The sequence below is a fragment of the Amphiura filiformis genome, chromosome 11, assembly GCF_039555335.1.
Source record: "Amphiura filiformis chromosome 11, Afil_fr2py, whole genome shotgun sequence".
Taxonomy (NCBI): domain Eukaryota; kingdom Metazoa; phylum Echinodermata; class Ophiuroidea; order Amphilepidida; family Amphiuridae; genus Amphiura; species Amphiura filiformis.
In genome coordinates this window covers 59,094,660-59,221,594 of record NC_092638.1, presented here as the reverse complement: position 1 = coordinate 59,221,594, position 126,935 = coordinate 59,094,660, and the positions used below count along the sequence as shown (strand labels likewise).

Sequence of the window (126,935 nt, the reverse complement as noted above, 5' to 3'; positions counted from 1 at the left end):
GAAGATCTTGGGCATCTTGTGATAACGTAGCTGTTAAAGCGATGTCGTCTGCGTAGTCAAGATCGGTTAAATACTTGTTCTTCTCTCTGCTCGTCTTATTGGGCATGATGTCAATCCCTTTGGACTTGTCAGTGTCTATCGACTGTCTGAGGAGATAGTCTACCACTATCACAAAAAGGTAAGGGGCCACGGTGTCGCCCTGCAGGATTCCAGCAGTAGAGAGAAACTCTTCAGTTGGTCCATCACCTGTTTGTACAAAACTTGAAGGATTATCATACATTATTGCAATAGCATTCACAATCTCCTGAGGGATCCCATAATTACGAAGAATATGCAGCATGGCCTTCCGGACAGATACTGGCCTGTGGTGTAAAAGGCAACAGTAATTGCCTAAACGTACACAAGATAATAAGAAGCTTGTTGGCTGATTTTTACATGCTGTTTACATATATCCTTTTTATCCTTGCAGCGTGGTAATTACAGCAGATCCTTTTAGTGATTACACTAGGTGACAGATACTGGCCTGTGGTGTAAAAGACAACAGTAATTGCCTAAACGTACACAAGATAATATGAAGCTTGATGAATAATTTTTTTTTTCACACGCTGTTTACATATATCCCTTTTATCCTTGCAGCGTGGTAATTACAGAAGATCCTTATAGTGATTACACTATGTGACCGATACTGGCCTGTGGTGTAAAAGGCAACAGTAATTGCCATAACGTACAAAAAGGAATAAGAAGTTGGTGGTTGAGTTTGTTTTTGTCCATGTAGTAATTTTGGTGACATTTTTTGTATTTAACATTTAAAATACTCACCCTTTGAGCATCTCCAACTATCCACAAGATAACTGACCATGTCTCTAATCAGTGAGTGAAAATATCAATATCATAATGAGGTAAATTCGCATGGTAGTGCTAAATATATGAATAATTACAAAATTTGCATTTCCAGCAAATTGGTTGGTTTGACTTGGCACATCGAGGTTATTGGCATCAAGCAACAACATGCCTTTGATTGAATTGGATCCTTGCAAATCATTAATCTAAGTTGCAATTAAATTCGTTAAATAGATATCAGCCTGTAATTTGCAGCGCACAGCAATATTAATATTCATAATTAAATTCTGGAAGACCGCACACAAGTGCCTGCAGATTACAATTGTATTGACCATGTCATATACCATTAGCCACAAATGTTATGTGTTTTTCATTTATCGTCGTGCATGAATCTGAGGAATCCATATGATCGTTGTTCTCACAAGGTATCAAGCTTTAGTTTTCCAGTAAAATTTTGTTTGTACCATACAGTGGCGTTACTTGGTTCCGTTGTCCTAAAGAGAAGGCAATAGTGGCTTTTGCCCGTTACAAGCATTGCTCGCCTATTCGCAGCGATCAACAGGCTGTGCAGTGCCATTTGCCAATTTTCGATGGTCCACCTGCGACAAGTTTCAATTTAAAGCAATGCTCAATCGTGCAGTTATTTTTGCACCTTCCCACATCTTGAACTTTATAAATCTTCTCATTCAGAATAGGTGCTGCCACAACAGCTCGAATGTGCAGTCTGTCAGACAGTGACATCCAGAGGTTGGGTTGTTGGCGTTCATACTAAATACATTTGAATTCCCAGTTTATTATGCGTTAAATTTAATTAATTATTTTAGCACAGTTTTTAACCTTGATAATTGTTTGTTTCCTCTCAGTTTATGACCGTCCTCCATGTTTTCAGAGTCTATGCCTCCAACTTATGTGTGGATCTTAGCCCACCACAGCCTGCAGCGAGAGGGGCTCAACTCAGGCTTTGAACCAGCGAACTTGAGGATAACATGGAAGTGTTGCCGTGGGGCATCACTGGGGTCTGTGACTAATTTGATCCAGTATTTTCTGGACAGGTCAGAGACGGGCCCTCCACCCATTCTTATGTTTTATTGTATAGTTACAAACGACGTAGTATGTAGCCCCATTCCTTGGTTCCATCATACAGTAACACAGCCCATTGCATTTTGGCAGGCTTTTCTCCCCAATATATTCATATGGACTGCCATTAGGCCTAGACTGTACTATTTATGGGGCACATTCCCAAACGGGCATGACATGCAAGTTACGCAGATTCATCGCAACTTGATGTATGCCCTGTTTTTTGGGCCAAAACAATTGCGGATGTTTTTAAGGCAAATTTTAAGCCCAAAGAGCCAGTTTTCAAATATGGGCTCAGGTTTCATGAAGGTGGCTATCACTCATGAAAAAAGTAAATATTTTGACTAATGTTTTATACTACAATTCAAGTTTGATTGGGTTTCTGAAGTTCAAATCAAAATTTTCTTAATTCCTATAGGATCCTGGGTCAGGTCAATAATATGATCATATCTCCCACGGGCAATCCGCTGGGCGTGTTTATAATTAATAATAAGCATTTGTAAGGCGCCATCAATCTAGTAGAACTATTCCGAGGCGCAGGCATGAAAAACAAGTAAGCACCGAAAATCACTATGCTTGTGGTTGGGTTTGTGTGGGCCATACTAGGCATGTTGGGGCGTAGTCCCTAAATATTCAAGGTGTAAGTCATTTTGCGTGGGCCATGCTTTGCATGGTTGGGCGTAGTCCCAAAATAATCCAATTTGATGTGGGCCATGCTTTGCATGGTTGGGCGTATAGTTCCTAAAAAATCAAATTGTTCTCATAAAATGTATTCAGAAATTATAGCCCCCCCTCAGATCGTATAGGGTAGGCAGATCAAAGACTGGAGTTTAAGCACAGTCTCAAAATGTAAACAATTTATTGACATGTATATACCATGTCCGTGCACCATTTCAGATTGTAGAAATTGGTATATTCTCCTTGAGCAATGTGCAGGAGTCGTAATCTCATAAGGCCCATAAGATCGTAGATGTAGGCCTTGTTTTTCCTTGTGGGTTGTAGTACAGGAAAGTATATTCGAAAGTATATTCGAAAGTATATTTGAAAAAGCAATATGATGCTTTAAAACATTATTGGTGTAAAGTAACCAATTCAGGAGTTTGGCACGGACCTGGATTGGAGTAAGCACTGGATGAATTCAGGTTGCTAGTTCCTGTGAGCAGCCTCCAGTGCCGTGTGGTCGGCCAACTATTGGCTTAATTATGACCCATTGATGGGGGTGGCCCCACTATTCTTATATATGGAGTAAAGTACATGGTAATGTTGGTCAATAAAATAGCATTCATAAGTACCGCAGTCATTGAGTGGAAGCTGTCTTTTTCATCTCGTAGTGTGTCTCTGTCTAAGACCAATTAGAGTTTTAATTAAAACTTTAATTGGGTTTAGAAGGAGCATGCTTAGTCCCCCTGGCCTCCACCTGTGAGGGCAGCAGACAGCTTCCCTTTGGTTTCTCTCCCTCTCCTCATGTGGCCAATGGAGGGCTCCTTCTCAGTGCACTTGCCTGCATGCTGCAGCCCGTGGTTCTTTCCTTTTGCTTATGATCTCCAAGCTGTCAATTTGGTATTTTTGTGACCAGCATTTTATCTTTTCAATCCTTAAATTTAAAATCCCAACCCTCCCGCCCAACTTAATCTAAATTCCATTGCATGGAAGCTTCGAGAAGCAGGGCGTGCGTATAGTTCCTAAAAAATCAAATTGTTCTCATAAAATGTATTCAGAAATTATAGCCCCCCTCAGATCGTATAGGGTAGGCAGATCAAAGACTGGAGTTTAAGCACAGTCTCAAAATGTAAACAATTTATTGACATGTATATACCATGTCCGTGCACCATTTCAGATTATAGAAATTGGTATATTCTCCTTGAGCAATGTGCAGGAGTCGTAATCTCATAAGGCCCATAAGATCGTAGATGTAGGCCTTGTTTTTCCTTGTGGGTTGTAGTACAGGAAAGTATATTCGAAAGTATATTCGAAAGTATATTTGAAAAAGCAATATGATGCTTTAAAACATTATTGGTGTAAAGTAACCAATTCAGGAGTTTGGCACGGACCTGGATTGGAGTAAGCACTGGATGAATTCAGGTTGCTAGTTCCTGTGAGCAGCCCCCAGTGCCGTGTGGTCGGCCAACTATTGGCTTAATTATGACCCATTGATGGGGTTGGCCTCACTATTCTTCTATATGGAGTAAAGTACATGGTAATGTTGGTCAATAAAATAGCATTCATAAGTACCGCAGTCATTGAGTGGAAGCTGTCTTTTTCATCTCGTAGTGTGTCTCTGTCTAAGACCAATTAGAGTTTTAATTAAAACTTTAATTGGGTTTAGAAGGAGCATGCTTGGTCCCCCCTGGCCTCCACCTGTGAGGGCAGCAGACAGCTTCCCTTTGGTTTCTCTCCCTCTCCTCATGTGGCCAATGGAGGGCTCCCTTCTCAGTGCACTTGCCTGCATGCTGCAGCCCGTGGTTCTTTCCTTTTGCTTATGATCTCCAAGCTGTCAATTTGGTATTTTTGTGACCAGCATTTTTATCTTTTCAATCCTTAAATTTAAAATCCCAACCCTCCCGCCCAACTTAATCTAAATTCCATTGCATGGAAGCTTCGAGAAGCAGGGCGTGCGTATAGTTCCTAAAAAATCAAATTGTTCTCATAAAATGTATTCAGAAATTATAGCCCCCTCAGATCGTATAGGGTAGGCAGATCAAAGACTGGAGTTTAAGCACAGTCTCAAAATGTAAACAATTTATTGACATGTATATACCATGTCCGTGCACCATTTCAGATTGTAGAAATTGGTATATTCTCCTTGAGCAATGTGCAGGAGTCGTAATCTCATAAGGCCCATAAGATCGTAGATGTAGGCCTTGTTTTTCCTTGTGGGTTGTAGTACAGGAAAGTATATTCGAAAGTATATTCGAAAGTATATTTGAAAAAGCAATATGATGCTTTAAAACATTATTGGTGTAAAGTAACCAATTCAGGAGTTTGGCACGGACCTGGATTGGAGTAAGCACTGGATGAATTCAGGTTGCTAGTTCCTGTGAGCAGCCCCCAGTGCCGTGTGGTCGGCCAACTATTGGCTTAATTATGACCCATTGATGGGGTTGGCCTCACTATTCTTCTATATGGAGTAAAGTACATGGTAATGTTGGTCAATAAAATAGCATTCATAAGTACCGCAGTCATTGAGTGGAAGCTGTCTTTTTCATCTCGTAGTGTGTCTCTGTCTAATTGTTAATAAAAACGTTCATGTGTTTAAATAGTGTTACAGATAACTAAACATTTTTATTTGCAGTGTAGCTGGGGGTTCAATGGGTATCCCTTCTAAGACCCCCTTTAAAAAAACACTTTTCAGAAGAGGGAGAAGAATAAGAAAGTAAGAAAGAAGACAAATAAAGAAATCTAAAACATTGTCCTGGGAAAAAAAGGTGTTTTTTATAATCCAAGACCGAATTAAAAAGAGTAGTTTGCGTATGACGTCAGGGCAAAGGCTCAACGAGATTGTTTGCTGACCTGCGCAGTATGGTGTTTTCAGTCTAGTTGACAGGACGTATATACGCAAACTACTCCTTTTTAATTTGGTCTCGAATTATAGAACATATTTAATCATAAAAGTGCAATGATCTACGTATAAACGAGATAAATTCACAGAAGGTGAAAAATGACGATCATTTTCCATAATATGGTCCAGGTGAAATTGTCCAGCTCTTACACAAGGTCCCGCTCTCCTACACTGTTCTCAGTTTCGAGATCGGAATGTCGTCTCTCATTGTACTCTCGAGTAGGTGGCACATGACAATTAATGAAAATGAAACGCATCTTTAATACAATGTGGTGGAAATTTATTGGTTCCCAATACATTTAACGCAAATAAAACTATTATAATGCTTAAAATATATTTTCTTATCGTTATTTGGAGCAACCTTGAGTATGCGCAGTAGGGTACTTGTTATGGCATGTTAGCCAGATATTACCTCATGAACAAGTGAGTCTGTATTATTTATTGTCGGAACAATCATGCTATCTACGGTAGACAGCATTAATATAGGCAATCACGTTGGGGGTTTTGGGAAGCGCTACCTTCTGATTAAATAATTAGTTCTGACTGCAATATATAGATGCTTCGAATCAAAAGTCAAGTCAACTTAGAAGAAAAAAATACCAAACAAAACTGACTGCATAAAGAGAAAAAATACTGTATAAAAAGTAAGAATTTTAGCGTCTGTCCTTAATGGTTATGATGCAAATAAACACAATTTGTAATTAAAATTGAATTTGACATTGTTCTATTCCAGTTATACACCCCCTATGGAAGACATGACCTTAATCTCCTACACAGGAAGTATTGATTTCCAATGGAGTCACCCATTCAGGTAACCCCATTTGAAATCTACAACCCCTGTGTGGAAGATTAAGGTCATGTCTTCCACAGGAGGTGTATGGATGTCAACCAGAATAGCCCATCGCATGACAATTTCACAGCGTAATAATATAATAGTTTCCAGAATTGTTTTGTGGCAAATATTTGTCATCACAAATAAAGTAAGTTTTATCCAATCTTGAACATTTGATTACTTCATTCTTTGATAGGTTCTATATAGGAAAAATATAAGAACTTCAGTGATACCAATTTGTACAAATTGGTAACAAAATGTTCATCAATTTCAACAGTCTATAAATTTCCATTGTCCAACCCCACCAGTGGGCACTCGATTGACAGTAATACTAGTAACGGTATTATATAATCTGGAAGAAGTGATCTGTTCTTTGCGTATGACAAACTCATCACAAGCTTTCTGACACCGATGTCGAAAATTCCCCGGTGTTCTCTGCTTGAAGAACTGATACTGTACCGCTGCACTTGGCGATGGAGGCGGCGAAGTTGCAGTCTGCTCTGTCTTACCGTTGCCTATTACTAAATCAACTGTTTCTGTTTGTTGAGTGGATTGTTTATTTCCACTGAAATGAGTAGATTTACGGATACCATCGGGATACCCAGGGCGATAAATATCGTCTTTAACACACGGGGTTCTTGTGTTAGCTTCTCCGATGTATTTCTGCAAGAGATAATCCTTACCCGCAGTGCCGCCTCCACATTCAGGAGGAGGAGGACGCGATTCTTTAGATCGTCGTGGAGTTAAAATTGGAGATCGTACCAATTCAGGACGGACTTCCTCAAGACTGTAATTAATACGCAGTTTATCTGTGTCAAAGGGACGCGTTGTTTGAGGCGATGGAGAGGACTGCTTCGATGGAGTACTTGCACATGCTGGCGCAAGAGGATTCACGACATTAATGAACTCCAATCTTGGAGACGGCGTGAAGAGACGCTGCTTAGGTTTATCAGTATCATGAAGTCTGTTCTTCTCGATAAGCCTCATTTGCAGCGATGTGTTCACAGGACTTGCACATTTCAACGGAGCAGCAGGAGGAGGCCCAAACGCTGCAACTTTTGGCAGTGGATGCCTTCGCTTGCCTCTGAACGCTTTCCGAGCCGATCTAGGCCCTCCTTTTACTCCTAAAACATAGTTACTAGGTGTTTGTGGATAGCCAGTATAAGCCATCCCTTCACTTAAACCGTGTCCTACCACAGATATACCACCCTTCCTGCCTGGGGCAGTTCCTCCAAGTCGATCATATCGAGCTTGTAGGATGAGTGGCATTTCATTACTAGCAGGTGTGGTATGCGGTCGTATCCATAGATCCTGTTGGCACGATGTCCGATCGAAATCATCGCGGGTTCGGGTGATTGCGTCCCCTTCCCGCAGCTGTGATGGAGAGTTGGGCGGATTGATTGGAGTTCGTGGACGTATTAAATCATCACCGTGTTGGTGACGGGTTGGGAATGCGTCACAGTCGACAAAACCGACATGTTTTATTGAAGAAGCTGGACGGTGTTCAGGAAGCAGATCATCCGTTGACGTCCATGCAGATGGAATGACCTTTGGAACAGGTTTTCTATCTGTAGAGGGGTCATAGCTTGAAGCAGGTCGTTGTCGAGGGTTCTGCTGTAGGATCTCATCAGTGGTGACCTTTAACCCGTCCTGGTTGATTACGTCAGAGAGTTTGTCTGGGTTACTGCCATAGTACGTGAATGTTACCTTAATGGTCTCTTCGTCTTCCTGTAATAATCATAACGTGTAATAATTTAGTTTTCAAAGTATGAAGAAAAAATTGGAAGCATGTAAAGTACAGAAAGAGAAAAAAAGCCAAAGAGGTTCGCAATTGTCCTCCAGGTGGAAATGTTTGCGCTTATACCTTCACAAATGGTTCTTTAAAAGAACTCTTTGGAGAACCCTAAAGGTTCTATACTTTGATCAGCTCCTAATCGGCGGGCCTTATAACATCGCGGATTAATATCAATATATCTTATTTTGAGAATTGCTTTGTGACATCTCAACAGAAGCATCACAAATTATTAATTGACAGCCCTATACTTTGTCTACTTTATTTGGCACATACAATATAGATCAAACAGATCAACTGTATCACTCTTTTAACGTGGGTCTACTTTTCGGCGTAGTAGTAAAAGCCTATATCAATTCCCAAACAATACGAGCTGATCAAAGTATACAATGCTTTTTGTTATTAACTTCCAAAGTTCCTTAGAATGCCCAAATTCTGTTAATTTTCAGAACTTTTTAGGGTTCCTTGTGGAGGACAACCGAAGAACACAATTACTACTACACTTCGTCTGGAGCGTAGCGCTATGAAGGTCACAACGCTAATGTTTTAGTCGGGGGTTGGAAGCTCAACTATAGAAGTGACGGGAATGTGTCTGTCAAATAGGTCAGTCGAATATACCCGATTAGGCCTACCTCCATTTTTCAGTCATACCTAATGACCCCCTCCCCCCTTTTTCAGGCACACCATGATTATTTGGCAGATGTATGGAAGTGTCAAGAAACCGTCAAGTACAAGGTGCTATATTCCGAAGGGTCATTGTTATTCCAAGGATTCATTTAATACGCCGAATTCGAAGGCTCGTTATTCAGAAGGGTCAACACTCCGAAGGCTTGTTACTCCGAAGGTTCATTAGGGGGAGGGCCTAGGTATATTCTGAATTTACAGTAAGGCTTGTTACTCCGAAGGGTCATTTCTCAGAATATACAGTAAGGCTTGTTATTTTATGGATCATTGATCCGAATTTACGGTAAGGATCGTTATTTCGAAGGACCGTTATTCCGAAATTCAGAGTAATGACAACAAGCCTTATTTCAAATTTGGAGTTACGACTCTTGGAGTATCAAACCTTCGAAATAACGCCACTTCGGAATGACGACCCTTCGGAATAACGACCCTTCGGAATAACGGTCCTTCGGAAATAACGACACACTCCCGTATAAAGGTTAGAGTGAAACAATTCAAGAGTTATCAAGAATAATTGTATTTACAAAATATAAACCAACCTTGATAGCACTTCCCATAGTTCAGCCGATATATAAGCACTTACGCCCAATATATCTCCTTATATTTCATAATCATCGTCAACCATTTACTTATATTTCAACTAAGTTATTTTCAACGTCGTATAATGTGATCAAAAGTCATCCTTTATCATAAATTACGACTTTGGTATCCTCTTGAGCACTGCATTTTGTTGTATGCATAACAGCAAAATGTCATTCCTGTATCTTATGATAGATATCTTAGCCAACAAAACAAATATATAAATGGTTGCTTTGGTTATTTGGACGTCACAAATTCATTTTCAATTATTGTTTATATCTTTTAAGGCGAGTAGGGTGGCAGGGCCACATTTGTTCAGTTTTAGCCATTTAACCAAAGTTTACTTAATATTAATATAAACATTAATAGGATCTGATAGGAAATAAATCAAGGAAGTCAATAATTGTATTTATATTGCCAATAGGTCTTGCGGTTCTTGAGTTAAGACCAATAATGTATCAAAAACAAAACAGCAACAAAACTGTTTTTGGTGTTTTTCCCTTCCCTAGAAAAATCATGCACATGGGGCGGTAATAACACCCATATAATCCCTTGGGGTCTCCTTATAGTGTCCCCTATACCATTCCTATTGTGTGTCACCTTTATTTGTCTCAATATTTAGGTGCAATCACTGTTAGGTTATTTTGGCATTGTAGAAATCATTGTAGTAATCATTTTTAAGTTGAGCACTGATGGCGCTATTTGCCTTAAATGTTGTTTGCATATATTTACAAGGGTAGACACTTGTAAAATGACATTAATGAGTAACAAATAGCAAGAAAATTGTTATCATGAAATGAAAGGAATAACTCATTATCACTATGCGAAATTAAACTTAAAATATATGTAAATAGCGCCCCTAAAGATTTGCACATATATACAATTTTGAGAATAAAAATCCCCATAAAAAGGTAGAAAAAGATGAAAATTTGATGAAGAAAGGCAAATCTATGTTAAATATTGACCAGGTCTAGATTTGAAAATTATATAATGTTTTGTTAGAAAAATGAATGAATGATCATATCAAACAAGCGTGGCTCCCTTCCGACTCACCTTAACGATTGATTCAATTGCTTCATTTCATTTGCCACCTGCTCTATGTATGTATTTAATCATTTATCAATAGTAAATATAGATTTGGTAAATGCATTAATTATAGACCAAGTTGAATTGAGTCAGAAAAAATCGTTTGGATATAAGCAGTCAAAATGATGATTTAAATTATCCCTAATTTTAATCAAAAATGTTGATGATATTAATATGAATTAGATTTCGCGGTTCTCGGGTTGGGTGGTTCTCGTGATAGGCCTACCTGCCCTGACCTTTGATATACGTCTCTCAACGATCAAGACCCAATTTGACACAATAATCAACTTAGTAGGGGTTAGGGTTAGGGTTAGGGTTTTTACCCTAATCCTATATTTTTTAACTTAAAAAAGTTTCTCTTATTCAAATGTTAACTACGGAAAAAATAGTCATGGTCTGTGATTAGTATTATGATGATGGTGTATTATTGGTCATCCCGGAGGGGTTCTCCCTGCCACGGTTCTTGGATACATTTTCAGCGATTTTGGTATATCAATGGGTGTATATTATTTGGACAAAAGTTTGGGTTGTTTTTTGTGAAAATTGGTATACTGAAAGGTTGCAAAAACAGCAAAAAAAAAAAGAAAAAAAAAAGAGGTAAGCTTATTATTATAGAGTAAGTCAGCATCTGAAAGTCTGCGTGTATAGCACATCCCCGTAAAAGATGTCGATGAATCCCCCTCGGCCCCGGCCTCGGCCTCGGGAATAGTCATTGGCAGAGCCGGAAATCTTATACGGAGAAAGTGATTGGAAAGCAAAATGGGAAAGTGGGCCAATGGGTTATTCCATTTGAAATCCTATGGGAGATAGTACCTTAAGGGGGTACTACACCCCTGTGGTAAATGTGTGACTATTTTTGCATTTTTCTCAAAAAATAATAAAATACTGGTAACAAAAGTTATGTAGATTATTGGGGCAAGGATCCCAATTACTACACTGAAATTTCAGTGACTCAAGACAAGTGGTTCAGTTTAAATGATCGGAAATGAGGTACATCCCATCGGTACCTTATTTCTTATCATAAATAACGAACCACTTGAATCACTGAAATTCAAGTGTAGTAATTATTGGATTCCTTGCCCCTATAATATACATAACTTTTGTTACCACTGTGTTATTAGTTTGTGAGAAAAATGCATAAATAGACACAAATTTATCGAGGGGTGTAGTACCCCCTTAATCTCACACACAGAGAGTGTGAATTTCAAATGGCGTTATCTGAATATCAATGGGTGAATATATTTGAAATTCACACTCCCTGTGCATGTATGGGAGATTATGGATTTCAGGGGGCGTATGGACTTCAACTGGAATAGCCCGGAATTCATTTCGAGGGGCGAGCAGTTATGAACAAGGACGATTGAGTCTACAACCTTAGTCACCTTATTGACAGAGTCTAATGGTATACAACACAACAATAATATCTGTCAGTGAGAAAGAAAGCCAGCGGTTTATTGCAGTGACTTTTTCAGAAAGGATCGAAGAAGGCCAAGGCATCATTAAAGGGGAAAATATTTGACAAAAATGGGCTAAAAAATATTTTTTAAAGGGCCTAAGAATTTTAAATATCAGGTGACCAGCATACCACATATCCCCATGGGAAAGACCCACACACACACACTTTTGAGGAAAAATAACCCAAATTACATAAATTTCCACTTTTTGCGGCAATTTTGCGTAAAAGTTGTCGATTTTGCCCCCCTGAAATTCACTTGCCCCATGCCCCCCCAAAAAAAAAAATCCTGGTGCCGCCACTGATGAGAATTTTGAGTTCTGTTGTTCAATCCAGCGATGGCAGGTGTTTTGTTTCCGTCAACGCCGGAAAATGATCAAATCACGTATAGGCTATTAAATAATGAGATCAGTGACCTGAGGGTACTTACGGTAGGCCTACGTTTAACGGAACAGTAGGCCTATAGGCTATACGGTATAGTGTGCCGCCCAAATGTGTCGATTTTTTCACGGAAATACACCGGAAAATCACTAATAGGCTGTATTGATTTCATATTTGCTTGTAAACAAAAAGGGTATGAATAAAAATACCGGTTTCATTATTGCTTGAATCTTTTTCTGGATTTCTCAAATAAAAAAAAATAAAAAAACCAAAACAATCCTTCAAGTTTTGAGATATTTTCTCAAAATATCAAGAGCTATCTCAAAAAACGCTGCCCCAATACTGGGCTTGTTTGTTCAATTCTGAATTTTTTTTAGAAAATTAAAGAAAATGTCAAATTTGTCGTCTGCAGTCGGGACTCAGTGTGGAGAGAGTTAAAAAAAAATGAAAAACAGCGAGTCTGTTAGTCTATTGGTCTGTTCATCTCTTCCACACCAGAAAGGGAGTATGCTTTTCAAATGGAATTGGCTGGTAGTGGGTAATTTGAAACACATATCACTTTGCCCACTATCTCCTACAACGGGAGTGAGTATTTCAAATGTAATATTGTCTACTCAATTTCCCGCTCAATTTAAAACCCACACTCCTTCTGTGGATGACTTTAGTTAAATATTCCACATGAGGAGTGGGGAATTCAAATAGACTCACCTTCTTTGCGTGTTTGCCTTTTTTCTTTTTGCCCAGCTTAGTAGAGCAATTATGCTCGTACACATCAGTGGTGTAGGTAATCAGGTTCCCGTCACGAACGAGAGTATAGTAGGCAAAGAGTAGGCTATCTAATAGAGCGCCCTCTGTAACTCGTAATGAACTGAAACTACGCCATCCAGGGGAATACACAAAATCCCAGAAGTTCTCTGCAAGATTAACAAAACAATAGGGAATTATTCATTTACTATGTGCTTATGGTTAAATCCGGATTGATTCCCGTTTTCAGCAGTGAAAAAATGTTGACTGCGTTCAAACAAATTTGGTCTAGTTAAGTTTTAGGTTTGAGTACCGGTATAAAAATAAACAGTAATTCACAATAATATGTTGCAATCGTCTCTTACTTCCATAAATCCCGTCTTCAGTAGATAGCAGTTAGATATTTCACATAAATCTCGTCTTCAGTAGATAGCAGTTGACTATTTCACATAAATCTCGTCTTCATTAGATAGCAGTTGACTATTTTACATAAATCTAGTCTTCAGTAGATAACAGTCAACTATTTCACATAAATCTCGTCTTCAGTAGATAGCAGTTAGATATTTCACATAAATCTCGTCTTCAGTAGATAGCAGTTGACTATTTCACATAAATCTCGTCTTCAGTAGATAGCAGTTGACTATTTTACATAAATCTAGTCTTCAGTAGATAGCAGTTGACTATTTCACATAAATCTAGTCTTCAGTAGATAACAGTCAACTATTTCACATAAATCTCGTCTTCAGTAGATAGCAGTTAGATATTTCACATAAATCTCGTCTTCAGTAGATAGTAGTTGATTATTTCACCTAAATCTCGTCTTCAGTAGATAGCAGTTGACTATTTCACATAAATCTCGTCTTCAGTAGATAGTAGTTGACTATTTCACATAAATCTCGTCTTCAGTAGATAGCAGTTGACTATTTCACATAAATCTCGTCTTCAGTAGATAGTAGTTGATTATTTCACCTAAATCTCGTCTTCAGTAGATAGCAGTTGACTATTTCACATAAATCTCGTCTTCAGTAGATAGCAGTTGACTATTTCACATAAATCTCGTCTTCAGTAGATAGCAGTTGACTATTTCACATAAATCTCGTCTTCAGTAGATAGCAGTTGACTATTTCACATAAATCTCGTCTTCAGTAAATAGTAATTGATTATTTCACCTAAATCTCGTCTTCAGTAGATAGCAGTTGACTATTTCACATAAATCTCGTCTTCAGTAGATAGTAGTTGATTATTTCACCTAAATCTCGTCTTCAGTAGATAGCAGTTGACTATTTTACATAAATCTCGTCTTCAGTAGATAGCAGTTGACTATTTCACATAAATCTCGTCTTCAGTAGATAGCAGTTGACTATATCACATAAATCCCGTCTTCAGTAGATAGCAGTTAACAATTTCATTATCAATATCATCTTCATTAACTATTTTTAATAACTTAACTTTCAGCAGATAAAGACGGTAGGCCTGCATTACACATTTATTTAATTTAGATCTATAATCATGATAGGGGGCCTACTTGTTATCAAACTTTAAAGAAAATATATAGCCTACTTACCTTCCAGCAACGTTACATGTGATTTGGGTTTATTCAAATCGTATCTTTCTCCCCAAACGTGAGATTCCAGCGGCCCTGCCACCTGGTAATTATCTCTGGCGAGTAACTTGAGATCTTTCTCCAAGAATGCCGATCGATACAGTCGATGATGTAACGCAAACTTGACCCGCTTTTGACGGTTTTTCATAAAACATCGGACCTTGCCGTAAAGTATGTGAACGACTTCCTCGTTCATCACCTGCTCTTGGTATCTTTTTATTTATTTTTAAGGTTATAACTTAGCCGATATCCCGTAACATGTTGACTGAATCCTTTGGTGCGGGTTTACCCGCTCAAAACAGGCAATTAACGTACAAATCACGCCATATTTGATTGAAAACACTGCTCTGTGAGAGTTTCGAGAGATATAATAGATGGTAGTGGTAATAATAATTTCATTGTATCATCTCCGTGATAGATTAGCGCCCGCGACTCGTTGTTACCTTGAAAACGCGCAATTTTCATGCGTAGCAATTAAACGCGAAACTGTACGCGTGTTAATTTATGCGTTTGCAGCGCAGATAGCAGTCACCAGCGCACGCACGTGCGGGCTCATAGACATGTCAGGGCCCGGGCTTACGTAATAGCGTGATCTTACTAGCGAGAAAAATAGCCGTAACTGCTGAAAACCAAACTTATAGCCTACATGAGTTCCAAATAAAATATCCACAATTTAAAAATACAAATCACATCAAACTTAGTAATGCACTTTTACACATTAAAGGGTACATAGAATTTATTCTTTAACATAATATTTTCAACTATACCTGCATAATTTACAAATCAGAATGTATTAAAAACATCTCAAATAACACATTAGAAGATTACAAATATTCACAAAAGCTAGATACATTGTAAGGATTTATATTAACACAGTATGAGAAAGATAATAAGAACTGTAGTAAAATTAATTAAAAAAGAACAGTCAAGAGCCTGCATCATCAAAACGTAATTTATCCTTTTGTATAATAACATTTTAATTACACTATTTATGAGTTGTATGCCTACAAGTACAAACAATGCCCTTAGCCGAAATCAGGCAACTATCGGGAGTATATAAAACGGGGACCCCGAAAACGGGACCCCTTAAAATCACCCCATAAAGCTACTGACAAATTTCTAGGGGTCCCCGTTTTCGGGGTCCCCGTTTTTGGGGTCCCCGTTTTCGGGGTCCCCGTTTTATATACTCCCGCAACTATCATAATTATTATTGCTCTGACTGGAACTTGGACTTGAATCCACATTCCACGATACTAATTGTACTGTGGGTCCAATCGGTCAACCGCTGGTGGAAAACAACAGCTTGTTTTCCTCATGATAAATTTGTCGACAATTATGAAATGGTAATAGCGTTTTAGGGACGCATCATTTGATTCGGGGGGGGGGGGCATGGGAGTTTGGATCAGGCGGATTTTTTCAAGATCAAGATGGACTTAGGCCGAAGCGTTCAGCATTTTTTTACATAACTTTTTCGATAGAAAATGGTTTAAGGGTTATCCGATTTAAATTAACCATTTTAAAGGGAGAAAGCATGGCCTTTCCGACCACAGAATTTTGTTCATTGGACCTCGACGGATCTTTGAGAGTCCATAGAAAGCAGGTGTGACCAGAGATTTTATCCAGCGCTGAAAAATGAATAACCAAACTCAAATAAAAGTAAAGGAGGGGACGAGACGTTTACATTTTTTTTCGTTACTCCTCCGTTATCACGCAACGGTACCAATGTATGCCACAGCCTTTTCGCCAGTTGCTTTGTAGTATAGGTGTTCCTCTCTAACCCATGTAGTCCACAACCCATCTCTCACAAGAACCCGAAGGTTAGCCGCCATCGCCTCGTCTCCAAACTCTGCCACCGTCTTCACCCAGTATGCAGTAATGTTGAAAACAACGACTCCCCCTGAAGATGATAATAATATTAATGTCAATGATAAGACTAGGGCCATGATGCTACTGACTGCTTGCTGCTTCTAACAATTTGTCCCTGAAGCTTTTTGATGGAAAAGTGAAGCAAACTGCCACAGGAGACCGATCAATATTTACGCCAAAGGGAAGGAGGACTGTGGAATTAATCAAATTGTATGCCCGAAAATGATATCCATACAGTGGCGGCGCCACGGGGGGGAGGCATGGGGGGGGGGCAAATGCCCCCAGTCAGAACTCTTGCCCCCTGTTCCCCCCCCGAAACCCAAAATGACGAAAATTTCCACTTTTTGCGGTAATTTTGCGCAAAATTTGTTGATTTTGCCACCCCTGAAATTCACTTTGCCCCCCTGAAAAAATTCCTGGCGCCGCCACTGTACCCATATTATTTGGGGCTCGTCCCTATATGGTTTCCTCCCTCCGCGGAATATTTTTCTTTTCCCTAATCTATTGTTTCTTACCAGGTTTAGCTATTCTCGTCAATTCTGGCAAACATTTTGGTGTGACAAGTCCAACCCCCATACTGCCATTCATGCATACAACATCATATGTATCTGTAAGTCAAATTATTAGACAATTAGTAGGTTAAGTTTAAATTTTTTTTTTTTACCCCAATACATTTGTACATTTATTGCATGACCTTTGGAAATTTGCGTACAAAAACTCATAGTCTGCAACTTGAGGTCACATTTTGCACTATGACTGTTTAATTGAGGTTATTGAAATATGCTATTGGGATGAGACCATTTTAGTCCATAGTGTTTGACAAATCTTATCAAGGTAACAATCCTTAATCTCTATTTTGGACATGTCTGGGCAACCCTGGTTCAGATCTGGATAATTTTGCTTTGATTTTGGATGTCTGTACATTCCTGGGCACAAATCCACTGAGATAATTCCCTGACAAAAATCGAATTTTCTTGTAATGGCAATATCATATGGGGTACTCCGTACTTGATCATGCGCAAATCGTAAAAACATAGAATAGAAACTCTGTTGCAGGCTATGTGGTATCTCATATCGTGTGCATATGGTATGCTTAGCCTGAGTCGCTCGGCCTATCTCGAACAAAATCGCCATGCGTAGCTTTTGAAAAACGAGAGGATTCGCCGTACTATCACGGCAATTTTTGACACGAAGATATAGGGATGATGACGCTGTGCGCTATCACTTACTGTCAGGAATGGGTGTCTTCTTATCCGGGTCAATACTCGCACAAATGCAGTTAGTAAAAATGCCCTTTGATTTGCATAAGTCAATCATGCCCTGAGCAAAATCCAGGCCATCAACGTCCGTGTAGCCAAGAGTTTTGAGCTATGATAAACAAATTAACTATAGATTCAAGTTGTGAATATCACATTGATACCAACATTAATCACTGTTGACAAAGTTGATAAGAATGACGGAACTTCCACACCAATGATCAACCTGTGCCCAAATTAAACATTACAGTTTTTGCCTTAGAAAACCGTTGAGATCATCCAAAGCTTTCCGATATCGATAATATACATTGCTTGCAGATAAAAACATTTTAGAATCGTTTAGGTAACAGCACTAAATGCATTAAAATGATAAAATTTACCAACTCAACCTGGCGGTGTGTTTCGACATTTTTACGTGCGTTTTGCCATTACACCAAACACACCGTTCTCCGTAAAAACTGCATGTCATTCTTATAAATGCATCTACGCACAGTTTCCACCTCGATACACCCGAACACACAGTATATTTCCAAGCACAGCAAGTCTAGCCTCTTACGCAGTCGGTGTTTATACTACACGGATGAGTGCATAGCATAAGAGCTTTGTGAGATTTAGTGGAAAATAGGCAGTGATTGGTTTTTGTCAAAACCTCAAGTGTTCCCTTCATCCAATCAGAATTTGTTTTATATCAAACGAAAGCTAACACTTCCCCCTACAAACAATTTGGGTGGGTAAGTACATAGCTGCCCTGTGATCATTTGGCAATTTACGCACAGTAGGGGGCCTACATTGTACTAATCTACTCATGGCAGCTACACATGGCAGCTATAATAATTGCACTCATCTCTTACCTGCTCACCTAGAATTCCATTTCCGCATGCAACGTCCAGGATACGGGCATTCTTACTTGGCTGTACACGTTCAATTATTTTGGCCATGTTATGAGCACCACTCTCCTTTCCTACAGACTCGCAATACTGTAAACCATAATAACGGGAAAAACGTAATGGATCAACTATCAAGATTTATACAGGAGCAGCAGTGGCGTAGTCGGAGGATGCATTCAACTTAGATGGGTAGGGGTGAGCCGGCGCCACGGAGCGACGAACTTCAGGACCTGAATGTCTCTCTCTGTAGGCCTACCTGTTGCTTTTATAAGTATAGATTATAGCCTAATATTAAAAGTATAAAAATTAATGTGATTGTAAATTTTTATAAATGTAATTGTTCATGATCGTTGGGAACTGGTGGTTCTTTGTGTATGTTTTTTCTCCCTCCACCAGTTCCAAGCACAGGGAATAAAAAAAACAAACAAAACAAACAAAAAAACTTCAGGACCTGAGAACGGATTGATTTTCGGGTAAAATAGGGGCCTCTTACATTTTACTTACTTTTATTTATTTTAGTCAAGTGAGCTCAACATTAACGATGTGCGTATCGGCGTGACGACACCACCGGTCTAACCGCAATGGCTTATGGGATTTATCGAAAAAGTCAGTTCGGGTTTACCGTGTCGAACAAATGGATTATCTATATATAATTGAAAACCGAATTAAAAAGACTAGTTTGCGTATGACGTCCTGTCAAGTAGACCAACAATGCTGTACTGCGCAGGTCAGGAACCAATCACGCCGCGCCTTTGCTCTGACGTCAGACGCAAACTATAGTCTTTTAAATTCGGTCTTCGATTATAACAAATGGAGGTAAAAATAATGTCCAAACCTCGTCGTAAAATTCCGCCAGTCCACTGTAGTATTCTCGAATTTGATCGGATGTCCCTTGGAAGCTGACATTGAGCATTGATTGGCGAACGTTTTGACCTCCAACATGAGCTGTGGTATAGGAGCCACCGAGTTCGGCATCTGTCACAAATACACCACGGGATTGAGCAGTATTGCGTTGAGTCGCCATCCTTGAGCTGATGAGTGTCAGTGAGTTCTTTTCGTCAGCCAAAGGTACAGTGAAATGACGAATGAAATAAAATGATGAACTTTTATATGTTTATGGGCCTACACCTTTATGGCCTGTACATACGAGCGTATCAAAAATATGAGCGTGGTGCTCCCGGAACCTTTAGAATGCGGATTTCAAGTTGATCGAACTAATTAAAGGTGGTATTTCGCGAATTCAGAAACCTCTCTTTAGGTAAGGTACAATAGATATCCACGAAAATAGCGTAGTTTCCAAAATGTCAGTTGATTCGGACATTGAATGGGCTATTCCACTTGAAATTCACACCCGGGAATTCACACTACCCCTGTGGAAGATTTTGGAAATATCTTCCACAGGGGGAGTATGTTTTTCAAATGTAATTAGTTAGGGTTAATCATTTTGAAACCCATACTCCCCTGTATGTATTATGACTTTGCCTTTATCTTCCGCAACTGGAGTGAGTATTTCAAATGGAAGTTACCCAACTGTCTATTCTATTTGAAACTCATACTCCCTCTGTGGAAGACTTCAGCTAAAGTTCCACAGGGGGAGTGTGGATTTTAGATGGAATAGCCCAAATTGCGAGTTACGTATAACGCATAATATATAGTATGGTCGTTGGATATTTTGACCCGGAAAAATTTTGTACAAAGCTGATTTTTGCACTGAAGAAGCAGAAGGTATCATAGAATATCATATCCAAAGTCCACCAAAATCCACTTTGTGGAATTCTTTTTATCCAAGATGGCCGCCAAAATGGCTGCCACAACATATAATTAGCTGTATCTCAGCTTCTGAAGCAGATATGATGATGATTTTAGTGTCTTTGAATAGGTTTAAGAGGTCAGGGAATTCAAATTTGCACAAGTCTAACACACTGATGTCTTCATTCACACTGTAATCCAAGATGGCCGCCAAAATGGCCGCCACCACATATGAATAGATATATCTCCGCTTCTGAAGCAGATATGATGATGATTCCAGTGTCTTTGTAATTACAGGCCTGTTACAGCGCCCATTGGCTACTGTGTTGTAATTTCGGATTGTTTACAGCACAAAAATACAAATTGGACTTAGAGGCATCTTTGTCAAACGACCAAATCTGCAAGAAAGCTTATGCACACAGACATTATGTAGTCAACTCTTTCTGATGGTATAAAAATCTAAACGTTTTGGAGTAAGTTTGGGGGATGAGGCTGTGGATAATGAAGTGCCCCTTTAAATCAGTATTCTAATAATAACACTATATTAATTTCTAGATTTGTCCGTGCACTTATATGCGTGTCAATGACTAATAAATATTTATCTACGTGTATGTTTGCTTGAAATTACTAAAAATATCCCTGCCAGCACTTATCATTTAATATTATTTATTGTCATTATTGATTAGTAGGCTTAAGGGTATACGATGTATTGTTGGTCGAAGAAAAAAAAAAAAAAAGTAGTTCGCAGCATCTTGCGAATGGTAAGTGAGCTTTAGCAAAATTACATTGCTCAATTCGTAGCGAGCGTGTAGAAGAATTCAAATATCACAGATATACTTTTGTAGGTCCTGCGGTTCTTGAGTTATGTTGTAAAGAGGGCTGAAACAACAACACTTTTGTAAAACGTACGTAACTCATTACGAACAATAAATTAAGCAGGTTTTCAAAGTATATGATTTGTAGAATGAATTTTGCAAAACACCAAAGTGTTATTTTTCAATAATATATTGATTTAGATAATGAAAATCTATTTTTTGGCTGCTTCGACCAACAATACCTCGTATACCCTTAATTGTGTGTATGTCTATAGGACAACTGCGATAATCCGGGATCCAAGTCCAACGGGGTATAGCCTACTCCTTAGCAGACTAGACGTGCATCTCGACTCAAATTAAGCCAATTTAAGATGTTGGCACTCTACTTTGTATAATGAAATTCCGTTGATTGAGCCAAATATAATGTAGGACTTAGTCTCACAGTTTTATACGTATAGGCATACTGATATAGGCAAGATAATGCGGTTTGAGGAAGTGCTGGAATCCATTGGCCCTTTTGGACGGTACCAACAGCGTATCTTTTTCGTAATAATTATGTCTTCGGACCTTTTGCTCCAGTTTGGTTACTTTCTCTCACGTATTTCTTGCTGGACAGACCGATCATTGGTGCCACGCGTCAGAGCTGGACTTCGTCAATTGCACCAAGTGGTCACTGGAAAATGACCAATGTATTGAAGCTAAGAAATCGGTGTCTATTCCTCCTACAACTCATGATGACAATGCTGAGCATGACTATAAACATTGTGTTCGATACAATTTGACGGGATTCGAACCATCAGATTGGTATCCTGGTTTTGTGACCTCTGACTACACCAATAACACAGTGGAATGTGATGCAGGATGGGTATATGATGAAAGTCAGTTTATTACAACTATTATTTCTGATGTAAGTACAATAAGGACATGTCTTTCCTTATGCTTCTTTACTTTATGTTTTCTAACTTGATGTTTTGTTCAATCATGAAAATAATATACATCAATAATCATTGTTCCTTTCTATATTAAAAGTACACCCCTACTTACACCAGGATTCTTGAGGGGTCCAGCATTATGTGTGTATAAAATAGGCCAGTGGTTCTTTATGGGGTATATTTCTTATCACTCCATTCTTGTGGGGTACAAAAAACGTACCACCAATAGTTTGTGGGGAACATTTTTTTTTACATAGACCCATTCCACCCTCCCCCTATGAGGTACCCCTAAAAATAGTATTTTTGCGCGTTTCGGGTCTATAAGCTATTTTTGCTTTGTGGGATCCAAGATTTATACCCCACAAAGGACTTGTACCCCACAAGCTATTGCTGCAACTTACACAGTACCTCACAAGAATGCTCACACAAGATCAGGCTGTATCAACATGATCAAAATGATTGGTACCTTTGGCACACATTTTTGTTTCTAGGATCCAAACCGCTGGAGCAGTTTAACATTAACTAAAATCTAGTCTTTGTCAAAGACTGACTCGAGATAGTGTCGGACTCGCGATCAAGGGGGAGGGTGAGCGTCGAAGCCGCGATGAGCCGCGAACGGCGAATTCGAGCCGCGAAGCGGCGAGTACGAGCAGCGAAGCGGCTGTTTCCGAGAGTGTGTGGTTCCCAGTAGTTTCTCTCCCTATGGATAATATAGGTACACGGTCTGTAACACAGACTAACTCAAATCTTGCTTTAATACTGTCTGGAAGATATGCCTCAATGTGAGCTAGAAAACACCACGTGTTACAATCGGACTATAATTGGAGACAGAGATAAAATAAAAAAAAAGACTAGTTTGCGTCTGACGTCAGGACAAAGGCGCGACGTGATTGGTTACTGACCTGAGCAGCACAGTATTTTTGTGCTAAATTTTGTACAAAGCTGATTTTTGCACTGAAGAAGCAGAAGGTATCATAGAATATCATATCCAAAGTCCACCAAAATCCACTTTGTGGAATTCTTTTTATCAAGATGGCCGCCAAAATGGCTGCCACAACATATAATTAGCTGTATCTCAGCTTCTGAAGCAGATATGATGATGATTTTAGTGTCTTTGAATAGGTTTAAGAGGTCAGGGAATTCAAATTTGCACAAGTCTAACACACTGATGTCTTCATTCACACTGTAATCCAAGATGGCCGCCAAAATGGCCGCCACCACATATGAATAGATATATCTCCGCTTCTGAAGCAGATATGATGATGATTCCAGTGTCTTTGTAATTACAGGCCTGTTACAGCGCCCATTGGCTACTGTGTTGTAATTTCGGATTGTTTACAGCACAAAAATACAAATTGGACTTAGAGGCATCTTTGTCAAACGACCAAATCTGCAAGAAAGCTTATGCACACAGACATTATGTAGTCAACTCTTTCTGATGGTATAAAAATCTAAACGTTTTGGAGTAAGTTTGGGGATGAGGCTGTGGATAATGAAGTGCCCCTTTAAATCAGTATTCTAATAATAACACTATATTAATTTCTAGATTTGTCCGTGCACTTATATGCGTGTCAATGACTAATAAATATTTATCTACGTGTATGTTTGCTTGAAATTACTAAAAATATCCCTGCCAGCACTTATCATTTAATATTATTTATTGTCATTATTGATTAGTAGGCTTAAGGGTATACGATGTATTGTTGGTCGAAGCAGCCAAAACAAAAAGTAGTTCGCAGCATCTTGCGAATGGTAAGTGAGCTTTAGCAAAAATTACATTGCTCAATTCGTAGCGAGCGTGTAGAAGAATTCAAATATCACAGATATACTTTTGTAGGTCCTGCGGTTCTTGAGTTATGTTGTAAAGAGGGCTGAAACAACAACACTTTTGTAAAACGTACGTAACTCATTACGAACAATAAATTAAGCAGGTTTTCAAAGTATATGATTTGTAGAATGAATTTTTGCAAAACACCAAAGTGTTATTTTTCAATAATATATTGATTTAGATAATGAAAATCTATTTTTTGGCTGCTTCGACCAACAATACCTCGTATACCCTTAATTGTGTGTATGTCTATAGGACAACTGCGATAATCCGGGATCCAAGTCCAACGGGGTATAGCCTACTCCTTAGCAGACTAGACGTGCATCTCGACTCAAATTAAGCCAATTTAAGATGTTGGCACTCTACTTTGTATAATGAAATTCCGTTGATTGAGCCAAATATAATGTAGGACTTAGTCTCACAGTTTTATACGTATAGGCATACTGATATAGGCAAGATAATGCGGTTTGAGGAAGTGCTGGAATCCATTGGCCCTTTTGGACGGTACCAACAGCGTATCTTTTTCGTAATAATTATGTCTTCGGACCTTTTGCTCCAGTTTGGTTACTTTCTCTCACGTATTTCTTGCTGGACAGACCGATCATTGGTGCCACGCGTCAGAGCTGGACTTCGTCAATTGCACCAAGTGGTCACTGGAAAATGACCAATGTATTGAAGCTAAGAAATCGGTGTCTATTCCTCCTACAACTCATGATGACAATGCTGAGCATGACTATAAACATTGTGTTCGATACAATTTGACGGGATTCGAACCATCAGATTGGTATCCTGGTTTTGTGACCTCTGACTACACCAATAACACAGTGGAATGTGATGCAGGATGGGTATATGATGAAAGTCAGTTTATTACAACTATTATTTCTGATGTAAGTACAATAAGGACATGTCTTTCCTTATGCTTCTTTACTTTATGTTTTCTAACTTGATGTTTTGTTCAATCATGAAAATAATATACATCAATAATCATTGTTCCTTTCTATATTAAAAGTACACCCCTACTTACACCAGGATTCTTGAGGGGTCCAGCATTATGTGTGTATAAAATAGGCCAGTGGTTCTTTATGGGGTATATTTCTTATCACTCCATTCTTGTGGGGTACAAAAAACGTACCACCAATAGTTTGTGGGGAACATTTTTTTTTACATAGACCCATTCCACCCTCCCCCTATGAGGTACCCCTAAAAATAGTATTTTTTCTCGTTTCGGGTCTATAAGCTATTTTTGCTTTGTGGGATCCAAGATTTATACCCCACAAAGGACTTGTACCCCACAAGCTATTGCTGCAACTTACACAGTACCTCACAAGAATGCTCACACAAGATCAGGCTGTATCAACATGATCAAAATGATTGGTACCTTTGGCACACATTTTTGTTTCTAGGATCCAAACCGCTGGAGCAGTTTAACATTAACTAAAATCTAGTCTTTGTCAAAGACTGACTCGAGATAGTGTCGGACTCGCGATCAAGGGGGAGGGTGAGCGTCGAAGCCGCGATGAGCCGCGAACGGCGAATTCGAGCCGCGAAGCGGCGAGTACGAGCAGCGAAGCGGCTGTTTCCGAGAGTGTGGTTCCCAGTAGTTTCTCTCCCTATGGATAATATAGGTACACGGTCTGTAACACAGACTAACTCAAATCTTGCTTTAATACTGTCTGGAAGATATGCCTCAATGTGAGCTAGAAAACACCACGTGTTACAATCGGACTATAATTGGAGACAGAGATAAAATAAAAAAAAAGACTAGTTTGCGTCTGACGTCAGGGGAAAGGCGCGACGTGATTGGTTACTGACCTGAGCAGCACAGTATTTTTGGTCTGGTTGATAGGACGTCATACGCAAACCAGTCTTTTTAATTAGGTCTTCAATTATACCCCATTGAACCCTAGGCGCGATATTTGGAATCGGCATGAAAAATGTATTAAAATGAGTACACACAAACTCGGTATTGGTTCATCTGTCTTGATATTTTTAGAAGATATCATTGATGTTAACGCCTATGACCAGCACGCAAAAAATTTGAAGAATTCAATTTGTGTTTTCTTTTTCTTTAATCCCTACCATTTCAGTTTGATCTAGTATGCGAGAAAGACAGCCTGGCTGATTTTGCCGAATCCATGTTCTTCGTGGGAGTGTTTATTGGATCGGCATTACTTGGGGCTATGTCAGACCGGTAAGAGTATAGAATAAGGTTAGTAAATGGGGTTTTCAGGTGCTTGATTCCAGAGGGCCGTTGTTATTAACAGAAACAGCAAGCAAAAAAGAATGAACTTCAGGAAAAAATAAAAAATAAAAATTAGGCAGAAGTGGGATTCGAACCCGAGATCTCGACGCTTATATCTAATCTATAGACCACGAACCTATGACCTAGAAAATGTTCTTGATATCTTTGGTGCAATAATTCAATGCTGCTATTACCCTCATACAAAAATAACTACAATAATTATCTAATGATTATATCATGTTTACTATCGCAAGACATTCTTGTTAGCCGTAGCTATGGCTGCAGTTTGCGTCGTACTGTCTGCATTGTCTAATGGTTACATCATATTTACTATCCTACAGGTTAAATTTGGACGTCGTGAGACATTCGTGTTAACCGTAGCTATAGGTGCAGTTTGCGTCTTTTAAGACGCAAAATGCAGACATTAAAATGTCTGCATTGTCTAATGGCTACATCATGTTTACTATACTACAGGTTTGGACGTCGTAAGACATTCGTGTTAGCCGTAGCTAAAGGTTCAGTTTGCGTCTTAATGTCTGCATTGTCTAATGGCTACATCATGTTTACTATCCTACAGGTTTGGACGTCGTAAGACATTCGTGTTAGCCGTAGTTATAGGTGCAGTTTGCGTCTTATTGTCTGCATTGTCTAATGGTTACATCATGTTTACTATCCTACAGGTTTGGACGTCGTAAGACATTCGTGTTAGCCGTAGTTATAGGTGCAGTTTGCGTCTTATTGTCTGCATTGTCTAATAGCTACATCATGTTTACTATCCTACAGGTTTGGACGTCGTAAGACATTCGTGTTAGCCGTAGCTATAGGTGCAGTTTGCGTCTTATTTTCTGCATTGTCTAATGGCTACATCATGTTTACTATCCTACAGGTTTGGACGTCGTAAGACATTCGTGTTAGCCGTAGCTATAGGTGCAGTTTGCGTCTTATTGTCTGCACTGTCTAATGGCTACATCATGTTTACTATCCTACAGGTTTGGTCGTCGTAAGATATTCGTGTTAGCCGTAGCTATAGGTGTAGTTTGCGTCTTATTGTCTGCATTGTCTAATGGCTACATCATGTTTACTATCCTACAGGTTTGGACGTCGTAAGACATTCGTGTTAGCCGTAGCTATAGGTGCAGTTTGCGTCGTATTGTCTGCATTGTCTAATGGCTACATCTTGTTTACTATCCTACAGGTTTGGACGTCGTAAGACATTCGTGTTAGCCGTAGCTATAGGTGCAGTTTGCGTCGTATTGTCTGCATTGTCTAATGGCTACATCATGTTTACTATCCTACAGGTTTGGACGTCGGAAGATATTCGTGTTAGCCGTAGCTATAGGTGCAGTTTGCGTCTTATTGTCTGCATTGTCTAATGGCACATCATGTTTACTATCCTACAGATTTGGACGTCGTAAGACATTCGTGTTAGCCGTAGCTATAGGTGCAGTTTGCGTCATATTGTCTGCATTGTCTAATGGCTACATCTTGTTTACTATACTACAGGTTTGGACGTCGTAAGACATTCGTGTTAGCCGTAGCTATAGGTGCAGTTTGCGTCTTATTGTCTGCATTGTCTAATGGCACATCATGTTTACTATCCTACAGATTTGGACGTCGTAAGACATTCGTGTTAGCCGTAGCTATAGGTGCAGTTTGCGTCATATTGTCTGCATTGTCTAATGGCTACATCTTGTTTACTATACTACAGGTTTGGACGTCGTGAGACATTCGTGTTAGCCGTAGCTATATGTGCAGTTTGCGTCTTAATGTCTGCATTGTCTAATGGCTACATCATGTTTACTATCCTACAGGTTTGGACGTCGTAACACATTCGTGTTAGCCGTAGCTATAGGTGCAATTTGCGTCTTAATGTCTGCATTGTCTAATGGCTACATCATGTTTACTATCCTACGACTCTTCATTGGGTGTTTCTACTTCAGTACTAATGTTGTAGGATACACATTAAGTAAGTACACTGTCTACATCCACTATTCCTAAGGCTCATTAGTCCTAAGGCTAGTCTGAAACATTTGCAAGTTCCCCAACCCTTACCCTAACCCAATACCCTAACCTTAAACTTTACCGTAACCTTAACCTTAACCTAATCCTTAACCTAACCCTAACCGCTACCCTAACATTCGGACTAGGGAGCCCTTTATATGCTTTAGACAAGCAAACCGGTTTTTTTTTTTGCGGATTACCGAACGTTATTTTTTGGACCAGCGCGCTAGCTAGCGAACCTTGGGACTAGCGGACTTTTGGACTGCAAAAATGTTTTGCAATTTGGCAGGTCCTTGGTAAAATACGTAATGTATGGGGTATAGGGAGGGGTGTGTGGGGTATTAGTAAAGATTTGCAAGCGTGGACCATGATCTGACTAGAACCTCCTAAATGGGGACACACCAGACAACCAAAGACGTCCTCGGTTGCCAGAATCAGCCAAAGTGAAAAGCAGCGTGTAACATTCTCCCCTTTACCCTGCGGAACATCTTGCCCCATTTCCATGTAATTCCCCCTAACTCTGCTCCCTTGCGCCCCCCATCTCTGGAAAAATCCTGGTTGTGCCACTGTATATCGCCGGGCGCATCACATAGTGACGTATTCGACATTTTAAACATTTTTGAGAAAATTATTATATTAGTTTGTTATGTTCTTCTCTATATATTCACCAAAACCATGCCCCAAAGTGGCTTAATTAGTACGATATTAATTAATTTAATACCGTATGCCGTATTTGCAAAACTTTGAAATGTCTGTATCACATAACGACGTAGTTGCCAAGCACCTATACTGCGCAAGCCGAGTATGTCATATCTGCAAGTTGAAGAATTTGCCGTTTCACATAGTGACGTATTTACGCGACTTTGTCATTGCACGGTAAAATTGCTGTTTTGTCCTTTTCACATAGTGACGTATTTGCGCAACTGTTTCACATAGTGACGTATTTGCACGACGTATTTTATTTAATATTGATTTTTATAGAATAAGTTATGCTCTGATAGTGACAAGTGAATTACATTGAAAATATGGTATATGCATTACTTTTCGCCAGGTTTTAATTGGCAATAATGTTTTAATCAAGAGTATGCAGCAAATGAAAATCGCTAAAAAATTTCTCGAAATGAGTATTTTGCAAATACGTCAGTAAGTGATACGGTCGACGATATGTCTCTGCAAAACGTGGATCAAATTTTGTGTGTACAATTTCGTGTTTAGTTTCAGAATTTGTAAGTCCCCGTTGGCGAGCGATAGCGATCAACTCTTCTATGTTTTGTTGGGCTTGTGGTTACATGTGCCTTGCAGGATTGGGTTATTTCATTCGAAGATGGAGAATTCTTACATTTGTTATAACCGGATTAACATTCTTAATGCTGCTTCTTATGCCGTAAGTTAACGGTGTCAGCTATTGGCTCTTTTATAGATTAATATAGGCCTGATGAAGGGAGGAGTTATTTATCCTAATGCCCGAGTGCTTTCATGAACGTGCTAATGACGCTACGCCACTGGTTAGTGTGAATTTCAAATGAGGTTACTCAATTTGTAACTCTATTTGAAACCTACGCCCCCTTCAGTGGGAGATTAAGGTCACGTCTTCCATATGGATTTCAACTACAATAGCAGTTTCGAACTGAGGTGCGCCTTACGGCGAGAGCAGGGCGGATATGTATTACATGAAACGGGCCTGATGGGGCAGGGGCATAATCCGTTTTCGACAACCTTCGTACCCCGCATGGGATTTTTTAAATTTTCAAATAGATTGGGGAATGTCCCACTCCCCCTATGACACTACGGCACTGGTCAGAGTGAATTTCAAATGAGGTTACCTGAATTCGCAACTCTTTTTGAAACCTACACCTCCTGTGTGGCAGATTTAGGTCATGTCTTCCATAGGGGGTGAATGGATTTCAACTGCAATATCCCATTAGAGCAGAGGTTGCGATGTCCCTTACACCCCGGCTTACGCCATGTGCCCGGGGTAATGCTCTTTATGGCGGGAGCACGCACGGATTTAATATTATCAAGCGATCGATATCTGCCTGAGATGATCAGAGTTCAACAGTATAAGGCGGATGGTGTAAGGTACAACGCAACCTCTATATTTTCGTTTACATGGGCTATTCACTAGTAATTCAGATCAATTTTACCATCCCCTAGAGGTGAAATCCGGGTTTATACTATTCCACTGGAGACCGGATTTCCAATTCTGACATACAGGATTTGGGAAACACGGTGTTTTTTTCGGAGTTCAAGTTCGAGATTATTGTTATATAGGCCTATAGCTGTCAGTATACTATTCATGTTGGGTCACACTGTATAATCGTTTTCTTCACTCCTGTTGAGCCTTTGTAGTTTTATCGCTGAATCACCACGATGGCTAATCGCCCGGGGTCGGACATCAGATGCAGAAAAAGTCATCAGAAAAGTTGCCAAAGTGAACAAGAAAAATCTACCAGAAGAATTCTTGAACAGCTTGGAATTACAAGACCAAAACGTAATTATACTATATAGAAACATGAAGCTCTTGTAAATCTATTCGTGTAAATGTATGTAGGCATATTCAAAGCAAAATGATCAAGTTTGCTGCATGCTTGAAGCAACGAGAAGTTGGAGCTTGTGGTAATTTTGATATTATTTCCACTAATTTTAAGTTTTAATCAAACAATATTCTTCCAAAATACTTTGTAACCAGAACATGTAACCCTAAATGAGACCCTAAGTGAGTGTCAATATAGCCACAATGGACCCCTAAACGTCAACGTATAGCCAAAAATGGACCCTTAAATGTCGACGTCGCTACTGAAGATTAATTTCTACTTTTATTTACAGAATAATACCGATAACCCCGGACTTAAAGAGACGCAGCAAACGTCAATTATCGATCTGTTTCGTTATCGTTATCTCAGATTCAAGATAATAATTTTGGTATGGATATGGTAGGTACATACATGTTTATAAAAGTATTTATGGGTAATTGAAGTATATAGATAATTGAGGGACCGGATTATTTTTGCTTTCACGTCCAAGGGGATCGAACACGGGACCTGTTGCATCTGAGTCAAAGACAGCAGTTGGGCATTGACCACTGACCCAAGCTTCATATAAGTAGTTCACCGATAGAGGGGTCAGAGATCATATATCATCATCAGCCGTATTCAGCCCACTGCAGGACGAAAACCTCCCCCAAGTTGGCACCAAAGATTCCTGTCATTTGCTTTTGCCATCCACCTGATCCCTATGAAACTTGCTATATCATCCTTCCATTGACTTTCTGTCTGCCTTGGTGCCTTGAGCCCAGCCAAGGCCTCCATTCTGTGACATTCTTTGTCCATCTATTATCTGTTCTTGCAAGATGGCCAGCTCAATGCCACTTCTTCATCTTTATTGTGTGGATTATGTCTGTAACTTCTGTTTGGCTCCTGATCCATGCTACTGTTTCCCTATCCCTTTTGGTGAAGCCCAACATGCATCTTTCCATGCTATGCTGTGCAGTTTTCAGTTTTTGCTCCATCCTCTTAGTAAGTGACCATGTTTCAGCTTCGTAGGTCATGGCTGGTAGTACATATTAATTGAAAACCTTACGTTTCAGACAAGTTGGCATTTTACTTATCACGACGTCATTGAGCTTACCAAATTATGCACACCAACCAGCCCTAGTCCTTTTTTACTTCATCCATGTGATTGTGAGTCATGTTGATTAGTTGTCCTAAGTACACATATTGGTCCACCTTTTCTATTTTTGTGTTCCCTACCATGACCAGCTGTTCTGTGGCGAACTGGTTGAACATGACTTTTGTCTTTTTCATGTTAATCTTTAGTCCCACTTGGTTACTTTTCTGATTCAGATCATGATCATTTCTTTTAGATCTTTGGCATTGTCTGTTATAATGACTATGTCATCTGCGAAGCGAAGGTGACTTAGGTTGTCTCCGTTTATGCTGATGCCCTTACTTTCCCATTCCAGTTGACGTATAATTTCTTGAAGTGCCGCATTAAACAGTTTAGGTGAAATGGTATCACCTTGTCGCACCCCTCGTTGGATAGATATCTTATCATGTCCTTGTGGAGGGGGATTGAAGTGCCCTTGCTGTAGATAGTATCTATTATCTGCATGGATGTATCCAGGATGGACGCCTTGCTGTTTGAGGGTTGTGATGACTGCCTGGATCTCAATGCTATCAAAAGCTTTTTCGTATTCAATGAATCCAAGGCACAGTGGCTGTCTATATTCACCCATCTTTTCAACAATTTGGTTGACGACATGAAGGTGATCCATGGTAGAATAGCCGCTCCGAAACCCCACCTGTTCCCTGGGTTGGTTGAAGTCAAGGATGTTGGTGATCCGATTTGTGAGAACTTTGGTGAAAAGTTTGTAGGTGTTTGAGAGTAAGCTGATTGGTCTGTAATTCTTCAAGTCTTTGATGTCCCCTTTCTTGTGGGTGAGAATTATAAGGGCATTATTTCAACTGTCTGGTGTCTGGTTAGTCTGGATACATAGTGTGAATAGCTTTGCAAGCTCTGCCTTTACTGCGCTGCCTCCATCTTTGAGAATGTCAACTAGCACTCCATCTTCCCCTGGTGCTTTACCTCTTTCCATGTCATTGAGAGATTTGTCAACTTCATCCTCTCCAATTGGTGGTATATTCTCTTTTGCACTTTCAACGTCTATAATTGGTGGAGTTATTTGGACTTTGCTGGATTAGAGATCTTGGTAGAACTCTTCTACCCGCTTGATGACTAGTTCTCTGTCTGAGATTATGTTTCCGTCTTTGAGATTTTCCAGTGGCAAGTCCTTGCTTTGCTTTCTTGTAGCTTTTGTTATCTTTGAGAGTTTTCTGGATCATCTTTGTGTTGTGTGCTCGGATTTCATTTGTCATTCGATTCCATAAGGTTTTGCATAATTCTGTGTACTCGATATGTTGGATTCCAATCGTGTTCTTCATTTCCCGTCTCTTTTTCATCATTTCAAAAGTTTCCTTTGAAATCTTGTCTATCTTCTGTGGATCTTTTTTCCCCTGCTGTGTCCAAAGCACAATCTAGAATTGTGTTTGTAAGTACAGACATCATTGATGCATCTAGGTCTTCTGCTTCATCCTTCAGGAGATCAAACTTGTTTTGCAGCTTCATCTGGAATTCTTCTTTGTTCTGTTGTAGCTTATCCCGATTGACTTGCATCCTTTTTTTTTGTACAAGTTTGTATCTTTCCAATTTCAAGTTGATGGAGATCCTTGCTCTTACTAGCCTGTGATCACTTCCAGTGTTAAAGCGGTTTAGAACTGAGACATCTTTCACATTTTTGGTTCACTTGTCAAGATGAATCAAATTCATTTATATACGTTTATATGCACTGTCCGCACTGGGGAAATATAAAAAATGTTTTCATATCAACCCCAGAACTTAGTATTCAGCTTCCAAACTACTTAACATAAATTTAACATTAAATATTTTAACGACGCTTCTTCCGAAGTGTTTGATGAGAACTAGCTTATGGCATCGTGGGGCAGACGCAATTTAGACGCTTTTTTTTTTATATAGATGTCTTTATCGTCGTTCTCCTGCAGGTTCTTCACCAGTTTAACGTATTTCGGGCTTTCCTTGACCACTGCTGATTTAGGAGTTAATTTCTACCTATCTTTTTTCATATCTGGAGCAGTTGAGATACCTGCGCTACTTTATGTTCAGTTTGGACTCGATATGTTCGGAAGGAAAATCAATTTAAGTGGATCGCTAATTGCTAGTGGCGTTGCATGCCTGATTTCAGATTTTATAGGTAAGAAGTATTCTTGGCCAATCACGCACGCTGTTAGTATATATAGCTAGAGCGTATGAACACTGATTGAATCCATGTTAAAATATGGTGTATACCCATATCAAAAAATGAAACCTTTTCGGATAACTTCCCGATAGTCACCGGGTAGACACCGGCAAATTTCACATGCAAATTAGATAGGTAGCGGGTGACTACCCGATAAATTTTTGGGAAACAATAGTGGATACCTTTCAGGTAATAGGTACCGGATGACTATCCGATGACTGTTTTGGGAAACTAGCGGGTAACCACCCGATGACTTTTTTGGGGAACTAGCGGATAACTACCCGATAACTTTTCGGGGACCTAGCGGATAACTTTTGGTGACGATATACCTGGTGACCTCTTTGGAGACTTCCTGTTGACCTTTTGGGATTGCAGAAATACAAATTCATGAGTATGCACAAATTTATTGGGCAATTTAGCTTATTATTTGAATTGTAGATTTTGGAGCAATATAACTCTGCAGTCATGGCAGTTGAGCTTGTGCTATCTTGCTTTCGGGCTTGCTTTAAGAATCTTGAAAGTGTACAATGTAATTTTAAATATTTCTGATTTAATTTAATTGGTTTACACCTTTATAAGGTGCATACCTTTCAATTAATTACAATCAAATTGTTATGATATCAGCATATACATGTATTACAGTACCTAAATGTGATCACATCACTGACACATCATAATAATTTTCATATCAAATATTATAATTTATTTACAACAAATAGCTTAACATAAAGCTGATCAGTTGATTGACACATAAGCTGATGATTAGTAATTTAATTGACATTAATTTACTGTCAAAATCATGTATGATTTACTAGAAAAGATATAAACTAAAATATTCAAATGTGTCATATATTAGGTACATCAGTGTATTGCATCAATACAAATCATTTCATACAAATTTTCCTACCTGCATTGTCATATGAAATCAAGCATTCAATGCTTTATAATTCCTACAGCATGTTCCAGATTAATTAGTAAACATCTTGTTATGTCCTACATGTAAATCCATACATTTTGGACCACAAATAACATGAATATTCTGCACAAATATATTCCAACTGCCAACAGCTAGCTACTCCATTATTTGAATTCATTCAGTGACCTTTGACCACATACCCACCCACCCACCCACGCATTCTTAAGATGCTTAATGCTATTTTCAAGGTCAAATTAAAAGCGGATAACCACCGGGTAACTCCTGCAAAGAATATAAGTTTCTGGGAACCTTCTGGGTAACTCATTTGAAATATTTGAGTTTTGGGGAGACTTCCGGATGTCTACCCGAAAACTTTTGATAACTTCATTAGGTATCCGCAAGCTATCCGCTAGCGGGCACTTTCGGATAACTCTGAAAAGGTACCCGAAAGGTTTCTGATGACCACCGAATGGTCATCGGGTGGTCACCGGGAAACTTTTCTTTTTACTATGGGTACATGGCCTACTCGCGATATAACACTGTGCGTGATTGGTTGAGAGCATACACAACGATAATGCCCGATGGCCCGGATGTGCGAATGAAGGAAAATCACATTGTTTTAAAAATAATGTTGCTTGTTATTTTTGTAATTATTTTGATGAAATTAGAATCACAAAATGTTCGGGTAGGCCTATGGACGAAGCGGCCCTCGGACATAAACAATTAACCGTTTGGTCATGAAACGATATGAATGAATCTATAATTCAAGCTATGGAATTTTGTGAGCTAAACCAGACAATGTTTATATTAAAGCAGTGGCGTAGCCAGCTTTTAAGTATGTGGGTGTGTGTGTGGGGGGGGGTCACATTTTCGTCCCTATTAAGTTAATTTTGTCTCCAATTATGTGGGGGCATAGCCAAATTTTTGTTCCCACTTGTCAATTTTGTCCCATTTTTAGTTATTTTAAGGACAAATTTCTGTTGGGGCGCTTTTCTCCCCTGCCCCCTGGCTACCCCACTGCATTAAAGTTATATTAAAGGGACACTTAGTGATCAACAGCCTTATCCCTCTAACTTACTGCAAACATGATTGAGATCAGAAACCTGTAAGTTTGTGTGCATGAACTTATTTGTAGATTTGGTCGTTTGACATAAAGATCGTCCAATTTGTACCGTATTTTACAACACAAACCTGGATGATATTTGAACTTTAAAGCTATTTATTTTGGTTCGTCATAAAACATATCAATATATAAATATTATGTTTGTTAGTTATGTCTATAGTACCACTATCCGGGAGTATTATCTTATCAAATTATGATATCATTATTGTACACAAGACTATACTGTTATTATTATTATTATTCAAAAATTGATACCAAAGTTTTTATGTGAACATAATCAATTAACGAGCGAAGCAATGTTTCAAAACATTGGCCAGATATTGAAGGGATCTGTCATGTTTAGTATGAGTTTTTGACTAGATATATTTATCACATGTATTATAAAATGTATGGTGTAAGTGAAAGAGAAAGGTCTAAAGATTAATGTTGGTTTTTTTTGTAAGCTCATAGGAAATTCTTTAGAGACTTTTACGAATATTCCGCTTATCATGTATGTACACCCAATTTGTGTGTATAGAGTACATGTTTCCTGACTTGCGGGTAGGAAATGGGTCGCCGAATTTTGCATCATTTGCAAAACTGTTTGGTATGTCTGTCAACGTGTCGACATGCAATTTAGCACGTTCCCAGATAGAATAACAGCGATATCATTTTATCAATATTGTAATTACAACCCCTATAGTCATAAATGTCTTAGGAAATTTTTGTTTAAGGCATACATGTAAATGTAACGTAATCATAAAGCAAGGGCGCTAATCCTCCCTGTCAAGACCATACCACTGATGTCCAGAGTAATCTATAGAGTTATATATAGACGAATCCAACGAGCCAATTCATGGTCAGGATTTTGTCGGCCATCTTTGGGTAGCCGCTAGCACCAACCTGGAGTTTTGAGCGCCCTATTGTGCAAATAAAAGCCGCCTAACACCTAGAAAAGATGCAAGGACGAGGAGGGTTAATAGAATAATACAATAGAGATAATTCCGCAGGTAATCTCGTCGCATCTATTCATACATAGTCCTTTTATTCGCAAGTACATCCATTTGTAGCGTTTGATATGGTGTAGTTAATCCGATTATTATGTCACTTCAACAGCGAATATACCATGTAGAAGCTGTGTGTTTTGGCGAAGGGAACTGTAGGGCATATTGTGTTGTAAACTTTAATCATTCTTTTGTCTACCTTTGTTTTCACATTTTGGGTGCATTGTAGCCGACGGCTACCCAACTAAAGGCTGCTAGTCAGGTGTAGGAAAGCGTGGATTTGGATTCGTCTATATTTTTATAAACTGTGAGCTGGCTGCTCTGGGGAAAGATTAAAATGTGTTCATCCTATCAACCCAGAGAACTAAGTATAATATTTATATTTATCTCCTCATCGTAGAAGACAGTGTTTGGAGGATGGTCATAGCAATGATTGGGAAATTCTTCATAACGATGACGTTTTCTATCATTTTCATTGTCACTGTGGAACAACTTCCTACCCCAGTTCGGTAAGCTATAACACTCAATATTAATAAAAGCATAATGCCTTATGTTTGATTTTTATACAGTTAGCAACCTGGACAACAGATTCTTTTGTTTAGCAAGGCTCACTCAGTCATTTAATGTGGCAATACAAACGATCGAATTTGGTGTTGAAACGAGCTAAATTTTGAGTTACACCTTTTCAATGTAAAATTAATTTTCTCGGCCAAATGAAATGCAATCATTTTTATTTTTTCAGTAAATGTCAGGTCAAATTGTAGTGCTTGATACTTTTTTTTTTCAAATCCTAGTGTTAAACTTAGGCGTGAAATTCAGTCATTTCGTGTAAGATTTTCGATTTTGATAGGCTTAAACTCTGCCCGCGAGCCTTTTCTTGGATCAACCTTTTAGCTTTTCAAAGTAATATAGTTCGCTAATGAAGGATTTTTCCCAACATTCTAACGCACATCACCGTGAGCGATATATCATAGTTTTGTCAGAATTTACGCTTTGATTTCACCATTTTTTCACCGGCTGAAATTTTTTCAAAATCAACGCGTGAAATATAAGGCTAATAATACTAGCATTGTGGATCGATATCCCTGGGTTTAATAGGAATACCGGCATGATACAGTGTTGCCAGAACTTCAATATAGCAACGAAATTCCCAGGCCTAATAGCGCTCCTATACTGATCATGTTTATAGCACGATGAGGATATTTCATCATCACGTGAGTGATTCGGACCTATGTGTTGACATTTGCTTCTCCTCAAAACAACTTTGCCCGAAGGCTTACATGCAATTGGGCAATATTTTAAACAAAACTTTCTTTTACAAAACATTATATTACGCTGTATGTTTTATGATCAAGCAAACTGTTTGGAACACACTTCCAAAGAAATAACCTTCGTAACGCCCCCCACGCCCCAGACTTTCGTTATTTTAACGCCAGAAATAGATTGTCCTTATAAGAACCATCAGAGATTGTGGCTTATAAGAACCATTCATTATCATTGTTAACTTAAACAGGTTTTTGTTTTTTAAACATCTTTATAAATTGATTGCTTTTATGTTTGTTTGTAAATTTCGTGCTTTACGCGCTTTGAGTTCCTCATCAGAGATTGTGCCTTATAAGAACCATTCATTTTCATTGTTAACTTAAACAGGTTTTTGTTTTTAAACAAAAACCTGTTCAAGCAATTGAATACATGAATACAAAAGCCACCTAAGTCCATGCGAAGTTATTTTGAAAGAAAAACCTGTGTATCATTTTAATTCCTTCAGTTAGATTTACCTGGTCAATATGGTAAGTTTTACGTGCAAATGAGTGGATTAACCTGTATTATAGGTATGACGATTAGCATTTCAGGGACTTCGTGGGGTTCATTTTAAATTTTGGACTTAGGTGGTTTTTGAATCATATACAAAGACAACAATGTTAGAATGAGATTACCACTAGTAAGATAATACAAAATAAAGCACACAGGTATGTATAATGTTGATAAGCATTCTGCCATGTAATATAAACCACACACTTTCCTTTATTAAACCCATTTTTGTTCAAAAGTCATTCTCCAGCAATGAATGTGTTACAAGTGGACTTTTATACATACTGGATTTCAATCAATGTGTTATGTTACGAGTCGTACTTGACTCAAGGCCAAAATCACCTTTTCCCCGAACTCACACGAATGCACAACACAAATACACTGTTTAATTAAGCCAACAAAATCCAAGTCTTTAATTGAAAGCACGTTATTATTGGTACAATATATGACAACAAATGCACATACACAATAATCAAATATAATCACTCTTTATCTATTTTGTACTTAGCCAGCATTCTTCTTCTTGGCGATCATAAAGTTCTTGCAATGTTCTGGACGACTGACGTAATATATCCCCACTCACTTGTCCTGCGAAAATCAGCAAAGTCCTTTGTACACTTGCATTGATAAATCCTTGCATATAAAATCCTCATACGAAAATGGTGTTACTTTCTCCCAAGTACTAAACTCCTTGCGTCGTTCTCCAAACACATTCGTAACTCTATGCGCAGTTCTCCAAATCACTTTACTCCTTGCGCCGTTCTCCAATATTAAACTCCTTGCACTGCTTTCTCCAAACTTGGTGCTATTTCCACCTTTCACACAATATCTTCAGGAAGCAGGTCTGCGATGCAGTTGTCCCCACTTATATTGACAGTTGCGTTGAATCAAAATACCAGACTTCAGCAAGTCGACAGAAGAATATATTTCCTTTCTTGGAAGAAGTACGTTCTTTGACGTATTCTAGATCTTCTCCGACAACACTGGTAAATAGTAGTACTTTGACTACATAAAATATTTCTGGTTTGCAATTTCCTTTCTTTGAAGGAATTGGACTGTAAGCATATTAGCTAGCAAGCCCAGATCAACACTATCCACTGTGACAATAATTGTGTTTACATTTTCTTATATATCAAGCAGGGGGAAATCCCAAATATTAATAGCCAAATGTGGAAATTCCCAAGCCTTAATTATAGCATTAACCTTTCTCATTACATCACTTCCTGAGGGGAATCCCCTGACATCACTTCCTGAGGGGAATCCCGTGACATCATCTTCTCTTTACATCCTCAGAGGGGTTTCCAAATATTCCAAATTAGATATGATTCAACTTGTTTTGCTCAATTTGAGAGGGGAATTCCCCCAAAATGTCATCACTCATGTAATTTTGTAAACAAAGATAAATCATCAAATTAAATTATTCAGGGCACATCACAGTTACAAGACTCAAATCATGGAATTGGGTGATTCTTTCATACATGCTATTTTTCACATGCCCAATAGACACAGAGGATGAATTTGAGTTGTTCTTTCATGCATTTAACAGATTTATGTATAGCAACAATTTCCCATGCTTAACTCAATTTGGCCAAAGTATGGACTTAGGTGGCTTTTGTATTCATATATTCAATTATTTAAAATTGCTTGCCTAAAAACAGAATAACTTGGATGTTAATACTTGACGTAGTGTTTCAATTGTCACGAAGGTGACTGGGTATGGTGCCTTTTGTTTGTGTTTGTTTGAAACTGCTTTTGGAAACCCACCGAAAGTCATAGGCCCTAATGAAGCAGCCAAAACAATACCAGGTTAAACATGGAAGTTTATAAAAACTTATTAAATAACCTTAAGGAAAAAAAAAAAACATTTGTGGCAACAATAAGCCTTGCATTGAAAGTCATGGTTAAAGTGTGTTGATTACCACACCAAAGTTTCCCTACATACACCCCACTACCCACCTCACACACCTCTGCACCCACCCCACCCTATAGGCCTACATGTACATGATATTACATAATAATATATAGCATAGCTATACATTTAGGTATAGCGCTTAATTATGACAAATATGGTTAGGCCTATATATAGGCCTACATGTCAAATTAAAAACAAACCCGAACACTGATGAATCTCTACAGAAACCCGAACACAAGTCTGAAGGGTGTATCTAAGACGTGTAAGAATTCTTAGGCGTGTAAAATCTTAGGCGTCTAAGATTTCATTGGTCAATAATTGAATACGCCTAAGATGATTGGTTGTTTGGGATTTCTAGTCCTGTGATTCGTTGATTTAAGTCTACCGCGAATTTCTTAGACGCCTAAGATTGCATCTTAGACGCCTAAGAATGCATCTTAGACGTCTAAGATGCATCTTAGACGTCTAAGGTTAGGCGTATTCTTACACGTCTTAGATTGACCATTTGACCGTGACTAGTGATGGACGGTATCGCAAATTCGATCAAAACGTACAACGGACGCTGTGCGTTAGAGAATATTTCGAACAATGGCTGGGTGGTGTGTTTTAATAAACTCCTTTTCTCTCCATAGCCACCCGCGTCAATCCCAAAGAGAAAGGGGTGATGGGGTGGGAGAGGGATAGGGTACATGTTCTCCCACCTTTTGGCACAATGGCCCATTGTTTTGTTCTTTTCAGCCAATTTTTGACAATTCAGGTGGGGCTATAGTGTAAATGATGATGATAATGATGATGATGATGATGGTGTTGTTGTTGTTGTTGTTGTTGTAGTTGTTGTTGTTGTTGTGTGTTGTTGTTGTTGTTGTTGTTGTTGATGATGATGGTGATGATGATGATGATGATGATGATGATGATGGATAATACAAATGATGTCAGATGATTATTAGAGTCGTGGTGGTGATGATGATGGGTGTGATGAGGGATTAAATTTAGTATGAAATTTTCACCCCCCCCCCCGCACCCACCCAGTCAATGTTGTTTTGATACTGAGATAGGAACGGACTAGTATTGGCTCCAACATTGATTGGGGGAGGGGTTGCAAGCAATATGAAACATTAATGTTTGCCACTCATGTTACTTGTAATGTTTAAACAAAGAGCACTTGTCTATGGTGTCACCCTGCTCACTTTTCATGTATGTTTTTTCTTAACACGTATGCTATGACTGAGCCAAAATACACAGATAAGAGACCTCGATACCTCCATTCAACAAGAAAGTTAACCTGACGGTGTAGGGTATGATGCGTTTATATCCAATACGTTCAGAGGTCAAGTTATTACTGCACACACATTATAAGGTCAACCAACTATGTCTTTATAATTCGAACAGCGTGTGACATATTTTCGCCAAGGCCCCCGGGCCAAGGTCTTTTATAATTGAAGAGATCAGATATGCATAATTTCAGTCTGCAAAGTGCAAAAAGACAAGAGATCAAATTTTCTATGTTAAAAATAGAATCATGGAGGTATATAAATATATGCTAGGCATGTTTGTTCCTCTTTGTTGTTTGTGTATTAATTTTCATCATCATCATCATCATCATCATCATCATCATCATCATCATGTCATCATCGTCGTCGTCGTCGTCGCCGTCATCATGCTCATCAACATTAATACCTGACTACTACTAGCCACACCAAAACAGCACACCAAACCAACGAAAATAAAATCAAACCAATTAATCAATTTTGCTGCAAGTCCTCAGAGAAAATCACATTGGTGATACCGTCCATCACTAAATATCAATCTTAGACGTGTAAGAATTCTTAGGCGTGTAAAATCTTAGGCGTCTAAGATTTCATTGGTCAATAATTGAATACGCCTAAGATGATTGGTTGTTTGGGATTTCTGGTCCTGTGATTCGTTGATTTAAGTCTACCGCGAATTTCTTAGACGCCTAAGATTGCATCTTAGACGCCTAAGAATGCATCTTAGACGTCTAAGATTGCATCTTAGACGTCTAAGGTTAGGCGTATTCTTAGGCGTATTCTTAGGCGTATTTTGAAGGTTTCCGCCATCCATACTCCACAGCATGCAACGCCCTCAGTTTTTTTTTCGAATTTCTACTCTTTGCACTATTGTAATATCCATTGGTGTACATGAATGCCATGTATACGCCCGAAGTGCTTTAATTACAGTAAAATGTAACATTTTATAAGAAAACCGGGGATCTCCGGTTTTATGCAGCGATCGAGTGCTATCCAGATAAACATATCTCGTGCCAATAATCATGATAATAATACGATCGGCGAGATGATACACGCATTGTTAGGCGCTGGAATGAAACAGCAATTTTCTTCGTTTTACCTCATTTGTTTGGCTCAAAATTAAAAGGGGACAATGTGATCAGTGAAAACTAACATTTTAAAAAGGAATCTATTATTTATGCAAATCACACATGGCTTCAAGCCTAAAAAGTACACATTTGTGCGCTCTTCTCGCGAATTTGTTCCACTTTTCACAAAGTTTAGCTTTAATATGGCAAAGGTCTTTCGCGCGCTTCGCGAACGAATTTATTTTGTCGCCAAAAGGCGCTGGATTCATTTACGTCAAGAATTTTTCCCACCCCACCATCATGCATCATGTTAAAAAGAAATCTAAGAAATCTATGCCACTGATTATTTTGTTGGCTAACCTCTCCTATTTTTTACAGTAATGTTGGTCTGGGGATGTCGTCTGCGATAGGACGTATTGGTGGTATAACAGCTCCATTAATACATATCATCAGTAAATATTGGTCTCCGTTACCGTTCCTTTTATATGGCACATGTTCCGTGATTGGAGGGCTATCGGCACTTCTCTTACCAGAAACAAAAGGAGTAAATCTACTGGAAACCATCGAAGAAGGGAGACAGTTTGGAAAGTAAGAAACGTGTATGCTGTAAAATTAATTGCAATAATAAAAGGTCTCCAGTGGGGTCTTCCCTGTGGAGGTTTTGGTGCTTTTATGGTGTTCCAGGAATTGTGAAATGGGCCAGCTTCAAAAAAGAGGTTCACAGCTATCTAGGCGCCAACCCATCAGCTTTATCGTAATGACAACAGCTGTTTAATGCCTTGATCCTTGATAATTATGTATTGAGATACAAAAATGGATTCTTTTGGTGGGGTTCTCTTGTGTACTGTGTACTCGGGAACTGTGTACGTTTGACAAAATAGACAGTGGGGTACAATTTCTTTGTGAGGTAAAAATTGTGGTCCCCATTAAGAAGAGTATCCCATTATAAACCCAGAAAGTATCGAAACGATTATAGATAGTCAGATATATCGGGAACTGAAATATATAGCAAAAACTTATTTAATGTATATAAAGCGCAGCTTTCTCCTGCGCATTTTGATACCTCTTTTGTTGCTCTACGATATCATTTGGTTGAGTTATGGGCGCTTGAGTGGCTTCAAGTCGGATTTTGAAAGTTGCACTTAGCTTGGTAAAGCGTTAATTACGCTGCCGAGCCAGTTACCGATTTAATGGCAGAACCCTTTTGTCCTGAACAAAAGGTACCTCTCGACGAATAGCTTGTCGGCAAATCAAATCGGCGTGAGGGAACAATGCGTCACTATTGTGTCTCCATGCATGATTTAATAGCTCCGTGCCCACAAGGGAAAGTGTGCGTCCCAGGACTGCGCAGTCGCAAGCTATTGGTGGTCAATATGGAGCTATGTGGTAGAACCAGAATTTTGTAGAATCAGAACAAATGAAACAACAAAGTATTTGAAAGAAAAAAGTAAAACCTTCGGGAAACTAGATCACACGTAAACAAGCAACTTTAAGTATATACTTTTTCATTGAAAAATTACTTTTAAAAAACCACATTACAACAACAACAACTTATTCATGACGTTTACTTACATTTTATTTGTTGTATGTTGTTCTTTTCTTTTCTCTATTTTCAGGAGGAAGAAAACAATTTCCATTAACACCGCCAATTTAAAAGCAGAGGTGGTAGAAGTAAAAGATGTTGGCACTCAAACGTCTCAAGAGAATTGCGCATTTGTTTCAGAATGAATTAAGGATTATATGGGGCAGGGCTGTGAAATAATTATGAGACACCGGGGGATTTCCGAACGACGTGCCAAGAAAATGATATTCCCCCGCTCTGCCTGCTAAAAGTCGCCCTTCCTTCTCGGCCTGCAACCCCCTATACTTCTCCGTAGTCCACTTGCCCATTTTGCATAATATTCTGGCTATTACATTTAAGCATAAAACGCTGATTTGTATTAATTTGTGTGCAATTGATAGATTTTCACATCTGATATTTTCAGTCACCATACTCCCCCTGCTCTGTTTGTTAGCTTCACAAGTGGACTACTTACTTTGACTTGCGGTTAACATTTTTAACACGGGACTCTATGGAGAGTTAGGCCAATTTCTGGCCTAACTAAAATTGGCCATGATGCAATGCATCTTTAAATGGATCTGGTCGCCCAGATCACGCTATTGTTTAAATCCTACGCATTTGAAATTGGGGTTGGAAGATACCTTCCCCTAAATAACAGCTAATAACAGTATTGCGAACCTTCAGCATCCATGGTTCGATGTAGAGAGTCTTTCCTATTCAGAGAAAATATTGCAATTACACACCTTATTGCCTTTTAACAATAACCAATGACACTAGCACGTAATTCCAGTCAAGCACCAATCCGTAATCCTATTGTAGAAGAGGATAATAAGCTTATACTTATGTATAGCGTTAGTAAAAAAGCTTAAGTCTTTGTTTGCTTTGGCTAAATCCTGTTCAAGTGGTGGGCTAACCAACAATTAACAATGAGAGGACATTCCTTGTTCAGTTGGGGATGATTTGAAGTGACCGCCAATTATGACCATCTGATGTTTAATACCAGCAATGTGGAAAAAAAGAAATAATGTAGTGCCAAAATAATGTACCCTTTTACGGAAGGAGCAAAGTTTAACAAGTTATAACTCCGCTTCTGCAGTACGAATGTACGAATGTCAGCGGCGAATGTCAGGTTATTATTTCCCAGTCTTTAAAAAAATTGCAGGCAGAGGTGGGAATCGACCTCGGTACCTCCCGGTTAAAAAGCACTGTGCAAGACTTCTAAGCCAACTAAATATCTGTTGTGAGATGCTTGACATTAATCTTTGATATTGCTTAATGGAACAAATCGCGGAATTAAATTAGTAATAAAAGAAGTATATAGATTCTTATTTAGCGGTCAAATTGGATAAAAGGGGAAATCCCTGCTCTAAAGAAAATATAGGTTAGAAAATTATCAAATAAATTTAAATTAAAAATTGAGATTTTATATTTATTTCTTTCACGAGGCGGCATTATCACAGACAAACACTGTATAAGCTAAAAACTCGACCCTCATCACTAGATGCTGTCATAGCTCAATAGTAGAGCATCAGACTGCTAATGTCAATATCGTTGGTTCGAGTCCTCCTGCCAGCAATGGTTATGATTTTAATGCTACGCTACAATTTGTTCAATTTTTTCGTTTATTTATTTATTTATTTATTTATTTATTTATTTATTTATTTATTTATTTATTTTTTTTTTTGTTTATTTATGTAAATAATTATTTGAAAGAGGTATTTGAGCAATTGAAATTTTGATTTTATAATCCTATGGGGTCATTTTGAACCCCCACCCCTCCCAAATTGCCAAACGCACAACACCTATGAGTTTGCATCATACATGTCATCATCATAAAAAAAACATTCTATGTATAGACGAATCTAAATTCACGCATTCCTACACCTGACTAGCAGCCTTTAGTTGGGTAGCCGTCGGCTACAATGCACTCAAAATGTGAAATGATTCGGCCTTGGCGGAAATTTTAAACTGCATTCCATCACCCATTTTACACCTTAAACATAATGATCGGATTAACTACACGCGGTATCTATGCTTTGATGTACTTCTCGTCCTTGCATCTTCTGTAGGTGTTAGGTGGCTTTTATTTGCACAATTGGACGCTCAAAGCACCAGGTTGGTGCAAGCGGCTACCCAAAGATGTCCGACCAAATCCTGACCATGACTTGGCTACTTGGATTCGTCTATACCTGACGCCAGCAACTAGACTACTATACAAAAAATAGTATCACATCTTTCCTGCTCAATCAATATATTATAATACTTGCAAATAGAACATAGTTTACTAATCTAATCCTGTAATATAGACATGTTATATCACCTTTACATGGTTTGTTATGGTAGGGATTAGTGTCCGATCTCTGTAATGTAATGTAAATGAAGCATATTGATATGCAGGAAGAATCGATCAGGGCGCTATCTATTAGGGAAAGATAAACACTATTCAAAATATCAATAGACAAGAAGACAGGGATGTAGAGATTTGTAATTGAGTCATGCATGATTTAACAGAAGGTTCTTTCCAAAACCCAAACGTAATGGTGCACGTGCCATTACCATTATTAACTACTTCGTACACAACAATCTATGGAAGTTGCGGCACCGTTTGTTGTGGCGCGAAAGTTAAACTCTCAGTAATGCATGGACGTACATTTTAGCGCGTCATATACTACCATGCTTAGTAGGCCTACTTGCGGTTAATTGGATTGATAAAGACGTATGATTGACAGTGTGGTTTAGAGACCAAAGTCCCAGGGTAAAGTTCTGCTTAGAAGTCAAAGTACATAGTCGGATTTTTTACTTTCGCGATCAATAAACTGGTAGATTCCAAAATCAGAATTGTTTAGAATTGAAGTGAGCCATTAAAATTATAACAAGATATTTTGCATTCAATAACTTTTATTGTCACTAGTTATCTAATTATATAAACTCTTTATGACCATTTTACTATTAATTTTAACATGTTTAATAAACATTAAACATCAGTATAATTTTGAGTTCAACGGAATGCGTTCATCATGATTAAATAATAATAATATTTTTTTTTAAATCAAAATTCGACTATGGCATAGTCTAGCAACCCCCCCCACGGCTGTTTGGTGTGATCATTTATTAGTTTGTTAAACAAAACATAATTATAATGTTCAATTCTAGACCTGAATAATTTCAAAAGCTATCACACTAATATGCGCATATATTTTGCAGCACTTGTTAACATAGATTTATCAAATTATTCATCTTTTTCTGCTTTTTATGGTAAATTTAATTCTATAAACTGTACATTTTTGTGAAAATTGAGGGCGCTATTTTAAATTTAAATCAGCCAATTAATATGAATTATACCTAACATTTCATGATAAAAAGTTTTTTTGAAAATTCACTTGTCATTTGTTAGTCTGTTTCCAATGTTCTAATACCATTTTACAAGTGTCTTCCTCTTGTAAACACACATACAAGGTTTTAGATAAATAGCGCCATCATTGTTCAACTTTTCTTAAAAATGGCTCAAGTTTTATATGCCATCAAACAACCGTGCCCCCTTGCACATGGCAAATTTTTTAGGATCCTAATTTGCACACCATAAATGGTGTAGGCCTAGATGTAATATTGTGAGCGCAGCGATCCCGAAAATTTGCATATTTGAACGTTTCCGTATTAAGGGACCGATCGTTATTTACGGCAGGGGGGGGAATGGGTGTTTTGGCAAAAATATCGACAAAAAATTTCGCGTTCCCCCCTCGCGTCCGCTCAAAATTTTCGCGTTCCCCTTGTTTTCCCAATTTTCTCCATTTAAAATTTAACAATCCCCCCTCCTGGTTCAACTAAAAAATGTCAGGTTCCCCCCTCAAGACCACAAATTTACCCCTAAATTTACCCATTCCCCCCCCTGCCATAAATAACGATCGCTCCCTAATGTGTGCTAAAATCGCTTGCACCCCCTTTCAGCTTGCCAACAATTGCTCTCCCCCTTTTGGGCTGGCCAACAAATCTTTCCTCAGTCTCCTCAGGGCTCATATATTTTTGCACAGCCCATGATGCTTTGCGTGATGGACATAAGCTTCAACATCAAAGTTTTGAGATATCTTCCACCGAACAAAATACTGGGCTTGTTTGTACTAATTGTAATGCACTTTAAAGCTAGTTAATCGGGTGGTTAATTAATATTTTGGTTAGTGATCGAGGCTGTGAAATTATTAGAGATACGCGTAAGATCAGCATTTTTTTTCTACTAAAATAACTTCTATATAGGTATAAAAAAGTAATAATTGAAAATAAGATGACAATGGTGGATTAATAAACTTCAATTAATTTTGTCAGTGATAAGTTGTCGATTTGATTTTGATTACGTGTACACGGTATAGTTGACGGTAGCATTTTGATGCAAATAACGACATGTTAATCTGAACTTGATATTTGAATTTTAATGACGTATTGCTTTGTCGACAATTTGAGATTTGACAATTGTCGACAATGAAAGTTTGCTACAGACAAAATAGTTTTAGGAATACATCCAAATGTATTAGTACTACACCCTAATGTATTAAGAATACACCCAAATGTGTTAGGAACACCCCAAATGTATTATAAGTACACCCAAATGTATTAGGAATACATGCAAATGTATTAGGAATACACCCAAATGTATTAGGAATACACCCAAATGTGTTAGGAATACACCCAAATGTATTAGGAATACACCTAAATGTATTAGGAATACACCCAAATGTATTAAGAATACACCCAAATGTATTAGGAATACACGTCCACCCAAATGTATTAGGAATACACCAAAATGTATTAGGAATACACCAAAATGTAATAGGAATACACCTAAATGTATTAGGAATACACCCAAATGTATTAGGAATACACCCAAATGTATTAGGAACACACCCAAATGTATTAGGAATACACCCAAATGTATTAGGAATACACCCAAATGTAGTAGGAATACGCCTAAATGTATTAGGAATACACCCAAATGTAGTAGGAATACACCCAAATAAATTAGGAACGTGTCGTCTGTCGACACCACTGTGGAGATTGTTTTTATGCCAAAGTTAACATTATATTCGTCGCGGTTTATTCATGCAGGGCCGGATTTACCTTTTGGGGGGCCCTGTGCCAGGCCAAAATTTGGAGGCCCCAAACGCACCATGATGATGGCATGTGCATTCAAGTGGTCATGTTTTTAGATTTTACTACGACATTTGCGCGAAAGTGCGCAACAAATTTCAATTATAGACTATTTTAGCATAGATAATCTATGATTTTAGCCCAAATTAAAGCTGAATTTTGGTATATAACAGGCCAGTGCGCGCGAAATTATGCAATTTTTGTAGGCTATTTTGGCCCAATACATAGCGTGTTTCGGCTAAAATGGAAGATGCACATTGCACAGGGCAATTTTGGGGGGCTCCAAAATTTGGGGGTCCTGGGCTCGGGCCCATCTGGCCATATGGTAAATCCGGCCCTGTATTCATATGCAACAAGTATTCGTTACTTAATCCATTTCAATTCATTTTTATCTTTTAACGAATGTTCCTTGACGAGCAGTTAGCAACCTGGACAATCGATTCTTTAGAAATGCTGAGTCGCGCTAAAAGTCGATCGATACATGTTAAAATCAGCACAATTCAGAGATGCACCTTTTTGCTATGAAATTTTCTCGGTCAAATATAAAGCAATATTTTTTTTCTTTTTTAATGTCAGTTAAAAACTTGGTGCTTGGATATACATTTTTTTTACAAATCCTGGTGTTAAAATTAAGCATCAAATTGTGTCTTTTAGTGTGATATTTTGATTTTTATAGGCCTTCAGTTCGCCCGCGAGCTTTTTACGGAATTGATTTTTTAGCGTCTCAAACTAATATAGTTTGCTAAAGAAAGATATTTCCCACCTCTGTAAAGCACATCGTGTGGGTCTATATATTATAGTTTTGTCAGAATTTCCGTTTTTGTTTTACCCTTTTTCCCTTCATGCTCCGAACATGTCTAACTCAGTACTTTTATCTCGAGAGCAACCAGCAGAAATAGTCGATATTTCCTTTGTTGTTTAATATCCAGGTCAATTTTCCATTGAAAGCAAATTGCCCGACTAGCGATTTGGTAGCCCAAATCCCCAATTGAGTGTTCTGGTTAAACATGATCAGTAGGAGCGCTATAGGCCTGGGAATTTCTTTGCTATATTGAAGTTCTAGCAACACTGTAGCCATGCCGGTATTCATATTAAGGTGGTATTGGATGCGTTTTCTAGAAATTAGAAAATGCTTTGAGCATGTTTTAAACAGATTAATTGAGTAGGGTAAAGTACACTGATCAATGTGCCTTTTGTTTGGAGCAAATCGGACATACGGTTTCCATAATACATCAATTTATATTTTCTTTGTATCCTATTGTTTTTGTCAATAATCAATACAGTTAATGAGCTAAAAGGACTGGAAAGGCTCATTAATATGTAATTTTGCCAATATTTTGCTAAAATCAATGCATAAATGTACATGGTACTTTTATTTTGCATACTTTTGCCCTGAAACTTGGTCAAAGTGTTTCTAATATGTTCTAATGTATTATATAGTGAAGCCGCCCTCTAATTTGCATATTTGCATAATTAATGAGCTAATTTGCATAAATGCATAATTAATGAGCTAATTTGCATAAATGCTAATTAATTATGCAAATATGCAAATTAGGGGGCGGCTTCACTATATAATACATTAGAACATATCAGAAACACTTTGACCAAGTTTCAGGGCAAAAGTATGCAAAATAAAAGTACCCTGAACATTTATGCAGGGATTTTTAGCAAAATATTGGCAAAAATTGTATGTTAATGAGCTTCTCCAGTCATTTTAGCTCATTAACTTGATTGATTATTGATAAAAACAATAAGATACAAAGAAAATATAAATTGATATATTTTGAAAACCGTATGTCCGATTGACTCCAAACAAAAGGCATATTGATCAGTGTACTTTGTTCTACTCAATTAATCTGTTTAAAACATGCATAGAGCACTTTTATAATGCCTCCATAACCACCTTAAACCCAGGGATATCGATCCACAATGCTAGTATTAGCCTTAGATTTCACTCGTTGATTTTGAAAAATGGTCAGCCGGCAGTAAAAATGGTGAAATGAAAACGCAAATTCTGACAAAACTATGATATATCGCTCACGGTGATGTGCGTTAGAAAGTTGGGAAAAATCCTTCATTAGCGAACTATCTTACTTTGAAAAGCTAAAAGTTTGATCCAAAAAAAGGCTCGCGGGCAGAGTTTAAGCCTATCAAAATCGAAAATCTTACACTAAATGACTAAATTTCATGCCTAAGTTTAACACTAGAATTTGAAAAAAAATACAGTATCAAGCACTACAATTTTTCCTGACATTTACTGAAAAAATGAAAATGATTGCTTTTCATTTGGCCGAGAAAATTAATTTTACATCGAAAAGGTGTAACTAAAAATTTAGCTCATTTCAACACCAAATTCGATCGTTTGTATTGCCTCATTAAATGACTGAGTGAGCCTTGCATAACAAAAGAATCGGTTGTCCAGGATGCTAACTGTATATTTGACGTCAAATAACTGGTGGAAATATATAATCGATTTTAGATCAATAAACATTCGTTAGAAGTTAAAAATGACTGAAAATAGAATGGATATAATACTTGTTGCACATTCGACGTCGAATAAAAAGTATGACCGGGCTTTATTTTAGTCAACAGCAAGATGTGACCGTAAAGTTCAACAATTAATAATTCTTGTGTCAGTAATAAGTAAAAAACGTGACCGTGAATTCAACAATGAATAATTCCTTGGTTCAGTAAGCACTGTGTATTATCTTCTCTGATATTACATTATGTACTACAGTATTTATCGTCTCATATGGAACCGTACGCAGAAGAAAAATGGAATCTAACATGCATGTTTGCCGTTATCATGGTTATGAAAAGCAGCTTTAAAGTGTTTAAAGTGTTCAAAAACTGATATTAACGCTGAAATGATTATTATGGTGTTAGTGGTACTGGTACAACACTGGTGTAACATGGACATTAACATGTCAAGTGCGTTTAAGTTGCAGTAATTCAATCCGAGGACTCCAACTGCCGATACACCATGAGGACCTAGTGCTTAACGAGGACCTAGACACGCGTCCTCGCAACGTAAGTCCTCTTATACCCTACTACCACTCTTTAGCAAACGTCCTCGAAGCGTTAACCGTTCCTTGAGGACTTTACAACGAGGACAATTGGATTTGTAAAAATGACGTTCACGGTCACAAGCAATGTAAGGTGGTGTTCAAATGTGTTTTTAAAAAAGGTGTTACCCAAAATAACATTTTTATACTTGCAACATTTAGGAAGCAAACAAGAACTGTAACTGTCTTTAAAAAAGACAACGCCACAGATTGGCTAAATTAGACTGGTTGCTGCGATTCATAACTTGACTGGAACTAAATCTCGTAAGTTCCCTAGCCCTAATCACAACCCTAAAACTTAACCCTAAATAAATCTCATGGGTGGTGGTAGCTATTTTTTGGCGAAGGGAAAGGAAGAAAGAAAGAAAGACGGAAATTGTTGGTCCGGTTTTGAACCATGGACCCCTTGGTTAGGGCCTACAGAGGACAAGACCCGAGAATACAATACCGCTCTTTTCAAAGACACTAGTCGTACATGCAGGCGCGAGCGAAACGTACATGGACTCCGCATAATGTGAAATTTCCACAGAGTTACAATCTAGGTCTTTATGCCTATTCTTTGATAATGATGCGATGCAGAGTTACAGCGTAAGTCTAGTGCAGGGCAATACATTCAAAAATTATTTTCACCTGTCGCTATGGTAATTAATCCTGTTACATTGCTACAGCGAGTCTGCGAATAAGGTTAAGTACAGTGTCTGACAGTTTATAATTTCAGCTTGTGACGGAAACGTCAATGATAAATCACTGTCTTGCTCTTTGGGTAACTCGGAAAATTGGCAATACGTTAATATATTTTTAAATATTTCTCTACAGGACCAAGATACCAGGATGAAGTTTATACGTGACAGAGGAAGACGACTATGTAGACTAATTGTTGCCATACTTGTGATATGTGCTATTTGGTTACTGGCAGACTTATGGTTTGTACAAGACACCACACGGCTTACCCAGTCACAAGTAAGATCATGCAGAATGTTATATTAAATTATCATAAACGAGCCTCATAATATAATATAATATAATATAATATAATATAATATAATATAATATAATATAATATAATATAATTGTTGGCGCTATTTTCTTTCGATTTATCCATTATTTAAATATATCGCTTCGCGGTCTTTCTCTCATCAATCACGCTCGCCTACGATCTTGGGTAGTCGATAGCCAGCTATAGAAGGAGACAGACCGCAAGCATACTCAATCCGTAATCTATATTATGTTGTGAAATATGTTGATTTGATGATGCGGAATTAAAGATTTTGTGATGTTGTATTTTGTTATCCTTCGTTATTCTGTTCGGGTATTCAGCGAGGCTTTCCTCGTGAAACTTGGAGATCCATCAGTCATCTATTATGGTGCGAAATCTATCTTTCTCCAGAATAAATAATTGATGGATCTCGGGTGACTTTCAAGCTATATCATAATATAATATAATATAATATAATATAATATAATATAATATAATATAATATAATATAATATAATATAATATATAATAACCTCTTTATAAAAATGGTGTCTTGCAAAATTAGTACTGATGTCCTCAGTAATTGAAAAACGTAAGTAAAAATTTACTTGGATGAAGACATAATCTAAGCCATAAATCCTCACTTGGTTATTATGTTCCATGAGACATGACTTTCAGTATCTATAATGTTTAAAGACAAAGATTCTGAACAGTGGTAACATATTTGCTATCATGATGATAGTCTCACCTGAACGCAAATTCGAGTCTTAAAATCAATTTATCGTAAATTTAATAACTCTCGTCCAAAGAATATTTGTGTGAGAAATAAGACTATAGTGCTCTTCCGATCAATTAGTATACGACAAACAAAGACCTCTCTTTATTATAGCTCTTTATCTTTTTCACCTTTTCGCTCCTACCCAACAACAGATTGTGCCATCTGATATCCCATGGTTTCAACTCTATTTCAATGCATCAGGACACCAATCCAAGGAGGAAACACGAATTAAGGTATGAGTCTACTCAGATCATTCCTGGTACATAATCAGACTACAGATGTTTGAATTTTCTGTAAAAATTCAAACATTTCACTATTGTACATTTCCATGACCATATTTGGAATCACCATGAAAAATACATTCAAATTAGTTATAAGTACTTGCAAGCCCTGCACATGCTGTATAATAGTAACAATATAATTGTACTATGTTGCCTCTTGCTTACTGATGACTTAGTGGCTCTCAAAAAGAGTTGTTTAAAATGGGTTACACCTACCCTTCTAAAAGAGCTGTTTTTGGTCTGCACTAGGGCCTTTGTTATCTGAAGAATAGGGACTGTTCCTTCCCCTAATTATGGATTAGACCGATAATTTTGCAGACTGATCTTCGTGAATACACTCCTCAACCGTATTACTATAATATTTATAATTGCACGGTGATGCTTTTATTTTAACAGCCACCTTCTCCAAAAGGAGCCTCTGGCAACACATGCAATCTACCGCGATTCGATCCCAAGACATCGCATCCTCCATACGTCGCCTGTAAGCGAAGGAAGCCGGTAGAGGAATCTTGTGATCTAGCCAACAAGCTCCTCTTCTCTGAACCCAAACCAAAATGCACTGATCAACGGACAACAACAATTTGTCTGATTGAGGTACTTGTATTGATTTATACTCGATCGCCGAGCGATTGCGATACAACGCTTTTGGAAATTAAAGCGATGGGCATTGTGCAATTGCAGAATCTCGATTAAAATTGCATTTATACTTATCACGGCGATAGCGATTGCAGACGACAATTATAATATTCTAAATGCTAAAAAAATACATTTTTAGAACATCCATTGCTGTCAATAATCATTGTTTTGAGTTAATTCATCAACGAAAGTTAATAGTCGAAAAAGGTAAAATAATTAGCAAAATAATAGATCCAATTGGTTTGAAATGATTGGTTGATGCATTCACGTGTCAAGCGCCATCGCTCAGAAGCGACGACGTTTTTGCCTCAGCGAGTTCTATCGACTGATTGGCTTGACGCTCGAGAAAGGTGAATTAATTAGATCCAATTGGTTGGAATTGATTGGTTGATGCATTCACGTGTCAAGCGTCATCGCTCTGAAGTTGAGATTTCCTCAACTTACAAAAGCGACATTTGTTTTTGCCTCAGCGATTCGTATCGATTGATCGGCTTGACGCTCTGAAAACGGAAGTAAACACTGAGTATGCGTGAGAATCGCCTTTCTGCAAAAGCTCTTGGTTGGGAAATGACGACAGCGGGCTCCAGCAGAAGAAAAATCTTGAAATGTATTGCATGGAAAAAGAGTACATGATAATTAATTTTGATTTATGGAAGAGAAGAAGAAACTAGGCTGTGACTGTTAAATATTAACTCTTTTATTATTATTATTATTATTGCAGGTCGACACAGGTGGATACCAAGTCAAATGTACGGCCAATGTCTGCAAGTCTGGTCTCTCAATAGGTTTATTCATCCACGATAGTTGGAGACTTTCTTGGAAGCCCATCGAGGACATTGGCACTCTGGAGAACACCCTTCGTGACCTTCTGAAGAAGAACTCAAGCAATGGCAATTATGGATTCTGCTTTCTTCGATGTCTCCTTCACGACAACACAACCGCCAATCAACTGCTATTGATGCCACAGTATTTCACACCAAACACCTGTATAGATGCAACCTGTCGAGATGCAATCAACATCAACGTAATCTGGTTAGATTCAACATCCCATAGTCATTTCTTCAGATCTTTACCTAAATCTGTCAATGCTTTAAGAAATGCTAAGGAAAATAAACTTGCTCATGTGTTTAATTATAATCTAATGCAAGGGTTGAACGGAGGGACGCTTCAAAACACCATAGCGTTGACGGGAGGAGACCAAACAACGAAAAGCTTCGGTAATCTATTAAAGTTATACCAAACTGGTGGATATTACGTAACATTTGCCAATGATCTTTGTTGGAAAACTGGTATAAGAATACATGGAATGATGACCAGTGGGATGATGTTTATTCTTCGAAGTCAGTCCCAAGAAGCTGTGAGGAAAATGGACGAAATATTGATGTCGAAAGGGATCGATCAAGTCGGAATATCATTGGCTAACTGCGAAATTTTATCCAAGGATAATGTGTCAAATCCTATGCTTGATATAGGCAACAGAGGAATTTGCTACAACGGAAAATATCAAAACGATTATTTATTAGATTCCATGGAATTATTACAAACTCAGTTAATATCTGCCAACAGATCATTCTTCAATTATTGGGATCTTAATGTAGCTCACGAACCTACCGCTCGGCGTATTCAAACTCTTGATGATCGTCTTTCTATGTTCATTGAATCTCTAAGTAAACAGGACAATACGCTTACTTTAATGTTCGGAGATCACGGATTAAAATACGGACCTATTGTAAGTGGCACCACGGAGGGTTCGATTGAGGTTGCACATCCAGTTTGCTTTGCGATAGCCTCAAAGAATTTAGAAGAAAAACTTGGTAAAGATAAAATGGATGCGCTGAGAATAAACCAAGACCGTATAATTGATATTATAGACTTAAGACAAACTCTGCTGACGTTATCACCTGTAAAAGACGATCATTCTTTCGGCTTAGGAGAGAAATATGACTCTCATCCCAATGGATTGTTGCATCCTATAAACCCTAAACGGTTCTGCAGAGGTATGAACGCAGGAATTTTACATGGAAAGTGTATTTGTGAGGAAGGTCATACGAGTCACAAGATCTCTAATGATACCAGAGTGAAGGTACTGGCAGATTTTGCTTTGGGAGAAATCAACAACATCCTCCAAGACCAGTTTGTTTCAGCGAATAAGGATAGCGCATCTGGGTTTGGTTCGTGTGTACGACTAGTTGGAAAATGGATTGATAATGTACAGGAGACGCTTATGAGTGTAAGTATAAAATGGATCATTCCAGTTGAGATCCGTGGAAGATAATCTCCCGGGGTGTAGATTTCAAATGGAGTCGCCCATTCAGGTAGGCTCCTAAACCCCATTTGAGGTTGTAAAGTCTCCGTCGAGTTTTTGACTGACTTTGGTTCAATTATTGTCCGATTGCTATACAAGAAACACACTATTAACAAGGCAAATTTTTTGAAATATATCCTATGCCTATTCACATTTTAGGTAGCTATGACGTTTCGAGACCCAACTGACCTAGTCTCTTGAGCGATTCCAGATGCACTAGATGATGGTGTGTTTCCAGAAGAGCTCTGGATAATGTGGTCATAGGCGTAACTTCGTCCCCTATGCGTCTTATCCAGATGGCTTGTCTGATCCATCTGGAGCTCTTCTGGTCTTCGCGATGAAGGATTTTAACTTCCTTCCCAGTCTATGATATAGTTTAGCTAAGTTAGTTGTTGCTACGTTGTTCCTGACAGCCGAATGATGTTGGTCGGATACTGATGTGAGTCTGTCGGTTCTGGTGTGGATTTTGCTGGAGATCTTTTCGGCTTCTGCACAGTGTCCTTTGATGCGAGTGTCCAGTAGCCTTCCAGTTTCTCCGACAAAGTGTAATCACAATTTTGACAATGGATTTCATTTCATACACCGGCTGTTGCTGTTGTTTGTAGTTTATCTTTGGCATTGCAAACACAAATTTTTTCGAGATGGTGTTCGGCTGGATCTGATGTTGCATGTAGGTTCTGTTTGATTAAGATGTTCTGTCAATTTCTCCACGCTATCACCTTGATGATTTCGAGGACATCGTCAACGTACCTTGTCCACAGTATTGGACGATAGCCCGCGGCATTCAACCTAAGTCACACACATGTCACATTATCTAGAAACACCATCAGTGCATTTGGAATCACTCACATGTGATCAAGAGTCTAGACTATGCCATAGTCTATTTTGATGTTAATCATGATGAAAGCATTCATTTGAACTCGAAATCATACTGATATTAATTACATCAAAATATTAGTATAAAATTGTTATGAAAAAGTACATATAATTATATTAGTGACAGTAAAAGTAAAGTGTACGTAGGCTTATATTATTGAATGCAACATATCAATGCTGAACAATTCTGATTTTAGAATCCGCCAGTTTATTAATCGCGAAATTCCAGGTTAAAAATAGACTATGGACTTCCAATTTTAAACGGGATTTTGAGTGGGCAAAGTCCCTGACACTCACACTGTCAATCACACTTGTTTATCAATCAAATTTAACCGCAAGCAAATACAATACGCGCTCATGCACTTAGTGACGCGTTCATGTAATTACACAACACAATGGCGGCAGACTTGTGTACCATGTAGTTATTAATGGTAATGATAGGTACCCGGAGGATTTAAACCATAACGAGATCTGGGCGACCAATCACAAGCCAGATCCATTTAAAGATGCATTACATCATGGCCAATTTTAGTAGGCCAGATTTCCGACAATCTCATCCATAGAAGCTCATAGACAGCCGTGTTAAGCATCTCTGACCGCAATCCAATGTCAGTAGTCCACTTGGGGAGCTAACAAACAGAGGGTGTAGGGTGACTAAAAAGATCAGATGTGAAAATCTATCAATTGTGCACACATTAATTAAATCAGAGTTTTAAGCTCAAATACAATACCCAGAGTGTATGCAGAATGGGCAAGTGGACTACGGGGTAGTCTATCAAGAGTCAAGACCAGTTGGGTCTCGAAATGTCGTAGCTCCATAAAATGCGAGCAATGGACATGATGGGTATGTTTCTGTTCTTTGTTAATCTAAATGAGCTATCCTGATGAATCTTTTCAAGAATGTTAGGAAACTCACGCTTCAGAGTAAACTACCGTAATATCGTGTACGTGTCTTATAGATATGCAGATGAAGCCAATATATTTGACCTTCTCCATTCGGGTGTCGACTGCAGACGACAGGTTCCAAATTTTCATTAAAAAATGAAAAATTTCAGAAATTTACATTTTTATGACCATATTTGGAATCAGTATGAAAAATGCATTAAAATGAGTACAAACAAGCCTAGTATTGGTTCAGTGGTTTTTGAGCTATCTCTTGAAATTTTGAGAAAATATTTCAAAACTTCGACGTTTTATGTTGAAGCCTTTATAGCCTACACGCAGCACCTTAATTGATTAAAATGTGAAATATTTTTTATTTTTAAATAATAACAGAATTCTACTGTCATAGAACTGGACGTCCATCTCGCAGCCGGATCCGGTGCACCACAAAGTGAAGACAAATTCTTTGTCGTTATCCAAGTGAATTCTAAGTCGCCAAGCGAAGGCCAGGAAGACTCTGATGAAGACGGGTCTGCAATTCATCTCATACATTACGAACGAGTATCTACGTATGGAATTTATGACGAATGTCGCGATGAAGGCGTTGAGGGTAAATTGTGTATTTGCTCGCTATCCAATCGGTCTCCTCCAACTAGACAATGGCATCTTGCGTTGGGCCTACATTTGGCCCCTTGAACATGTGAAAAGTACATGGACTTGTCGACTCACCCCTCCCCTGGCTGCGGGTCTGAACACTAGTAACCACGACATTTTTATAATTTATAACACTTTTGGTTCTGTTACAGTTTGCGCTGTTGTTCAAGCTTAGTAATGTCGAAGGCGACCACCGATTCAAGAGATACAGGTATGTATCGTCCTGCTTATAATTGTAGACAGGTTGTGGTTCCAAAACCGTGCTCGTGTTATGTTCACTCCCGGTGTTCACTCTTCGACAGAGTATTTTGCACGTACGAAATGGACGCACAGACGAACTAGAAAAATGAACAAAGTGTATCCATTTTACAATAGAATCAAGGATATTAAATATACGGAGGAAAACTTTGTTGTAAGAAATCATAATAAACCACAATGTCCAGTGAGGTGTGAAAATTCTCAGGTTCCGGTACGTACGCGCAGATTGATTTGCAATAATGTTATAAAGAGGTTGCCTTTTCCATAGTTAACAAAAGCTTCTGCATCTAAGCGCCCCGCGTTGAAATGATCGGGTTTTTTTTAATGAGTGCAAGCCCAGTATATTGGTTCAGTGGTTCTTTAGATCGGGCACGATATTTTGAGAACAAAAATCTCAGAACTTAAAAATATTTGAAACCTATTAGGCCAGGATGCAGAGCATAAAATAATGTAGCCCTATGGATGATAAGCCTACAAAGGAATGCCCCTTTGATTATTTTGAATCAATCAGCATATTCCTTACTGTTTTTTTAAACATGTTAAGGTACTCCGATTCCAGATAGTACTGACGCGCCATCTACTGACGTGCCATCTACTGAAGGGCCGACTACTGACGCGCCGTCTACTATGTCTGCCAAACAGACAAGTATAACCACGAATCCGGTCATTGTGCCATCTTCTGATGGACCGTCTACTGTGTCTGCGAAACAGGTATAAAGTACGCCCAATGACCACAAATAAGTCCCCCTTTACCATGTTTACTCATTTTCTCGCCTTTTATTCCACATTCTTTTCCGTATCTTTTTGTAATTTTCTTCCTGTCATATTTCCCATTTGTCTTTTTAAAAACCCAGTGTCTTAGGTTTTGTTATCTTCTTCTAACCTCTGGCTTCTGACGAAAATAAAATGAATATTTTGCTATCTTGCTGCGATGGTTTATTGTGGTATGTTTATGGTGTGCGTTTCTTAGCTGCACGTCCCTGATTCGTCCTAACATGTAATGCGGTTTGTAGGTTTTGCTTGTGAGTAGTGCATTATAAACCACTGCGGTTTTTGTTACTAAACAAATATAATAATAACCTAAACATTTTCTTTCATGAAATCTTAAATGTTTTAATTATCGACTAGCTTCTCTGCGGCTCTTTATTATAGCAATTGACGTGCTTCGTTTGCGTAAGTAATTCACCCAATATGGCAAAAGATTGCCTTCAAGAACAAGACCAAGACAACAAGGATGCCCATCATGTTGAAGAGTGTAGTGATCGTTGTCAGGTAAGATGGAAACCACCACCCCACATAAACAAAGACCACACCCATCCCATATAAACATAGACCACACCCATCCCACATAAACAAAGACCACACCCACCTCATATAAACATAGACCACACCCACCCCATATAAACATAGACCATACCCACCCCACATAAAGACCATACCCCACCCCACATAAACATAGACCACACCCATCCCACATAAACAAAGACCACACCCACCCCATATAAACATAGACCACACCCACCCCACATAAACATAGACCATACCCACCCCACATAAAGACCATACCCCACCCCACATAAAGACCATACCCCACCCCATATAAACAAAGACCACACCCACCCCACATAAACATAGACCACACCCACCCCACATAAACATAGACCATACCCACCCCACATAAAGACCATACCCCACCCCACATAAACAAAGACCACACCCACCCCACATAAACAAAGACCACACCCACCCCATATAAACATAGACCACACCCACCCCACATAAACATAGACCATACCCACCCCACATAAAGACCATACCCCACCCCACATAAACATAGACCACACCCACCCCACATAAACAAAGACCACACCCACCCCATATAAACATAGACCATACCCACCCCACATAAAGACCATACCCCACCCCACATAAACAAAGACCACACCCACCCCACATAAACATAGACCACACCCACCCCACATAAACCATACCCACCCCACATAAAGACCATACCCCACCCCACATAAACAAAGACCACACCCACCCCACATAAACAAAGACCACACCCACCCCATATAAACATAGACCACACCCACCCCACATAAACATAGACCATACCCACCCCACATAAAGACCATACCCCACCCCACATAAACATAGACCACACCCACTCCATATAAACATAGACCACACCTACCGCACATAAACAAAGACTATGCCCACCCACATAAACAAAGACCACACCCACCCCATATAAACATAGACCACACCCACCCCATATAAACATAGACCACACCCACCCCACATAAAGACCATACCCCACCCCACATAAACATAGACCACACCCACCCCATATAAACATAGACCACACCTACCACACATAAACAAAGACCATGCCCACCCACATAAACAAAGACCACACCCACCCCATATAAACATAGACCACATCCACCCAACATAAACAAAGACCACACCCACCCCATATAAACATAGACCACACCCACCCCACATAAACATAGACCATACCCACCCCACATAAAGACCATACCCCACCCCACATAAACAAAGACCACACCCACCCCACATAAACAAAGACCACACCCACCCCATATAAACATAGACCACACCCACCCCACATAAACATAGACCATACCCACCCCACATAAAGACCATACCCCACCCCACATAAACATAGACCACACCCACCCCACATAAACAAAGACCACACCCACCCNCACATAAACATAGACCACACCCACCCCACATAAACATAGACCATACCCACCCCACATAAAGACCATACCCCACCCCACATAAACAAAGACCACACCCACCCCACATAAACAAAGACCACACCCACCCCATATAAACATAGACCACACCCACCCCACATAAACATAGACCATACCCACCCCACATAAAGACCATACCCCACCCCACATAAACATAGACCACACCCACCCCATATAAACATAGACCACACCTACCGCACATAAACAAAGACCATGCCCACCCACATAAACAAAGACCACACCCACCCCATATAAACATAGACCACACCCACCCCATATAAAGACCATACCCCACCCCACATAAACATAGACCACACCCACCCCATATAAACATAAACCACACCTACCACACATAAACAAAGACCATGCCCACCCACATAAACAAAGACCACACCCACCCCATATAAACATAGACCACACCCACCCAACATAAACATAGACCATACCCACCATACCCACCCCACATAAACATAGACCACACCCACCCCACGTAAACAAAGACCCTACCCACCTGACATAAACATATACCACACCCACCCTATGTAAACAAAGACCACACCCAAAATAAACAAAGACCACACTCACCCCACATAAACAAAGACCACACCCAACATAAACAAAGACCTCACCCACCCCACATAAACAAAGACCTCACCAACCCCACATAAACAAAGACCACGCCCACCCCACATAAACAACGACCACACAAACAGACCATACCCACCCTAACAAAGACCACACCCACCCCACATAAACATAGACCACACCCACCCCACATAAACAAAGACCACACCCACCCCACACAAACATAGACCATACCCACCCTAACAAAGACCAAACCCACGCCACATAAACATAGACCACACCCACCCTACATGAACAAAGACCACACCCACCACACAAACATAGCTACCATATCCACCCTAACAAAGACCAAACCCACGCCACATAAACATAGACCACACCCACCCCACATAAACAAAGACCACACCCACCACACCCAAACATAGACCACATCCACCCCACATAAAAGGCCACCCCACCCGCATAAACATAGACCACATTCACCCCACATAAACAAAGACCACACCAACCCTTCACCCCACAAACAAAGACCACACCAACCCCACATAAACAAAGACCATACCCCACCCACATAAACAAAGACCCCACCCACATAAACAAGCACCACACCCACCCCACATAAACAAGCACAACACCCACCCACAAAAACCATACCCCTCCCCACATAAACAAAGGCCCCACCCACATAAACAAAGACAATACCTCACCCCACATAAACAAAGGCCCCGCCAACATAAACAAATACCTCACTCACCCACATAAACAAAGACCATACCCCACCCACATAAAAAGGTCCCACCTACATAAACAAAGACCACATAAACAAAGGCCCCACCCACATAAACAAACACCACACCAACCCACATAAGCAAAGACCATACCCCACCCCACATAAACAAAGGCCCCATCCCCATAAACAAAGATAACACCCACCTCACATTAACAAACACAACACCTACCCACAAAAACCATACCCCACCCCACATAAACAAAGGCCCACCCACATAAACAAACACCACTCACCCCACATAAACAAACATCATACCCCACGCCACATAAACAAAGACCATACCCACTGCACATAAACAAAGGCCCCGCCCACATAAACAAAGACTACACCCGCCTCACATAAACACAAAAACCACCCACATAAACAAAGACCTTACCCCACACCAAAATAAACAAAGACCCCGCCCACATAAACAACACAACACCCACCCCACATAAACAAAAACACCCACCACCACCCCACATAAACAAACACCCCAACCCACCCAGAACTACTGAGCCAACTGGGCTTGTTTGTACTCATTTTAACATGTTTAATGTATATTATATGCTGATTCTATAATGAAAATATACAATTCTATATTTAAAAGCCAATCTGGAACTTATGGTCTGCATTTGAACATTTCGCCACATTTTGATGCGTCTTTGCTCTCCTATCGTTACAGATTGTCGCATTCCTACATGAAAACGCTTCAGTATCAGAAAGCCTATTTAAGTTTGCCCAAGATGAGATCAAGACATTCAGTCGCGTCTGCGAAGAAGACTCGGATGTCCTTTGCCCGGACTCAATTGATGATGAGATGCGGTGTGTTGGCAACCCTAAGATGTGCACTTTTTGTTGTGGCACACCTTACTGCAACTCCAAGATGGCTGCTTCTTCGGATCAGGTATTACCGCAGCTGCCTGTCGTGTGTGGCCTCTTCTTCATGGCTATAGCCCTCTTTTAAGACGATGCTTTAAGCGATGATAAAAGGAAATCCTGTTCTACGCGTCCGACCGAGTCAAATTTGTAAAAATTGGCAACAATCTTTTTCCCGTTCAAATGAATATCACCCAAATTTCTGAAACTTCTGAAAACATTTTCTTCAAATACCCAACTAGGCCTATCTGGTTCCTGATCTGGTTTTGTAATTCTAAGATGATGGAAACCATGTTTTTTTTTTTTTTTGGGGGGTTAATTCTTAATCAAAATGCAAACATGAATCCAAGTAATATGATTATGAGACTTATATTCAGTTGATACTGAATTGTTATGGGAATGTACATTTACAGATAAAAGTATGTATTAAAAAAGGCCAACCAAACGACTCGACTTCAAACCCGTAGAACAAGGTTTCTTCTTCGTCTTCTTAAGTTAAAATTGTGTTCTTTTTCTGAACAGGATACTCGAAACGCCTTTCTGTAATGACCATAGGCTTTAACATAATTCTTTTTAAAAGTGTAAATTATGTAATTGTAATCCTACAAAATAGCGTAGGGTGTATTGGGTGGCCTTGGAGAAAATCAGACCCCTAATTTGAAGATTATCCATGTGCTCAAGGCAGGGCTGTCAACTTTTTGGAATAGCTTGGCGTGAGACAGAGGCGTACAGGGATTTGCCGACTACAATGTTCATCTAGACCCGTGATTATTTGAGCCATGGCCTTCGAGAATCTGAAGAGCGAGGGGGGGGTGGTAGGGACAACAAATTATTTTGAAGATGCGTGAGATTTTACTCATTTTCAAGCTTTTTGCGTGAGATTGACTACCCAGGCTTGAGATTATACTACCTTGGCGTGAGACCTTGAGAAAGTGACCCAATGTGTGAGAGTTGACAGCCCTGGCTCAAGGTGAACTTCACACCTACTCATGTTACTGTCTGGCCATTTCCCTGGGAAATGTGTGTGCCTCTAAAGTTAACAGTGGCATAGGCGGGGAGCTGAAGAGGTGGGGGGTAGGAATTGCCCCACGTACATTTTTCAGGGAAAAAAAGGGGGATGGCAAAGAGTAGTGTCATTAAAATGACTAAAAATGAGACAAAACATTGACAAATGGGAATGAAAATAAGGCTTTGTCCTCCCCCACACACCAAAATCCTGGGTATGCCACTGAATGTTAAACATTCAAAATAATCAAGAAAATATGTGACGTGTCATGTCAAAAGGAGACACTTTTGGGCAGGTTATCAATTTGGAGGTTTTTACATATCTTAAATATAGAGATATTTTGCTCCACAGCGCCGTTTTCCGCAATGAAATCGGACATTCCTAAGCGAAGATATTGAGTTCGTAAGTTACGGTATTATAAAATTGGAAATTGAGATATCGGCCTTTAAAAACATTATTGACAATGTTGAGAGTAGGAATTACCTTCAAAAATGTCTCACAAAAATACAAGATGCCAGTTATATTCCGGTCTGAAACTATCAGACAATGTTTTTAACATTAAAAACATCACAAATTCACAACAAACCCAAATTGTGAAAAATCACCCCGGGCAGATTTTTGGCTATTTCTCCATTTACGATCCTGCCCAAAAGTGTCTCCTTTTGACATGACATGTCACATATAACAATTATCATTCTGTTAATAATGTACAATTATTATTTATTACATTCTCAAGGTGATTTGTTATTTTGTAGAACATATTGTAGAAAGACTTTAAAGTCAAAATAAACTATAACAATAAACACTGAAATATGCACATTGTTTGTAAACTGCTCAAATAAAGAAAGTCCGCAGTCATGTAACCCGTCCTACACCAAAACTTGATCTTGTTATGACAATTTAATTAATAAAGTTGTATGCAGAATCTTGTTAGCTCAATTTGATACCAAATTTGATGCCAAACACTCTAAATTCAGAGATATTGATACCAGTATATGAAATTTGGTGCATTTTCAAAAGTTGCAAATTAAAAACGAATCACGCGGACCTGTAGAGGTGAATGGCAGAGCGCGACCATTGACATAGCCAGAAACAACTGCTTGGTCATATCGATCGCATCGTACCCTAGTTCATCATAATGCACTGTAGCAATCCATGCGTTTTAAATTCACATTCACAATTCATTGAATAAAGCGCGCAATTAGGATAGTCAACAGCAAGCAATTTCGACCGCATGCATAGTTTTGATTTGCAACTTTTGAAAATACACCAAATGCCATAAACCGGTATCAATCTTTGTCACTTTTAAGTGTTTGGTAGCAAATTTGGTATCAAATTGGAGATAACAAGATTTTGCACACGACCGTATCAATCAAATTGTCATAACAAGATCAGGTTTTAGTGTAAGACAGGTTACATGACTGCGGACTTTCTTTATTTGAGCAGTTTATCTTGTTTGTCATTCTATGATATCAAAGAGATTATACCCAAAGAGTACCAACACAGAATTGCCCTGTGTGTAACGCTATGGTAAATGCACCATAGAGATTATACCCAAAGAGTACCAACACAGAATTGCCCTGATGGTAAACCTGCTATTGGTTTGCAGTCATGGAGGGTAAATAGTGTACCACCGTTTTTCAGCAAGAGCCAAAAATTTAATAACAATTTGTATTTTTAAGCTTGAATGTTACAAAGGTTTGTGCATTTGGCGCACATTTTTATCAGAACACTTTACGCATAAACAATTAACACACTTTAAAAAAGTTTGCTGGCTGCATAGCTATATAAACCGGAGGAACATTTTTCCCTCCATGAACGACATACAAACATATGTGATGCGATCAAGCAAAATCAGTCGGAATTCGGAAATATTGGTTTTGAGATATAGGCATACAAAGGAAATATTTCCTTTTGTTTCCAGTTGTTTTGGAAACTCTTGAATAGCTTATATCTTTGGAACTAGTTGTTTGATTTGAATGGTGTTTTCTCCAAAATCCAGATTTGTAAATGCTTTTTACTATCCTATAAGAAACTGAAAATTTAATATTTCCGAGTTCCGACTGATTTCGCTTGATCGCATCACATATATTGATTCAGTACTCATTCAGATGTCTGCGTTTGCATAGTCCTATACGGCGTCCACATTCGGAGGTGGTTATATGTAGGTGTGTGGATTTGCATGTTGAGTTTTTTAGAAGTCATTATCACTATCATCATTTGGATTGTTATCCTTTCTATTAAGCCCCTCAACCTCCAGCTCATCATCCTCATCATCATCTTGGTTGTTAAGGAGGTCATCATCATCCTCATCCACACTGATGCTGTCATCATTTGATGAGCCGCTGTCATCCTGGAAGTAAAAAATGGCAAAGTTTATAATTAGGATCATCACCTTTAGTCTCAAGTGAAGAATGCATAGTGACAGTTTAGGGTCTTATATCTGTAATAGCTGCCTTGTAGACATTTTTTGCATTCTATATTGTACACATCTACAAATGTGACGTGTCATGTCAAAAGGAGACACTTTTGGGCAGGGTCGTAAATGGAGAAATAGTCAAATATCTGCTCGTGGGTGATTTTTTTTTACAATTTGGGTTGCGAATTTGTGATGTTAGTAATAGTAAAAATAGTGTCTGATAGTTTCAGACCGGAATATAACTGGCATCTTGTATTTTTTGAGACATTTTTCAAGATAATTCCTACTCTCAACATTGTCAATAATATTTTTAAAAGCCGATATCTCAATTTCTAATTTTATAATACCATAACTTATGAACTCAATATCTTCGCTTAGGAATGTCTGATTTCATTGCGGAAAACGGCATTGTGTGGCAAAATATCTCTATATTTAAGATATGTTAAAACCTCAAAATTGATAACCTGCCCAAAAGTGTCTCCTTTTGACATGACGTCACAAATAGTGACATACGACACCTGGCAGCTATAGAGGGCTTTCTTGCCCTATACCACCTTGAACTGCATGCTGCATCAAAAAACATCATGCATATAATGATATACAGTCATGTATTTTTGACACCTTAAATTTAAGACCAACTAACAGGTACTTTGATAGAATATGTTGGTTGTAATTGTGACACAATCTGGTCCATGGAGGCCTAAGGCGGAAAATTTGAATTGAGATTAAGGCAAAAATATGGGGTAAAAAACAACAAAATACATACGAAAATAGACATCACATTACAAAACTTCGTAACTTTAGAACCAAGTATGCTAGACCTTTGGTGTTTTCAGTATACGATAGCCTAATGTTTGTATAAGGTAATAATTATAAAAACTCAATTTAAAAAAATGCCTCCTTTGGCCCCCACGGACCAGATTGTGTCATAATTGAAAAAACAAAAAACACCTGACCCTGCTACTGATTTGGCTAGAAATGTTATTTTCATATTGAGGGTTGAGAGCTTGAAAGCCTCAACTCACAATCACCTGCTCCCACAAAAAGGGCATAAAGTCACCAGTGCGCTTTAGAAGATACAGTCCATTAATCATGACAAAATTCAATAGAAAACAAAAGATATTGATTTTTGAAGACCAAAGCAAGGAGACAACTTTATGCTCATTCTGTGAGAGCTGGTCATACTGAGTTACAGCTTTCTGGTTCTGAACCCTCGATATATTTTTTAAAAGTAAAATATGGCCATCTCTCAATCCATCGTACATTTAGCACAGATTGCATTATTACACAGGCAAATCATTTAAAAAAAAAATAATTATACATGTATGGGTCACTTTTTTCTAAATCTGTTTTGTCTGTAAGTTTTTATTTTCTAAAACTGGTGTTTACCATATTGGGCTATTCAACTTGAAATCCATTTCAAATGGAGTCACCCATTCAGGTAACTCCATTTAAAATTCACACTCCCTGTGTGGAAGATTAAGGTCATGTCTTCCATAGGGGGTGTATGGAATTCAACTGGAATTAGCCATATTTTTTATATTAAAGATCTAGAGCAAACTCTAGAGCTGAATTTATACTCGATCGCTGAGCCACGAGCCACTTGACGTATAAGGCCTTTTCCCAATGCAATCTACCTCGTTGGCTAAAACCAGTTGCTATCGCTTAGCGATGTAGTATAAATTCAGCTTAAAGACTTACATCACTGACTTCTGCTCCCATGCCTCCAAATACTCTTGGGTTACCACGTAATGATTCAGCTGAAATAAACGAGAAAAATTATTGTCTTGTTATTTTATAGTAACAGTAACTTATTTAGGCAAAGTGTTAATGAGAATAACGATCATGGGCTTAGGAACAGGGGACCGTGAAGCCAACTAAAAAATTGGGGCGGGGGCTCAAATACCACTCTGCCCCCAAATAATAAGATAATAATATTGCATATGTTATATGAGACAATTGTTGCATGTCAAAGTTTAAAGAAATACTTTGGCTTTAATCTTTAATTGTCTGATTTGACTGATTTGGCTGTGATTACATCACAAATGATCTTTTCCAACAAAAACCACTTATCACACCAATTTTAATCAAGTTTTTGTGGAATTCATATTCATATACTGTAATATATTAAACTAATGCATGAAAATATCCTTGTCATTTGATTGGTGAATACTGATGCCATTAAATATTCTGAATATTTCCCTGATATGCGGACAAGGGTGAAAATAAGAGAGCTTGAACCAGTGGCCACATGGGCAAAAAAAGTGGGCCCTGGTTCACCAAGATTTGAAGAAACCAAGGGCCACTTCCATTTATCAAGGGGCCAATCAAAATAAAGATATGCTGGATGGGTTAAATAAGCACTAGTTGCTTTGAATTTGATACTTTTTGGTTCACTATCCAGGGGGCAAGTTTTGTGAGAAAAGTGTCCCCTGGTCAACTACAAATGAGATGGAACCAGGAGCCATTGCAGAGTTTCTGGGGGCCAAACGGCTCCCGTCTCCCGCTTAATTTCACCCTTGTATGCGGCATGTCAACAAGTTTCCATAAGAAATGACTATTACTTCAACCTGGTTACTGCAAGACTGGTTGATGAAACAACATCACCCCAACATTAGGTTACATACTCTAGGAACCTTTTGATATTATGTGTCATGATTTTTTAAATTATTATTTCAATTGATAATGTGGTAATATAATAGTAAGTTAAAGTAAAAAAAATCTTCAAAATAAAAATGTTTTGGGTCGATCAGCTCAAGAAGTAGGGTCAGTCAGTCAGTCAAGGACAACCAAACAATTTTTCTTTGCCTATTAATGATTAGATCACCCGCTTGTTGTTTTGACAGTCTGAAAAAAAATTTCATGTGTCATATAAAAACAAATATTGACTGCTCTTATTTGGTGCAAAAAATGTCCCATCTTGACAAGAGAATGTGGATCTACACCCCTTTTCCCCTTGACTTACATAATCTCCATTTCACCATGGAGAAAACATGAGCAGGCAATATTTGTACAGGGTTGCCAAAAGATTTCAGCCCAAATCGCGGGTCAAATAATCGAAAAGTCGCCCAATTTTTCTCTTTACCATTGGTTTCTATGGGACATGAAACTATCGGAAGTCGCGGGAGCCAATGTTGAAAAATCGCCCAATTTTTTCTTAACCATTGGATTCTATGGGACAGGAAATTGTCAAAAGTCATGGGAAAAATCTTCAAAAGTCGCCCAATTGGGCTACCAAATCGCTGGTTTGGCACCCTGTATTTGTATACTATACCACTTTTGATATTAATCCAATTAATCATCCTCAATGCAAACTCAGAGAAGATATCTATCCTTTCCCAGAATCCTTTGCAACATGGTGCATTACATCATTACAGCAAATGACACTCCTCATATGTTGCACAGGTTCTCTTTGTTATCATGTTGAGAATAGACTGGCTAAACATGGGTCAATAGTCAAGAAATAAACATCTTTTGCAAGAGTGGAATGTGTTCTGTTCACTGAGGTACCTTTTACCACTATCAACCCATGTTGCACTAGATAGGAAATCAGTAGAGAAAATTGAAATGGAAGAAATGCATTGTGGGAAGTGCAAGCTATCTTCTCTAATACAAGCTATTCACAGTTGCCATGACAACCATATAGCCATATATGAGGCATCTATCTTTAAAATTCTTTGAATAAGGTTTTAATAATATGTTAATCAATCACTTAGCAAAATTGCAATTTTGTGCCAAATCCACTAAAAGCATGTAAATGTCACTGCAATATTAGCAAATGTCATGTAAATACCAGTGGTTACACTAGGGGGCTTAAAGCCATATTGTAACATTGCCGTAAGAAATTTGTTAGTTTCCACTGTCAAATGTCCTGTTTTTGGCCCAAACAGATAAAAGGCATTATATACTTCATTAATATATTCTTGTTCATTGATTGGATCACATGACCAAAAATAGTTCTACCATCTAGAATCAGTACTCCTATCCGTAAATAGTACCTCTAAGCCGTAAATAGTATTTGCAATGTCCCTGATGAGCAGAAATAGTTTTGAGGTGTTATGACCAATTTCCATGCCATGTACATACTGTGTTATGAACATCGCGTATTCGTTTGACTAATATTTCCATCGTGAGCAAATGGTGAGTGAATTTACTGTTATAAGGTCTGCCGATTACGAGCTGATTAAACTATAGATAGCAAATCAGTACAGAAAATTGAAATGGAAGAAATGCATTGTGGGATATCTTCTCAGATTCTAAACCCTTTAGTATGATATCAATTGTAGTGTTACAAGAACGATTAGGACCCATCACAGAAGTTCTTCCAAATGTACAAAAAAATCCAAATTTTTTTTTTATTAATCCAGGAAAAACCCTGGAAATCTGGAAAACTCACATCCCATAAGAACTCACCTGGCTTTGGCCGTTGTCTCCTTGCTTGCACACCAACTGGTTGCTCGTCATCGTCACTATCACTTTCTTCATCTTCATCATCATCGTCGTCGTCGTCATCATCGTCGTCAACGACATCAAGACCAGGAATGGATTCATCTCCAAGAAATTCCCCAGACACGCCCAGACCGTCGTCATCTTTCAGCCGAGTCTGCATTCTCTTTAGTGTGTTCTCTGTCTCCTGTGATAAAATATGAATAATAAGTAAATGAATGAATGAATGAAAGAAAGGGTTACTCTCTTTGGAGGTGTTCCACAAGGTACCAACATGGGCCCAGACCGTCGTCATCTTTCGGCCGAGTCTGCATTCTCTTTAGTGTGTTCTCTGTCTCCTGCGATGAAATATGAATAATAAGAAAATGAATGAATGAAAGAAAGGGTTACTCTCTTTGGAGGTGTTCCACAAGGTACCAATATTGGCCTAGACCGTCGTCATCTCCCACACAGGGACTGTAAATTTCAAGTGGGGTTACCTGAATGGTTGACTCCATTTGAAATCTACAACCCTGTGTAGAAGATTAAGGTCAGGTGGATTTCAACTGGAATAGCCCATTTGTAATTTTGTGCCACCCTGGTCTCAAAAGCTGCAATCCCCGAAATATGTCTTGAAACATTAAAGCGTCTTTAGGGGAAAATTAGTCCCCCCACTCCCCCGTGCAATGTTGAAACGTGCAAATGTGTTCAGCGTGTCTCCAAAGTGTCGCAACATTGAATGATGGGGGGTGGGGACGGGCAAAGTGTTAATTGCTGGCCCAGCTTTCTTCTAATTCCAAATATTGAACATTTTTATCCACATTAAATATACACTTTGGATTTCATTCAAGATGCCTAAAGCGTTTCAACGACATTTTTCGTGAAATGTCTGAGGCAAACGCTAAAATTAACATCTGATTTTAATCTTTTGGCTATAACTTTAAAACTACTTGATAGAATCACTCCAAATTTTCAATGAATATTAGTTAGTGCATAAGCTATGATGTGGGTATAAAATAAAGCAACTAATTGTATCAATTTTGACTATATCGCCCTGCACTACAAGCAGCTTGCACCCATCACCTGTGTATGTCTACAATCATAGATTGAATACAATAGCGCTCTTTTCAAACATACTAATCTTACAGATGTGAGTGATCAGCATGATATAGTTCAATGCATAGGTACCACGGGTGAAAAATTTTCCATGACTATTCATTAATAGATAGGCTATGATGTGGGCACAAAATAAAACAACTCATCTTTTATTTAGGTAGTGGTCAAATAATTCTTTTGTACTCCATCCATTTGCATATCTTCTGGAGCGTGCCTATAGAGGAGATGATTTGAACTAATGACCTTATGTGCAAGCACTCTATAAGTAAAATACTTATGAAACGTATGAAATTTGAACGGGTGGGGTGGGTGTGTGTGTGTGGGGGGGCTATCTTACAATTGCTATAGTGCCCATATTCATGACCTTTAAAGATGTCCGGATCTATGTTTGTCTTTATTACAATTTAATACAAAAACAATCAATTATCATGCCATAGATAAATTAGATTTTTTAAAACTTATTTTCGTGTTTCATAATGTCAATTGTCATGAGTACAGAAGAATAGTTTATCTTACAATTGCTATAGTGCCCATATTCATAACCTTTAAAGATGTCCGGATCTATTTGTGTCTTTATTACAATTAAAATAAAATCAATTATCATGGCATAGATAAATTAGGGCTTTAAAACTTATTTTCGTGTTTCACAATGTCAATTGTCATGAATACAGAAGAATAGTTTACTGGTTTGAATAAGTCACACACACAAAAAAGAAAAAAAAAAAAAGGTGAAACTGTTGAGGCTCGAACCAATAGCCTTCCGTTTCACCGTCTGAAGTACTGTCCATTACACCACGCTGTCATGTTGAAATAATTACGGGATTCCGTGATATATGGGTGCGCATTGCATTCTCGTGATTATGAAAATGGTAAATCTCGACAGACGATTTACATTTGCTAAAATCAGTAAAATGTAAATAATGTTAGAGCTAACAAAACGTAAAATAGTAAAATTAGATGTAGTTTTTAACAAGCTTTCAAACAAAACACTTTACAAATAAAAGTTGACACCAAATCGGCCTAAATTATGAATTTTCTCAGCGGTTTACCATTTCTAAATTAAAGAAACTCCTTGTATTAATATTCAGTATTAGGCTAGGGTAAACCGTCAAATCACTATGTGATTCAATGGGACGATTTACAATCGCACTTTACCATTTCACGCAAATAAAATATCAAGTTTAAAGATATCTCTGCATGAGTAGGCCTACTTCATAAGCGTACTAATGCGATTTTGTTATTGGTTCGCTTTTGTTTTGTTTTTTTTGCTCGGGGGCGTTGGTCTGAAAAAGGTGAAAAAGGTCGTTTTTGACTATATTGCCCTGCACTGCAGCGTTCACGCGATACCTATGCATTGAACTATATCATGCTGATCACTCACATCTGTAAGATTAGTATGTTTGAAAAGAGCGTTATTGTATTCAATCTATGATTGTAGACATACACAGGTGGGGGTGCAACCTTCTAGTAGTGCAGGGCGATATAGTCAAAATTGATACAATTAGTTGTTTTATTTTATACCCATATCATAGCTTATGCACTAACTAATATTCATTGAAAATTTGGAGTGATTCTATCAAGTAGTTTTAAAGTTATAGCCAAAAGATTAAAATCAGATGTTAATTTTAGCGTTTGCCTCATACAATCCCGAAATATGTCTTGAAACATTAAAGCGTCTTTAGGGAAAATTAGTCCCCCACTCCCCGTGCAATGTTGAAACGTGCAAATGTGTTCAGCGTGTCTCCAAAGTGTCGCAACATTGAATGATGGGGGTGGGGAAGGAAAAGTGTTAATTGATGGCCCAGCTTTCTTCTAATTCCAAATATTGAACATTTTTATCCACATTAAATATACACTTTGGATTTCATTCAAGATGCCTAAAGCGTTTCAACGACATTTTTCGGGGATTGTGGCTACCCCACTGATATTTTTGATGTAATATAATGCTGTAAAAGTGGACATTTTCACACTACATTTATTTTCGTGTTCCAAGCTGCTACCGCGAAAATAACAACACACAAATATATTCCTTTTGTGTATAGGTCGATGTAAGGAAACGTAAAATTGTGAATTTAAAAACAAAGGAAAACAGTTCAAAAATGACAAAGCGGGAAAAATTAATCACACAAAAGTTTCCACTATTACAGTATATAGTTACACTGTCCTTAACATAGATTCTGCAAAAACAAACAAAACAGGAAATTTCCCCAAAAGTGCTAATCACAAAAATAACACTTGAATGCAATAAGGTCATAAGTGCATAATAACAAAGCATATACACCATTCTTAGCATTCAACTGATCTCCGAGTTATGATCAATGATGTGATATTATACTATATTAGCTGTCAGAGAATAACAGCACTGTCTTGCTCTGATCGACACACATGCCCTGTTAATGAGCGACAATTGTGATGACACTTCATGAGTGCTGAATGCAGCATCGGCCAATCAGATTACAGGGTGAGTACGGGTTACAAAATAATTATAAGATAAGATCTTAATCTCCCATACAGGGGTGTAGATTTCAAGTGGAGTCATCAATTCAGGTAATCCAGGAAAGAGGGGACATTTCCCCCACCCGCACCCCCCAGTTTGCCTCTTCACTTTTGAGGCAAAAAAACCAAAATCACACAAATTCCCACTTTTTGAGGCAATTTTGTACAAAATTAGTAGATTTTGCCACCCCTGAAATTCACTCCCCCGAAAAAAAAAAAACAAACTCCTGGTGCCACCACTGCAGGGGGTGTATGGATTTCAATTGGAACAGCTTACTACTTACTTCAAATCTGTCTTGTTCAGCCCTGCTGTATTCTTCCAACTGCTGCTCCAAGTAGGTCAGATTACGGTATTTCTCAATGAACATCTGAAAGGTAAGAAAATAACCTCAATTCAGGCAAGATATCTTACACCACCTCACGTAAGGCTAAAAAATATTGTTAATGGTGAGTTACACATAATTACACATACTGCGCCCAATAGGCCACTGTGTGTCGTGTTGTAATTTCTGGCAGTCGACAGCCTGAAAATAATACAAATTGGATGATATCTTTGTCAAACAGCCAAATCTGCAAAAAAGTTTATGCACACAAACATGTAGTCCAAGGTTACTGATGGTATATTGGTCATTAGTCTGAATACCCAATAATTCAATGGGGTTGAGTCACTTTACCTTGAGTAACCACTTGTTACAATTCTAGATAATACAAGTTATTAAAATTACCTCATATTGCTTTTGCAGGTCTTCTTCTAGCTTCTCATACTCATCCATGAAAGCAGGTCTGAAATTAGTAAGCAAACACAATGAAATGATAGTTAAGCATAGGATGAACACATTTTTAATCTTTCCCCAGAGCAGCCAGTGCACATAAATGTTGGAAAAAACAAAACAAAAAACCCAGTGCATCTGTTGGCGGATTCGAACAGGCAACCTTCGTAATACTAGCACGATGCTCTAACCAATTGAGCCACAGAGGCACGCTGGACAAGAGCGGAAGATATGAATCTATAAGATATTATGTTCGAATGATGTTTGCTGCATTCCTTATAAATAATATAACTTTCAGTTACGCTTAGGCTTGGGAGATTGTTCGATTTTTTTGGGATTATTTTCAATGTATTAAATATCGTGTGACTGTAATAGGTTGAGCATCATTTGTTGCACAGAATCCCACTATGAAATCATATTCTATGAAACTCTGTGTTTTGGTATAAATTTGTCACCAAATCATAAATAAGGGTCTGTTCCAAGACTATTTGGGTTGCAATGATCTTCTTTGCGTCATTTTGGTACTCACCGTACAGACTGTAATGTAGCCAGTCTTTTTTGGTTACGTTCTAGCTCTGATTTCTTCTTCTCTATTTTGGCTTCTAAATTAGCTTCATCTGATGCTACATTCTCTAACATCTGCTGTGTTTTCTTGATTTGATGCTGTTGAAATAATAAAATGTTAGAGAGGGAGTTTATAAGGCAGAGGAGCCTCTCAAGTTTGTTGATTTCTAACGGTCTGTTAATTACGGTTGCCCTTTAACCTAGAGTCCGAAGTTTACCGTTTTCTAAAATCCATTTTCCGTGTTGTAATCCGTGTTGTAAAATTTGTAAATCCATGTTTTATGAATAAAGTTTAAAATGTATAAACAATGATTATGAATGATATCAATGTTACAATAAAGTGATATCAATATCGCGATCAATATATGCTCTGATTAGAATATTCTCACAATAATAGGCCGACTGTTACGATTTTTGGATGGATATGGGGTTCATGCCTTGGTAATATACCTTTATTTCAGTATTTTTATCATAAAAAATGATACATAAAACTCAAGATTGTTTTTAACATATCTCCTATTTTTAACAATTTTTGTCACGTCATACATAAATGTCATTTTCCGTGTTGTACCTCCCGATTCCATGATTTTTGCCCGTTTTCCGAAAAACAGAAAACTTCGGACTCTACTTTAACCTTACGACCCTTACCTCTACAGCTTTGGTACTTCCTTTGAGGCCTCTCTCGATCTCGTTGATTTCTAACGGTCTGTTAATGGCTGTTGTTCTCATCTCCTGCAAATCAAATATAAAATAAACATTAAATGGATGTTAAACAGTTAATTACTGGTACTAACAGTTTTGTCATGATAAGCCAAGAAGAGGACTAATTTAGATTATGCAAATAAACCTGAGGTCATGAGGTCATTAAAAAGAAACGATGCCTTTAAAGAGAAAACCATCTGAATTTATGCCACTGTCAGTTGCAGTCCCTGTTACAAACAGTCCCAGCAGAGCGGGCCATATTTTGTTGTACATCCCTGGGCAAGTCCCTGCCCCCTAACCCCGGTGCAAACGCCAGAAAGATTACAAAACATGCATGAATTCTGAGACTCAAATCATAATATCAAAGAACTGGATTTAATTCCCCTGGTAAATGGATAGAACAGGAAAAGTGTTTCCCCTGCTTACAACCCTGCACAGTTGAGAGTACTCTTTTATAACATCCTGGGTAGATCTTGCAGATTTCACAAGCTTCAATAATGGGTTATTCCATTTGAAATCCATACACACCCCCTATGGAAGACATCACCTTAATCTCCCACATGGGGGAATTTCAAATGGAGTCACTCATTCAGGTACATGTAACCCCATTTAAAATGCACACTCCCTGTGTGGAAGATTAAGGTCATATCTTAGATGGGGGTGTATGGATTCAACTGCGATTCCCACACATGCTCTGTGTTTACTTCCGTTTTCAACACGTCAAGTCAAGTGATCAATACCCATCGCTTTTGTGAAAGTGATGTCACTTTTGTGCGATGATGCTTGTCACGTGAATGCATCAACCAATCATTTCCTTCCAATTAATTTACCTTTTTCAATCATGAATGTTTGGATATGAATTAATTAAAAACAATAATTATTGACAGCAATGGATGTTCAAAAAAAGTATTATGTCGCTTTTTGAATATTATACTATCTCAATCTCAATTGCAGCGATTAGTATAAATTATGCAAAAGCGACAAGCGATGTATTGCAAAATTTGGTCATTGCCCTTTGCTTTCTAAAAGTGATACAGCGCAATCGCTCAGCGATTGAGTATTTTTCAGCACACAGCTCATCAAGACAATATGGAATCAATTACAATACTATACTTTGATCAGCTCGTAATAGGCGGGAATTGTTAGGCTTTTACCACTACGCCGAAAAATAGACCCACATTAAGAGAGCTATTAGTTGACCTGTTCGGTCTTTATTTTGTGTGTTAAAGAAAGTAGACAAAGTATAGGACTTGCATTAATAATTTGTGATGCTTCTGGAGAAGTGTGACAAGAAATGTCTCAAAATAAAATATTTTGATATTAATCCGCGATGTTATAAGACCTGCCAATTACGAGTTGATCAAAGTATAATACTGGTACTAATGCATACTAAGGCATGTTATGCATTTTGAATGTTACACAACCACCATTTTGAATGTTACACAACATACACTAAGCCATTGTGACTAAATCTAAATTTGAGCTCACAAAACAGCCTGGCAAATTGAATGATTCACTAATTACAACCAATTTCCAAAATGTGGGTGTATCTCAGCAGCAAACTAGAGCGAAAAAACAACCGTACTTTGTATCGCCTCCAGTTTGGCAATGATGTACACCCACGATTGCCCTGACCTAGACTCCATTATATGATATACTGGTAGTCCCTGAACTCTAAACATTGCAAATCTGGGTTAAGTTTTTGGTTAAATTGGCAAATTGGATTGGATATTATCATGGTTAATATTTTCATGCATCAGAAACATGATAATGAAAATGAACATTTTAAATAGACTTATGGAGCATATAGCCCATTGCTATTGTATTTAAAATTGCCTGCAGAGTTCATGCATCAGCTTTCCCAGCATTTCATGAAAACCCAAATCCTTGAGTTCTCCAAGATATTTCCCTGACAAATTTCCAAAATTTCATGAAAAATATTTCCACTCAAATTCCCTTAGTTTTCCCTGATTGGGGCTGTTTTACTCAAATTCACAGATTTTTCCCTGATGTCCCTGAGTGGCTGCGAACACTGTTAACATGTATGTAATGTACTTACCCTTAATTCAACTTCTTTGCCCAGTAGATCATACAGACTTGCTCCTTTCGATGTGATTTCTGACGCCAACTGACGGGATGCTTTCAAATCTGAAATCTTTTCAATAGAAATACACAAATATAATTATTATTATGATTTTTGTATTATTAATATTATCGATATATTATTTTCATATTGCTATTTTCATATCAATATATTTTTATTATTATTACTTTTTTAATTACAGAAACACAATCATTATGTTGCTAAATAGGGACCTATTTTTGTGAAATAATATTCCAACTATAATCTGTCCTATCTCAAGTTGAGAGTAACGCCATGTTGGATTTCTCAGTGGCAGATTCCAATCAGTGCGTTTACACGGTTGTGTTGCCAGCGTAAATTCACATAAGCATGCACCAGTCACGCATTACGCAATGCATAACTAACTAGCGTACGCATGTGACCAACTGCATGCATGTCATTCTATATCAATACACATGTTATGCGTCTTATTTTTTTCGCCTTATATATGCCAAACAAACTTTAGAGACATTCTCTTCCTTATTAGCGGTTGAATTTGACTGTAATTGATCAAATTACAACACAACAATAAGGAACTAATGTTAACAACAGCCAATTTTGCCATTCAAGCAAATTACCAGTATTTTGATATAATTTAGAAATAGATCCCAATTATTGACATCTGTTCAGGATGCATTGAAAACAACATAGCAATTAAGTTGCCAATTAATGCGATGTTTACGTAGGTTGATAGTTTAAATTATATGCTAATTGGTGCTCCACCTGATAATTAGAGGCTAATGCCATATTCTAACATTTTCCACAAAATGTTAGTTTTCACTGTCAGATATGTCCCTGTTTAATTGGGCCCAAACAGATGAGGCAATACAGAGAAAACCGCTATTTTTATACCAGCGCATATGTCGCTATTTTTGATACCAGAGCATGTCGCTAATCCGAGCCACTCTGTCGACGTGAGTGATGTCTTGCCTTTTTGATCCAGTACGGCCATGTACGTACAGTGCTCTTTACATTGCATTGCGCGCATCGCGGTGACGTCTAGTTCAGTCTAATATGAGGCAGGCAGGCATTGCACAATGCCCACGCATTCAGAAAACAAAATGTTTTCCCTTACCTTTGACGAGATGTCATAAGACAGAGCACTTGGTCCGCTGTTCTTGTTATCATCATCATCCCCACCGACATTGTATTTCATAGCTCCATAGGAATAGCCCTTACCTTTGACGAGATGTCATAAGACAGAGCACTTGGTCCGCTGTTCTTGTTATCATCATCATCCTCACCGACATTGGTTTTCATAGCTCCATAGGAATAGCCCTTACCTTTGACGAGATGTCATAAGACAGAGCACTTGGTCCGCTGTTATCGTTATCATCATCATCCCCACCGATATTAGTTTTCATAGCTCCATACAACACTGATGTGACCTTGATGAGTTCCTTGACTGCATAGCCATCAGCCTGGTAGAGTTTCTTGGTGTTCAGTTTAATGTGAGCTTTGGTAGCCTATCACGGTAATGAAACAAAATTTACAAATGATTAGGCACTTCTGCCTTCCCATCAATATTACGCTGTGTTAGGGAACAAACCAAAAAATTGATGATGTCCTATCAGGAACAAGTTTGGTTGGGAGTTCAAAATCAGACTTGCAACGAGTCATGACTCAAGACTTGACTCTTCAAAAATGAAATGACTCGTCTTGGATTTTCAAATTTTCCCCATAGAGATTGTACAGTGACCCAAGTCTACTTGTCTCGACTCGACATATTGCAAGAAATGACTCGACTAGACCATGAAATGGCTTGACTCCTTACAACTCTGTTCAAAATCCTGATTACTGTAATCAGGATTTTGAACTGATAAAAAAACATTGATCTGAAGAAGGTAATTGTCAACATTCCATGATTACATTTCTAGCAGGGAAGGAGAGGGTCGGCCAACAAACTAGTTTCTAAAACTAGTTTCTATTAAAAGATTCAACATCAATCTTTTGAGTTGTGTCCTAACAGTGGCCAATTGGCCATCCTTTTTGGACCTGGAGGCCACATGGCAAAAGTAACAGGTATGTATCATACACTGTGTATTCCCACACACCTCAAGGGGGTTGACAATCTGCATATCTCATGATAAACAAGATTTTCATGGAGGAAAAACTGTGCATCGGTGAGCAGAGCGAATTGACATTTTTAGGTAATTACTAATTAAGTTAATTACTTAGCATGGATTCTAGCCAGGTACCCATGCTCGCTCCATTTTTAGCGAGACTAGCGCTAGTATTAAGGGTGTGAGTGAGTCCCGGGAATTCAAGTCCCGCCCGATAATCCTAATACCGGAAATTCCCTGCCCAGGTACCGAAATTTAAAAAAAAAAAAAAAAAAATCGCATTTCGCATCTGTTTTTAACTTTTGTAGTGTCTCTGGACCTAGACCTAAATGCTAGGATCATTCATGGTAGACCTAAAAAAAATTGAATTTTGCTCATTGTTTTTTTTTTTTTTTTTTTTTTCAATTTCGGTACCGTTACCGCCAAAAATGTGCGGGTACCGGGCACAAAATTACCAAAATCACACCCCAGCTAGTATCAAGACTGCCACTAGGAGCTACTAGGGGTATCAAATCCAACAAAATAACTCTTTCTAGGGATATCATATTCCAAAAGTCTTTTCCAGTCCTGCTAGGGATATCAAATTCACCTCTTCTACTAGTCTCCAAAAGTGTATCAAATTTTCTGATTCCATACCCACATATCTTAGTTTTTGGAATTTTTTATAACAAATAGATTAAGGGATCTAGAATGAGCGTTTGTTGCGTTTCAACAGTATTTTTTGTGGGACATGAGAGCACCTCGGACCTGTCGAATTGCATTCTGAATACTGAAGCATGTCTTTCTGATATCAAATAATTTTCATTTTTGAAAATCACAATATAATACAAATTTTATGACAAATTATATAATGATATTTTTCAAATTTTTGATATATAACAGTCCTCGAGTAAATTATATAAATCTAATGATATATTCTTAAAGTGTATGTAGCAGGGAGGAAAAGCCGACGGTCAATTGAAAATTTTGACCTTTGATATTGAAGATATGGATTTTTTCCCCAAAAGACCTAATTTTTTTGGTGTTTTGGGAAAAAAATCCATATCTTCAATACTGAAAGGTCAAAATTTTCAATTGATCGTCGGTTTTCATCCCACCTACATACACTTTAAGTATAAATCATCAGATTTATAAAGTTTACTTTGAGTACTGTTAAATATCAATAATATCAATTTTTAATGATTTGCCATAAAATTCAAAATTATTTGATATCAGAAGGACATTCTTCGTATTCAGAATGCAATTCGATATGTCTGATGTGCTCTAATGTCCCAAAATAAATACAGTGTGGGCCAAAAACAACTTTACCCAATTTAAAAGGTTCATATCTCAAAATTGAAACGTCTGCTTCAAATTGTTTTCACATGTTCGTAAAGAACATTTTCGTAAAAGTATTTGGTGAAAAAACTATCCAAAAAATGTATTAAATTATAAACGTGACGCTAGTTTTAAATGAAATGGTCAAAATCAACGTTGTCCACGCTGAAGACGTACTAGCTGTCGCGTCGCATCATTTGCAGTAGCGAGTTCAATAGAGAATTAGAACCACTCAGTATACGCACACATTTGTTCAGCAGTTTTATATAACACAATGAAATAAATCAAACATACACAATTTAAATGTCAAGCTACGATATTTCGTCATGACATGCAGCTTTCTTGCTGCAAAGATATAAAAACAATTATCTTCAAATATGCGCAAAGCAATAGTAACCTCAGACCTTGTTTTTGTAATTTTTTGTCAAATGTTACCTACAAGAAAGTTATTGCACTTATTGCGTTCGTGGTATGTTCGGCAAATTGTTGCGTCGACAACTGACTCTGGGGTAGTGGGGTTAGCTGCAAGTTCCCTTTGTACCGCTGCAATATTTGCAGCTGAACGGCCAGTTCTTGGACGTCCGCTCCGTGCTTTGCATCTATTCATCACACTTCCGAGGTTGTGAAAGTTGTTCGTAAGTAGAGTTATGGTAGGTTTCATGGGACTCTTACGTTCGGAAACGAATCCTAAATTGACGCTGCACTTCCAAAAAGCATTCTGTTCTTAAGTATACCTCTACCATAAAAGTCCTCTCTTGTGTTGTGAATTGCCTTATCTTGACACCTTGCAAACCTATTTAGAAATAAGCCACGCAGTCACAAAATGCACGAAGACCTATTTAAAATTAAAAAATTGCGCCAGAAGAAACCTTTGTAATGATGCTAATTGTTGGTCAATGACAGGAGTGAAGTTCAAGTACATATCACTTAAATGGGGATTAAAATCGATTGTATTTCTTTCATGCATGTAAAACAATAATCACTTTTCAAAGACAAGCCAAACGTGTTTACTAAGTACATGTATGCCTAACGCATATGTATGCCTTACTCTTAGCAATCGGACAAATTGTGTTGAATTACGTGTGGACAAAGTGATTTTTGACCCTCGGACGTAAAACTAGCCCCATTTTGTTCATTTAGCTCCTTTTGCTTTCATTTCTTCATCACATACTTTTAGAAAAATATACATTTAGAATATGTAACAATATCATGAATAGCTCTTCTACAATTCGAGCAACCACCCTCTGAAATTGGGTAAAGTTGTTTTTGGCCCACACTGTACTGTCCAAACGTTCATACCCCAGCCCTTAAAGTGTGACTTTTTGACTTTCAAAAGACATTTTTGGTACAAAAATTGTCATATTTGTGCACTTGGGTCTTATAAAGGGGGCTTTCACCCCAACTCCTGTCAGATTTCAAATGGAATAACCTGTTATTTATTGCTACATTGGGCTACTTGGTGATCACTTACCGATACTCAAAAAAACATGCCACTACTTGCCTAAAATTGGGCTACTTTTGCCAGTGTCATGCCGTGGCAGTAATCTCTTCCAGTCCTGCTAGGTATATCAAATTTACCTTCTACTAATCTCCAAAAGTGTATCAAATTTTCGGATTCCATACCCACATATGTGTACTTCCATATCAAAACGATGCACTTGTCGGCTGCTACATGTGCCTCATTTCACATAATAGCTAGGAATAAATACCAGACTCATCTCAAGTGGAGGTTACTTCAAATCATCCCCAAGTGGCATGGTTATGGAATGTTCTCTGTATCAATAAGCCATGTGACTTAGGGATGATTTAAAGTGACCTCCACTTGAAATGAGTTTGGTATTTATTCCCAGTTATTTATGTGAAATGAGACACATGTAGCAGCCGACAAGTACATCCTTTTGATACGGATGTACACATATCTTGGTTTTGGAATTTTTGATAACAAATAGAATAAAGTGTGACTTTTTGACTTTCAAAAGGCATTTTTGGTACACAAATTGTCATATTCGTGCACTTGGGTCTTATAAAGGGGGGCTTTGCAGAAATGGGGCTACCTACCAGAAGGACAAAACACTACATGTGAGTGTGGAAAGGTTCCACAGACTATGGAACACCTGTTGGTCTGTCCACAGATGGGCAACACTGCACACATGAGGACCTAGCTGAATACAACAATTCTGGTTGTCACTGCGTCAGCTATTGGCTTGGGCGCATTTGATCCTGCGCTTGGACACGCTAATAAGAAGAAGCCTGGGGACTTTCACCCCCAACTCCTGTCCTGGCGAAAACTAGTCGTGTAAATCTGGCACTTTAGGGGTACATTTTTACTTAACACCTGTCCAAGAAGGGGTTACCTCCAGGAAACCCGCCTCTAGCATGGGTTCCCAGAAAATCTTTGAGAATTTAACAAAAAGACGAATCTGGATTTGGCCGTCTGCCAAATTCATTACAATATTATCAACTTTTCATTCAAGAAATATGGGGCTTTCTATCAAACAATGTGGCTTCCACACTGCTCATGAATAATAATACAAAATACCTTATAATTTATTCCTCTTGTTCATATTAACACAAACATTCTCATTTGTCTGGATGTGGCATGCTTACCATAAACTGAGCTACAGATTTGATGAAAATCACCCTGTCCTGTTCCGTGTCTGTGTCTGTTGGAATGTCAGCATTTGGGTCATACCTGGAGTGAACGAAAAACAACAATTCAGTAATTTCATGCCAGATGGTTGATCAATTTTGATTGATCAATCAAAATTTCAAAATTTAAATATATTCTAATACAGATGATGAAATATTTTCACCAGTTTCCTCCAATTGAAAGTGTTGAAATCACCATATTCTTCCAATAAATGATTTTAAATATTTTTACTGATATTGTAAAATATAGCAGTAAAGTGCATTAATAATACACGCAAAAACCTCCTTGCCATATCAAAATAAGTTAAAAGATGCTTGAATTTTCACAACTGTTCTCATGCACAAAATGAAATATTTTCACCAATTTATTAAAGAACTTGTTTTAAATCACATATCTTTTTTAACAAATAGTTTTAAAACACATTTTTTGCCGATATTTTTGTAAAAAATAATTAAAAAATGGGCACAAATTGTATCAATACTCACAACAACCTACTTACCGTTTAACCAGCCAAATCAAGACCTCAGCTACTAAATTGAAATTGGGATTCCTGAAGTTCTCCATAGAGATGAGACGCGGATACCCTAAGGCCCGCGTCATCTCCGTAAAATCTACCAAGGAAAATGAGAAATTATTTAAAATAAATTTGACTTAAAACACAACCTTAAACTACAAACCCAAAACAATGAGCAGGGTGGAATTTTGTTTCACATTGAAATAATCCATTTGGCAGCCAGCAGTTTTCGGGAATATTTAGATTGTCTCGCGATCGCATGTATGTAGTGTGGACTTTGAAGAAATGAATTCTAAACTTGGTACGTACTAAAAAATTGTTGGCAGAAAAGAATGTTCCATATATATTATACAATATCCTGCTGATGATACAACTTGAAAAGATAAATTTGCAATCTAACTCATGAACTACCGGTATACTTCCGAACTTCCATTGGTTTACACAGTATCATACTTCATTGATTTCGTTAGCATTAGCTATGGACTCTAGCCTGAAACATCATGGCCCTAGTTGTTCCTTCCTCACCATAGGGCCATAAATGCTGTACGTACGTAGAAACGGGGCACCCTGAACTCACGTCGCGGTGATGACGTCACACTGACGGCATCTATTTATAGGAAGAATTCAAAACACGGCGACGATAACAGTCACAAGTCTGGTCTTGGAAATTGTAGTGACGGAGGTGTGAGTACCTCGGGCTAAATGGACTCTAGCCTTGTAAGTTGAATGAAGCTATCAGTGAATCGGAAATTATTGGGAATTCCTAAGCCTAAAATAAAAAGGTGTCTTTTTCTTGGAAATTCCCATGTCTGCTTTAGGCCATTAGGGGTTGTGAAAATAATGACCAATTTTTTTGGGGAATTCCCAGAGCAAAATATGGTGAAAATTTTTGGGAATCCTATATCTTTAGGGGGGAGGTGCCTTTAATTTCTAAAATAGCCCAATCTGAAGCGGGATCTGAAGCTACACTTCTTGAGTAACTGAATCCGAGACAGGCGAGACTCGGAATGAGACTGGCGCATGCCATGAGTGGTTCAACTTGAACTTCTTCAACTTCAAAAAAGATTAACATGATGATGATCATGACAACATGGTTTATACATGCATGCATGGTATTTCCAATTTTCCAGGGCTGATTTTCCAACTTTTCAAGAGCTGCATTTTCAGGAACATGATTTTGCTCTAAATGTAATTGGCATATAGGGTTGACTTGCCGGTTTTAACTGGTAACTAAGCAAGCCAAAACAATAACAACTAGTCAACACTGCATAATTCCGCAGTCGAAATTTTCCATTCATTAAGCTTAAATTACATTATGTTTATCGGTGCTATGGACATCATATGTAAAACTAAATTGAAATGATTCAACAACTACAAAGCATACAGAATGTATTCAACCCATTCTTGCCACCAAACTTATTGTAAAATTCTGAGAACTTAGCATTTTGTACTTACTTCGCAGATCTCGGTACGACATTTTTCTCTGTTTTGAAGAATGTAACCTTTGACCCGTAATTGATTGATAGTATTCGCGGCGGCTTGAATGGATTATTTATATGTCTGTAGTTTCCTATTGATGCGTTTTGATCACGGTTATTAGCAAAAACTGATAGTCTAATTCTCGTCGTTATCGAAATCGTTTTGCAATTTTATTTTCCATGGTATTCCGAAAAGTGGAAAACCTGCACTAATTGGCATTGGGCATATCGCGGGGCATATCGTCCGAGCTTCGGATATAAAACATGTAAAGGCAGCGCTTGCCCTCCATCAGGTATTATACGTACTTAATTTTGATTATTTTTACGATTTTCCCGAATCGTTGAATATAGGCCTATAGACCAGTAAAAAATACCATGACAATTAGACCACCTTCTTTTATTGTTTCCGCCTCCAAATACAAAATTTCCCTTTTCCCTTTTCAAAAGCGTCATCTGTAGGCCTACATTAGGCAAACCAAATTTTTTTTGTTTCCTGTAGGAGGTCCAAAAAGTCAAATGCGAAACGCGGTGGTTTTTTTTTTTTTTTTTTTAATCCATGTTTTGAAATGGAAAAAAATACCCTTTTCGCTGCAAATTGGAATGGGGATTTACAGTGGGTTTCTCCGACACACACAAAAAATCAATCATATTTCTTCATATTCAAGAATATTTATGATGCTCGTTTATTGTGTAATGTGTAAATGTTTACTCCATTAGTGTTTTATATATTTTTTTGCGATTTTTCCGGGTTTTTTTTCTTTGAAAGTGAAAAAAAAATTCAAATTCGCACAATAAGCCGTCAAAAACGAAACGCGCGCGCTACAGGAAACAAACAGCCTTATGCTGCTACATTATTATTATTTAATAACTTGCAACCACCGTATTGTATAATGTTAAATTACTCACTAGACTTCTCTGTAGTCCACTTGGTGTTGCCCATTTTGCATACTCTGGCTATTACATTTAAGCATAAAATTCTAAAATAATAATATATTTTTATTTATCAAAATTCGACTATAGCACAGTCTAAACTATAACTATCATCACTGACATAATTATTTAAAAGGTTTCTCGGCATGCTCATTTGTTTATCACTTTAACATAAGTAAATCATTTTTATTTAGGTTTTTTCATTGATTTTGTCTAGTGCGCCTCAGAAGTTGGCTGTGATATAGCTTCACGTTTCACGATTCAGACAAAATAATTTACTTTTCTATTAATAAATTTTCATTATTGATCCATTTGTCTTCATTCGATGTAAAGAATGACGCTCTTATTATCGTTAAGGGGGTACTACACCCCTGGCCAATTTTGTGCCTATTTTTGCATTTTCTCAAAAATTATAACGCATTGGTGACAAGTAAGATAGGCCTATGTGTATTATAGGGGCAAGGACCACAACTAATGCACTGAAAATTCAGCAGCTCAAGGCAAGTAGTTATTGATTTATTGATCAAATACTGGTTTTCCCTCATTTTTGACTGTAACTCCACAACTGCAATCTGTGCTGAAATAAAATGTCCAGTGCAGTAGTTGCAGTCCTTGCCCCTATAATATACATATCTTATTTGTCACCAATGCGTTATAATTTTTGAGAAAAATGCACAAATAGGCACAAAATTGGCCAGGGGTGAAGTACCCCCTTAAGTATATATACCTTTTACCAGAGAAGATGCTTCTACAACTCGATGATTTTATTTGCACGCCAACAATTATAAAATATTGAATGAATGAAAACAGCGAAGTGGAATAATGTGTATTACTTATTCCAGAAAACTACAGCACTAATTTTTGGGGAAAGAATATTATCCTGTTTTGCCAAAAGAAACATAGGCCTAGGTAAGTATAATCCTTTAGTTAGTTCTAACTGGCAATAAAAGTCAAATTTTAATAGTTTTTGCTCGTTGTCAAGTTTAATAAGTACATTGATAAGTCTTGGTGGAAGTGTTGTTGATAACACCAGGAGATTCTCGGGTCATTTTTAGATCCAAAGCAAAATCCAAATCTCCCCCAAAAGTTATTAGCTGGGATGGACTACGATGCAATTTTGCGGCTTATTATATTCAACGGAACGAAACGGGACGGAATTTTGCATGATTTCTGACAATTTCAGTCACAAAATTCAAAGACTTGATTGGCACAAGTCTAAGCATTTGTAGTATATGCGACGAGTTTACTCATAAATTTAATGCTTTATGTTTATCTTTATAATAAGATATAAAAAGATATCAAAAAATGCGATTTCCAAAAATTAGAATGCATTCCCTGAAATTAGTACAAGTCTTTAGGCTTGATTGTCACAAAATGAAAAAAAAAAAAACACCCGAAAATGCATGTTTTGACCCTTATTTCGACAATTGGCCAAATATTAATATTTTACTAATGACCCTTTGGAGTAATGACCTTCGGACGAATGACCTTTCGGAGTAATGACCCTTCGGACTAATTACCCTTTGGAGTAATGACCCTTCGGACTAATGACCCTTTGGAGTAATGACCCTTCGGACTAATGACCCTTCGTAGTAATACCCGGTAACCTTTCGGAGTAGGCCCCTAATGGCACTTCGAAGTAATGACCCTTCGGACTAATGACCCTTCGGAGTAATGGCCCTTTGGAATAATGACCATTCAGAGTAATGACCCTTCGGAGTAATGACCCTTTGTAATAATGACCCTTTGGAGTAATGACCCTTCGGCGTAATTACCTTTCAGAGTAATGGTCCTTTGGAGCAATGACCTTTTGGAATAACGACCCTTCGGACTAATGACCCTTCGGAGTAATGACCCTTTGGAGTTATGACCCTTCGGAGTAATTACCCTTCCGAGTATTGACCCTTTGGAGTAATGATCCTTCGGAGTAATGACCCTTCGGAGTAATTACCCTCTGGAGTAATGACCCTTCGGAGTAATGACCCTTTGGAGTAATGACCCTTCGGACTAATGACCCTTCGGAGTAATGACCCTTCGGAGTAATGACCCTTCGGAGTAATGACCCTTCGGAGTAATGAACCTTTGGAATAACGACCCTTCCCAAATGGAGACGGTGAACCAGCATAATGTCCATTACTTTACTACCGGTAGGCCTATATATCGTATCGTCATGATTGATGAGCTATTATTAAAACAATTACATTGCATAAATTATATTATACAATTTGTTGCCTGATGATGCGGCGCCTTCAGACGGCAATTAAGAAGCTTAATTTACTTGACCCTTATAATTGCCGTCTATTCCGCGTACTTATCGATCAATGTGGTGAGACAAAAGAATGAAAACATACATTTACATTTTCAATCAACGAAAATCATCTTCCAATATGTTTTGCTCAAATGACTGTGTTTTGGTCGTATAACAAACGAAAGAGGAAATCGATGATACATTGTAGAACGCTGTTTTACAACGATGACGATGATGACAATGATGTTGTAACGAGGATGGTGACGATGATGATAATGATGATGACGATAACGATGACGATGATGACATGCTGATTATGATAATGACGACAAGGATGATGACAATGACGACGATGACGACGACGATGATTATAATGATGTGATTATGATGATGACGATGGCGTGACTCATAAGTTATGATGACGACGACGACGATGATGATTATGCTCATGATGACAACGATGATGATAATGATATGGTGACGATTACGACGATGATAATGATGGTATGATGATGATGATAATAACGACGAAGATGAAGATTATGACGATGATGACGACGATGATGGTGACGATGATGACGATGATGATGATGATAATGATGATGATTGTGATGATGACGATGATGAAATGATAATAATGATGCCAATGGCGTCAAGAGTATTCCCGATGACGACGATGATAATGATGATGACGTCAACGATGATGAATGAATCAATGTGAAATTGTGAATTGTGCAGATCTTGCGTCACGAACAATAATTATGTGGCCATACTTTATTAGTGTACGCCTATGTTTTCCTGTACTAAAATACTCGTAAATGAAGGTGGTGCACATGCAGTCTGTCATAAATTCAACGTTTATTTCACATGTTTGGGGTATAAATGTCATTAGGTTTGTTCTCTGTTGACAAGGGACAGTCTTCAGTGATCGGCACTTTTCAGAGCCATCAGTAGGCAACATGTCTCATTCTTAGGTATTTTGTCCTGAAGAAGTCGGAGCTACTCTCCTGACGAAATCTTGACAGTTCTAAACTTGTCTGACGACGAACCCGCTAAAACTTAATAATTGTTATGAACTCCAGTCGTAAAAGCTATATCCCACAATTCGAAATATTTTAACTGCATGGACAAAATTGACCAAACTCTGTCAGCGCTGTTAATTATCTGCTAACGGAAAGCTATCTGTCTTTTTGATAAATTAATAGACTAGAGACACCTCACTAAATTAATTAAGTTCTTACGTGCATCAGCAAATTAGAAAGTGGCGGGAAATATTTGCTGTTAATATAATTAAACAATCAAAAGACGTTGTACACTCTCCGCTCGGGCCAATTATAGGTCATTTCATCATCAGGTCGGGAAGACTCAGTCCTTCATTTATTTCTCATAAGTACAAACTTGTATGGATCGGAGCCAAATATAAACATGAAACTGAAGACTGGTGCAAAATAATTATATACAGTTGTGCAAGTAAGAGCAGGGGCTATTTTAGGGAGGATAAGTCATTGCACGCCGTCAAATGGAAAGTTTATGTGTACGGACCTTGTAAACGCTGTCGTTCGCAAAGCTTGGGGCCATGCCCGGGGGGCCATGTGGTGGTGGTGGTGGTGGTGGTGGGGGAGGGGGGAGGGAGGGGTGGGGCAGGGACAGATCTAGACGGGGGGGGGTGCACGTCACTGCAAAAACAATGTCTACAGATTAAACACTATTCTAGACACCAACTTTCAGTGAGACTGGGGGAAATCTTACCAAAAAAGGGTTGTCTTTCCGTCTTTTATTGAGACAGGGTCAAATTTGGGGTCCAAATATAAAATATAAATATATGAAATATTTGGCAACAATAGAGTTCATTGTTTTTAAAAATAACGAAAAAACGGTGTCATTCCGGGAACAGCAATAAATTTATCAAAAAGTCTTTGAAAGGGGGGGGGGGGTCTTTTGGTGACAGGAAAACAAAAAAGGGATTCATTGGGTAAGAGGGAGTTCAATAAAACAAAAAAGGGGATCATTGGGTGAGGGTGGCATGGCCGCACATCCCCGTCACCCATTTTTAGTGAGTGCCCCCGGGTTTTCCTCCTCCACTTCTCATTCTCTCTTTTCTTGTTATTATATTTTCTTCTTCTGTTTCCATTTTCCTCTTTTTTAATCTGCTCTTTACCTCCTTTCCTCCTCTTCTTCGCTTTCCACAAACTAGACCATAGTCCATCCTAGCTAATAACGTTTGGGGAGATTTGCATTTTGTTTTGGATCTAAAAATGACCAGAATCTCTTGGTGTTATCAACAACACTTCCACCAAGACTTATCAATGTACTTATTAAACTTGACAGAGAGCAAATTTTTCAAACGATTTACGTACTTCCGAAAATTGGCCCAGTGGCTAGAGTGGAGCACCACGCAGTTTCCTTTTTATTTTGAAGATGCCAAACTTCTGCGTCAATCCACGCTGGGGCCGAAGAGTCTCTGATCTTAATTGTTGGTATGTAATCGTCCAAAACCATGGTGAATATTTCAGAGAGTATATTCCATGATGAATTAACATCTATTGCACAACATACTTCACTAAAATCAGTGTTTTGCAGCTCACAACATAATGTCATTGAAATTAGCTGCTTTAAAATTGTATACAAATCGAGATCTTTGTTTGAGACGCTCAACTCTTGTAGGCCTACTCACTGTAAATTGAAGCAGCTTGTGACTTAATCACAACTATGAAGCAGCTTGTGATCGATGACCTATCACAATATTCCGAGTTATTTGAATACGTTTACGTTTTTCTGATTCATTTCAATAGTCAAAAGTGACTTTAGCACAACAACATGTAACCTTGATAATAATACTGTAGTGATATGGAATGATAATAACGAAGGGTTGGCAAATTTAATTGCAACATTTGCAAAAGCAACTAAAATAACTAAAAACCATCTTGACGACAGATCTGTTCATTATTGTTCCCATCATACTTTTTCGACTCTGATAATATTTATCTGCGTGTAGGATGAAGTTATAGCTTAAGTTGCAACTGCAAGATTATATTTTTGCTTCTTAAGTGACTAGATCTTGTAGGTTAGGAGCTAGTACATATAATCGTTATTATTATATGTGTTACGTTATCTTAATGTTATGGCAGAGGTTGTGCTGTTGCCTTTTGAGCCCGGCTTTTTTATATCACACAGAACCTCAAAAAACATTTAAGTGAAACAAAAATATTGGTGTAAAGAGCAGAACGTTAGTTTGTCTATTAGCTTTTTATTCTAAGCGAATATTGGTTCTATCTGAAACTATCACAATAAACATAATAAATGTGTGACTTAGTAACCATAGCAACGTCAAAAGAGTTACATCTACTTCGATGAGAAAGAATAGTTTAAGGTTAGCAACTATTTTAAACTGTTGCGATTTGGTAGTTCACAGCATCTTGCGAATGGTAGTGAGCTTTTGCAAAAATTGCATTGATCATTTCATAGCGAGTGCATAGAAGATTTATCAACCATTTTTGAATGACTTTTGTTTATCCTAGATGGATCTCTGAAAATCTCCTGCTAATTGGTAGATAAGTAGGCTACACTCTAAATGAAACGGACAATTGGTGTTAAGGATACGATACATGATTTACCTCCAAGTGACTCATTTCGGAATGCGATCATGAATTTTGAAGAAAAAAAAAATTCCACAGGCTTCGTTGGGATTCGAACCAGCAATTCGGAACTTCCTTTGATTACGCGTCTAGCGCTTTACCGCTCGTTCACGGTGGCAGTTGAGTGGAGGAGTGTAATGATAAATGATAAATCTCATAATGCCATCTTTAGCCTTTTGTTTACTAAAAAAAGACGCGTTTTGTAAAGATAGATTAGCCGTTTTATGCATAAAGAGCACGAACGTGTCATCATGCAGTTATTGTTAACTACATGTATGCACACAACACAGGGGCACTCACAATAGGCAATTGAACCCTACTGGTAGCGCTGTATCGTAGCTATGGGTATGAACTAGTTAGTATCATATATCAAAAAGTATAAAAGCTATGATTTTAGTACTTTCTCTCTGTTTCAATTACTTATTCTTTTCCAAATATCTGAATCTTCAACCCGGTACAAGCTTTAATAACGGGGAACATACATTTTATTAAAAAGAAATCCTACCATGATCTATCCAAACTCGCCGTGTTATTCCAATGCACATTTTACTTCACCGGGCAGCCATTTTTTGATCGTATTTTGAAGATTGGCGTCATAAAACCGTCATAGGTACAAATTTAGTACATTCTGTCAATCAATTATGGCTTATTCTCTACATGTCAATCTTTAAATAATTGGCATAGTCCTTATAATAACGGTACTCCGCCTTGATGAGTAAATGACAGCAAACAGCTGCAAACCAGTGAAAAATATCCCAAAACTCGGTCAGTGGGGCTCTGTTCGTACATGTCAATAGAGTCATTATCGATTGGATTAGTCGTCCGTAGCGGACAATTCGGTCGCTCATTGGATCAATATTATCAGGTGGTAATAAATTTGCATTGGACAATAGATTACTATATAATGGTTTAGTACTGCATATATCGGTTTAATCTTCAATAAGCGGGTTTATGGCTGGAAAGGTCACGGTGAATTCGCAGTGGACGTAAGTGCACTATGTGGGAAAGGTTTCAAACAAATAATAAAGACACTGATGTGATGATGAAATTGCGTAAGTCGGGAAATATCTGCGTCGCAATGTTTTGTTTTGGTTTTAGGAATGTGACTTTAAAATTTACGACTTCATGACATTATCATTCGAAATCAACAAAAGATATTTCAACAGTATATGGCCTCATTCTTTCTCTAGAATGTTTTGTACATGTGTGTGAAATAGCTTCAACAATGGTTCGCTGCATAATGGTAAAAACAGCCTTGACCTAAAAAAGGGCGAGAGGTACCATTTACCGATTCAGCCTAAATTTAAAATTGATATAAAACGTTTGTTTTTTGATCGATTACAAAAATTAATTTTTGTCATATAAAGAAATTGTGTCTGGCGTGAATTACACTACAGTTTTTTATTCTTAGGGCTCTTTAACTTCTTCAAATATTTTTTTTACTCTATAATTACGCACAAAAGATCGAGTCCCCTTAAAGTTAGCAACTATTTTAAACTGTTGTGCTTTGGTATCGGTAGGTAACTTAACAGGGTAACAGCATCTTGTGAATGGTAGTGGGCTTTGGCAAAAATAGCATTGATCGTTTCATAGCGAGTGTGTAGAAGAATTCAAATATCACAGATATCTTTTGTAGGTCCTGTGGTTCTTGAGTTATGTTGTATATAAAAGAGGGCTGAAACAACAACACTTTCGTCAAACGTACATAACTCATTCATTCACAACAATAAATCAAGCAAGTTTTCAAAGTAGGCCTATATATGATTTGTAGAATGAACTTTTGCAAAACATCAAAGTGTTATTTTTCAATAATATATTGATTTAGATAATGAAAATCGATTTTGTTTTTAATGCTTCGACCAAATTCGACCCTTAAGAACCCAAATATTAATAAAAGCGTTACAGTTAAACAAGACAACAAATAAACACTTCTGTAATATGCTTCGTGTTTGCTTGGGAATGATTTTCGACGAAATTGCATACTAAAACAATTTTGTAGAATGATATTCGGTGACAAAATTGTTTACCTTGGGCTTAGCAACGAGTTTGTTTCCTACTTACCGCGCGCATTTTGTTGTTGGGGGCTTCATACCGCATTTTGCTTTTTTATTTGAGAAATCCAGAAACATTATATTTTAAGCCAGAAAGACAAAATTGTCAATGCTATATACTAAAACACTATAATACGCGATGCTTTGTGGTGCGAACACAACAATATATCTTTTCACCACAATATATCTCTTCATTCGCAATAATTGTATTTCATGTGATTGCCTGCAGCGCAGATGAATACTATAGGTCTAAATGAATTAAATATACAGCAAGGGAATCTCTTATTTGTATACTAATGCTAATGGATGTTGACCAAAGTGCTTTTAAGACGAGCGGAATGACAGGAGCCAATAATTATATCAAAGCAAAGGTTTTAGTGTTTTCCCCCTCCCGTGAAAAATAATGCATATGAAGACCTGAGCGCAAGAAGACCGTAAGTCCACTTGGCCCCTCAACATGTATACACTAAAGTTACGTATAGTTTCTTAGGGTTTTATAATGTTTAATACATGTTCCAGGGTGAAAACATCATGAAAGGTTGTGAAAGATTTGTTTTGGCCCCTGAACATGTATAAAACATTACCAAACTATACGAAACTATACGCAACTTTAGTGTATACATGTTGAGGGGCCAAGTGGACTTACGGTCTTCTTGGGCTCAGGTCTTCATATATGGGGCGGAAATGACACCCCTTATATCAAACCTTGGGATCTTCTTTATAGAACTCACACACACACAATTCCTCTTGTGTGTCAGCTTTATTTATCTCAATATTTGAGTTTAAAAGGGCATTTCGTGATCCACAGCCTCATCCCCCCCCCCACTTTTCTCAAAAAAAGTTGAGATTTTTATACCACTGGAAAGCTCTGGCTACATAATGTAAATGTGCAAAATATTTCTTGCAGATTAATTCGTTTAGCAAAGATATCGTGAAATTTGAATTTCGTTCTGGTATAACAGAACGAAATTTACAACACATTGTCTATATGGAGCAGTGTAATACACATAGGTCTAATCATGCATAACTCGCAAACGCAAAATCGGAATCAATTGAAATTTTGGGAATACGCTTTTTTCGTGGATAATTACTGAAAAATGTCATAAAAAGAGGATACCATGATCACGAAAACTCCTTCAAGCACCGCTATAGGTCTAGGCATGGAAGTAATATTACTTCCATGGTCTAGATCATGCTCCCCTCCGACTCACCTTAATCGTACACGCTTTTATGTTTGATGGATGAATTGGATGAATGATTAGAAAGCTTGTTCAATGACATCAATTAATACACACGCACATACGGAATATTTTATGTTAAATCTGATCCAGAAATGATTGAAAGTTTTGTCATATTAGCCGGGATATTAGCACACCTTGAATAGCCAAACAAAACGGTTTTATGTATTTGCAAACGTTTATAAACTAGACATTAAAAGAGTGAAAAGCTCAATCATTCGTCAAATAATTTGTTGGAGTGTGCAGTATTAGCATCCTGTGTAAATTTGTCATGTGATCAATCGACAGGACCGAGCTAAATTACCACAAGACTGATGACATATACCGTAATTATTCGGGTTTAAGCCTGGGCGTCTACCTGTGTTTGTTGATACATCCACAACTTGAAATAATTCGAAAAAAAATTTAACGAAATGCAAAATGTAAAATGATTGACGACATGTATGTGGGTTTCTGACAAAATTCATTTATCCCACTTTGGTACCATATTTCACCAGTTTATATTCAACTAGATTTCGCGGTTCTCGGGTTGGGCGGTTCTCGTGATAGGCCTATCTCTAATTACCCAACACCCGTTACCCATAATACTTGTCCTAACCTTTCAAACAACTACGATATGCGTCGCTTAATGATTAATCAACTCTGTTAATGTTTTGTAGCTGTGACGCTTACTTCGGTAGGCTACCCATAATCTGAAAACCCATCGTTCGCCTCTTTCAAACCCTGTCCTGCTACCACATTGGAGGACCCCAAAATACCCCGAAATACAACGCAAACGGGTTATACCATAACTGATGATTTTATGTTAATCCTGTCTTGAAAATAGGCCTATTGGTCCGATGAGATGCACCTGTTAGTCACACTGTAATGTTTTTCCGATGCGCGCACTGTACTCCGCGCACACTCCCGTTGATACTCCGCGATAGCGCACCGCGAGCACGCGATAGTGCACCGCGTGAACGCGAAACGCGCGGACGCGAACGCGATAGCGCGCGGACAGAGGACGGACGCGGTTCTCGGATCGGGCAGTTCTTGTAATAGGCCTATCTCTAATACCAATATGCCCTGCCCTGACTATGATATAGGCCTAGGCCTACGTCTTCCAAGGAGGATCCCGAAAATACCCCGAAATTAGTAAACGCAATAACACCTAATATAACGGGTTATAATGCCTTACCATAACTGATTATTTTAATGTAGTCATGTTCTACTGAAATAGGCCTATGCACTCGTTCCGTATTGAAATAGGCCTATTGGTCCGATGAGATGTACCTGGTAGTCACACTGTTAGGCCTAATGCTTTCAGTTGCACCACTGCTACCCGTTGCTACTCAGCGAAAGCGATCCGCGTGCACGCGATAGCGCGCGGACTCAGCGCAAGCGCTCCGCTCGACGCAATAGCGTGCGGACTCAGCGAAAGCGCTATGCGCGACGCGATAGCGCGCGGTCGCGGTTCTCGGGTTGGGCGGTTCTCGTGATAGGCCTATCTCTAATTACCCAATCGTAGTTTTACACACCATTGATGACATCATATGTTTATTTTATTTTTTTATTTTACAAATTCGGCTAAAAATACATCAAAAACCAAAGTAAAATTACGCAATACATACAAAAGGAAACAAAAGTAAAAATAGACCCAATGGGCTAGCCAGGAAGAGTCAGAAGCATCAAGACACTGTCACCCAAAGGTGTGACTCCTCCAACCCATTGGGGCAATTACATAAAAAGATATACTATTGCACTGTTTAAACACATTGTGTGTACATCCACATTACAAGGATGCACCCGCCAGCCACCACATGTGTCTCCCCCACCCACCAGCCAGGAACAAAAACCAGACCCATGCCACATGGAGGCCACTCCAAATCATCCCCAAGCCACATTGCCTACATGAAGGAATACAGAAAATATTCCCAAACCAGGCAACCCGGTGACGACCCCAAGCGACCGGGACCCGGGACGAGTCCGGCATCCACCCAAGGCCAACAAATGAAAAGAGACACATGCAGCAGCCGACAAGCCCACCCTCCCGATATGGATGTACACATCATTACATTATTACAAGATGGAAATCTGCTCAGTGACCCCTACCTATCAGACACATGGATTAACCCACCCCTCCTCCCCGGCCCACCTGAACCCAACCAACCCACCCAGCAACACCCCACTCCCACCCACCAGACCAACACAGGCCATAAAGACAGATGAAGTAGGTCACTGAGCAGAAAACCGAGACAACAAAATTTAAGAGTCCTGCTCTTCAGTACTATTATTTACTAAATAAGTTTTCAAATGTTTTTTAAAAGACTTTGTGCCTATGTAGAAGATAAAATGGGGTGTTTATAAACCGAGGATTGAAAACCGAGGATCGAAAAACGAGGATCGGAAAACGAGGCTGTGGTAAAATACATAGACAAGAATCCTCGTTTTCTAATCCTCGGTTTATAAACACCTATATATAAGGTTATAAACCGAGGATCGGAAAACGAGGCTGTGGTAAAATACATAGGCAAGAATCCTCGTTTTCTAATCCTCGGTTTATAAACACCTATATATAAGGTTATAAACCGAGGATCGGAAAACGAGGCTGTGGTAAAATAAATAGCAACGAATCCTCGTTTTCCAATCCTCGGTTTATAAACACCTATATATAAGGTTATAAAACGAGGATCGAAAACCGAGGATCGGCTTAATATTCCATTTCCAGACGTCGTATGCCATTAAAACTGCGGCCTAATACCAAAACGATTACTATTCCAAGTTTAAGGGGTTACTATGATACCTACTTCATCATTTTTAAGAAATCAATTTCGTGTGTGCATCTTTGACTCGGGGGTGCTCCCATGGACGTAGTAGGGTCATGGTGAATCACCATTGGTGATGTTATTAGAGTAAGGAGCGCACTATTTACTCTCTATCAACCGTCAAAGGACGCAATTATTTGTTGTATAAAAGCATAGCAACGAATCCTCGTTTTCCAATCCTCGGTTTATAAACACCTATATATAAGGTTATAAAACGAGGATCGAAAACTCGAGGATCGGCTTATATTCCATTTCCAGACGTCGTGTGCCTTTAAAACTCACTGAGTAGCTTCCTAATACCGAAACAATTACTATTCCAAGTTAAGGGGTCACTGTGTTACCTACTTCATCATGTTTAAGAAATTAATTTCGTGTGTGCATCTTTGACTCTCAATCACATATAGGTTATTTAGATATTGGTGGAGGGGTCCCCGGGGTGCTCCCATGGACATAGTAGGGGCATGGGGATGTTATTAGAGTAAGAAGCGCACTATTTACTCTCTATCAACCGTCAAAGGACGCAATTATTTGTTGTATAAAGACATAGCAACGAATCCTCGTTTTCCAATCCTCGGTTTATAAACACCTATATATAGGGTTATAAAACGAGGATCGAAAACCGAGGATCGGCTTAATATACCATTTCCAGACGTTCTATGACATTAAAACTCACTGAGTAGCGTCCTAATACCGAAACGAATACTATTCCAAGTTGAAGGGGTCACTATGATACCTACTTCATCATTTTTAAGAAATTAATTTCGTGTGTGCATCTTTGACTCTCAATGACATATAGGTTAGGACTATTAAGATATTGGTGGAGGGGTCCCCGGGGTGCTCCCATGGACGTAGTAGGGGCATGGGGATGTTATTAGAGTGAGAGGTGCACTATTTACTCTTTATCAACCGTCAAAGGACGCAATTATTTGTTGTATAAAGACATAGCAACGAATCCTCGTTTTCCAATCCTCGGTTTATAAACACCTATATATAGGGTTATAAAACGAGGATCGAAAAACTCGAGGATCGGCTTAATATACCTTTTCCAGACGTCCTATGACATTAAAACTCACTGAGTAGCGTCCTAATACCGAAACGAATACTATTCCAAGTTTAAGGGGTCACTATGATACCTACTCCGCGATCTCCGAAATTAATTTCGTGTGTGCATCTTTGACTCTCAATGACATATAGGTTAGGACTATTCAGATATTGGTGGAGGGGTCCCCGGGGTGCTCCCATGGACGTAGTAGGGGCATGGGGATGTTATTAGAGTGAGAAGCGCACTATTTACTCTTTATCAACCGTCAAAGGACGCAATTATTTGTTGTATAAAAGCATAGCAACGAATCCTCGTTTTCCAATCCTCGGTTTATAAACACCTATATAAAAGGTTATAAAACGAGGATCGAAAACCGCGGATCGGCTTAATATTCCATTTCCAGACGTCGTATGCCATTAAAACTCACTGAGTAGCTTCCTAATACCGAAACGATTACTATTCCAAGTTAAGGGGTCACTGTGTTACCTACTTCATCATGTTTAAGAAATTAATTTCGTGTGTGCATATTTGACTCTCAATCATAAAGGTTATTCAGATATTGGTGGAGGGGTCCTCGGGGTGCTCCCATGGACGTAGTAGGGTCATGGTGATATTATTAGAGTAAGAAGCGCACTATTTACTCTCTATCAACCGTCAAAGGACGCAATTATTTGTTGTATAAAAGCATAGCAACGAATCCTCGTTTTCCAATCCTCGGTTTATAAACACCTATATATAAGGTTATAAAACGAGGATCGAACACCGAGGATCTGCTTAATATTCCATTTCCAGACGTCGTATGCCATTAAAACTCACTGAGTAGCTTCCTAATACCGAAACGATTACTATTCCAAGTTAAGGGGTCACTGTGTTACCTACTTCATCATGTTTAAGAAATTAATTTCGTGTGTGCATCCTTGACTCTCAATCACATATAGGTTATTTAGATATTGGTGGAGGGGTCCCCGGGGTGCTCCCATGGACGTAGTAGGGGCATGGGGATGTTATTAGAGTAAGAAGCGCACTATTTACTCTCTATCAACCGTCAAAGGACGCAATTATTTGTTGTATAAAGACATAGCAACGAATCCTCGTTTTCCAATCCTCGGTTTATAAACACCTATATATAGGGTTATAAAACGAGGATCGAATACCGAGGATCGGCTTAATATACCATTTCCAGACGTCCTATGACATTAAAACTCACTGAGTAGCGTCCTAATACCGAAACGAATACTATTCCAAGTTTAAGGGGTCACTATGATACCTACTTCATCATTTTTAAGAAATTAATTTCGTGTGTGCATCTTTGACTCTCAATGACATATAGGTTAGGACTATTCAGATATTGGTGGAGGGGTCCCCGGGTGCTCCCATGGACGTAGTACGGGCATGGGGATGTTATTAGAGTGAGAAGCGCACTATTTACTCTTTATCAACCGTCAAAGGACGCAATTATTTGTTGTATAAAGGCATAGCAACGAATCCTCGTTTTCCAATCCTCGGTTTATAAACACCTATATATAAGGTTATAAAACGAGGATCGAAAACCGAGGATCGGCTTAATATTCCATTTCCAGACGTCGTATGCCATTAAAACTCACTGACTAGCTTCCTAATTCCGAAACGATTACTATTCCAAGTTAAGGGGTCACTGTGTTACCTACTTCATCATGTTTAAGAAATTAATTTCGTGTGTGCATATTTGACTCTCAATCATAAAGGTTATTCAGATATTGGTGGAGGGGTCCTCGGGGGTGCTCCCATGGACGTAGTTGGGGCATGGGGATGTTATTAGAATGAGAAGCGCATTATTTACTCTCTATCAACCGTCAAAGGACGCAATTATTTGTTGTATAAAGACATAGCAACGAATCCTCGTTTTCCAATCCTCGGTTTATAAACACCTATATATAGGGTTATAAAACGAGGATCGAAACCCGAGGATCGGCTTAATATACCATTTCCAGACGTCCTATGACATTAAAACTCACTGAGTAGCGTCCTAATACCGAAACGAATACTATTCCAAGTTTAAGGGGTCACTATGATACCTACTTCATCATTTTTAAGAAATTAATTTCGTGTGTGCATCTTTGACTCTCAATGACATATAGGTTAGGACTATTCAGATATTGGTGGAGGGGTCCCCGGGGTGCTCCCATGGACGTAGTACGGGCATGGGGATGTTATTAGAGTGAGAAGCGCACTATTTACTCTTTATCAACCGTCAAAGGACGCAATTATTTGTTGTATAAAGGCATAGCAACGAATCCTCGTTTTCCAATCCTCGGTTTATAAACACCTATATATAAGGTTATAAAACGAGGATCGAAAACTCGAGGATCGGCTTAATATTCCATTTCCAGACGTCGTATGCCATTAAAACTCACTGACTAGCTTCCTAATACCGAAACGATTACTATTCCAAGTTAAGGGGTCACTGTGTTACCTACTTCATCATGTTTAAGAAATTAATTTCGTGTGTGCATATTTGACTCTCAATCATAAAGGTTATTCAGATATTGGTGGAGGGGTCCTCGGGGGTGCTCCCATGGACGTAGTTGGGGCATGGGGATGTTATTAGAATGAGAAGCGCACTATTTACTCTCTATCAACCGTCAAAGGACGCAATTATTTGTTGTATAAAAGCATAGCAACGAATCCTCGTTTTCCAATCCTCGGTTTATAAACACCTATATATAGGTTATAAAACGAGGATCGAAACTCGAGGATCAACTTAATATTCCATTTCCGGACGTCGTATGCCATTAAAACTCACTGAGTAGCGTCCTAATACCGAAACGATTACTATTCCAAGTTTAAGGGGTCACTATGATACCTATTTCATCATTTGTAAGAAATTAATTTCGTGTGTGCATCTTTGACTCTCAATGACATATAGGTTATTCAGATATTGGTGGAGGGGTCCCCCGGGGTGCTCCCATGGACGTAGTATGGGCATGGGGATGTTATTAGAGTGAGAAGTGCACTATTTACTCTCTAGCAACCGTCAAAGGACGCAATTATTTGTTGTATAAAAGCATAGCAACGAATCCTCGTTTTCCAATCCTCGGTTTATAAACACCTATATATAGGGTTATAAAACGAGGATCGAAAACCGAGGATCGGCTTAATATTCCATTTCCAGACGTCGTATGCCATAAAAAATGCTCTGAGTAGCTCCATAATACCGTAACGATTACTATTCCAAGTTTAAGGGGTCACTATGATACCTACTTCATCATTTTTAAGAAATGTGTGCATCTTTGACTCTCAATGACATATAGGTTATTCAGATATTAGTGGAGGGTCCCCGGGGTGCTCCCATGGACGTAGTAGGGGCATGGGGATGTTATTAGAATGAGAAGCGCACTATTTACTCTCTATCAACCGTCAAAGGACGCAATTATTTGTTGTATAAAAGCATAGCAACGAATCCTCGTTTTCCAATCCTCGGTTTATAAACACCTATATATAAGGTTATAAAACGAGGATCGAAAACTCGAGGATCGGCTTAATATTCCATTTCCGGACGTCGTATGCCGTTAAAACTCACTGAGTAGCGTCCTAATACCGAAACGATTACTATTCCAAGTTTAAGGGGTCACTATGATACCTACTTCATCATTTTTAAGAAATTAAATTTGTGTGTGTATCTTTGACTCTCAATGACATATAGGTTATTCAGATATTGGTGGAGATGTCCCCGGGTGCTCCCATGGACGTAGTAGGGGCATGGGGATGTTATTAGAATGAGAAGCGCACTATTTACTCTCTATCAACCGTCAAAGGACACAATTATTTGTTGTATAAAAGCATAGCAACGAATCCTCGTTTTCCAATCCTCGGTTTATAAACACCTATATATAGGGTTATAAAACGAGGATCGAAAACCGAGGATCGGCTTAAAATTCCATTTACAGACGCCGTATGCCATTAAAATGCTCTGAGTAGCTCCACAATACCGTAACGATTACTATTCCAAGTTTAAGGGGTCACTATGATACCTACTTCATTATTTTTAAGAAATTAATTTCGTGTGTGCATCTTTGACTCTCAATGACATATAGGTTATTCAGATATTAGTGGAGGGGTCCCCGGGGTGCTCCCATGGACGTAGTAGGGGCATGGGAATGTTATTAGAATGAGAAGCGCATTATTTACTCTCTATCAACCGTCAAAGGACGCAATTATTTGTTGTATAAAAGCATAGCAACGAATCCTCGGTTTCCAATCCTCGGTTTATAAACACCTATATATAAGGTTATAAAACGAGGATCGAAAACCGAGGATCGGCTTAATATACCATTTCCAGACGTTCTATGACATTAAAACTCACTGAGTAGCTCCATTATACCGTAACGATTACTATTCCAAGTTTAAGGGGTCACTATGATACCTACTTCATCATTTTTAAGAAATTAATTTCGTGTGTGCATCTTTGACTCACAATGACATATAGGTTATTCAGATATTGGTGGAGATGTCCCAGGTGCTCCCATGGACGTAGTAGGGGCATGGGGATGTTATTAGAGTGAGAAGCGCACTATTTACTCTCTATCAACCGTCAAAGGACGCAATTATTTGTTGTATAAAAGCATAGCAACGAATCCTCGTTTTACAATCCTCGGCTTATAAACACCTATATATAAGGTTATAAAATGAGGATCGAAAACCGAGGATCGGCTTAATATTCCATTTCCGGACGTCGTATGCCGTTAAAACTCACTGAGTAGCGTCCTAATACCGAAACGATTACTATTCCAAGTTTAAGGGGTCACTATGATACCTACTTCATCATTTTTAGGAAATTAAATTTGTGTGTGTATCTTTGACTCTCAATGACATATAGGTTATTCAGATATTGGTGGAGATGTCCCCGGGGTGCTCCCATGGACGTAGTAGGGGCATGGGGTGTTATTAGACTCTCAATCACATAAAGGTTATTCAGATATTGGTGGAGGGGTCCTCGGGGGTGCTCCCATGGACGTAGTAGGGTCATGGTGAATCACCATTGGTGATGTTATTAGAGTAAGGAGCGCACTATTTACCTCCCTGGCCTATATGTCATTGAGAGTCAAAGATGCACACACGAAATTAATTTCTTAAAAATGATGAAGTAGGTATCATAGTGACCCCTTAAACTTGGAATAGTAATAGTTTTGGTATTAGGCCGCAACTCACTGCGTTTTAATGGCATACGACGTCTGGAAATGGAATATTGTTGATCCTCGAGTTTTCGATCCTCGTTTTATAACCTTATATATAGGTGTTTATAAACCGAGGATTGGAAAACGAGGATTCGTTGCTATGCTTTTATACAACAAATAATTGCGTCCTTTGACGGTTGATAGAGAGTAAATAGTGCGCTTCTTACTCTAATAACATCACCATGACCCTACTACGTCCATGGGAGCACCCTGAGGACCCCTCCACCAATATCTGAATAACCTTTATGTGATTGAGAGTCAAATATGCACACACGAAATTAATTTCTTAAACATGATGAAGTAGGTATCATAGTGACCCTAAACTTGGAATAGTAATCGTTTCGGCACTAGGACGCTACTCAGTGAGTTTTAATGGCATACGACGTCCGAAAATGAAATATTACCCCCGAGGATCCTCGTTTTATAACCTTATATATAGGTGTTTATAAACCGAGGATTGGAAAACTCCACCAATATCTGAATAACCTTTATGTGATTGAGAGTCAAATATGCACACACGAAATTAATTTCTTAAACATGATGAAGTAGGTATCATAGTGACCCCTAAACTTGGAATAGTAATCGTTTCGGCACTAGGACGCTACTCAGTGAGTTTTAATGGCATACGACGTCCGAAAATGAAATATTAAGCCATCCTCGGTTTTCGATCCTCGTTTTATAACCTTATATATAGGTGTTTATAAACCGAGGATTGGAAAACGAGGATTCGTTGCTATGCTTTTATGCAACAAATAATTGCGTCCTTTGACGGTTGATAGAGAGGAAATAGTGCGCTTCTCACTCTAATAACATCACCAATGGTGATTCACCATGACCCTACTACGTCCATGGGAGCACCCCAGGGACATCTCCACCAATATCTGAATAACCTATATGTCAATGAGAGTCAAAGATGCACACACGAAATTAATTTCTTAAATATGATGAAGTAGGTATCATAGTGACCCCTTAAAATTGGAATAGTAATCGTTTCGGTATTAGGACGCTACTCAGTGAGTTTTAATGGCATACGACGTCCGGAAAAGGTATATTAAGCCGATCCTCGGTTTTCGATCCTCGTTTTATAACCTTATATATAGGTGTTTATAAACCGAGGATTGGAAAACGAGGATTCGTTGCTATTTATTTTACCACAGCCTCGTTTTCCGATCCTCGGTTTATAACCTTATATATAGGTGTTTATAAACCGAGGATTAGAAAAACGAGATTCTTATCTATGTATTTTACCACAGCCTCGTTTTCCGATCCTCGTTTTTCGATCCTCGGTTTTCAATCCTCGGTTTATAAACACCCGATATCCTTTACAGAATTTGGCAAACCAGCCCACAGGCGAGGGAAATTTACAGCAATGGTAAATTTGAAACTGTCAGTTTTGGGTGTGATATTATGATTAAAAACTAAGTTTTCTGAGTGACGTGTGTTTACAGACCAATTGCTGAAACCAAAAGCGTTACAATTTAATATACAAGTACAGGCAAAACATATAGACAAATATTTCCTTCTGTTGTTAAGATCCATGATGTTGAGTTGTTTGAGACGCTCCCCATATGATTGATCCCCCCGCCGTTGACCCAATATGAGCCTGGTGGCACGACGTTGAATAGTTTCCAGGGTGCTAATGTGATTTTTGCGATAAACAAACCGAACTGGGGAACAGAAATCAATAATAGGTAAAACAAGTGAACGATACAGTGTAAGGAGAATATTTTGTTTTTGATTTCCAACCACAGTTCTAAGAAAACCTAACAATCTATTGCACTTTTTGGTTACATAAGATACATGTACATTCCATGTGAGGTCAGAAGAAATCTGAACCCCAAGAAGACGAAGGCTGTTCGCTTCAGAAAGCTTAGTATTGGACACAAGATAAATTGGAGAATGTTTTGACCTGTAATAAATTACAGGTCAAAGGTTATCTTTGCCAGTTGAAAGATCGTTCCAGTTGCATTAATATTTGTTATATTGTATATAGGTTATATCAAGGTTCTGTCAGTGAGGAGATTGGTGAAGGCATTATCAATTAAAAATGTTTGTTTGCATTTTACATTGTTTAATTGTGTGTAAATCAATGGTGTGGATTTAACGTAGGTTTACAAAAACACCCGTTACCCATAATACTTGTCCTAACCTTTCAAACAACTACGATATGCGTTGCTCAATGATTAATCAACTCTGTTAATGTTTTGTAGATGCACCTGTTAGTCACACTGTAATGTTTTTCCGATGCGCGCACTGTACTCCGCGCACACTCCCGTTGATACTCCGCGATAGCGCACCGCGAGCACGCGATAGTGCACCGCGTGAACGCGAAACGCGCGGACGCGAACGCGATAGCGCGCGGACAGAGGACGGACGGACGGACGGACGGACACGCCATAATTAGTATTAAGATGTCAACACTTTTCGCTCGCTTCGCCCGCATTTGAACCATAGACTTATTTTGTAGCCAAAAGGTGCTGGATTCACTATACTTCAAGACAAATTTCCAACCCCATCCCCTCAAATGTTAAAAATAAATCTACGCAGAAGGAAATCTTTACTTTATTATAATCTTATTTTTGTTGGAAAATACGCAACCTGTCAAGATGGTCAATTACATCACTTGTATAAGACACAATATAATACCGGCAGTTACGGATAATGATCATTATCTAGATATGATATCATTTAATTAAGCGTGGTGGATTGTAGACCGCCATTTGTAAAGAAAATGATAAATTTGAACGCCTTGAACTGTAGGAGTATGACAATCCAACCAAATAAATCGCATAATATTTATAAACGTAATCACATTGTGTTTTTGACAAGTAAAGCGGATTAAAGCATTATGAAATGAAAATGCTATTCTCTTTGAAATCCACACCCCTATGGAAGTAAGCACACTCTCTGTGTGGAAGATCAAGGTTATGTAGTCTTTATGTCTTCCATGGGGTGTATGATATCAACTGGAATAGCCCAATCGAGATTACATCATTGAAAGGTTGTTGATTGAATTGTAGAAAGGTTTTAAAAGTTGATCTGATCAGATTGGTCCTGTACGGATTAACTACCATAGCAATAGGTGAAAACAATTTTGAATATATCGCGCTACACTACAAACAGGTAGCACTCACCATCGTGTGTATGTCTGTAATCATAGATTGAATACAATACCGGTCTTTTCAAAGATAGTAGAGAGATTGCGATTTCCAAACGTAGGTCCCTACGTATCGAACGTATACGCAATCTCTCTACCCGGTCTCTCTAGCTACTAATCTTACAGGTGCAAGTGATCAGCATGATATGGTTCAATGCAGAGGTACTGCGTGAACGTACCAGTGCAGCGAGGTAGGCCCTATATTCAAAAATTGTTTTCACCTGCTATGGTAGTTAATCCGATTATTACATCACTTCGCCAGCGTCTGTTTCCAAGAAACATAAGTGCTAACAACATCGGCGAGGAAGTTCAAAATACGCTCGTACAAGTAGTGTTGTATCATGGTATAATAGTCTATAATCTTTTAAACCATTCTCGTTTTAAAAGTTCTTTTGCAATTTGAAAGACCTGAAGACCTGCGGAAATATATGCGATTACCATGATTACTGGCTTCCTTGACTCCTTGAGATTAAGGTTATACGAGGTAATGTTGGTCGAAGTAGCAAAAAAAAAAACCACGATTTTCATTATCTGAATCAATATATTATTGAAAAATAACACTTTGGTGTTTTGCAAAAGTTCATTCTACAAATCATATACTTTGAAAACTTAATTTATTGTTGTTAATGAGTTATGTACGTTTAACAAAAGTGTTGTTGTTTCAGCCCTCTTTACAACATAACTCAAGAACTACAGGACCTACAAAAGTATATCTGTGATATTTGAATAATTCTTCTACACGCTCGCTATGAATTGAGCAATGCAATTTTTGCTAAAGCTCACTACCATTCGCAAGATGCTGTGAAATACTTTTTTCCGCTGCTTCGACCAACAATACATCGTATAACCTTAAAAATGATATTCCCATAAAAAATGAAATTTTGGAATTCTAATTTCATGGTATTTGACTGTGGTTCGTGAACTTTTAAATCCTTGACAGTATACTTATTATTAAAAAGAGGTTTATTTAATCAATAATTAACAGTTGAACTATGATAATCTCTATTCAATCCTGTGTTGTTATTAGTTAAAGTATGCTATTTATATAATTTTGGTATCACTTATAGCTTATTGTCTAGTGTTTATGCATTTGTATTCAAATCATGAATGCCAAAAATGCGACTTGTTCCTGGTTTTGTCGGAGCGGGGCACATATGTCTTTTGTTCAATTTATATATTTTTTTTTTTATATAGGCCTATCTTGTTGTTTTTATCAATCATCTGTAATATCTAATTTTTGCTAATATTTTGCAGAATTTTGCCTTGAAACTTGATCAAAGTATTTCTAATGTGTTCTATTTGTATTCTTGTCTAGTCGTCCACCAATTCGCATTTTTGCATTATCAATGGGCTAATTGACATAATGCTAAACACTATTCATTCAGCTGCAAAAGTATATGAATACATGTCAGGAACAAATGTCATTTTAAAACTTGAAAGTGAAATATTGACTAATATGGTTAATGATTTGTGGGAATCGGCTCACATGGTGTACCTTAAAGAGCGTAAAAGAATTAAGGTACTTTCACCCACCCCTGTATATCTAAACAAAGACAGATATGTAAAATTAGAACAAGCAGCCAATGGCTGCATCTTTTAGCTCGGATTTAAGGCATCATTTGTTGAAATCGGTTAGGAAATAATGACAGGGTGATCCAAAATACCAAAGATGAAATTCAAAAGTTCAGAACTATCTATACCGTGCTCTTCATTATTTTAAGAACAATAATGTGCATCGTTTGATTTCGTTCCTTCATTGGGGTTTCGATCACCGTTTCTTTAGTCATCAACCGATTTCAACCAATGAGGTCTTGAAGCAGAGCTAACATAACAGGTAGCCAACAGGTAATGGCTGATGGTATTAATTTGGACATATTTATCTTTGTGTAATAATATACAGGGGTACAGTCTAGTCGGTAAACATAACTGGTAGTCTGATGGTACCTTATATTTTGGGGTATGTATTATTGGTTTAAGGCCCGGGTGTATGGATATTGTTGAGACATCCGGATATACTAGTATGCTATAAACCAGTAAAAACAAGAAAGGATCCCGGGGAAAGGCTCTACACTATTAGAGCACTGGGTAAGAAACCGATTGGGTAAGGTGTTTTTTTACCCAATATTGGGGTAAATTTTATCCAACATCGGTTTATTTTCAGTAATTTACACAATGTTAGGTAAACCTTTACCCAATGTAAAAAACCCTTACCCAACCCATCAGGGTTGTTCATTATGGTACTCAGCGGTTGTGTAAAATCACCATTTTGCCCAACTTGGGTAAAATTTTACCCAAGTTGGGAACAACCCTCATGGGTTGGGTAAGGTTTTTTGCCCAACGCGTAAAATTTTACTTAACATTGGGTAAATTACTGAAAATAACCCGATGTTGGGTAAAACTTTACCCCAATGTTGGGTAAAAAAACCCTTACCCAACCGGTTTCTTACCCACTGTTCTAATAGTGTATGCTCTGATTATGCCTTCGAAACTGATCATATATTTAGATAGCTTTAGATACGTCTCCGAACCATATACGAGGGTTTGATTATAACTAGACCGGATGTTATACTAGATATTAAAAATGATTAACTCTATATTATACAAAGGTCATCCAGATCAATAGCCTCAGAATGGCTATAGGATAGATTGTATAAATTTACACCCCTTGATAAATTTTGTGACTAATTTTGCATATTTCTCAAAAAATAACTACTCATTTTGGGAAGCATGAGACCATGGGTTCAATTCCAGGCGGTGGAAAGTTGCTGGGATATATTGACTTGGAAAAGAGTATATGGATTTAATTCGTTAACTCCGTAGATTAATCCGGGATATTAATTCAGACCTCCTCTCTCCTCATTATTCATTATGATTGGTTGGCAACTGTGAGTGTACTCCGTCCTTCGGAGGGGACGTTAAGCTGTCGGTCTCGTGTATGATATCACCTGAGGTGACAAGTTATATGAACATTTACATATGATATAAAGAAACTTATTCTTAATAATACTTCTCGACATAATACATAGTGTACAGGGCACACGATAAATATGTAATACACAAGTATATATCTGGAAAATAATGGTATATCAGGATATTTATTGATATTTATATATAGTAACATTTTCAATGCTTCACATTTTACACAAATAATTATTATAATAATTTTATTAATTAATATTCTTCAAGATAAACATGATAAACACAAATTGACATTGGGTTATTCCAATTGAAATCCATACACTCCTTATGGAAGACTCGACCTTAAGGTGGTACTACACCCCCTGGTAAATGTTGTGACTAATTTTGCATTTTTCTCAAAAAATAACTACACACTGCACTGGTAACAAAAGTTATGTATATTATAGGGTCAAGGAATCCAATTACTTCACTGAAATTTCAATGATTCAAGGTTCATTACATAATTATTTAATGAGGTACATTCTAGCGGCACCTCTTTTCTTATCATAAATAACGTACCGCTTGTCTTGAGTCACTGAAATTCCAGTGTAGTAATTAGATTCCTTGCCCCTATAATATCATAGATAACTTTTGTTACCAGTGTGTTATTATTTTTTTGAGAAAAATGCAAAAATAGTCACAAATTTATCAAGGGGTGTAGTACCACCTTAATCTTCCACACAGGAGTGTGAATTCCAAATGGGGTCACCTGAATGGATGGTTCCATTTGAAATCTACCGTGCCCCTGTGTGGGAGATTAAGGTATAATGTCTTCCATATGGGGGTCTATGGACTTTAAATTGAACAGCCCATTTGTAGAGGAAAGACATTGCGACAAAAACACGGGTCCACAGCAAACACCAAATAATTTAAAACGTGTTTTTGTTTTGTTTTGGTGAGAACGCTTTAATAGCATTAACATAACGCGTTATATAAATGTCATGAAAACGTTTTATAAACGTTTTTGTATACTCTTGATATAGCGCAACATTTAAACGTTTTTGGCAACATTTTCTAAACTTTTGTGAATTTTTTCAAAAACGTTTTGTTTTTGCTGGGTCAGCAGATTTTTATAGGTTCAGTCAGGTTACCATAGTGTAGTTACTGTAAATGAAAATATGTTTTGAACATGATCAAAATATACAGTTATATTTAGGGTCATGCATGCTGACTCGACGCCGGCGAATAATTACCCAAAGTGATTTCTGTTTGTGCTTTCACCATGTTCACTTCATATTGTTGGTGAGTATTAACAGAATTATTCAATTTATCACTAGCATTAATACTGTTAGTATTAGTGTTATTGTTATATGGCAGAACACGAATAGAACATATTAATCTAGAAAACGCTTTCCGGAAATCCGTTCGGAAAATTCCGTATATAAACGGGTTTGTAGCACTGGCGATATATTGGGCGTATGTGGCAACAAAGTTCAACCATACGGGTACTACATCACTACTGAAGAATATCTTGATTACTTTAGTCACACAAAATGGAGTGGTACAGATGAAGAACATAACTACAACTACCGCTAAGCTTATGATTACTTTTCTTTCTTGTTTTTGCTGATGAGGATCTGTCCGCATCTGTTGCCGACATGACCTCCGTCTGTAGTGACCTTTCGCAGCGCGGTAAATTCGAATGTAGCTCACTAGCATGATGCCAGCTGGTACCATGAAACACAAGACGAACGCTACGATAACATAAGTTAAACCGCCATGATCACGATACGAGTCCCAATCTATGGCGCAAACAATTTCCCAATAGTCATATACAACCCATTTGCAAACAATCGGTACGGCTGCGAACGCGAATGCTTGGATCCAAGTATAAGTAGACATTGCGTAAATTAACGGAGATGTGATAACGGATGCGTACCTTAACGGATACACAATAGCCACATGTCTGTCTATACTGATCATAGATAATGTTAGCATTGATACAATTATACAACAGTAATTTAGCGCACATTGCCCTGTGCACCATTCCGGGCCAAGTAACCACTCGTCGGCCAACAACGCGACGAAGGTGTATGGCATGACGAAAGTTGCGCTCAAAAGATCCGTTAAACTTAGATTGATCAGTAGAATACTGGACAGCTCCTCTCGTAATCTAGGTGTCCGAACTATAGCTAGGATTACAGCAACATTTCCTAATATGGATAAGATGATGATTATTAATATAAAGATAGCACCGATGATATTTTGGTAAGGTTCTCTGACAATCGGAACAAAGTCTTCAAATTGAGTTGTATAATCGCCACAAAGGCTCGAGTTTGATCCGTTTCTGCAAATAGTCTCCATTGTTTTTGAGCGAATTCTACCACCACTGTCAGTATGTTATATATCCATTCAACATGACCAGGTTTAAGTATTCCGACTAACAGATTATGAATAATCGTTAGTCAAAGTTGCGAGTCACCACAATTGGCGCGACACAATGTAGGCATGCAGTTTCCGACGCAGTTCGCCATGCATCATAGACTAAACACCAACGCATCCATTGTTTTGTTTTTCAAGTTTGCTTTATAAAAAAAACGTTCACTGATGATGATCATTGACCTAAACTCAGACTTCTAGAACAACTAAACAGGAAAAACGTCATGGGTCTTCATAATATCAGTGGCACAACTAATACTAAACCACACTTATCTTATCATCACGGATGAAGGAAGCCGTTTCCTGATTTTATACGTGTAGATCCTTTGTTTTTATGCTCAGTCAATCTGAAAGTACAGATGCAATTTGTTTCTACGATGATATAATACCACTTAATCAATACAAATACATAGTTAACCGTTAACTAATGTTGTAGTGTTGTCCATGTGTCAAATTCCCTGCCGCGTAATTAGTGGCCAATCGATCAGGTACAATATAGTAGTTCAAGTCTTGTGGTTTAACTGACAGAATTGAGAGCTATGTATATTTTTAGAGAGCTGCCATCTCTATTTTTTACAATACATACTGCCCATTTTTATTTTGATGAAGAGTTTTCGGATGAAAAATCGACGTTTATAATGTCATCCAGTCTCACCATATCTTTCATCTATGTTTGTTGACAATATGTACTTAAACTGCCCATTTAATGATGACTTTTCTGATGAAAATCGACCGTTTAATTTCAGGTCATGACAGTATTAGTTAAAGCTCTTAACCCATTGATGAAGACTGTTCTGATGAAAAATCGATGTTTATATCAAGTCATATACACCATCACATTTCATTACCGTATTTTCGTATAACTGTTCATCCTTTATTGCAGCCGATTCCTGGTGTATATCCGATATGTCCGGCCCATTACCCTCACGATTCAAAATTGCGCACTGTGATTTGTTCAAACACACCACGTGAGAGCCCTTTAAACGTGTTTCCGACCGGGGTCTCTGGCAGCGTGTGTCAAAGCACTTTATTTCAAAACACGTTTAATCCAAATTGTGTTGATTTTACCACTCTGACGGTATTGGTAAAAGTGCGTGACATGACACATACATTATGCGAAGTAATCATTTATCATGTTTAGTATTGGTAAATCTGCGCCATTCGAACCTTGATTTCAGCTAAATACAATCCTACGTTAACTCACAAAAGGACTCACAACTCGATTCCTTGATTATGATGTCGACGGTACGAAATAGCGTCATGATGATCAATAAAACAAGTCCAAAGCTGCCATGGCAAGTTTATGGCACTGCTGTAAGCGGTTTTGCGTTTACCAACGTTACTGCGATTACCAACATCAATTTAACAAATCCAAAGCTTTCATGGCACACATCTGTAAGCGGTTTTGCGTTTACCAGCTTTATTGCGTTGACATTCAATTTATATCAGTGGCACTGCTGTGAGCGGTTTTGCGTTTACCAGCTTTATTGCGTTTACCAACATCAATTAAACAAATCCAAAGCTTTCATGGCACACATCTGTAAGCAGTTTTGCTTTTACCAGCTTTATTGCGTTGACATTCAATGAAACAAATCACAAAGCTTTCATGTGGCACTGCTGTGAGCGGTTTTGCGTTTACCAGCTTTATTGCGTTAATATCAACATCAAACAAATCCAAAGCTTCACTGCTGTATAGCGGTTCAGCGTTTACCAGCTTTGCGTTGACATTCAATGAAACAAATCACAAGCTTTCGTCATGTTCGTGGCACAGCTGTGACCAGTTTACGTTACCAGTTTGTTGCGTTTACCAAAATCCAAAGCTTTCATGCCACTGCTGTAAGCGGTTTTGAACCGGGTTTTGCGTTTACCAGCTTTTTACCTGAAGCTATAAACTGCCAATCCTGTGCTGTTCAATGCTATCGATAACAAATTTGTTGTCTGTCTCAAAGTCCCTTTAAACATCGAGATAAAAATATGCTTTAAACAAGTCGGTGTAAGTTCATAAGGCTCACTCATGAAGGAATCACTAGGCTTCCAATGTAATCACACCATTTGATATCAGCATTATCTACCGGTATGTTTTCCTTTTATGAATCATAAAATGCGATATGACTATAATGACTAGCACAGGAAATCATCTAAGCTAAAGCACAAGCCATGGCCATGTTACCTAGATCATTTATTAAAACACATGATTAAAGCAGCATCATTTTCGCGCAGTTTTCAGACACACAATAAACGTTGGGGATATCTGCGACTGCAGCGCTCGCTCTGCGCTTAGTAATTCTGAGCTAAACATGTAATGCATGCAGGCTTCATAACTGCAATGCCGCTGAGCTGTGTAACGCACGCGCATTGCAGACAAACGGATACAAATTAAGGCTTGTCATTGGCTGATACGACATGCCGCTTACCGCAGCGGCTACTCCAAAAATAAAAGTGGTTTAAAGCTTCATCCCCCACTTTTCTCAACAAAAAAAGATCCACCACCTCAAAATTCCGGGGGAACATGCCCACCAAAATTTGTTGGTGCCCCCCGGGGGCATAACTCGCTAATACGCAAAATTGGAAGTAACTGAAATGTTGGGAATAAGACTTTTTTCCTGAATATCTACTGAAGCATGCCATTAAATGCCGGAATCACAAAATACTCCTTTACGCAAAAATACGCAGCCTTGGACAGATAATGAATACCCAGGGGGGCACTCCAACTTTGGAGGTGACGCGTATGTAGGGCTGTTAAGACCCCCTTTTTCAGCATCGCTGTCACCCAAAGACCCCATATTTTTTTACGAACACATGCTCTGTCACCCGAAGACCCCTTATTTTTCCATTTGATCTGTCACCCAAAGACCCTTACAAGTTCAATTTGAACAGCAACTTTCATTTTTCACTGATTTTGTTACTTATTTTGAAAAAAAAACAATGAAATTTGAAGCCATTTAGAACTAGAACTTCGATTTTCGAGGTTTTTGTGGCGCTGTTTCGGCTCTCACCCAAAGATTCCATTTAAAAAAAAAAGGTCATGTTCTCACCCAATGACCCCATATTTTTTACATTTTGCTCTCACCGAATGCCAAAATCATGCTCTCACCCAATGACCCCATATTTTTTACATTTCGCTCTCACCGAATGCCCCTTAGTGTGCGAACGTGCCAGCCCTACACCTATATCCATTGAAGTGCCCCCGGGATGAATACGGATAAAATGCATCGAAAAACATGTTCGTTAACAAGGTAATCGATAATTTAGTTCGGCTTCTTTTTATGATAGGGCTATGATGGAATAAGCATCTCAAAAAAAAGTAACTACCCCCCCCCCTTAAATAATGGCCATTATTCAAAAACGGGCTACCGGTATTGTATTACAAATCTGTAAAATGCGTTGGAAGTAGAATTTATTTCTGCGATTGTTGACACGTCATTTGATACGATAGCCCAGAAAACAATAAAACACCGGTCAATTTAATGTATAGTGATCGTGTATGGGCCGCATTATACTCAATACAAATCAATAGAATTTACTGCAACTTTCAAATCTTTGGTTACATTGATTGAAATGTACGCTGTGACGTCAATATTTAGACAATTGCTACAAATGAGGGGTCAAAATGCGCAGAAATAAATTCTGCTTCCAACGCATTTTACTGATTTGTATTTACAATCGCCCGGTTTTCGAAAAATGGCATTTAGTTAAGGGGGTACTACACCCCTCAACAAATTTGTGTCTATTTTTGCATTTTTCTCAAAAACTAATAAAACAGTGGTAACAAAAGTTATGTAAATTATTGGGGCAGGGAATCCAATTACTACACTGGAATTTCAGTGACCCAAGACAAGCGGTTTGTTATTTATGATAAGAAATAAGGTACCGCTAGGATGTACCTCGTTTCCTATCATACAGCCTGTCTCAAAAAAAGTTGTGCAAGTGAAAAGTGCCCTCTTTGGCAATTAGGAAATACCGTTGTGACATGATGCTTACATCAACGTCAAGGGCACAGTCTTAGCTCTCAAATACCGTTTGTTTTGTTCAATTTGCTCTTTTTAATCTCGAGATATGTTTAGTTAACGACGAAAGGGTAAAATCACAATTGTGCCACTTTTACTAGGGAATAGGGTTGTACATGTAAATCAATGATAGCTGATGTTGATGCGTCTAATGCACTCCCCTGCGGGGCTCGTGCATTAGACGCATCAACACCAACGCGCGTGCATTATTTGGTCTAATTTCATTAATTTGTCAAATTTCATGAACTTGTCAAAGTTCATTAACCTATAAGTGTGCAATATTTGTTTTTTAACATGTCTTGAATGACAAAGAGAACAGTATTAACCATGGTAAAATTATTGACATGCACATGTATTTAATTTTACAGCAGAATGTGAATTAATTTATCGTTTAATTTGTCGTAAGTGGAAAAAGAGAATCTTTACACCTTTATCATGATAAAACACTACAAATAATTTGGTATTGTTGTGTAACTGATGCATTCTTTTGATTTCACGAAGGAACTCCTGATACACTTGATGCTATTATTGATTTACATGTACAGCCCTATTCCTAGTAAAAGTGGCACAATTGTGATTTTACCCTATCGTTGTTAAGTAAGCATATCTCGAGATTAAAACAAGCAAATTGAACAGACTAAACGGCATTAGAGAGCTAGGACTATCCCCTTGACGTTGATGTAAGCATTATGTCACAACGGTATTTTTTAATTGCCAAAGAGGGCGCTTATCACTTGCACAATTTTTTTTGAGACAGGCTGTATATACTGAACCGCTTGTCTTGGATCACTGAAATTTCAGTGTAGTAATTGGATTCCTTGTCCTAATAATATACATTACTTGTGTTACCAATGCGTTATTATTTTTTGAGAAAAATGCAAAAATAGTCACAAATTTACCGCAGGGGTGTAGTTACCCCTTAAGGGGAGGGGATAGTTACTTTTTTGAGATGTTTACTAGTATAGTAATTGACAGTTGATCAGTATTGAGCGATTTGAAACATACTGTTAGGACTATATAGCCTACAGACACCGAGTTTTCGACGTAGAATATTCGATGACGTAACCAGAGAAGATGTAACAATACTAACATGTAATATATTACGTCGAATGTCTGGTGGAAATATATTATCGATTTTACGTCATCAAACAGTCGTTAGAAGTTAAACATTACTGGAAATAGAATGAGAATAGATTAAATAACAAAGACATGTTACATTAAATAATTATTCTACATGATCCACTTAAAAGTATGTAGCGGCCTTTAGTATTTTCAAACAGACATGTAAGGAATCAGTGATTCAAGTTCCAATGAAGGTAGGCCTATGTTATCAAGTAAAAAATGCGAGCGGCCTACATCAAAAGAAAGATCAATGTAAATATATAAACATCTCAAAAAAAGTAACTGACCCCCCTTAAATAATAACAACTGGGTGATTGTATTACAAAGCTGTAAAATGCGTTGGAAGCAGAATTTATTTCTACACATTTTGACACCTCATTTGTAGCAATTGACTAAATATTGACGTCACAGCGTACATTTAACATGTTTAAATCAATGTAGTCCAAGATTTGAAAGTTGCAGTAAATTCTATTGATTTAGCATTCAGTGTACTAAGTAATGGAAGGAAATCTGTGTAATGATATCTGAGTTTTTGTATTCAGTGTAAAAATTTGCATGTTAGTGCAACTTTCAAATCTGGACCTCACAACATTAAATTGACCGGTGTTTTATTGTTTTCTGGGCTATCGTATCAAATGAGATGTCAAAATGCGCAGAAATAAATTCTGCTTCCACCGCATTTTACAGATTTGCATTACAATAGCCCCCTTATTTAAGGGGGGTTAGTTACTTTTTTTGAGATGTTTATATATATATATTCCATTGAGTGGCATAACCCCAGCTAAATTTATACTCCATCGCTGAGCGACGAGCGATTGGTATTTGACCAATAAGGTGTATAGCGCGCTTTTCCCAACGCAGCATAAAGCGCTCTGCCCCATTGGTTGAAAACCAGTTATTGCTATCGCTCAGCGATGTAGTAATCACGCCCAGCGAGTTTTGAACCTTTCTTGCAGCATAGACCATTTGTTTTAAATGATCGATGCTTGCAGTAAGTGGACCCTAAATGTTACTTACTGCAAGAGGCAAAATGCTTTTATACACTCATAGAACTGACTTGTTCGCCTTGTTGGCGCAATTCAAAAGGAGTAAGTTTGGACAACTCAAAAATAGTGTAAAAGTTGCCAAAACAAAATTCATTTTAGTTATCCGAACTTAAAAATGCTGAAAAAGCTCAAAAAATCCGTCAACTAATCAACTTTGTTGGGATTACTTAAAAAGTTGATGTAAGTCGTTGCGTCAACTTTTTAAGTAATGCCAACTTCTGAATTCAAGTTCAGGGAACTTAGAAAAATAAACAAGGTTCAACGAACCATGTAACTCAACATTTAAGTTGATGTAACTCGTTCATATTAAGTTACTGGTACTTATTGTTTTGAGTTATTCCAATTTGGTACTTTGGTACTTAATTCACGTATAATTGGATCATTTTCTGCACAATTAGCAGTATTCAAATATTTATATTTGTAATCAGTGCAAAATTTTGTATAGCACACCTCTAGAAAATTATTTGAGGCTAGTTTCATTTTCTGAGTTGTAACAACTCAATAAAGTAAGTGCAAATGAGTGCGACCAACATAATGATATCGAGTAAGCGTTACTCAAAATTGTACGCGTTGGCATTAATCGGAAAGTTGACGCAACGACTTACATCAACTTACTGAGTAATGCCAACGAACAATTTCTATGAGTGTAGAATGAGGTCATTAAGTTTCTTCGTAAATTGAGGCAAGGCCACGCTAAATGTACACAACGACAATAACAAGTCATTAGACCATGTAGACTGTTCAATGTTCCATTCTAATCACCTATTTATTACCGTAATTATTGTAAATTGCACAATCGTGTCTATTTTTGCCCATAGCTTATTATGGTTGCCACCATTACCCGTAATCATAGTAATAGGCCATCAATTATGCAGATTCTCGTCTCATTAAGACATTTTTATATCCGGTCTTTGACGCTATTTGAAAGAATAAAAATTATTGCCGTCATGACTCCCTTTTTAACAACACGTGATTTCGTTTACGAAAGCATAATGACAAATTGTCAGCCTGCTACGCTAATTGCAATTTTAAGAACAAAGAACAAAATGTGGTTCAAGTATGCATCAGTTACGTAATCACCCTAATTAATTCGGATTATTCCCTTTCATTCGTATCATTATCATTGTTCTTGTGCAAAGATTGGTGAATAAATATGTTTAAATGCATCCTTGAACCATATTTTGTACTTTGTTCTCAAAATTACAAACAATGACTTAGGCAAAAAGCGTAACAGGCTCAGTGACGAAATTAAAACTCGTCATGGTACTACGTGGATATTGGACTATTCCATTTCAAATACATACCCCCTGTGGAAGAGTTTGGAAATATTGCCACACAGGGGAGTATGAATTTCAATGGAATGCGCAAATTAGGCAGCTCCATTTGAAGTTCATACATCCTCTGAGAAAGATTCAATCTGAATCTTACACAGAGGAAGGATGAGTTTCAAATGGAGCTGCTATAATCAGGAGGGTGAAAGTGCATAGGAACAATGCCGGAAACTACGTCACGCTATTGTTCGACCTAGGCTACATATTTTTAACGCATGCGTGTTCGTCAATACAGCTTTAGACTCCTCCACCTTCGCAACACGGTACGTGGAGTGACTGGAATCACACTGACGGCGGAGGAGAATACTAGCTGGTCAAACAGTTTAATTCTATCAAGCATATAATACCTAAGCAATCATCGTCATTTGATCTATTTACTCACAGAATATATTGTATACTCAAAATATAATTTTAAAATAGTAAACCTGTTAACTTATATATTTGTGTACTAAAATATAAGGACACGTGATGTCGAAGACAAAATGGCCGCTAATCCGCCTATTGTGAGACCTAGGATACATATTTCGAAAGAGGGCAGCATACTAGGATGCCTATCCCTTTGTCTATTATTCCTGCTATAATGTGCTCTTTCCATTTGAAATTCATACTCCCCCATCATGCCTGTGGAAGATATTTTAAATGGAATAGCACATTCCAACTTCAATGGCTCAAAGATGATTGTTGAAAATTAATCCATTTTATTCATTTGAAAACAATTTGTCCCTAACCATTACAAGATCCTGACTTCTTGCGTTACAAAGCAACCCGCATGGCCCTTAGTTACTTCCGTAATTTATATGGAGGCCGGACCCATGAAATTTCTGCGACGGCGTTGGACAGATGTTTCAAATGGTCAAATCATAATATTAAAATGTTTAGAAGAGTCTGGAGGAACTTTTCTGCTATGTTGTCAAGTTTGTAACCATCGCTTTCTATTCCGTTTCCATGGTAACAGTCATGATAATTATGTAAAAATAGCTTTTGAACTGCAATCGGCAAAAGATCAATCAATCTTTTTGATTGAATATTCACTCAGAAATTTCAAGAGAGCAACTGTGATTTTAAAACGTTTTAAGAGACAACAATTTGTAGGGTCGGTAGACCTGTCGATCCTTTTTAATGGTGGATACTTACACTCAAGCCTGTAACTAGGGGGGTCGGACGCCCCCCCAAATCCTAAAAAGTCCCCTTTTTTTACCTAAAAAGTCCCACTTGCCAGCGTAGAGAGCGAAAAAATTGGGTTTTTATGCCTTTTTGGTAAAAAAAGGACAAAATTTTGGAAAAAATCCACTTTTTCAAAATCCGCCACCCCCCTAGTCCAAAAAGGTCAAAATTTTGAAAAAAAGGTCCACTTTTTCAAAATCAGCCCCCCCCAATAAATCCTGGTTACGGGCCTGCTTACACTAATTTTGACACATGAAAAGTGGAACCACATCTTCATGATCTTTGAGCACCTGATGTGGTGTTTTGATTGTATTTTTAGTTAATTGTACACTCAAAATATTTCTTACAGATTAATAATACACTTTTAGGAGAGAAAACGTGCAAATATTATGAAATTTTACGAGTTTAAAAAAGAAAAGAAAAAGATATTGTCTTTTTTATGTCGGTCAAGTTTTAGAAGGGCAAACAAACACTTTCTTTGATATGCAAACATCCATGTTGTCATTTTGTTGCTACCAGTAATCTATAGAGTAGTACTGAGATTACGAAGTATTTATCAGAATGGATGAAAAGCGCCATGTTCACTGTTTTTCTATTTTTAGAGGGGCAGCTTCCATTTGTTCGACAGTCGACTGGTTCGACACGATATTAAGGGTATACGATGTATTGCTGGTCGAAGCAGCAAAAAATGTAGTTCACAGCATCTTGCGAATGGAAGTGAGCTTTAGCAAAAATTGCATTGCTCAATTCATAGCGAGCGTGTAGAAGAATTCAAATATCACATAATATACTTTTATAGGTCCTGTGGTTCTTGAGTTATGTTGTAAAGAGGGCTGAAACAACAACACTTTTGTAAAACGTATAACTCATTAACAACAATAAATTAAGCAAGTTTTTAAAGTATATGATTTGTAGAATGAACTTTTGCAAAACACCAAAATGATATTTTTCAATAATATATTGATTCAGATAATGAAAATCGATTTTTTTTGGCTGCTTCGACCAACAATAGCTCGTATACTCTTAAGCACTAACCCTACACTCTTATTGCCCTGCGTACTATCATGATAGACTTCAACATAAAATAGCCTATCCACGTTTTGAGATATTTTCTCACAATATCAAGAACTATCTCAAGAACCATTGAACCAATACGGGGCTTGTTTGTACTTATTTTAATATATTTTTCAGGCTGAATCCAAATATGATCATGAAATATACAATTCTGCAATTTTGAATTTTTAAAGAAAATTTGGAACTCGTAGTCGATTTGGGTAGAGATTTCTAGTGACATAAGATCTCACTAGATTTTCTAGTCAAATTTGACATGATTCTAGACATGATTTGGTTCACATTTGACTTGTGGTGGTCTTATTTAATTCACCAGAATTACAGTCAAATCGACTTATAATGTGGTTTTAAGAGTGTAACACCAA

General features: G+C 38.1%; 6 protein-coding genes across 7 annotated transcripts; 2 read left to right on the top strand and 4 right to left on the bottom strand.

Moving 5' to 3' along the window:
• Positions 1-6,345: 6,345 nt before the first annotated feature.
• LOC140163814 (uncharacterized) lies at positions 6,346-14,826 on the bottom strand. The gene is made up of 3 exons (XM_072187129.1): positions 14,592-14,826; positions 12,992-13,197; positions 6,346-8,036 (listed from the first exon to the last, which is right to left on the bottom strand). Exons 1-3 carry the CDS (start codon positions 14,824-14,826, stop codon positions 6,579-6,581), a joined length of 1,899 nt encoding a protein of 632 aa, XP_072043230.1. The 3' UTR covers positions 6,346-6,578.
• Positions 14,827-16,336: 1,510 nt separating this feature from the next.
• LOC140163813 (methyltransferase-like protein 27) lies at positions 16,337-19,663 on the bottom strand. The gene is made up of 5 exons (XM_072187128.1): positions 19,475-19,663; positions 18,604-18,729; positions 17,726-17,864; positions 17,012-17,104; positions 16,337-16,527 (listed from the first exon to the last, which is right to left on the bottom strand). Exons 1-5 carry the CDS (start codon positions 19,661-19,663, stop codon positions 16,337-16,339), a joined length of 738 nt encoding a protein of 245 aa, XP_072043229.1.
• A 32,881-nt stretch (positions 19,664-52,544) lies between these two features.
• On the top strand, positions 52,545-60,291 carry LOC140163811 (uncharacterized). Its single transcript, XM_072187127.1, has 6 exons — positions 52,545-52,826; positions 53,678-53,821; positions 54,768-54,848; positions 55,293-55,490; positions 56,254-57,762; positions 59,989-60,291. The coding sequence occupies exons 2-6, from the start codon at positions 53,693-53,695 to the stop codon at positions 60,289-60,291; spliced, it is 2,220 nt and encodes a 739-aa protein (XP_072043228.1). The 5' UTR covers positions 52,545-52,826; positions 53,678-53,692.
• Positions 60,292-61,669: 1,378 nt separating this feature from the next.
• On the top strand, positions 61,670-65,835 carry LOC140165090 (uncharacterized). Its single transcript, XM_072188517.1, has 2 exons — positions 61,670-61,779; positions 65,339-65,835. Exons 1-2 carry the CDS (start codon positions 61,699-61,701, stop codon positions 65,618-65,620), a joined length of 363 nt encoding a protein of 120 aa, XP_072044618.1. The 5' UTR covers positions 61,670-61,698; the 3' UTR covers positions 65,621-65,835.
• Positions 65,836-67,249: 1,414 nt separating this feature from the next.
• LOC140165088 (clusterin-associated protein 1-like) lies at positions 67,250-89,257 on the bottom strand. Of its 2 annotated transcripts, XR_011860627.1 has the most exons (13): positions 89,152-89,257; positions 87,682-87,793; positions 87,140-87,224; positions 82,436-82,618; positions 81,090-81,185; positions 78,977-79,060; positions 78,294-78,427; positions 77,720-77,777; positions 77,279-77,362; positions 73,371-73,590; positions 70,659-70,717; positions 68,629-68,891; positions 67,251-68,373 (listed from the first exon to the last, which is right to left on the bottom strand). XR_011860627.1 is itself a non-coding variant. In XM_072188515.1 (12 exons), exons 1-12 carry the CDS (start codon positions 89,171-89,173, stop codon positions 68,733-68,735), a joined length of 1,296 nt encoding a protein of 431 aa, XP_072044616.1. In that variant the 5' UTR covers positions 89,174-89,257; the 3' UTR covers positions 67,250-68,732. The 2 variants fall into 2 exon arrangements, 1 of the variants encoding a protein (XP_072044616.1); XM_072188515.1 differs by having other exon boundaries at positions 67,250-68,891.
• A 25,792-nt stretch (positions 89,258-115,049) lies between these two features.
• Positions 115,050-118,481, bottom strand: LOC140165087 (D(1A) dopamine receptor-like). Its single transcript, XM_072188514.1, has one exon. The coding sequence runs from the start codon at positions 116,752-116,754 to the stop codon at positions 115,609-115,611; it is 1,146 nt and encodes a 381-aa protein (XP_072044615.1). The 5' UTR covers positions 116,755-118,481; the 3' UTR covers positions 115,050-115,608.
• Positions 118,482-126,935: the final 8,454 nt, after the last annotated feature.

Coding starts and splice junctions, on each gene's coding strand:
- LOC140163814 (XM_072187129.1), bottom strand. CDS start 14,826: ATGAACGAGGAAGTCGTTCACATACTTTACGGCAAGGTCCGATGTTTT. Junction 13,198..14,591: donor ACATGTAACGTTGCTGGAAG/GTAAGTAGGCTA, acceptor TTAATCTTGCAG/AGAACTTCTGGGATTTTGTG. Junction 8,037..12,991: donor AAGGCAAACACGCAAAGAAG/GTGAGTCTATTT, acceptor TGATTATTACAG/GAAGACGAAGAGACCATTAA.
- LOC140163813 (XM_072187128.1), bottom strand. CDS start 19,663: ATGGCGACTCAACGCAATACTGCTCAATCCCGTGGTGTATTTGTGACA. Junction 17,105..17,725: donor GAAGACACCCATTCCTGACA/GTAAGTGATAGC, acceptor TTTGACTTACAG/ATACATATGATGTTGTATGC. Junction 16,528..17,011: donor GACGAGAATAGCTAAACCTG/GTAAGAAACAAT, acceptor TATCATCTTCAG/GGGGAGTCGTTGTTTTCAAC.
- LOC140163811 (XM_072187127.1), top strand. CDS start 53,693: ATGAAGTTTATACGTGACAGAGGAAGACGACTATGTAGACTAATTGTT. Junction 53,822..54,767: donor CACGGCTTACCCAGTCACAA/GTAAGATCATGC, acceptor ACCCAACAACAG/ATTGTGCCATCTGATATCCC. Junction 55,491..56,253: donor CAACAATTTGTCTGATTGAG/GTACTTGTATTG, acceptor TTATTATTGCAG/GTCGACACAGGTGGATACCA.
- LOC140165090 (XM_072188517.1), top strand. CDS start 61,699: ATGGCAAAAGATTGCCTTCAAGAACAAGACCAAGACAACAAGGATGCC. Junction 61,780..65,338: donor AGTGTAGTGATCGTTGTCAG/GTAAGATGGAAA, acceptor CTATCGTTACAG/ATTGTCGCATTCCTACATGA.
- LOC140165088 (XM_072188515.1), bottom strand. CDS start 89,173: ATGTCGTACCGAGATCTGCGAA. Junction 77,778..78,293: donor GCTACATTACAGTCTGTACG/GTGAGTACCAAA, acceptor TACTAATTTCAG/ACCTGCTTTCATGGATGAGT. Junction 73,591..77,278: donor CTGAACAAGACAGATTTGAA/GTAAGTAGTAAG, acceptor ATTTTATCACAG/GAGACAGAGAACACACTAAA.
- LOC140165087 (XM_072188514.1), bottom strand. CDS start 116,754: ATGGAGACTATTTGCAGAAACGGATCAAACTCGAGCCTTTGTGGCGAT.